General features: G+C 41.6%; 4 protein-coding genes across 5 annotated transcripts; all 4 read left to right on the forward strand.

Moving 5' to 3' along the window:
- Nucleotides 1-7,595: 7,595 nt before the first annotated feature.
- On the forward strand, nucleotides 7,596-30,607 carry LOC311496011 (LHFPL tetraspan subfamily member 3 protein-like; the record flags this gene model as incomplete). 2 transcript variants are annotated; one of them, XM_084555733.1, is made up of 4 exons in its annotated part: nucleotides 7,596-8,022; nucleotides 27,042-27,278; nucleotides 29,066-29,094; nucleotides 30,483-30,607. In XM_084555733.1, the coding sequence occupies 3 exons, from the start codon at nucleotides 7,596-7,598 to the stop codon at nucleotides 29,080-29,082; spliced, it is 681 nt and encodes a 226-aa protein (XP_084411859.1). In that variant the 3' UTR covers nucleotides 29,083-29,094; nucleotides 30,483-30,607. The 2 variants fall into 2 exon arrangements, with proteins under 2 accessions (XP_084411859.1, XP_084411858.1); XM_084555732.1 differs by lacking the exons at nucleotides 29,066-29,094; nucleotides 30,483-30,607 and having other exon boundaries at nucleotides 27,042-27,693.
- Nucleotides 30,608-35,380: 4,773 nt separating this feature from the next.
- LOC311495074 (tripartite motif-containing protein 14) lies at nucleotides 35,381-42,697 on the forward strand. Its single transcript, XM_084554391.1, has 7 exons — nucleotides 35,381-35,913; nucleotides 37,320-38,200; nucleotides 39,861-39,956; nucleotides 40,250-40,498; nucleotides 40,612-40,634; nucleotides 41,411-41,565; nucleotides 41,717-42,697. The coding sequence occupies exons 1-7, from the start codon at nucleotides 35,661-35,663 to the stop codon at nucleotides 42,259-42,261; spliced, it is 2,202 nt and encodes a 733-aa protein (XP_084410517.1). The 5' UTR covers nucleotides 35,381-35,660; the 3' UTR covers nucleotides 42,262-42,697.
- Nucleotides 42,698-59,836: 17,139 nt separating this feature from the next.
- tp53i11b (tumor protein p53 inducible protein 11b) lies at nucleotides 59,837-92,708 on the forward strand. The gene is made up of 7 exons (XM_084555678.1): nucleotides 59,837-60,041; nucleotides 81,661-81,798; nucleotides 87,341-87,399; nucleotides 87,549-87,597; nucleotides 87,852-87,948; nucleotides 89,477-89,578; nucleotides 90,101-92,708. The coding sequence occupies exons 2-7, from the start codon at nucleotides 81,670-81,672 to the stop codon at nucleotides 90,232-90,234; spliced, it is 570 nt and encodes a 189-aa protein (XP_084411804.1). The 5' UTR covers nucleotides 59,837-60,041; nucleotides 81,661-81,669; the 3' UTR covers nucleotides 90,235-92,708.
- Nucleotides 92,709-94,606: 1,898 nt separating this feature from the next.
- On the forward strand, nucleotides 94,607-114,632 carry cd82b (CD82 molecule b). Its single transcript, XM_084554800.1, has 9 exons — nucleotides 94,607-94,730; nucleotides 100,792-100,864; nucleotides 101,967-102,039; nucleotides 106,689-106,813; nucleotides 108,008-108,082; nucleotides 109,525-109,623; nucleotides 111,000-111,173; nucleotides 111,758-111,841; nucleotides 112,656-114,632. Exons 2-9 carry the CDS (start codon nucleotides 100,802-100,804, stop codon nucleotides 112,731-112,733), a joined length of 771 nt encoding a protein of 256 aa, XP_084410926.1. The 5' UTR covers nucleotides 94,607-94,730; nucleotides 100,792-100,801; the 3' UTR covers nucleotides 112,734-114,632.
- Nucleotides 114,633-138,046: the final 23,414 nt, after the last annotated feature.

Here is a 138,046-nt window from a genome sequence, read left to right on the forward strand (position 1 = left end):
CTGGGAACCAGAATGGGCAGCAGACTGAGGGAGAGAGAGGCGAGACTCTTATCGAGAGAGGCGCCATTGTGGGTTGACATTTCGGAAAAGACTGTTTGCAGCCCCAAATCAAAAACTCAGCAACTAGTCCCAACCATCATTTGCACGCGTACACACAGGCACACAGTGTGCCCTGAAAACAACAACCTTCCAACGACACAGGCTTATCTCAACACACCCAGGCTTTCTCTTTTTGGCATCCACTCACTCTCTCTTTTAAACATGCAAACAGACACACACACACACACACACACACGCACACAAGCCTATCTTTCATCCCAAAATTCATGGAGGCAAATCTCTCTCATCCTCCTCCAACCATTCTTTTTCTTCAACTCTCAGAGGCACTGTTCCCTGTTCTGTCCCAGCATTGCCTCTAAAATCTTCCTGTTTCTCTGGCCAACGCTGACTAAGTCTAAGCACATTTTGCATCATTCCCCTTTCCTCATTTTGTCTCAGTCCAGTGGCTTTTTTTCTTCTTAAATAATCTTGTTTAACTAAGGAAGACCCCAATAACGGTGACAGTACTTTTCTGTCTCTGTAATTTTCCCATGGCACAGGTTCACAGTTGTTACAGGTTAAAAGCGATGTGTCAAAAAATACCATGTTAAAATATGGTACAAAGTGATATTAACACACTTTTTTTGGACACTTTTTACTGTGACTTACAGTGACTATTGTTATCCACTCTCTGTCAGGAAAGCCAAATCTGATCCCAAATAACTTCTTTATTCTGTTCTGATATCGTTCTGCACAGCACCTGGCTTAGTGAGAGTCACGCTTGAGAGGCACGGCCTTTATATCTGGGTCATGACTCTCACAGGGATCAAACGATAGATTACAAGAGATTAGCACAATCATAAATCATCTTCCAGAGCCTATTTTGTATGACAAAAAAACATTACTGCAAAGTAAACTAAAAACAATGTTTCATTTAATGAGACAATTGAGTGTCTGGCACACCATCTTTATAGAAGCAATAAATATTTATGTATTTCATCACTAGCAATAGTGTACATTTCAAGATATCAAGTGAGCTATGCTGTAATCTGCCTTCACCTTAGTCTAATGTTAGGTTATACTGATCCTTGGTGGTCAGATGAAGTACTGCATTACAGCAGTGAAAGTTGTTTTAGAGCAAAACTTAGAAGAAAACTAATAAAACTTGGCTAAACTAATTGCTAAAAATCAGTGTATTTAAACTGTTTACATGTTGGTGCATAAAATAAAAAAAGTTTGATTTAAAAATGAGGAAAAGTTAGATTTTTCCAATGAAATGTGAAATATGTGATCTAGGTTAACAAGAAGGAAGATAGTCCAATCCTCAGATAACAGAAAAACAACATAAATTAAAATTTCTACATAATAATAATAATAATAATAATAATAAACAATAGACTGCTGGCAAAAAGAGTCATAGCACTCTCATGGAGGAAGACCAGTAAACCAAAACTCATTAACCGGATTAAGGAATTGTCCACAACTTTACCTATGGAAAAAATTACTTACATTATCAAGGGGAAACTATCACTTTTTCAAAACATTTGGGGTCCCTTTATGCAATATATGGAAAATGTGGATCTTAGTAGTATGGTGAATGAGGCAGATGAGGTGTAATTGTTGTTGGTCCTCTGCAGTTTCCTAAACTAATTTCTTTTATTTAAATACTTGATCTTTAATGCTGTTTGAATTGTACATTTGAGTTTGTAATTTTGAACCATGCACAACAGTGCAATTGAGGTGAAGTTGAGCAACCCTTGGAAAATAGAGAAACTAGTTTGTTGTTGTTGTTTTTTTTGTTTTTTTGTTTTGTTTTTTTTTTGTTTGTTTTGGGGGTTTTGTGTTTTTCTTTTATTTGCTTAAGTTACTATTTACAGGTCATATATTTTGTACTTCCACTTAAATGTTGCTCTATCATCTTATAAATGTCTGATTTGCAAGGAAGGGCGATTGACTGTTATACAATAATTTAGCTGCCCTGGATGTTTCCTTTGATGTGGAAGCACTCTAATTTCTGTATATCATTCTGAAACTCAATAAAGATATTGTTGGAAAAAAAGAAAAAATAATAATAATAATAATAAACAATAGGAGACAAAATAAATGTTCATTTAGCTGAAGTAGTATGTCATCTGTTAGAAAAAGAGTCACACCTTACTGTGGTGTTGCACTGCATTACTAGTCTATTTACTTAAGTATATTACAGCAAATCCATTTTTTTTGTTTGTTTGTTTTTTATTTAAGTTTACATAGCAGAAAGACCACAGGTGTAATGAAGAACATACATCAATCAACTACAACATTAAAACCACTGACAGGAGAAGTAAATAACATTGACCATCTTGTGCCAATTCAATGTTCTGCTAGGAAACTTTTGGACCTGGAATTCATGTGGATGTTACTTAGACATGTGCCACCCACCTAGACCAAACCAGGCACCCCCACCCCATAGCAATGGCACTCCTTAATGGCAGCAGCCATCCCCAGCAGGATACAGCCTGACACAGGTACACACAAAAAATGTTTTATGAAAAACAGTTGACCTGGCCTCCAAATTCACTAGATCCCAAACTGATGACTGACTGTCATGACCTGGAACATGCCTGATCCACAGAGACCCCCTCCCCTCAACCCATAAGACTCAAAGGCCCCCACTAACAACATTCTTTTACCAGACACCACAGGACACCCTCAGAAGGACCATGTCCATTCTCTGATGAGTCACAACTGTTTTGGAGGCACAAGGGAGACCTACACAGTATTAGGAAGGTGGTCATAATGTTATTGCTATTCGGATAATGGACTCTATAAATCCTTAATGTTATGTTTCCGTCAAACAGAAAAGCTTGTGGTTGTGAAATGTACAAAACATGTTTGGCCTTCAGACTGTAGGTTGTGACCAAACCGCTGCTAGGCAACAGTTTCAATACCAAGGCTAACAATATAACTAGCTAACGACCAGGTAACTTAACCTACATTAATTAATGTAGGAAATGCAGTGATGCTGGGAATAACAGTCTATGAGTCTATGTGACTCAGCTGCATGTGACAAAGTTAAAATATATTACATATCCATTCACCTCTGCCATTTCTGAACACCCAAAACTTGTGAACTAGTGGTGTCTTCAGGTGAAACAATCAACTCACAGTTGACATGCTGCCGAGGCTAACACCTAGCAAGCTAATAAGCAGCAGGTATAGTATATGAAATGCAATGCGGTTGGAAATATCAACATTTTCCCTCATGCACTCCAAGCTTTCCGAACATATTGATTTCCTAGTTCGTCAATACCAGAAGAGAGGCGCTTGCATTTGGACTTTTCTTGTGAACACGGCCCATTTGAATTGATGACGCCAGGTAATTAACTTGCACCTGTGTGTTTTTCTGTTGTAGCTAGTTTAGCTAACTGTTAGCCCCCACATTTGTGGTAACGAACTAGCAGGCTGCTAGTAAAAAATATCGTGATTATCGTGGTCCACATTTAGGACACAACTAACTTTTCCTCACTGAGCCAACATTTGTCCATTAGAGATATTTGCAGTGGGTGTTTAGAACATGAGACTGGCCAGGACTGCCACATTATAGTTAGCATAAACATCAAGTTTGCCAAGCTAGTTCTGTATGGAAACACAGTGCGGGTTGGACAGCACTTACCTCATTTTTGTAGACATATCAGGTTCCCCGAAGACTCTTCAGCTCAGCTGTAGGAAAAAAAAATATTTACTGGACTGCACATTTATGAAAATAATGTGCCTCTTTTTCTGAGCAGGGATTTCCATTGTTGCATAAGCCATTACTTTGCCAGAAGTTAGCTTAATATCTGGTCTGAAAACAACACAGCAGACTAATAAATTTTAACACCCAAGCGAACTTTTTGACTTTTTTTCCGTAGAGAACACTTAATTTATCAAACTTATCTCACTAGGAAAGGCAAAGCTGTGAATAATGATGGCTGCATTCCACTAAGTGGATGTCCTAATTTTGTACACTCTGTTTACTCTCACAACTTCACTGGAAAACTTAATGGAACGGAGCCATCATCCTACACCTGCGCTTTCTCTAACGTGATGAACCAAAATGTCTGAAAATGTTCGATTGGCATCCACTAATTTTAACAGCAATGACTAGAAAGAGAAACAATTAGATCTAACTCCAAATCAGTATCAGTTAGAGTTTTATACAATGTCACAGAATGATTAGATCAGACCATACTTCATAACTTAAATTATTAAAAATTATAAATGCTACACGTTTTCCAGTAGGCTATTAGACTTCATATATACACACACACATATACAGTTATTGTCAAACTATTAAAAACTAAGTCACTAAACTATAATTTTGTCACTGCACGTGTGACAAGCAGCAACCTCTGGAGCTAAAAAAAAAAAATAAATAAAAATAAGCCGAGACACAAGTGCCAAAAACTTAATGGCCACTTGAGGCTACATCCAAAAATCCCCATAGTACTCCTTGGATGTTAAAATGCCCTACAGTACCCAATGTTTATAGCATGGTACAAAAACATTTTTAGCTAATATTCTCATTCATAAAGCCATGTGGGAGGTGAAATATTATAAGCAATTTATTATAAGCTTTATAAGCTTTAGAGTTATGCATATATTAGGGCATGGTGGACCTTCAGTGACAGGTGGCCCTTGTTACAGATCGCTAGCTGCTTGACATCACCTGCTGGCTTGAGCTTCACTCATATGCCACCTCTTTGTCCAGTTTTTATTTAGTCAGAAGTAAGAAATCACAAAGATTAGAAATCACTCCTTAGGAATTCTATGGGTGACAAGGGTTTGTCCTTCAGTGGTCTGTATATCTTTTACGATAGCAATATCTTGCAGTTACGTTCAGAACAATTATTTTCCGTTATTACCTGCCTCGGGTCCCACAGGCCCACAGAGAGCAATGAAATAATGACTTTAATAAAGGCCTGGCTTCATTTTTAATATTGGCTGGTGTTCTCAACATCCTGTCAAGCAGACGGACTAATGTTGCCTGCACTTGAATTTCTGTTATACAGTAGAAGGTGCTCTGTCTCAGACAGCTGGAGTATGTTTTTTTCACTATAATACAGAGATCCCTTTGATACTCCTAGCAAGCAGCGGTGAAGTTGTTTGTTTTCTCTGTGCCATAATGAACACAATGACCCAAATATTGCGTGATTTGTGTAAATCCAACTATTCAGCAGTACGTGAGAGTGGCTGAATACTAGAAAACACATCTCAGTATAATGTAAAAACATCACCTAAAGAGTTAAGTCAACACCTCTCTGGCACAGAGAAACTAAACCTATCAAGTGTACATGTCAAAAATTATAATAACGTTCCTCACGCAAACTGATTAAGTAAAAAGCCTGGACTGCTCTAAAGACTACCTTTTAATCTTATATGTTTCAAACCGTTCCTCCATCAAAATGATTAAAATTATATTAAATGTCTCTGGCATCTGTACAAATATCTGGGTTAGAGTTAATATGATAGATGGGCAGATAATCTTATTGTTCATCATTCACTGTTCACCTGACCTAGAGGTTGAAACATCTTTGTGATTTTTTTTAGAAATAAACCAAATACAGAAAACTGATATTTGAGTGTAGTGACACAGATGAATAGACTACAATCAGATGAACAGACAGCAATGAACAGTAAATCCTCAGAGTAAGAATTAGGATAATGCAGTTTTGACTAGGACTATGAATAGTAGTGGTTGCCCTGGTAAGAGGCTGTTAAGTGATGTCTAGTAGTTCATATGCTAAGAGTTTAAAGTCATGAGTGTAAAGGCAAGTGGAAAAGTTTAACTATAGTGTGAGTTTATTTGTGTGGACCTGGATTACATCAAGGCTGTTTTTGTCAAGAATGTCGATCTTAATGTGGACTATAAGCTACACCTATCAGCCACAACATTAAAACCACTGACAGGAGAAGTAAATAACACTGGCCATCTTCTGTCAAATACACGTACCACCCACCTAGACCAGACCATTTTCGTTTTACCGTGTAGAACACAAAGTAAAGTAGCTGTTACACAACAGTGTGACCTTGGCGTGACAACAGGTTAATTCAGATCCACACTAAGGTGTTAACACAAACAAACTAACCGGTCAGAACTGCAGTATACCAGCAGTTCCCGTGTTTTGCAATGATGAAATGTCTTTATCTTTGATAACTTCTGATTGCAGGACAGCTATAGGCCCATTGTGTAATAGACCTATTGTTGTCTAAATTGTGTTTGTAGGTGCCTGTTTGGTTCCAGGATTTATAGACTTTCCGAATCACAAACTGCTGTTGCTATGCTATAACAAGAATAGGTGGCAGAAGAATCAGTATTTGTGCTATGTATTCAGTATTTTGCTTCACACTGTATTTTCCCCGTGTCTTTTTATGGGAACAAATCTCTTTCTCAAAGAGATTGAAAAATGCATCTGAAGGCAACACTTGTGTCATTTTATGGGAAAACCTGTGCTGTGTATTTAGCCTTTTTTTAATTTATTATTTTCATCATTATTTATTTTTACAGGGTGGTCTTTTGCAGTTTCCTGAGTGTTACATAACCTAGCAGCAAGGCAGCACCCTTCATGAAGCTGAGCGTTGTCGGCTGCTCCTTCAACACTGCAGGTAACTCTGGCACAGATGATGATGGGGAGACTGTTATCCGGCTAGAAACAAACACACAAAGAGGGATTTGTTTGTGCTGCCTCTCGAGCCTCGCTGTCTTTACATGTTTCGTCAGTGGACTGGATGTTGACGCAAGCCTTATCCAGGAGGTGTGTGTCGCTGTTGGTGCGGACAGACGCGCATCGCGGGCTCCCTCTGCGTCTGTGCCCCTCCCCTCCCCTCCCCTCCCCTCCCTCTCTGACTCCCAGCATCACTGGCAGCCGAGATGCTGTCATAAAGAATAAAATTCCCGTTTGCCCATCCTGAGGGGGGCGTCGTATTTTCTGTATGGTGATCGCGGTTATAATTCGCAAGTGCAGGCCTATTGTGTGTTAGTGGACGCGACCCTCCGCAGAGATAGAGCGAGCCTAAAGGCTGTTGCCATTTCTGTTTGGGCTGCTGCCGAGGATACGTGCGCATCGTATGTTGAGGGCTGTAGCGGAGGTCGATGTGAATAATAGATTTCTCTTTTTTTTTTTTTTGCACTCGGAGGTTTTCCAAGGGCATCGCCGAGCAAAGTGCGGCAGAGAGATGCGCTCGTCTGACGGCTAGACGGAGCAAGTGAGGAGGACAGCGTCTCTTCCAGCGCATCGTTGAGTTTTCAGAGTTCTCCGTCGCGTCCAGGGTTGAGGCGCACCGCTTCAGACCATCACTCGGTTCACCGCCTGCTTTTTAGGATGCGACGTCATGAGTTGATCTGACAGATGTTGCTGTGTTGCAGCTGCACAGACATAGCTCCGTTTCTTCCTGCTGTTTAACCGAACGAGAGAGAGAGAGAGAGAGAGAGAGAAGAAGAAGAAGTAGAAAGCCCGTTCGTGTGCTAAATGTTCAGTCCTCGCTTCGTGCTCGGACAGATCGCAGCCTTCATTTAGTCTTCGGGTTTGCATAAAATGATACCTGGATCCGCCGCATCAATGCTACCGTCTGCAGAAGCTGCGAAACTGTACCAGACCAATTACGTCCGCAACTCCCGTGTCATCGGACTTCTGTGGGCCATCTTCACTATCCTGTTCGGCATCGTTAACGTGACCATCTTCTCGCAGCCCTATTGGATTGGAGATGGCATGGAAACGCCGCAGGTCGGCTACTTCGGCCTCTTCCACTATTGCGTCGGGGACGGGATCTCCAGAGAGCTGGCCTGCCAAGGTAGCTTCACCGAGTTCTCCGCTATCCCCTCCAGTGCGTTCAAGGCCGCCTCCTTCTTCATAGGAATGTCTATGATGCTGGTCGTCACCTGCATCGGCTGCTTCAGCCTCTTCTTCCTCCTCAGCACCTCCACCGTGTACAAGATCTGCGGCTGGATGCAAGCACTGTCAGGTAAGTGTCTTTTTAGTGGGGAGTGTAGATATACTGACACCGCTTTAAAGACACGCAGAGAGCTCATGTAGAAGGAATATGAAATAGTACAGTATTTTCTACGCCCCTTCAAGGCCCACATGATTCATATTTTCTAAATAAAATTCAAGGTGGAGCTCAGGGTTTTACAATGTCAAACCAGCTCCTGTTCCCCAAATCTGTGTTTAATGAATTGTTAAGTTTTAACCTCCAACGCCCTGGGATGGAGTGGGCATTGATTGATGGGTTGATTACGTAAATTAATTGGGGGCAGTAAGGAGTGCTGTCCATGGTGCTGAAGTGTTGCTGAGGACATGCCAGAATTTACAACTGTATTCACAGCCTCCTTTTACAGTTGGCCACAATCAGACTGTAAGCCACAGGTGCAATCACACATGACACATTTATCAGTTTATATTTTTTTTAAATATATCTGTGACACCGCTTATATAAGCAAATCTCAACCAGCAGCTGAGGGCATAATAAGTTAGTGTCTTTCAGTTTGTTTGTATGTGTTTTAAAAAATTGTCCATCAGATTTTGAGGGATGTCAGATTCAGTCCTGTGCTTTAGATTTTGGTGGGATATTTGGCGCTGTTTTCAGCAGCAGTAGAATCACCTGTCTCTTGACATAATCTGTCGTTATATTTATGGACACCACACTGATCTGCCACAACATTACAACCACTGACAGGAGAAGTAAATAACATTGACCATCTTGTGACAATACAGTGTTCTGATGGGAAACTTTTGGGCCTGGCATTCATTCGTGTGGATGTTACTTAGACATGTACCACCCACCTAGACCAGACCAGACACCCCCACCCCATGGCAATGACACTCCTTGATGGCAGCAGCCATCCCCAGCAGGATGCAGACACACAATCAAAAACAGTTTATGAACAACTGTCCTCCGAATTCACTAGATCCCAAACTGATCAAGTATCCGTGGGATGATCCACAGAGGCCCCTCCTCTCAACCCCTAGGACCCAAAGGCCCCCACTAACAACATCTTATTGCCATGCACACCACAGGACACCCTCAGGAGGCCCATGTCCCTTCGCTGATGAGTCACAACTGTTTTAGAGGCACAAAGACACAATATTAGGAAGGTGGTCATAATGTTATGCCTCATCGGTGTACTATTCTGCTAATAATCAGAATAATCTCAGTCAGAACAGACTGGCCTTATCCCAAGGAACTTTCAATCACATTGAGAGGAGTGGTGTAACTGGTTGAACAGGAAAATATTAGCATCTAATAAACATGAAAATGCTTACTCTGTCATTTTTCTCTAATTGAGATGAAAACATTTGCACATGTTTGCCTAATGTGTGGCAAACATCAGGTGATGTGACCAGTTTCCATGAGGGACAGAAACATGCTGGTAGCAAAACAATGAGTTGGTCAAACAAGGGTTTGAAAACGATGAACAAAGCCGTAATCGATGTGGCCCGTGCTGTTGAATATTTATATGAGTGTATAATCACCTAAAATATGCACTTAATGCACCATATATACCAGCTCATATATAAAGTGACGGTGCAGCCCAATTTAATGTGAGCAATCTTTATGCAGATTACTGCAGTTGTGCATTTCGGTGTATCAGAGTTGGCGTTCAAAATTTACAGAGTTCAGTGGTTCAGCAGCTGGCAGCATTTTGTCACTGTAACTGTCGGCTTATGTCATCCAGCGCGAGCGGAGGCCTCCGTCATCTGAAGAGTCCAAACGTTGCCAAACATCGGTCCGCTCGGCCGTACCACTGGTCAGAGTGGTCGGCTTCCTGTCTGCAACAAACACAAATGAGGGGGTTTATTTGGCGCGGGCCCAGCTCAGTGTGTTACGTGGGGCTGAACTAACGAAATAAGCCTGTCTAATGAGCAGACCGCTGGGCTTTGTGCTTCTGCAGCTAAGAGATGAAAGAGAGAGCCAAGAGGAGAGACCCTGACCACTGCAAGCTGGCACACGGATGCTTAATGAGCAGGCCTGTCTTCTTAGCGCTGTCAAACTTTATTACACTTAGCTGAAGGTTAAACTCCCGCTGCCTTCTCTTAATAACTCAGTGGAAGACAGGTGGCCCACTGGCATCTCCTTACTGTCAGCTGATGGTCTGATAGCGAGGTTATCAATATGATGGTGATTAACGGCAGGTCACAATGACTGTGTATTTTTATTAGTCCCGTTCTCTTTTAGCCACTATTTTCCAACTCCAAACATTTTAGGAACACAGTGCACAATCAATGTCAAATCTCATGCCTAAATAGCAAAGTTAAATAAAAAGTCATAGCTTGTTATCAGCCATCCCTGCTGCTAGACTGGTCCAAGGACATGAATGACACAGTCAGTATTCAGAGCACTGCTCTCTGCTCCCAGGCTTCAGCGACTGTCATTAAGGCTCTTTTTGTTTTCTCAATGTGAGTCGACACTTTATCCATTTTTTTTTGTGCAGATTTATATTCAGTACTTTGTGGTATGAAAACACAGCGTATAACAGCACCATGCCTCATTGAGCAAAAGGACTATTCAGACACACAAGCTGAATATCAAGGTCATACTGGACAGCAAGAGCCAACCAAGTATACGTAATTTAAGTGACATACTATATGCCAGTTTTTCAGCTTTCATAAATCCCCTTGGTCTGAGGTGGCAAGGCTGCGGATAAACACTTAACATATAAGAAATTCAGGCCGCTGAACAGAGCTCCTCTCCAGTGAATCAGTGAGTGAGCGCACGCACACATCTCCAGCCCTTTCCCGCTGTGAAGCCCAGGTAAAAATGCTGAATATTTGACGAGACAGAAAACCGCCAGGACACATTAGAAATTTCAAAAAATGTCTACCACAGCCAAACAAAGTTGAGTGCAGGGAGTGCTCCCACATCCACCCTGCCCTCGATGGACTCGTATCCTTCTTCTACGTTCCCCTCCGGAGCTATTCCTGTCCGAGCATCTGCACGGGTTTGCGGCATGCCTGTGTAAGAGTGTGTTTTTATTTCCGCCAAACTGAGCGCAGAAAGACACACCATGCATATTTTCTTTACCTTATCGCCTTCTTTTACACTCACACAGTTTCACACCCTTCTGTGCATCTCATCTCATTTCACTCGCTCTTCCCAACTGTGAGTACTGTACAGCATGTGCTGTTCTTTTTCTCTCCACCTCTTTTCAGTCCTTTAACTGCACCTCTTCAGGAGTCTGCACGCCAATTAACAAAGAATACTGTGAGGCCAGCGATAATTACTTGCTGCTGTTTAATATACTCTCTGTCTAATCCGTCATGTCGGCTGGTGATTTGATGGTGCTTCTCAAAAAGAGATATCAGTCATGCATGTGAATAAGCAAGACATCAGCTTTGTAAAGTCAGCACGACAAATGTGCAGACTCAAAGGGCTGCAAATACTTAGAGGTCAGATTTCTGTTTCCCCCTTTTTTTTTTTGCATATTTCATTATTAATTATTAGTGCTGTTAGTACAAGTCTATGTGTGTGAATGCCCTGAAATAATCAAGAAAGAAAAGATTTGCTTTATAATTCACAGGCAAGCAAAAATGTCTAAATTGCCTTCAGGAACATCCTCTGCTTCTGCTTTGATGTTTTTGCTAGTTAATAATCCTGAAATAGTATAGTCAGATAATAGTCACACTGCATACCAAAGTTAGGGCCTTCTGCAGCATCTGCACGTTTTCCCAAGCCAATGTCTCAGAGGAATAGTTTCGGGAAAAGATATTTATTCTGGACTACATTTCATTTAGCTGCTTTGTTTTCCAGATTTCGTTGCTGTGCTTGTTGGCTCGCTGGAAAAGAAGCTTCAAGTTATTAGTAACACTGGTGCTTTTTCTGTTTACAAGTCAAAATGTTGGCAAGAAAAAGGCCATTTATAGTTCTGTAGTGAAAAAATAAATTAACCATTATTGTTCAGCTTTCTGGACACCGTCTGAAGGTAAGTTAAGAGGTTAGCCTCGTTCAGCTTAGGTCCGTACACATGAATAGCTGAGTTCAGCATTTAGTGCACTCTAGGGCCGGCACGATTTTTTAAAGTCGACTGATAAGGTGAGGAAAGACAAGTCGACACCGACTAGTCGCTGATAAAAACACAGTAGAAAGTAATGCTTTGCAACAATGAAATGTATATTCTTGACCTGAATACATATGCTGAGAACAGACAGATCATGTTTTACATACTGTGTGGTGCAGATGTGTATAGCCTGTATAAAAACAGGCTGCAACTCAGCACTATCAGTAGCATTTAATAGTACTCCACAGCGCATTGTAAGACGGGGCAGTGTGGCCGGGTAAAAATAAAAATAAAAAAGTGGAGCTAAGGTCTAATAACTTTCGACAATGAAATTCACCAGTAAATTGCTGATTTGTTAATTGACTGCTGTCGAGAGGATTTGAACCATCCCTCTGCCAGCAGATGAGTGTAGTAGTATTTTTGTTGTATTTCAGAACTGACTGTGTGCCTGTTACATCTTCACTTATGGAGCTGGTGTTTCTGTTGCTATGGCTGCTGTCCTCTCTTTTATTATATTTTTAATTAATGAGATTGTGGCAGTTAATATGTAGTTGATGGACTGATTAATTGCCTAATCATTTCAGATCTAAACCACGGAGCACCATCAATCTGAGTTAAAAGAGTAATCCATCTTTAGTTAACTGTTTATTTCCCCACTTGAACAGAGCTGCTACTGTGCTACTCTTGTATAATGAGAGCAGGGAGCAGACCATTGTGACGGCAGGAATCAGGAACCAGAGCACACAAGAGTGTTGGCTGGGTGTCGCTACTGATTTCCCGAATCATCTCAATTCCGTTTCATTTAGAGATATTTCAGATTAAAAACAGTTTCAAAACTCATGTTGTCATTGGTTCCAGAGACCTCTGGTTGGAACATCACCCATATAGCTTTGCTTTTGTGCAGCTCTTGAGATCATATTTTTTAAATCCAATCGGCTTTCAGGCCTGACGGTGCTCTCACACCACGTTTTGGATCTCCCTCACACTTTATAGACTAATCTCGTTGTGCAGTCTCACAAGATTTGTCACGTGAAGCCAGTCTCTCGAGACCACAGCAAGATTTCTATTGCGTGTTCAAGAAATGGCGTGCAAAATAGATCAGAGGATTTTATGAATCAATATCGGATCTTTCAAATGAAGATCAGTTTGAACTGGAAAATAAAAACCCAGCCCTTCACAAGAGTAAGGGTGCGTCTCTCACTATGCGTCTGACCAAGTAGGGTTCTTGCCCTGCTCGTTTTATCAAGGACACATCAGAATGTAACTTGTGTGGACTTGAGACAACCAGGTATCCCCGATGGCATTTCGCCGTGCGTCACCAAGTACAGCAGTTTGCTGTCCCAAATTGTCTGCGTCTTCCGGGCCTCCAGAGCCTTTACTTCAGACTTGTCCCAACTACCGGGTACGCAAGCCAGAAGTTTGCAAACTTGCTATTGAGAAACTATGTAAGTGGCAATCTAGCACATCACAAAGGAATGAATGTCCAGGGACAGGAACTGGGAACATAGACTCTAGATAACAATCAAACATCAAGCAGGCAGGACCATCACATGAAACCTTTAACCCTCCACGACGTGACAGTACTGAGATAGAACCGTGAAACTGAGATGACAATAAAGAGAACAACGGAATAACACGACAGAGTAGCAAGAGGTCTGGAGATAAACATAAACACAAAGCAGGGACAGACGGTGGAGAGAAAACAAATCTGATAACAGAGCTCAGAGAGGACATGCTGATCTTTTAGGTCATCCCTCGGTTTCTCTCCATATACCATTATCTCGGTTTCTGTCTCTCTCTGTGGCCGTCTTTCAGTCTAATGGTGCCATAGCTTCATTGAGAGGCTTGTTCTTTGTTTTGAAAGGAACATTAAAGCCTAGCTGAATACAGGTGGAGTTGGGCATGAGAGCAGCTGTCATAGAGCTGCACTTTTTCGCTGCAGCGGGGAACAGATCTGCTCCAGCTCTCCAGAGTTAATGCCGCGAATGAGCATTTTCTGTCTGGATACCTATCAGGCCTTTAAAAGCAGATTAGTGCCAGCTGACTGAGGCGGAGGCTGGTTCAGATGCCTTTGCCAGCTGCTTTTGGTTCGCCTGTGCATGCTTTGAACGGCATCAGTTTGTTTCAGTAGACATATTAAATGCATATCCTTCGTACATTAATACATCATCATACCTTCCCTACTAAAATGAGCAGCGGTTCTGGCTTTAATTTGACGAAAACCTGTTCAATTTTCTCCATAGTTGATTCCGAAGTAAGAAAAGATTAACACGTTACATTAACATTCAGCACGATGTTTAACATTTGGAGCTTTTTGTCATTCATCACGCATTCGACTGCATGGTGCTTCAACTTTAATTGACTGAACCGGCTTATTTTTTGCTCATTATAGCCGTGTCTCCACTGAGTTTACCCTATAGATTTAAGTCAGCATTGTAATGCTCCTGCAGTTCCACTGAAATATTGTTTATCCATAGTTCACTTTGCTTTGGCATTGGAGAAATAAGAGCATGTAAGACTGAGCTAATGCAGTAAAGAAAAGTACAATGACTTTTTACAAAATGCAAATAGATCTCAGCTTTTACCAGCACTGTTTTACTACAAATGTCATATGGTAAAAACCTTATAAACTGTTACCCTGGAACATCCTGGCTGCAGCCCGTGGCAGGAGGTTATCTACCTTTTTATTGTTTTACAGCCGTCTGTGACAGTTTGGGGACTGTCTGAAACTATCACGAGAGAAAGTGTCAAATTATCAGAAGCAATTTGACGTATCCAGTCACTCTTGCTGCTACATCTACAGAACAGGGAGTAATTTCTGTCTGCAGTACATCAAGTCAAATACCCACCGGGGCAGATACGTGTAACAGACAGTGAAACAACAGGAGCGAGCACTGTCTGCTGTTACTGCAGTAAAGCGCATTAGTGCCGGTGACTATTAAGCAGCACTGCAAAGGAGAAGCGAGCTTCTGTGAGGGAGTAAGAAACTGGGCTCAGATTGAGTTAAAAAACTAACGAGAGAGAATTGAGGAGAGAGATTTTGAAACAGAAATTTGAACCCGCCGGAGCCCGAACAGGCTTCAGAGATCTTTGGCTGAAATCCGGCATGGCAGTGAGGTGGTGAAGGGAAGAAACGCCAAGCGGTTGAGGATCAGTTCAGAGCCAGTCTGTATTCTCACTGAGCCCTCAACCTTTTTTTTTATTTTTCAGTCAAATAAACTGGATGCACATCGCTGCGTTGAGCTCTAATCCACTCATGACACTTTTGGAGCAAACCTTAGAACAGCGAAGAGGTGAAATAGGGACGAGCTTTGGAGCATTTTTTTTTTTTTTTTTACACCTGCCGCTCCTTTTTTAGATTTCTAATGTATCACACAATATTTTTGCTTTTTTTTTTTCCATTTTCCTCACATCTACTCAGGTAATCTACTTTCAAATCACTACTCCATTACCACTGTTCTACCTTCCAATTTTCGTAATTAAGAAACACACACCGTCAGTTGAACCATCTAATTATAGCCAGCGGGAGGCAACAGTCCCGCTGATGGTCAGGAGGTGAAGAAGATGGATGAAGGATATCACACTAATTGAACACACAAGTAATTTACATGCATGGAATGTCCATGAGTTATTTTATTCAATAATTGCATACCAGGGGGAGGCGTTTTCAGCACAGCGAGAGACTCGTGGGCCTTTTCAAATGCGCATTTGTTTATTTAACGCTTAATTGTGAATGCAGAGCAGTTTTAAGAACCCAGAGATCATGCTGTTGCTCACCGAACCGCACAGATCAATGCTGATTAATTAGCCCACACGTTGCAAGTTTGGGTCGTAGCGGTGTGGAATACAAACTCCAAATGCCAGCCGAGCTGTCACCATGACGCCCCTGTGTTTCGTGTCCCTGTAGCCCCGCAGGGTGTGGACTATGGATCTGACAGAGTTAATCCCTGTGATCTCAGAAGTGGCTTGGCTCGGGCCAGAACTCAGGCGGGGGGGGGGGGACTGCTGATTTATTCCACAGGGGTAGAGATGAGGTGTGACAGCAAGGGCACTGTGACCCATGAAAAATAAAACTAAAAAACTTTCCCTGCTGTAGTGATGCATATGTAATACCCAGGTAATGTGTACACTAGTGGAATGCAATGCAATTACAAGGTACTTAAGCTTGAGTATTTCTATCGCATGCCAATGTTTACATCACTAAATAATAAAACGGCTATGGTTACCACTTTTAACGCTGAGGCTACATGCACTGTAGATAAAACTGCCGACAGTATATGAAGCATTTAAATTCCACCTCACCCAACTGCAACATTAAAAAGCCACAGATTAATAGAGAAATCAATGAATAGCAGCGTATTCCACATTAACAGAGGCCTTGAGTAAATCATACAAACATGCCACGGGATATGCTAGAATATAATCCTGCACCGTCACCGGGTGGTGCTGTTCCACGGCCCCTCTGTGTGTCCCGGCCTGAACGCTCCCAATGTTAACTGTGGACTGAGGGAGCACGGTTCTGCCTATGAGCCGCGGCCGTTTCCTTCCACCGTCCATGAACTGCTGGCCCGCTCTGTATTTTCACAGAAGAACTCAAAGCTCTCCTTTGATCCCCGGTGCCCTTGCCAATCTTTATCCTCTGTGAAGGTACAGGCCGCATCTGGACCTGTTACATAAGCCCTCCACCCCGGCCCAACTCCCTCCTGCTCTGCTCTGCTCACTGCGGTTTTACGCTGTGCTCCTCCCGTCATCCCTCTCCCCCCTCCCTGCGCCCTTTACCTCCACGTCCTCACCTCTGCTTTAAACTGACGTGCAAATTCTATCGCGTCGTGTAGGCGCACCTCTCGCCCCTTCGTCCGCTCATGTCGCTTGTGTGCAGCCAATTCGTGTCATAGCACGGTGCCCTTCCTGCTATACATGATGTGCGGCTTCCTGCGAGGCATTTGCAGCCTGCTCTCGTCTCTAATACCAACTTCAATCAGTGTGTAATAATGAAGAGTCGGCTAGATGGTCCGTGTGGACATTCTGAGCCAGAGGACATACTCTGATTGAACATACACTATCTGGCCAAAGAAGACACGAGTAAATTAAGCCTTTAAATTCCAAAGGATTTATGAGTCCGATTTAAAAAATAAATAAATAAAAATAGTCCGAAAATAACTTCTTTATGGATTTATGAGTAGCTCGTAGAATGCAGTCCCTCTTTCACTGTCTACTAGACTAAATGTTTTGGAGCATTAGTATGTGTGTGGTGAAAGAGACCTCCTTTTCATACTCTCCTGTTGGAGATGTCTCTTTTCAGGCCGTCGTTTTTTTCTTTTTAAATTCATACACCAGGCCCGTTCTGAAGCTGTAGTCAAAGGGATATTTCTAAAGATCTCCTTCTCATGGAGTTGTATTCCCTGCAGTTTAAGTCAGAGCGCTTCCCACAGCCTACAGGTAAACTGTAATATGCAGTGTGCTCTTGTGGGAAGATCATTTGCAGCATTACAAGGCGGTTGAAAAGTTTTTTTTTTCTTGCAAGGCTCGTACTGGCACAGAAGAGAGACGGTGCTCCCCTTCTGATCCTTTGAATAGAATTGATAGGTAAGCTGTGGGCATAATGTGCCCGTTGTGCAGAGAACTGCCGAAGATGTTGACTGAGTGGAATACAGAGGATGCCTGGAAGCTCCTTGCTCGCCTCTAGATACCGTCGCGTTTTGCCAGCAGCTGAAGCAGAAATAGATTTGGACTGTGGACAGCTCATCTCTATCAGCATGTTCCTCATCTTCCATGGGGAGATTGCCGGTGTCAGTTTTAAAAGTTTTGCTCTCGCTCCACTTTCCAATGTATCCTTGACATTTTGGAAACATGTCCTTTAGAGAACTGTCTTAAATTTGTGTCCAGCCAGCTGTCTGAAAGTATATTAATTTCTACATGCCACTTCAAACTTGTGAACTTACATATACTCAGTGTAACACAATAAAAGTAACCGAAGTAACTACTTCTATAGTAGTAGCAGTGTCTATAATAGCACTCTCCTTCCATATATAACCCTCTGTCTTTCTCTTTCCTCCTCATAAACCTGGACCGTGGAGCAGACTTAAGTGGTGACACATTTTCACACCCCATTTAATCCCACTGTATACATCACACACTCTTAATTGCCCCATTTATCTGGACGTAATTATAGCTTATCATTGTCGTGGTTTTAGGCCATCTTTCTTGGCTACTCGTTCTCTCATCTTTGGAGCCAGACAGAAGTCTTAATTGCGAAGAGGGAGTTAATTCTGCCTACAGTACACTTTATTAGAGCCTTGACTGTCCATGGGAAAGATTGGATGAAACGGCCTCATTATCAGACTACAAAGAGAACAGAGTTGGACTGTGGAGGTGAAGCTGGAGCCATATTTTCTTAAGCTGTGAATTGTGACAGACCAGATCATCTATCACATGAATATCAAAGCCTAACGTAGTTTCAGATAACTACATGTGGGTACGAATCCAATCTACACTGATCAGCCACAACATTAAAACCACTGACTGGAGAAGTTAATAACACTGACCATCTTGTGTCAATTCAGTGTTCTGCTGGGAAACTTTTGGACCTGGCATTCATGTGGATGTTATTAGACATGTAGCACCCACCTAGACCAGACCAGACCAGACACCCTCACCCCATAGCAATGACGCTCCTTGATGGCAGCAGCCATCCCCAGCAGGATGCAGCCTGACACAGACAAACACACAAAAACAGTTCGTGAACAACTACAAGGTGTTGACCTGGCCTCCAAATTCACTAGATCCCAAACTGATCCGGTATCTGAGGGATGATCCACAGAGGCCCCTCCCCTCAACCCATAGGACCCAAAGGCCCCCACTAACAACATTCTGTTACCAGACACCACAGGACACCCTCAGAAGGCCCATGTCCATTCTCTGATGAGTCACAACTGTTCTGAGGCACAAGGGAGACCTACACAATATTAGGAAGGTGGTCATAATGTTATGTCTGACTGGTGTAGTTGTGTGCATTGGGAATACATTTTCAATTTCCTTCCCAAAAATTAGTTAAACTTTTTTCCCCCCTGGAGTGGTTCCATAAGGCGAGGCATTTTAAAAACTGGTGTGCAGGAAATACCTACATCTTTTGTAGTTTTTTTTAAAATAAAAAATAGTACTAGATTTGATTTTACTAGTACACAAGTAAAATCAAGTGTGTGGCCCATGAAACTTCAGACTAGGGCTACAACTCCCACAGCGCACTGTTCGGCTTTGGGCTGCTCGTCTCCAGTCTCAGCAGCGTGAGTCATCCAAGCACCCAGCCACGCTGTCACATTGTGCATCTGCACTGGCAAGAGTCTCTCTCTCTCTGCCTGGAGCTCAGTGCTGTGCAATGTAGGTAACAAGCATCTACGATATACCACGTCTTAAGGGCTATTGGATCACATTACCAGCCAATAATGAACACACAAGCCTTCACTTGGTTGTTTTGTTCGGATCTGTGTTACAACGTTGCTTTATTTTTGAATCTCACTCACTGTTAGCATCCACTTTTTAACGTAAGGAGCATTAATGCAGTAGAAGGAAGCCTTTGAACTCAACTAGTACGATTCAACCCACATTCAGGTCAACATTTCACTTGTGGGAGTGTATTAAGGATTACATTAAAGCAGTCTTACCTATGCATATTCATTGGATGCCCTACTGGGATAAACACTCCGAGCCGTTCCCTCAACACTTGTGCTGCATGTCTTTTCTGAGCTGACCTTAAATGCTGCTTTCCCAGCCGCGGGCTCATTCACCACAGACGCTGTCAATTCAATAAACACATTCTTCTATTTATCAGCATCAATGTGTCATAAGGAGGAGAAACAAATGATGCTCGCCACAGTGCTGCTCAAAGGAGGACATATTTGGTATATGCTGTAACGTCTCTGCGTAAGTGCGATTGCGCGCGCGAGCGGTGTACGATAGCACAGTTTAGGACGTGTGTGCATAATCGAGTCTGTCACGGATATTTAAACGAGAAGAGAAAAATGCGACGCACAAAGGACTGTGGCAGTTAAAAAATGTGAATCCCTTTTCATGGCTTCTTAGATATGCCGCAGATGTGTTTATTTCCACCCAGCTCAATCAATGGCATGCAGCTGCATTGACAGTAAAAACAGATTGCAGTTTTATTTTGTAGAAGCGGATACACAATTCTAATCAAGCTGTCGCACGTGGTCACACTGCACCTCGACTTACTTGACGCTAATTATTTGAGACAAAGGGATCCTTTCGGTGTCAGTGGGATTTACCAGCTTCTTAGGAAAAGTGAGCCAGTGTGCTTCTGACAAATCTACTGGTATCATGCTGTTCCCCCGACCATCTGCTGGTCTGCCCTCAGACTTTCCTGTAGCGCTGTTTGCACCTAAATCTGCCCTACCTAGAGTCTCTTACATAAGCTGCTGTTAGCCAACAAGCATTTCTCCGCCCAGTTTTCCACTTGCATGAGCCCAGTGTTCCCAGGAAAAGAGAGAGACAAGCAGAGAGAAGGTGTGCGTTTGTGTGGAAAAGGCCAAATCAAGTAAAGGCTGAGAATAGCTCTGCCGAGGGGCTCCAGCATATGGTAGCCAGTGCTCATGACGTTAGCGTGGCGCTGGGTACTTGCTGGCGGCCACACACGGGACTAGAGAATGGCACAGGCTCAGTCTCTCACCACCTCCCTCCCTCTCTCTCTCTCTCTCTCTCTGCCTGCCTCGCCCTATCTCATAATCTGTCTCTCCTCTCTGTGTCTATCTGCTGCTCTCCTCCTGCTCTCCGGAGGGAGCAGGAAAAGAGTTGAGAGAACGGTAAAGCTGAAAGTGTAGGCTTATCCCGTCACTTAATGTCTCGTCTTAGGTTGGATCGACAGCTGCATTCTGGCAGGTGTGCTGCTATTTATGTAGCGATGATCTGGGGCACACCGTTTGTTACTGCAGCATGAAGTTCTGTTTCGGTGCACAGCGAGCGGGTGCAGCCAGCAGATGCACAGGGATAATGAGGTGCTTTTTGGAAGCACTTTATTTCATGTGCCACAATATATCATTCATAAGCAGAATTTAAGGGTTTAAAAAATGGTTTTAGCACTACAATGTAGTGCAGTTGTACTTCATTTCTTTCCTACTAAGTCCCAATTCTCCAAACCTGTACAATTTACCAATTTAAAATGATACTAGAGAAGCAGGAACAAGTATTGAATTTTAGTTTAACTTAAAATTTTAAAATAAAGGGTGATTCATTTTATGTGGATCAATTCATCATTTCAACCCCAGTAGCCACAGAAGACAAGAGCACCTAAACTCACAGTAATAGTAATCAGTAAGAGCAAACCATATATGTAAATTAATTAAACTACAAAGCTAATATTCCTACTCAGTGACAACAAAATGACCAAATATTATTATTGCTCCAATTTCCTCACACACAGAAGCAAGAACAACCTGAATAGTTCAGGGCGTTTAAAACACGATTTCTTGGAAACTGTGGGAAAATTCCCCTCTGTTCTCTACCCAACATGGTACAATCAGATAACCCCCCGCTATAAATGCATTTGGAATCTTCCACATCCTGTTTGACAGTCTTGACCTTCAACCAGGTGGAGGTATTGACTTGAGCACATTCAAACATGTGGATAACAAAATGAAAAGAAAAACGATTTTAATGAATTTGAGTGTGGCCTCGTTGTGTGGTTATTCCTTTAGCAGGTAAATAGTTGACAGTATACGAACTGAAGTAAGTAAAACACAGAAATGAGGCTAGCCGGGTTAGCATGCTGGCTAAAGCCATGCGCTCTGGTGTAGCTCGTCTTAGGTGGACCTGTAGGTGACACATTTCAGAATGGTGCACAACTACAACCACAACTCACTTTGCCAGGTTTATGGAATAAAATAGCATCTGAATTGTGGCCAACGTGCAACCTACATTTCATGAGGCCACATGACGCCTGTCCTTAGCTTGTCTTGACGGCCATCTTGTTAGTTACATTTCAGTTGATTTCCAAAGCTTACTGTAACGGTTGTTATAGGTAGGCAACAAGTTCACTTTAGATGATATTTGGACTGCATAATGGCTTGGTGAAACTTCTGTGCTTTATATAATAGCTACAGAGCAGAACTTGTGGCTCCCTCTTTGGACAGTGAGCGTTATTACATAAACACAGTTTTGTGCGTACGGTGTATGTCTACAGTTTTCTCTTGTTTTAGGAAATGCCAGTCATTTTTTAGACAGTTATCCTTCCCCTGAACTTCTTCTGTATGACTGGCAGAGATTTCATAGAACCCTAAGTTAGGGTTAGGGTTACGGTTCTTGTATTTCCACTATACTGCCTGCTGCATTTCTAGTTGTAATCTACTCCATCTCTATGGATGTTGTTTGTTTGTTTTTAGATTATTTTGTGGTGTTGTTATAAACCTCATTTTAATCAGTGCTAAAAATTTATCAGCTCACTGTCATGTTTGTTTGTTGGAAATCGATCCATCAGTACTTCTTATTGTAGTTTAACCTTGCAACTTATTTTTGTGTTCTCTGTTTGAATCAAAGCATTGTCACAGGTAATCTACTCAGAATTCCCATATGTGCATTAAAGCATTCTTAAATGCACAGGTTGCCCACAATATTATTAATTCTTCTTAAATGCCTCTGAAAGTGTTAAAATCTTTAGTAGGACATTTATTATCTTCTTTTGTTGTGCATCAAAATTCACAGGAAGGAAGAAAAAAAAAAAAAATCTCATTATGTAAGTCGCACTGTGCTGCATGGGCCTGCTCAGTTGTGTTATGTGGTTATGGATTAGTTGACTTCTGTTACGTTGTATGGAGCGGACATGTGCTCCTCCTCTTACCATGAGCTGTTTTCTGGAAACGCGAGTGGCATATGTGGCACCCTCTGTTGGTATAATCCCGGCCAGTACATCCCTCAGAGGCTGGCTTTGGAGACAATAGTGACTGTGACAGATATTTTTACTGCCCATGTATCTCTTGTTCTTGTTCGGTCTCCTTCCCCCTGATGCATTTGTTTGTCCCCTTCAAGCTCATTTTCTTTCTTTCTTACCGTCTCCGCAGCTGCGTGAGCCTCTTCCCTCATCTCATGAGCCTCAATGTAATATTCATGTTTGCACTGAATCAAAGGCTAGCAGGAGAAACCCGGTAGGATCTGCGGATGCTTATGTTACCTTTCTAATAATGAGGGACTGAAGATAGAGATGTGTGTGGACTCACTGAATAGGACTTGGTCTTCATGGCACTCCCGCTGTTCGGCGAACATAAATCTCCACGACATACAAATGACATATAAGGTGTTAATGCATAATGTAATGTGTTTATCGACGCTGTTGATGACTACCTGCTCCGCAAATCCCCAACGGAGGAGGAACCAGAAAACACAGCAGCCTACTTCTTAGGTCCCTACATGGATAGATGACGGATGAGAGTTTGTGTGTTTTTATTTTTTATGTGACATCAAACCCATTCTGAATGTGTCATTTGCCTTCTCCGTGGACCACCAACGAATACAGGAACAACACATGAACACACATGAACACACGTGAACATATAAATGTGTGTCACATTCTCTGATTTCAATATAGGGATGTTTCCAAGCAATGCAATGTCAAAATGAGAATACTAAATATCAACATGTCACCAGGAAATTTCAGTCAGCAAAAACAGTTTAGGAACTAAAAAAAAAAAAACATGGGACCCAAAGGCCCCCACTAACAACATTTTGGAGGCACAAGGGAGACACAATTGTGCAGCTATTGGCCACCAAGTCGTCAAACTCCCACTCATACTTGTGTTATTAGCTTATTAACACTTCTGTTTGTATTGCTGACCAACCTAAAAAAAATTAACCTAACCTAAAGATTTAGAAGATTAAAAGTATTTTTGTAAATGTATTGTCAAGGTAGGGTCTGCTCTCTAGCCTCAGTGGTCACTACAGCCTGCTACTGTCTTTGTCAGCATATCATGAGACTTCTCAGAAGAAGGAGAGGCGAACAGGCAGGCAGATTTGTGGAGATTTGGTTTTATGCGATGCGGGGAGAAGTGCTTCACTCTCTGCATTTTTCTTACTGATCCTGATGCAAATGATGCCTCACCGACATTCACTCCAGAGATGAATCATGCACCAGACTGTAGAGGTGCATTTGACAGACAGTGGTGCTGCAACGTAAAGCACTCAGGCACAATACGTCTTAGCGAGGTCCTATCACGGCCCGTCAGCATTGATTCAGCAGTGCCGGCCCGGAGACCTCAAGAGACACAAACTCTACTCATTCATAAAAAATGTCTGTAGTACAACCCTAATGTTACTGCTATAGTATAGGCCTATGACACGGATTTGCGTAATGCATTAATGCATTGTTTGCAAGTGGTATATTTTTATTCCACGCTTAAGGGCAGAGAAATGGATAAAACAGCAGTGTAATGCAGTATTGCTGGTTGCCCAGCTCAGTTTAAACAAATATCTGAGTCTTTGCTCTCTGAACCGCTGGCTGCATATGAATCTACTGTGACAGTTAGCCTGGGGAGGCAGAAGAAGAGTCAGTGTGATACTCTGTGCTCTGTTAGGTACACACTTTGTCTGTTTGGTTCTGAAATTTCCACCAAGCAAAAAAAAAAAAACCCAACAACCTTGAAACCTTTCTCCCACTGAAATGTCTCTTGGCAACCACTGATATATTTCTTGTTAAACTAGATAACAAACTGGTGCTGTGTACTTGAGGGCAACAAGAGTGCATATTGTTCTCTGTTGTTACTAACCTGAAGACGATAGAAGAGAAGTTCCACACATGCATTTCTATTTAAAGGTTGGACACATATAAGCGGTTTGCCTTAAAGTTGCACATTAAATGGATAAGTTGTTCAAAAGCCTCAACCCAGCACACACACAAACAGCATTCACCATTGAAGGTTTGGGGCATAAAATTGTGAGGATTCTGGTTTATTATTAATGTGCACTGCACTCCGGATAAATGTGCAGTCAGCTTCTTTTTCCAGGTCTTCTGCTGCAACACCACCTCAGAGGAAAACCTTATTCAAATTGAGGATTTTATCCTTTAGGGGGGAGAAAAAAACCTTAGAAAGAAGTGCATGCACTCTTGATTTTTTTGTGCAGTTCTGCTGCAGCATTACCTCAGAGAAGAATCTGAAGAAAGTGAAAATGAGAGAAAGCCAAATTTAAGATGAGAGAGTTCTGAACCTTTAGGCAAAAGCTGACAATGAGTAGCTGCAAGGTTAATATTATCACACAGAAGATGAGAGGGATGGGAAGTTCATACATGTTTCTGGACAAAACATATAAACTATGCGAAGGCAATGTAATCCTGAGCAGTTTCACAGCATCTCACGACTTTACCAGTCATTAAAATGGAAAGATGCCACCTCATTAAAACCGCTCTGAGACTTTCTCAAGGAAATTGGATGCATGGACGGTCTTACATTTTCTGAAGATGAAAGAGAGTGAATCCGGTCATGATATTTAGGCCCAGTGATGCAAGCGAGACTCCACATATTGGACCCCAGTTCCCTTCTTCCATATGTGAAACACATTGTTAAGAATCTGGGTGGGATTATGGACGGGGATGTTTAATTGGAAAAATAGATGAATTCCATCCAGTTTCTTCCATTTGAGGCGGCCCTTATCTAAAGTCAAGTCTTTTAAAGATTTTTAAAGCCATATACGTGTTTTTTTCTCATCTTGTATTGACTATTGTAATGCTCTATGTGCTGGTATTAGCCAGGCTTCTCTCTTTTAACGAGAACACGGGGGAGATGGACAGGTGGTAATGCGGGTGCTGTATCAAATTGAATCGATTTACTAGTCGATCAACATCCCAGCCCTCAACCATGGTGGCAAACCTTGGGTAGTGACAGAAAGAATGACATCGCAGATGGAAGCGGATGTCATTAGGTTACTTCTTTGGTGCGGCTGGGCTTTGCCTTAGAGCTAGAGTGAGGAGCTCGGACACCTGGAGGAAGCTTGGAGTAGAGAACATTTGAGGTGGTTTGGGGAACTGGTGAGGATGCCTCTTGGGTGCCTCCCGGCGTAGATTTACCCAGGAGGCCAGCTGAGAAGAGAGACCCTGGAGTAGACCCAGAATTCACTGGAGGGACTATGTATCTCGACTGATCTGGGAACGCCTAGGGATCCCGCAGAAAGAGCTGGAATGCTTTGTCCGGAATCTCTGCTTAGCTTGTTTTCACCTCCGATAAGCGGATAATGGATGGATTAACACAACACCACATTGCCCTCCTTTCACTGGGTCCCAGCACGTTTTAGATTTAATTTTAATTTTTAAGTTTTTAGTGTTTGCATACATCACTGAATGGACAGGCTCTGACATATGTCTCTCAAATGTCCTATTTGAGGCAGGACCGGAAACTGCCTGTTTTAAAATCCTGTCTTAAAACTCCTTTCACTCTTTTTTACAGACATCTGATATTATCAGAGCAGTCACTGCCCTCCAAATCTCTCTCAGCTGTTGTGACTGTAGGTGTGGTGGTTTACTGCTCTATATATTGTGTCTAGACACTTACTGCCCGCCTGAGGGGGAGAAAGAAAATCAATGTGATGAATGCAACAACACATGAACACAGAGACCAAAATCTCCACTCATTCTTTCATTTTGTGTAACTGCTTGTCCTCTGGAGGGTCATGGGGGGGCTGGAGCCTATCAGACACATGCAAGCTCCACACAGAGAGGCCCAAGCAAGATTCAAACCCAGAACCTTCTTGCTGTGAGGCATCACTGCTACCCATCACACCATTGTGCCGCCCCCACAAAATCTCCTGAGAGTAGAAAGTAAGGGTAGAGCTCTTAAAAAGATCATTCGTCGTCTTTACCTTTCATTCCCCCACAAAATGCCATTATCCCTGGCCTCATTCGTCGCACTGCCCTTTTCCTCAAACTCATTTTAGTCATAACTTTTCTTCCTCCTTCCTGTCTTCATTTTAACTGATCGCCCCCTTCTCTTTATCCCACTAGGTGTCTGTCTGGTGCTGGGCTGCATGATCTATCCCGACGGCTGGGACAGCGACGAGGTCCGACGGATGTGCGGAGAGCAGACTGACAAATACAGCCTGGGGGCCTGCTCGATGCGCTGGGCTTACATCTTGGCTATCATGGGCATCCTGGACGCCCTCATCCTCTCCTTCCTGGCTTTCGTCCTTGGGAACCGGCAGGACGGACTCATGACTGAGGAGCTGCTGGCCGAGAGCAAGGGTGAGAATGTGCTATCTAATCTGATAATATTATTTTGATCTCCCTTGGGAAATGCACCACACCAAAAACAAGAGCCAGCTTTGGAACAACATCTCACAGCATGTGAGCAAATAATTTTCTTTCTGTGAAAGTATAGCTTCTTTGACCCCTTGACAAGCTTTCTAAACACATTAATTTTTTTTTTAATTAAAGTGACAACAAGTCTGTGCACTTTCAGTAAATGTTCCTTGAATAGATTGCAGTTATTTTAAGTCCCAAATATCAATCATTAATGTGGGATTGATCTGTTTCTTGGACCGAGTGGTACCAGATGAATTGCTCTGAAAGGGCACTCTTAATGCACTTTGTGCTATATCAACCTGACAAAAGCATACACTTAGGGTGAATGAGAATATTTTTAAAGCTTGCCTCGAGAATAGACTCTCAATGTATCACAAGCCATGTGACTCTCACCGGACCAAAAATAGAAAGTGCACACTCATTAAGGAAACGATAAAACATAAACTAGTCTGGCGAATGCGGTAGATGAGATAGCTGAATCTATAAACGGCCCTCGTGTTTATGAGCAACGAAAGCCAAAGTTTTGAACTAATGAGATTTTGAAACGGCCTCTAAATCGCAAAGCTAAATTTAGAAATCCTCAAGTGCACAAATTTAAATGTATTTCCATCAAGGGAACAGAGTGAGTCTTCTTTCAGATAATTAGCTGATGATAAATCAACCGTGTTCACTGATTCTTACCCCTTAATAAGCACCCACATTGTACAAATAAGAGGCAATGCGTCGCGTTCTTGATTTCTTTTGATTAAGCTGATGATTACGGTCTCCTCTGAAAGGGAACAAAGTCAGAAATAGTTTAACTGTGCTTGTGTTATTGCTGGGATTTCGGGAGATTAAAACTTTGCACATAATCACAGAGTTGTGTGGTTTCAAATCGTGTATATTCGCTCATTGTTTAGTGAGGATTCAGTTCATCCCCACTGCAGCATGACTGTATAATAATTCTAAGACTGTAGAAATATCCGGCAGACTGCCTACCACCGTATAACTTCACATTTCCGCCAAAGATCTTCAGTCAGTGGATGTTATTATTTAGCCACGGTGGAGCCCTGGCCTCCATGCATACTGCATGTAATACTGTGTCACTATCACAGCTCTACACAGAGAGGTACTGTGAAAGGACCTTTGTGTAGGTATGCCTCCCAGTGGGAAATGGGATTAGTATGTCCGTGCCCTGTAGTCCGTAATGAAACCAGACAGGCATGGACAACCAACGAGCTGCTAAAGAGGAGTGACGAGAAAGAAACTAAAGAAAGCAAAGACATGTTCAGGAGCATCCGTCTGGTTTCCTTCTTGAGAAAGAAAACATCATCACGAGACATATTTAATCATATGTGGATGCAGCTGGTAATTTAATCATTTCTGCAGTATTTTCTCATCCCAAACCGTCGGAGTGAAAAAATACGGGTTAAAAATGCTAGACACTGTAAGATTTAGAGACAATAATAGAAGCGAGAACTTGATCGGGATTAACAGTAGCTTTACTAGTCTATGAGTAACCTCACTGCTCATCCTGACGATGCACCACTCCTTAGTTTAGGGCTCTGGAGAATATGAATAATTCATTAAACCAGCTCAATAGCGTTCAACCAATCAGCTCATCCTTGCTGCCATCTAGTGGTGTTTGTTTGCAATGTAACCAGATACAGAAATCTGGTCAAGTGTCATCATGGGAGTAACTGTTTTACATTTCTCTCTGTGTGTCCCCCCTCTTTTTTTTTTTGTAGAGGGAGGAAATGCCTAACCAAATATCTCGGTAAGTAAGTAAGGACAAACATACATCTTTAAATATGCACATCTAGATTTCACAATGCATGATAAAGTTAAGTATTCAGTTTGTTAGCCTAATATATGATGTGGTTGTTCTTAATATTTGAAAATGTCATCTGTGTTTCCCCCTGTTTGCAGCATAAAAGTGTGAACTGCATTCACTTTTTCAGAGCAAAAACCATTCAGGCTGTTTCTGATGGTGGAAAAAGTACTCGGATCCTCTGGTTCAGGGGTGTCAAACATATGGCCCGTGGGCCAAAGTGGCCCGCCAGAGGGTCCAATCCGGCTTGCAGGATTAATTTGTAAAGTGTGAAAATTACATAGAAGACATTAAGTGCAACGTTTCAATATAATTGGAACCTATTCCTAGTTTGTCCACTAGGGGTCGCCTTTTAAGTAAGAGTTGTGGACATAACACATCACAAAACAGCAGGTGGCAGCAATGTACCGAAACTGCATTTATTCAGATACTTATTACTATCAGTATTACTTACACTTATTGACTTTTGGGGATAGTTCAATAAATTTAAACTTTTCAAAATGTACTTGTTCTTCTTTGTACTAAAACAAAGGGAAGAATTTGGAGCTGCCATTATTTATACGTCACTATGCTATTACGTTACCAGTATGGCCCCTTTGAGATAAATTGGGCTATATGTGGCCCCCGAAAAAAAATCTTATTTAACTAAAAATACAGAGGTATTACCAGTGCATGTACTTAAAGTATAACATTGCATTACTAAACATAACTGTCAGCTGTACTGGACAATGTGTAAGTGCACTTTCAGACATAAAAAGATCCAATTTGGGCTAAAACATTACAATTTATGTGACAATACAAACAAAATAATTCAGACATAAACATATTGCTCCTATGTACGACTAAACAGTTGGAAGAATATGTACGCACAGTATACAGTATGTGTGTAGGGTTACAAAAATGCAACGTTCCAAGTGAATACAAAAGCTTCATAATATGCTTCATAATATTTCATTGGTGTCATGGAGAAAGTCAGTTTACATGATATAATCATACGACTATAAGCTGCTCAAAAGCAAAACGTTGATGCAACGGCTCAGTGAGCACATCCACTACAGCAATGCAGAGCAGGATACAGCATATTTTACACGCAGTCCCTGACTCTGTAGATTCAATAAAATGTTCGCAATCTCTCTATCTTTAATAGAAATAATATAAAATGTGATTAGATAATAATATCAAGCACAAACATGTAAGCCATGCTGCACAAATTCAGGAGAAGTTACTTGTAATAAATCAGATTAGCTTAAGAACAGTACTTGCCTAAACCTACTCACTTCATTTCCACCAGTCCCTTTTGCACATACAGATTACGGTCTCTATCTTTCTTGCAGGTTCCTGAATCCCCACGTGTCTGTTTTCACAAAGTACCAGTCCCTCAACATCAGCTCACCAGAGGGAGGCAGTCCAAGTCTATGGGGGAGAGAGAGGAATATTGTTGAACCAGCCAGCCTGCCTTTCACACTTACCTGCCAAAAAAATAAATAAAAAAATGAAAAAGAATCCAGCGCAACCTACCTTTGAAGCTCATCCACCCTGCTCGCCGTCCTTACATCATCCCCAGCACTTAGATGGAGCCCTATGCACTTTTATCCCAGTGTGTCTACAGAGCTAATCCTTGCACAACATTGCATAGACCATGGCAGGGGCAGAGACTGTTATTCTGATGTGAAAAATACGGACTACCTACCTGAGAAGACACAGGGTTGACATTGTACATTTTAGCGTGAGCACAGACAACACACACGCACACACACACTCCTACACACGCAGCACATTCAAACAAAACATTAACAACTTCTGTAATTACAAGTATTAAACTATGTTAACACTTAGCTGTGTGTGTCACCGTCAAAATGCGTATCATGTTTTATTTGTGAAAAGAAGAAACAGCTCTTTATCAGATAATATGGGGTTGATGTAAATCTATTGTGGTTAAGTTTGACAACAAAATGAAAGTTTTAATTTCTTCTCTTGCTCATATACCCCGTTGTTCCCCTTAATTTAGTAGAAAAAAATATATATATATATATTTAAGACTGTTTTATAAAAAATATTATCACCCAAAAAAGACTTGTATTACAAAGTATGTACAGTGAATATTTAAGATGTTCTAGGAATTTTAACTGAATCCATTAAACGCCCTGCTATCTAACTTTGCACAGCGCTTCAGTTTGAGAAGAAATCCAATATTTTATAGTACGTGTATCTACACTGTGATGGTCTGACTCCTGCAGGACTCTTAGCTACCGTGTGAGTGGGGTTCTGGATGTGTGCGCTGAGCGGTGAGAGCAAGCACATGCGGCACAGTATGTGAGTGTTGGTGTGAATGAGACGCGATGCAGCAGTTTGTTGGGCTAGTGAACCAATATCCAGCCTCACACTCAATCGGCCTGTTGTATAGCTACGTCTGTGTGTCTTTGTCTCCGGCTCTGTCCTTCTGTTGAACTCTCTTTGTTTTGTTGGGACATACAGGGTAACACGGCGGAGGATAATGCAGATTGACTGGTGTGCTGTGGTGATGAACTCCAGTGGTAACGAATTAGTAAGGCCTGTCCCAGCCTCACTTGTCGTCATGTTTGTGTGTAAATAGATAACCTGTAGATATTAATTAGCGGTTGTGGAGAGGGTGGTTAACTCAACACCAGTTAAAGAGATTCCATTAGGAATATATGAACACTTAATAAAGGTTTTCACTGTTCAATGCTGTTGTGCTCTTTTGTTCTCTATCACTAAAGTTTTATTAGTTTTTCAAATGATAAAATGTGGATTCGAGGAAGGTATTCAGTCCAAAGACGTGCATGTAAGGTTAATAGGCAGTTAAGATAATGCATGAGTGGACGGTAGGTGTAAAGGGACAGAAATTATGTAATAAAAAATAGCTAAAGAGGAGTCAAATCTCTCAGGTTCACGTAGCAATGTGGAAAATAATATTCCCTATTCCCAACAGCAGTTGGTCAGAGTCCACAACATATCCCATTGGTCGTATCCATGAGTGAATACAGAGTCAGATAAGAGGTCAGTCAACTTAATCCACACAGTTTAGCCATTTTTAACTGCTTCACATTCTCGTGAAGACTTAATTTCATAATAATTTGACAATTTTGAAGATCTCCAACACTAATAGTACTCACTCAGGAATCTCGAAGGCCTCTTAAAAACCCTTTCTCTCAGGTTAAAAGCTTTGCATCGGCAGATGGTGGAAGAAATATTCAGATGCTTTATACGGCAATGTAAACATCTTCCATTATAGGTTAAAGAATAGTAGTAATTGCAGGAAAATTACAGTATTAAAGTAAAATACTAGGTCTGTCTGATAGATCTATTATTACATATAAGATCATTACATTGTTGATATTGTAGTGTGTAAAGAGCTGGAGCTGACCCACTTTATGTACACATTTATATACAGGATCACCAGAGATGATTCATGAGAGAGAGAAAGAAGGAGACATCTATTGATTTTTTTCTTTAGATCATTTGAACATTGACTGAATTGAAACCATGTGAGATGTTTACTGGATCAATGAACAACTGATCTGAAATGTTGCCCTGACTACACGCTGTATTACGTAAGATGTCAGAATCTAAAAATTTTGGAAACCACTAATTTATTCTTTAACAAGGTGTCATACTGCATGTTAAAAGCGTGCGATCGTCAGCTTGACAGTAACAAGAGCTTTCAATTAAATGTAGTCGTCGACTGGATGTGTGACGTAACATCACATGGAAATGCTCAAGTTGTGTGAAAGTACTTCAGTTAAGTAAGAGTAAATGTAGAGTAAATGTACTTAGTTACTTCCCACTACAAGTTGTCACTAAAGCTGAATTATACAGTGGAAAGTTTCACAAGAAGCTGAGGAACTTAACTTGGAAATGTTTGTCAAACTCGTCAAGAATAAAATAAATTTTAATATCTGACAATGAAAAGATTTCAGTAAATGGATATGTCTGTAGACTAAAGGATTATGATGTATTAATTGGTGCATTACAGTGCCTAACCCTCAAAATGTTAAAAGCTCATAAAGTTAAAGATAGAAGTTGAGGGGCCGACACACACATATACTTTCATGGTCAATGTACATCTCTACTGTGCCAGTTGAATTTACAAATGTGCATTTGAGAGGAAAAATAAGTAGGAGTCATTTTGTGTTTATCAATTGCATTAAATGTTAAATAAAAAAAAAAATAATATTTAAGTCTTGTTAAATTACTCAGCTTTGACTTACTTGATCAAATTTAAGAACAGAGCAAATAAATGAGATGTCTTAACAGACCAAAACTCAAAAAATGCAGTTTTGTTTAAGAGATAGCACCGCTATGAGATTATAAAGGATTAGCTTCTCAGTCGCAAGTCACCACTGCCTTTCATCCTTGTCACATGCCTAGACTGCCACAAAAGAAAAATGTAGAATCGTTGTTACCGTCTGGCGCCTTAACAAGTAGCAGCTACAAGCTCTTCCGTGCAGCTCAGTCTCATGGCACTCAGTACTGCTGCCTCCTTTCAACTCGGGAGTTGATAATGTGGCTGTGTGATGTTCATGGGCCTCATGGGAGTGCTTTAGGGTATCTAGAGTGGCAGTGAAATGAGGTCTAATTTCATTTAGGTTTGAATGCACTTCATTGCAGCTCACTGGGTGGAGGCATCAAATGGCTGCAGTAGTTTCATTTGTGATCTAATGGGTAGATTATGTGTTATTTATTTTGAACTCTGTTAAGTGAAGATGCAAATTAGTTGTCCTCAGGACAAACTAATTATAAGTCATGAATGGAACACATACCCAAAGCTTTTAGCAGGATGTTGCACTGGGATTTTTCTGACTGGACAAAGTAGATTAAAAATACATATTTTTCTACTTAAAAATTGTGTTTAGCTTATTGTTACTTCACATGGATATTCACATTACAGAGTGATATACATGCAGAGATGGACTCTAAGAAGCTGCCGACGGAGGAGAGTTTCTCCCAACTTAAGTTTCATTTCAAGACATACAGCATACAACATTAAAACCGCTGACAGGAGAAGTAAATAACATTAACCATCTCGTAACAATACAAGGTTCTGCTGGGAAACTTTTTGGACCTGACATGACACTCTTCGATGACAGCAGCCATCCCCAGCAGGATGCAGCCTGACAAAGGCAAACACACAAAAACAACAAAAAAACAGCACAAGATGTTGACCTGGCCTCCAAATTCACTAGATCGCAAAGTGATCAAGTATCTGTAGGATGCACTGGAACAAGCCTGATCCACAGAGGTCCCAAAGGACCCCTTCTGTTGCCAGACACCACAGGACACCCTCAGAAGACCCATGTCCATTCTCTAAAGAGTCACAACTGTTTTGGAGGCACAAGGTCACAAATACTGTGACCTGACGTTGTGGTGAAGAAGACACTTTGGCTCGTATTTTGTCTTGACCTCATCTAAGTGCAATTGTCACAACAATTTCATGGGACATTACAACTGTAGTGCATATCTGCAAAGGGCATTAAAGGGGAACTCCGGCGCAAAATGAACCTGGGGTTAATAACAGGCTCGCATATCCAGGCGGGCGCCATCTTGGGGAAACTGAACTGTCTGTTGCCGGAAGAAAGCACTGAGAGCATAGAGAAGCACTGAACGAAGAGAGTTCGGTTTCCCCAAGATGGCGCCCGCCTGGATATGCGAGCCAGACGCGAACGGTACTGTATTCCTTTTTTAAAAAACTGCCTGTATACTTGCAAAGTTCTCAATGCTTCGGTTTACATGTAGAGACCCTAGTTATGCTACCGTGTAAGTGTGGTGATATTGTGAGCCTTGTTAGTGGTATAGAAATAGCGATTTCTTTTTATGTGTAGGTGTGCCCCGAAGGCTAGCGTTATACGCTAAATAGCGGTTTGCAAGAAAACTGGTCACATTTGACTAACAAAACAAATGCATGAAAACAAATACCAGAGAACGATCGAACTCGGTGCACATGTGTTATTAACCCCAGGTTCATTTTGCGCCGGAGTTCCCCTTTAACTCAAAATATTTAATTCATGCGTCGGCCCGTGCCACTAAAATGAAACGTAGTGGTGGCTGGTCAAAATATTTAGTATTATTTTTTTTCACTGTGGCAGTTTGGTAGCTTGATTGTGATGTCTAGTTTATTACAGTCACATGGCAGGTCATTTGCTAGTATTGTGGACATCACAAATATTTCATGTCATAGATATTTATAGAACATAAATGTAACTGAATGGATCATTTTACGTTCTGCATGTTTAACTGAGATTCAGTGCATCAGTTTTGATCAGCAAGCAATGTACAAGTGTTTATTACGCACACTTGCAATTTTGCAATGTAATTTTATTAAATAAATGAGCAATTCTGACGAGAAATACTGCTTGGTCCAGAAATTTGAAATAAATAATCTAGTGAACTGTTCCTTTAAGACTCAGTGGAAGTAGGAGCGGGATTCAAATCTTTGGCTCCGCCTCTGCTGCTCGTTTTCGGAGAAACAGAAAGTAAACAGCGCTCGAAACAAAATGGGAGCATCGCTGGACACTCCGACCAAGTGTCCGCTCTGCAACGAGCTGACCAGCGACCCCGTCACTCTGAAATGTAACCACAGCTTCTGCCAACGATGTATCGGGGACTTGTGGAGCGTTTCCCCCAGTGGGCCGTACCACTGTCCGGAGTGGAGGTGTAAAACTGTCTACCAGACTCTGCCGTTTGATAGGAGTCTAACACGACCACCACCCACTCCCAGTGGACCCAGTCAGCCCCGCCGATCCGCAGGTACACTTAAACAAGACAAACCTTGGATTTTAACCGGACAAAAATAGTAACACTGAATGATTAAATACACAAATAAAGCTGATGCTAGCTGTTATCCCATGCTAGCTAACTGAGCTAACAGCGCGGGGGACTGCCGGTCACATGCTCGATGAAAATCACAGATGGGAGATAAACTAAATCAGCGGACAGCTCCTGAAACATTTTTATAAGTTATTTATAATACTGGCTAACGTCTTTATCTGGTATATTTGCATAAATAACGATTTTTTCCCCCGCACCGGAAGATACCACGATATCAATATGGTGGATGTCCTGGATTAAAAATGAACTTAAATTAAAATACATATGTAAACATTTCCACCTTTTAAGTGTCTGTATTTGCACTGAAATGGATCCAAATAATTCTAATATATATTTATGCATAAAAAAAATACTTTTTTTTTGTTAGTTTATTTTTGTAAGGGGTCGTAAGCCACACAAAGATAACACTTTATTTTAATGAAAAATCTCCATCTGTAATTATATCTACCAAACAAATGTTATTGAGTAAAAAGTACATTCTTCTTTTATAATTTGACCACATTTAACCAATATACTGGTGAGTAAAGACCTCATTAGACTTCACAGAGCAGAATATGTTTGAATGACATAAGCTCGAGTTTGGACTCTTGTTAAACAAATAGTCAATGAGGGTGAAAGTCTAACTATAAATGACATGTGTTGACAGCCCTCTGTGTCGAGGCTTCCCTGCTGACTAAAATGGTGTTGTCAAAATATTAATAACACGTGTCAGTGCAACACAACACAGTTGAGCAGTACTACACACCAATACCACAGTACCACAAAATCCAAAATGAAAACACAGCTGAATCAACCGCTCACTTAGCTATTTTAAACCAATGCTGAATACCATAACCTTCATGAAGCTAAGATTTAGTCCAGGAGTGTTATATTAGGATGAATTTGTTTTGTCTAGCCTAACTAATGAGCTGTCAACTGAGTGTTTGTGATACAGAAGTTTAGTTTGAGTGCTTTTGCAATGTGGATTTCGGCAACTCGCGCACATTCACGCTGAAAGCTTAATCTTTGTAGCTCCCGTTCTAAGTGTGATTTCAAGGCGACGTAATAAATCGGCGAAGTGCAAACAAGAAAGTCACAGCTTTAATTGCTCGAGACAAGACTCCAGAGAGAAGGATTAATACTGACAAAATAAATAAAACTGCAAATTTAGAAACAAACTGAAAATAGGTGAATTTCAGCAGCAAAAGAGTGCACTATCCAAAACTTTCACTACTGTTGTAAGCTAGTTTGCAGGTGTTTATGTGAAGTATTGCTGTAAAAGTACCAAGTCAACTTTCCAACTGACAAGTTTTGCTTAACTTGCTTTTTTTTTGTTTTTTTTACAGGCACATCCAATAATGATGTTCAAAGTACCATTGACTCGATACTGAGGAGGCCGTCACTCACAAGCCGACTGCTCGGAAAGAGAAAAGCCAGCACACCTGTACCAGAACAACCGGACACAAAGCGATCAACTGTAGAGTCTCCCCGTGACTGGTCCAGTGACACAGAGAATGCAACCACTTCTTTCTCAGATAAACCTGGGCAATCAGCTTTTGTGGAGTCACCCAATAACGCAGTGCAGCCAGAACGTACACAGCCTGACCGTGGTGATGGCATGTCCTCCAGCGAGGGCTCAGGCATCAAAGCAGTGCCTGCAGCAGTGCCTGCAAGTAAGGGGCCACGAAACATCTCAGCCCAGCAGAACCAGCGCAAGTCAGAGCAAGTCGTCTCACTGGATGACTCTGACAGCTCAAATGAAGTAGATATATGTGATCCACCTCCTCTTGCGACCCCCAAGAAAGACACACAGGTTAGAGGAATTCCTCTGTTGCCAAAGAAACCTGCAACACCTGCTGCTGCAACAGGATCCCCGAGCCGTTTTGGCTTCTTCTCCTCCAGGCCAGATAACAAAAATACCAGCCATGTGACCTGCCATTATTGCCCTAAAGCAAGGTGTCAGTCTGCGGTGAAGACCTGTCTGGTGTGCGGTGCCTCCATGTGTACAGAGCACCTGCGTCCCCACCTGGAATCCCCCGTCTTTCAGAATCACACCCTGGTTCCTCCCGTGGAGGACATTTCTCTGTGGAGGTGCCAGGATCACCAGGAGATAAACCGGATCTACTGTCGGCAGTGCGGCGTGTGCGTGTGCACTGTGTGCACCGTCATAGGCTCCCACCGCGACCATGTCTGCGTCAGCATCAGGGAGGCAGAGACAGAGCTCAGGGTGAGTGCTAACTACACAGTGCCATATTTTGGTTAATATTCTTTTTTTGTTTTTTAGTCTCTGTGCTTCAGCACATTCAGTCTGAAGTAAAATGATTCATTATAAATAATGCCACGTCTTAGCTTTAGTTTGAGTAAAATTTTATGTTACATTTCTGCAGTTGCACCTCATCATGAAAAATCCTTTATCTTTTACCTAATGATGCTACACAGCACCAGGGTGTTATGCAGCGTAGATAGCAGTCAGTGGGACTTAACTTTAATGGCTTGTGCTGATTGGAATGGGAAATGCAGCTTTATTATATATGTGCAACAAAATTAGGGGTGCAGTTATTTATATGGAAGATAGACAATGGAAATAAATTTCATAGGTCCATAAAGAAATGAGTTCCTGTCTGAAACTCAACAGATAAGCAAACAACAACGACTCAACAGCACTGACCAAGATCTGGACAAAGCTTACTTACTTAGATTTAATTTGGATTTGTGACACGTCTCCGAAAGTTTTTTATTTTCTGTGCTTACTGTTTTGCTAAATGAATCCTAGCCGTCTTATTAGTTTAGCTCATGAATGGATTCCACCGTATCAGTCTCCCTGTGTTTCCACTGAACTTGAAGTGTAATTAAGTAATTATGCTTGATGTCTAAACCGGTCCTTGCTGCTGTTGCTCAGCTGGTTTTCTTGATTTTGCTTAGAACTGTCCAGCTCTCAGTCTGCTGCTTGTCTTTCTGGTTCTGCCTGTGCATCTTCAGCTCTCTCAACATACTACCTGTTGAGGATGAACAATAGATATTTATTTCTTTGCTGATCTGACAAATAGAGTGGCCTTCAGTTGGGAAACACTTGAGCTTACTTCCTTTTTTTTTTTTATAGTTCAGTATAAACATTTATAGAGGACAGAGTCAGTTACACTTCACTTCAGCAGAGGAAACGCAGGAGCAGTTGCAGTGACAGTGAAAACCCTTCCTGTTTTGTTGGTACTTACTGTTGGTAACTCTCCAAACACATTTAGGGGTCATCATAATTTGAAGTACACCTCCTCAGACTGAAACTGAGACTTAAAAACTGAGCACCCCCAACAGACGAACCAGCAGGTTCAGGTACAATTTTTACCTACAAGCCATCAGGCTGCTGAACTGCTGAACTGCCACACATACACGCATACACACACACATGCACAATTTCTCTTCGTTTCTATATATTTATCTATTATTGCCACTTATCTATTTCATTTTTTAATTCTGTTTTATTCTATTTTATTTTATTTAACAAACGAACTAGCAGGTTCAGGTACAGTTTTTACCCACAAGCCATCAGGCTGCTGAACTGCTGAACTGCCACGTATACACGCATACACACACACACACACACATGCACAATTTCTCTTCGTTTCTATATATTTATCTATTATTGCCACTTATCTATTTCATTTTTTAATTCTGTTTTATTCTACTTTATTTCATTTATTGTATTTTGCGTCTGTGAAGTCGAGTGGGCCCCATGCACCAAGAATTTCAGTACTGGTATTGATGTTGCATTGTTACATTGTTGTTTGACAATAAAGAATCTTGAATCTTGAAATAAACAGCCTGGAGAACAGTCATATCCGTAGCTGTATTTTACTGAGTTGTTTTTAAGCTTTGTGGCCATTTTCCCACAGGGGAACCTTAAGGAAGACATCAAACAATTACAGGAGGCTGAGCAACAAGTGAAGAACAGACTGACTGAGTTCACACAGAAGAAAGAGGCTTCCACAGTAAGAGAGTTTACTTATTACTTATTTATACTAAGGTGTTTAGGTTAATTGCTTGGAATTACAAGAGGTTGCGCTTTACTCTGACTCAAGGGGATATTTATGTTGTTACAGATGTGTATAGTCAGCTGTAAATGTGTTATTAACAAATAATTCACCTATTGTTGAAAAGTTAAATTTGCAAAGAACTGTCCGACATTTCCTTTAAGCAGATAACCCACTGTACATGAATCCAGACTTAAATCTGCAATGAGAAGAGCCTTTTAGCAACATGACATCGATTTGCATTGATCCAGGTGGTTTTGAGTGACGCACGTGCAGGAGTGAAGAGGCAGTACGCAGCCATCAGAGAGGCCTTGGAGCAGGAGGAGCAATCAGCCCTCCAGTGTGTGATGAAGGAGGAGACGAGGGTTCTGGGAGGACTGGAGGAGAAGCTTTCCCACCTCCGGACATCCCTGCAGTCGGTCCAACATGGCCTCCACACGCTGGAGAGTCTGGCTGATGCCAAGGGAGACAAACGGATCCAGGACCAGGCCTTCATTATGGTCAGTTGGATGTTGGGAGAAGAACATTTATATTGGCAAAACAGAAGATGCTTGTGTTGGCTTGTAAATATTTACACGTAGAAAATATTTTGTTTGCTTTTTTCCTTTTGCAGGAGTACGGCAAGATCTCCCAAATGTAAGTGTTGTACTTCTAACTTCTGCTTTGTTGAACGCGTAGCTAAACGTGCTACGAGCAAATTCATAGCTTTAATAAAACGCCCAGTATGAAAATTAAATAAAACAACAAAAAGTCTGAGAGTCAGTTCATGAATTTCCAAAAATTCAGATCTAAAAGAGAAGTGGGTGAATTTTCATCATTGACGTGTAGGATAGCTCGATCCGTAGCAGCGTTTATATGCTCTGCTTGTTTCACTGTGGCAGTGGTGAACGAGCAAATCGTTCATATGTGGACAGGTTGGTACTTCAGATAATCCCCAGGCCTTGCTGCAAATAGTTTTACTTAGAACTACTTTCTTCTGTAGCAGTAGCCCACAGAGAGTAGGAGGAATACTGATTTTAAATGGCGACGTTGCAGTTAATTAGTTTGAAGTGAAATCGTCATACTGCTGTGAGTACAAATGAAGTTGCAGTGCCCTCATGGTAAGGTTTTAGGGAGTAAGGCACACATCTTAGAGATGGAAATCTAAAGAACCCAGTAGAAATAAAACTATCTGCATGGCGAGACACCACACGATGTAACAAAGCGTTTTTTTAGTAAATCACCATCAGTGGAATCATTATGTTGAAAGCATAATCTGAGCACAGAACCTATCCATCCTCTGTTGCCGAATACCGATTAGTGGTATGTCTCTTTTGGTGGTGAATTTTCTTCTTTATTGCCCATTAATGGATAACAGCTATTCAATAGTCTCTGTCTTCATGCTCATTACCGACTCGTCTCTTCCTCACCAGAACCAGTGACGTGGGGAGCTGTATTGGGCAGTTTGAGGCTCCAGAGGAGGTGGATCGTGCCCGGCTGAAATGCCTGCAGAGCTGGACGGAGAAACGGCTCGACACAGTTGTCATCACTACGCCTGGCAAAGACCGAGATCTCTACAGGCTGCAGTGTAAGGAGTGCTTTTTATACACCGCGCTGGTGAATCACGGCTAATTAAATCAGATGACTAAATGCATCCTGTGTACCCAAAGTGGCATATTCAATTAGTCCTACCGATCTCATCTAAATTTTCTGTTTTTAATTGCCTGTCCGGTGTGCAGATGGCACCGTCCCCGTCTTGGATGCAGATACAGCGCATCCGAAGCTGCAGCTGTCTGATAACAACAGGAGGGTCGTCTACAGCGAGGCCCAGCAGGCCTATACGGAGCACGAGGCTCGCTTCAGCTCCTTCCCGCAGGTTCTTGCCTCCTGTGCTCTGGAGGCGGGGCGCTGGTACTGGGAGGTGAACGTGTCCGTGGATGACGGCCGCTGGAAGGTGGGGCTGTGCGAGGGTCAGATAGAGAGGAAAGGCCAGAAGGACAACTCTCGCCTGGGCTTCAACAGTTACTCCTGGTGCCTGGCGTGTGACAGAAAGAAGGTGGAAGCTCTGCATAGTAAGGTATCAGTTCCCGTTGATGCAGAAGGCCTTCAGAGAGTTGGAGTGTTTCTCGACCTCGGAGAGGGTATTTTATCATTCTTTAATGTGACACCAGGGGGCAGTCTAGCTTTAATGCATTCATTCAAGCACAGGTTCACAGGCCCTCTTTACCCAGCCTTCTCTGTGTCCAAAACACAGCTGGCCGTCTGTGATCTGTTCCAGTCATAAACCATCATGCCAACCCCTTCTACCTAAAATATACAGAATACATCAAAGCCTGCTGCCTTTTTATATCTTTATTTTTCCATTTATTCACGTGTCTCTGGGAGGATAGTTCTGTCATGCACTTTTATATGTTGCTAGACTTCTGCCAACATCCTTCAGCGTGATGTTACATCCTTTGATAAAACTGGAATTGTAGAAACGCTCTTTACTAAATGTGATACATTCCAAACAGTGTTTTTTTTGTTTTTTTTTTAATATATAAATATCTGAATTTTTAAATGTTTTTATTAGATTGTCAACAAGCAAATGAACATTGAATACAAACTTGGATAATGTTTTTATTTTTTTGTGTTAAAAGAAACGTCTGATATGTGTTTTGTTTTTTGTTTTTCTCATCTCATTCCTCCTGTGGTGACTCGATGCCTTTCTGCTGAATAAAAAAAAAAATTCAAGAGTTTCAAAAACAAAGTACAATCCTGCGTTCTTGCCTCCTGTGATTCCTCCATTTTAAATAGAAGAGCAGGTGAGCGAGTGGGTGCCGTGTTTCCCGTCAGCAGGTGACAGTTGGTGTGTTAACTTTGAAATCTCGCTGCTCCCACAGCATGTGAGCTTTACAGACAACAAACACTTCAGCAGATCTCAGCAGATGCCAAATTGTCTTTTTCCTTGTGAAGTCTGAGGCTCCTCTGTTGTGACTGGGGGAGTTTGTAGATGACGTCACCGAGAGGGGGATCAAAGTGCTGTTTACGTGGAAGAGCGTCAGAACGCCAGTGCTTCAGGGACAGCTGTCCGCGGATCACGTTAGATCCAAACTTGATGCAGTAGTAAATGATCTGAAAAGGACTGAATGGAAAATTAAGTCTTAACTGAGCTCGTGCGAGAGAGCTCTGGGGAGCAGAGGTTCGTGAGCGTGCTCCCCACCTGCAAATATTTCCTCATAGTCTCTCATAGCTTCCTCCTCTGACTTGAAGCGACGCAGGTGCACCAGTCAGCCATGACAACAATTTCACACTCGTAGCCGCACAATCCAAAGGTAATCAGAAAAACCTCTGTGGGGTTTCGTTTTCTATCCCTCTCTCTCTTTTTTTTTTTTTTTTTTTCTTCAGCTGGCTCATGGAGGCAGGATGTGAGACGTGTCTGCGGGGGAAAGACACGAGGAGGAGGCTCTAAGCGTCAGGATAATTAAATTCTCCTCTCCCCCATCCATCCAGTGGTCTCTCAAACTCAGCCGGCCTTGTCTGCGGTTCTCTACAATAGTTACCATTAAATGAGACGCACGCAGGGCCCACAGTATGTTGGCAGGGGACAGTGTGTGTAGTTATTAAGGGATAAAATGTATGTGATGATGTGCTGAAAGCCCTAGACAGCTGGGCTGGCTAGTAATGAGGCATCACTAACTGAAGGGACAAGGTCTTCATTAGTGATCCCACAACTCTCCCACATCTTAAAGGTAACAGCCTGTCAAAACATCCTCATATTACAATCCCCCCCCACGTCGGGCCACTCCACTCAAACAAACTCGGGTATTTGTGTCTGAATTACCACGTCTGTGTACAGTGATAATTTACTCAGTGGCGGCTGCTTCGTGTTGCATCTGGACCGCCGCTGAATTATGATGACCACAAGCTCATGGGAAAACAATCAGTCCAGCTGATGTGTTGGTCTTTTCCACTGATGCTCTCAATAGCAAACAGAGATCAACAACAGCACGGGAGAAGAAAGCCAGGCGACAGAAGGAGCTATTAGCTGTTAAAATCAATACTTAATTAAAACGCCCGTACACTCATAAAAATTGCAGAGAACTGTCTCACATTAATCTCCTTTGTCCGTGTCTTTCTAATCCTGTCGGTGGGTCAGAGCAGGTCTTATTTGCAAAGCTTTCCCAGTCAGCGCTCTGCCTCAGATTGCATGCTTTTACCGCTCTCGATTGTCGTCATGAAATTACTGAGGTCAGAGATCTGTCAAGCAGACGGTATCCAGCAAGACTTCCTCTTGAACTGCCTTCTTAATGCCACTCTTCCTCCATTCTGGCTCTTTTTGCTTGCTGGTGACCTTGCTCTGGGGTTAAGCAATTTGAAGTTTGCTTTCAGGGACATTAGGTACCACTTTATGCAGACGACATTAAAGCTTCTCTCTGCCTTTCGTGGAACCGGATAGGATAATGAGAAATAGTCTTTTCTCCTGCTAGGAACAGTAGCCATTGCAGTTTGCAATTTTTCAAGGGAAAATAGGTCCAGAGGCGACCTTTACCTCTTGGCACAAGATCAAGCACAGTGATTAGACTGATGCATGATCGACTCAGCGTATAAAACGTTTGTAGTCAAGCAACATCAGATGTCTTTACAGCTCCAGTTTGTGCCTCTCATTTAAAGCCTGTTTGTCTAACAGCATTCCTCATTGATCTGGAGATGTTTCCACAAATCACTCTCATCAATGTACAGATGAAAACATATTTTGTCCGACAGCATTTTCATTTTGAAGCATTTTTCAGCAAAAAAAAAAAGTATTTTCTAATTCACCTAAATATATAGTTGTATTTTAAACCATATAACTGATGATTCAGATATTTTTAGTTAATTGGTGGAGAGGAGATGTGCCAAGGGAAGCTGATTAAAACATTTTTTTGTTGCTTAGGCTTTGGAGACTTGCTCCAATTAGGCAAAGATGTTGAATCACTTGACTTATTTTGCAGTGTAGAAGTTTTAATGATGCACCGCTGACTGCTCCTGCACCTGTGGGGTGTAGATCTTTAACTTGGTTCTCATGACACATTGTTTCCACTTCTCAGTTTTATCTTTCATTTGTGACTTTTTTATTAATCACTATAGTTAGTAGTTTTTTTTTTAATTTAACTAGCATTGTAAGTAAAATAAGTCTTTTATGTATATTACATGTGGATTATGCAGGCAGAAAGAGAAAGAGATGGTAAAATAGGGGTTAACAGATGAGCCAAACTTCAAGCATTTACTTCCGCCTATACAACATAAAGCTGGTAAATAAAGCTACCATGATTTAGAGGCACAGTACCGTCAACAAACACTTGGCTAATACCCAAGCCACAAACTTTACACGTGGTGTTTTTCCGCCAGCTCCTCTATAATGAAAATCTGATTAGTATAGCAGCAGAGCATAATAGCTCTCCTGTGTCTTCCTGCTGTCTTTAGTTCATGCAAAACTACGTTAAAGTCCCCATGAAATCAAATTTGATGATTGAACTCGCGCTCTACATCACCTGTATGCCTATAAATGACAGGACATGAACAAAAAAAAAAAAGGTTGGATTGTGAGTACAGCTGAGGGATAAATTGATTTAATCGATTCATGTTGTTTTTGTTCTATGTGAATTAGTTTGTTCCTTAAATTCCCTCCGCCTTCACTAGTTTGAAACTAGCTTGGTTTTTGCGGCGCCAGAGCTCAAATAAACCACGGTTCACTGCAGATGAAAAGCCGTTGAATCTAAAGGCAGCAGCACAACCAATTTATGCAGCCTCTCGCACAGACGCATGCAGCCGAGTGGGGAAAATGTTGATCGCTACGAAATGATGCACAAGGCGGCGGAGGCACTCAAACACCAGCTGAAAAGCAGCAGAATAATTTTGCAATTATGTTCCATATGACAAGAAAGGCTGGTGAAAAGCTATTACAGATCATGGTGCACGTCCCATTGCCCAGGGTATATCCATGTGCTGTCAATGTGCTTTTTCAATTTATTAATGAATTTATTAAGTTGCCTTCATTAAATTTATTGTTAAAATGTAATAGAAAAGCTTGTTTCGAATAATTTCTTTAGTTTATTTTTTAGGGCATGTCGCTCAGCTCTAATTGCGCGTATTCTTAATAGTATGTTTATGGAAATGTTTATGACTCATCCTGCACTCTGGGGTGTAAACAAATTTTTCATCCAATGAAACGGCTTCTTGAATTTTCAGCTCCTTCCTTTTCTGTGCGTCTCTCCTTCACCAGCAGCACTCCTCGCTTTGGCCTTAGGCCCAAACCTGTTTGGGTTTTTCCTGTTAAGGCCGGCAGCGGCCTTCCTTTCTTCCTCTATTCACAGGAAACACCACATAGCACTGGTTGTTTGACTTTAGAGTACAAGGCTATTTGAGGTATTACCAGTGCAGCTTATGTTTTCATTTGAATAGAACTTCACCAAACATGGTTAAAAACCATGTTTGGCCTTCCTTTCTTCCTCTATTCACAGGAAACACCACATAGCACTGGTTGTTTGACTTTTGAGCACAAGGCTATTTGAGGTATTACCAGTGCAGCTTATGTTTTCATTTGAATAGAACTTCACCAAACATGGTTAAAAACACAGACGTGCTTTGAAGCTTAGTCTTCAGTATTAGGCAGGACAAACCATTGACAGAAGCACCGACGCATCTCTTAAAACTTTAAGATGTAATGATGTGTTGCTTTTTGATAAAAGGCTACACACGTTAATACCCAGATTGCCATAAACACTGAATGATCTGTTTGGATCTAATTTTACAAAAATGAATACATTATCTAAATACATTGCACAGTTCATTTGTGGAACTGTGAAGCCTATAAAACATCAAACAGTGCATTATTATCCACATTTACAATGGGTCTTTTCATGACTGTATGTTCCAGGAAACACTGTTAGATCAAGTATCTTTTCCCATGTGCAAGCATGACCAGAGGTTGACACTGTCTGCACACACACCCCTGAAGCCATATCTTCTGTCGACATGGCAACAGTCGGCGAGCTCAGGTGAGCTCGGAGCCTCACGTGTCTGACCCGGTCACCTGCAGACCGGTTTGGCACGGTCTATGGAAATCTGAGACAGAAGAAGTGATGGGCCTATTGTTGAGTGACGTTTCTATTCTCTTCCTTCACCTTTCCCCCGGCAAATCAATTTACTTTCAACTGCTCCACAGAAAAACGCCTCATGACTTTCATGAGCAAGCTCTGCTCTGTATGCGTCCAACCGCCAGGGCTGAATTTATGAAACCCGATTTCAGCCATTCAGTTTTTATTTTTACACTTTCTTTGTGTGTGTGTGTGTGTAGAAATGTATACGATTTGAATGCTAAAAATCCTGTATGCACTGTGGAGAATAAACATCACGTTCAGTGTAACCTGTAAGCTAGACGCCTGAATGACAGCCACTCATGTCTTTTATAATTCCCATCTGTTTGTGTCTGTCCTGTTTGTCCTTCAACCATTAACATGTCAGCACATCAAAATTACAAGGAAATGGCAGCAGCATCACATACTCTATTGTCGGCTATGGTGCCTGTCTGTCTCCTCCCTCCCACATACTGTCCCAGGCTCTCAATCTATCGTCACTCACAATATCAGAAGTATCTTTAGCATTATTTATTTATATGTCTGTCCTACTGCCCTTTTCACTTGGCTCCTCCGCAGGAAGGTCGGGGTGCAGGGTCAGTGGCAGACAGACTCTCAGGAGGTGACTGGGCTTCAGTGTCTCGTTCAAGGATATGTTTGTAGAACGGATTCAGGTTCTCATGAGAGGCTCACATGCTGTGTAGTCAAAGGAGACATCCTGTTCACTCTCATAATTTCTATCTTTGAGGACAGAAATTCTCCATTCGAACAAGTAACTGCCATCTTTCATTATTTGTAAGTGCATTTGTATTTGTATGTCTGAAGAGCTATATTTATGAAATTCAAAATTCAGCATTTCTAGAAAGCCCTTTGCCTGCAATCCACATGAACGTTCTTCTTTTTTTGCGGTGGAATATTCTATAAGAATTATGTCTGGCTGTACCTGGCAAGAGTGACCTCCCTCTTTTAGACAGAGACTGACAAAGATACTGATTCTATTCTTAAATATTTGTTTAAGGAAAGAGATTGGTCTGCAGGTCACATGACCTAAGCGAGATTTATGCTTCTGCATTGGATCTACTCCTAGGGTGTCAAACTCATTTTAGTTTGGGGGCCCCATGCAGCCCAATTTGATCTCAAAGGGGCCGTACCAGTAATATAATAGCATAATAACCAATAAATAATGACAGTTCCAAATTCTTTCCTTTGTTTTATGAAAATTTTAAATTTGATGAACTATCCTTTTACAAAACATTTTATGAATAACCTGAAATTTCTTAAGAAAAATAAGTGCCATTTCGGCCCATTGTTGCCATCTGCTGTTTCTTGTTGTGTTATGTCCACAACTCTTAATAAAAAAAAAGCGACCCCTAGTGAACGAATTAGGAATAGGTGCAATTTTTCCAAAAACAAGTTAATGTCATTTGTAACCGCTTGTCCTGGGAAGGGCTGCGAGGGGACTGGAGCCTATCCCAGCTGTCACTGGGTGAGAGGCGACGTATGCCCTGGACAGGTCACCAGTCTATCTCAAGGCTAACACAGAGAGACAGACAACCATTCACACTCACATGCACACCTTTGCCCAGAGAGAACCCACGCAGACACAGGGAGAACATGCAAACTCCACGCAGAAAGGCCCATTCGGCCCATCGGTTCGAACCTGCAACCTTCTTGCTGTGAGGCATCGGTGCTAACCACCACTCCACTGTGCTGCCTGCAGTTAATGTCTTCTATGTAATTTTCAAATTCATGGCAGGCCGCCTTGACCCACGGGCCGTATGTTCACACCTGTGATCTTCACTGTTGGTCCAGCATAAGTACCTTAAGCTGTAGACTGACGTACACTGCCCCAGAAAAGTAACAACGTAGCAATGGCTTCTTCTCTAAGTGGCCATACAAGCCGTCCAAAAATTCATCCTGCTTCTGCCTCCTACACACCATTTACTCAAACGTCTTATCTCTTTTGTGCATTGCAGGGATTTCAGTAACAAGTGGTTTAGCAACTCTTGCAGCAAAAATGCTCACAAGAGCGGATCTGTTACGGAAGTTTAAAGCTTCATCGTAGTATAGAAGAAATACAGAAACGCTTGTAAAACCCTCAGGGTGAAGGAAATAAGTCTGGAACTGTTGGCCGACTGTCTCTAGTTATATCTTCTGGGACCTTTCTTTTGAAGTTTGAAAACACTGTCAAATGTAGCCTGGCAAACAATTCTTCTGAAGCAATCTGGTAACACGCCATTTGGATTTCATTATGGGGCATGTTTCAATCCATACAGAAAAAAAAAAAATCCCTTTGCCCGTAATTGGATAGTCCTCAGTTTTGTTGAGAACAAATTCAGCTGTGTATGACGACATCACTGTTACACTTCTGTTGATCACACCATAAAGCCTGTCCAGACTATTTGACTGGCGCAGCAGATCTTTGGCGGGGCACAATCAGGTCCCAACGGAAGGGTTCCAGACCGACTCTCTGTCATGAAAAATGCATGGGTGGGGAATTACGCCTGGCTTCCAGGCTGTGTTTAATCTATCATCAACACAGAGCATCACATCCTGGTTTTTGATTGCTTCTTGCTTATTCTCTAACAATTTTCTCACATTTTCCTTCTCTTTGTCATTGTCTTTATTTAAAAAGGCAAAACAAAAACGTCTTGACAGTGCTCGTCAAAGATGTCTTTGTTTTGAGTGCCAGTTCAGTTTCTTTTCTTCAGTTCATTAAAGTGGGTGAAGTCACTTTAATGAACTGTCAGTCAACACAAAAACAGTCAGGTTGTCTTTCACAGCAAACAAAACAAGTTTTTTGGCTGTTGTACTTCAGCGCACCATGACGACCTTTATAGGATTTAATCACACCGTATTTGGAGAGATGAACTGAACCGGGCCTTAAAGCTCATTGTACTGCATCTTCATTTTCTAGAATATCTCTGTTACAATCATCAGAGAAAAAGAGCTTCTTACACTTGTAATATTTTATCTTTACTTTGCTGAGATGATGGTTAATGGTTTTGTTTTTCTTCTTTCCCCACAATCTGCCTAAGTTACTTGTGTTGGAAGACTATTGATAAGCCATTAACATGACAGGCGAGGACAGTGCTGATGTGTGCATGTATCAGCTTAATCATATTTTTGAAGGTTAGCCGTGCGCCCCCTCATAAATCAAGAGAGTTGGTATGGCAGAGTTAATTTCTATTAAAGCCTCAGTATAACACACATCTTACTGTTACTGTATTTAATTGCATTTTTGGAGCCAGATAGCTGATAACCACTCTCATATCTGTCTGTCAAGCTAACCATTAGCCTGCCTTGATCGTAAATTGATGATATACTATCTTATTTGTAGAATCTGGCAATGCAGTATGATGTCTTTCAAATGTTTAATTTCACATTGTCATTATTACAAACTAATACGTCCTCTCAAACACAATCCCCTGTGCTGCTTTAACCCAATGTTATTTTGGTCCAAATCTCCACTCACTCACTTGGTAAGACAGAGAATTAGGACCTCACCCAAAATGTCAAATTTTAAAAGGTGTTGCAGTTACACAAAAGCAGATAATTAAAAGGCTACTCAGTCTGTCAGGTAATCATATGTAATCATATATAAATCAGTTGTTGTTGTTCTTGTACTGATTTGGGATTCGGTTTAATAAATTTCCACAGTGCCTAAGGGAGCAGAATGTATTAAAGCTAGTGAGAAATTAATTACTTGAAATGTAACAATCGACGAAACCAGCTCTCTCTCATTATGTGACAACGAAGCTCTTAATGGTGTATCTGGGAGATGTGCCCTCGCATTTATCTTACACCTACAACATCAAAATGTCAGCCAGAAAAGCTCCTGACACAAAGCAGGTGCACAAGCACCGAACTGCTGGGATCGAGGAAACGTCTGACATTTCCACTCCCAGCAGCAGCAGCAGCAGCAGCAGCAGCACTGAGGCCAGGAGATGATGCAGCCATGAGACCATCAGTTCCGCCCAGCACAATCAGGACTGTTTTTGTGCAAAAGTTATGTGTCCTGAATCTAATCACCCTACATTCTCATTTCCCCTTTTCTTCCTCTAGGTGCTACTTTCAGCTGTCTTGAATGTTTTCACTGACGGAGATGAGGGGTTTGTAGTTTTCTTGGTAATTGCTATGTTACTGTATGAGCTTGCAGATGGAAATATCCAGTATGAATCATGACATTATTGCGCTTTTTATGATCCCCAATGACACCAAAGCACATATTGAAGCTGGGGCGTCCTAAGTCCAAGGCTACATTTCATTATTTTTGTGGTGCGCTTTCATTGTCTTTGTAATGAGCAGGCGATCATTTGTGTCAGACGTAATTTCTCCATTATAACAGTCCCCAAAACCTCCAAATGAAGCACGCCTATTAGCATGAAAGCGAAGCGTCCCTCCTTTATGGCTCGAACTTTCTTTTTGCCCATTATAATATCTCACGGTTCGCTCTCTCTGTCTTCCCCTCTGAATCTGTCATTTATCTCCTCCGAGCTTTTGCTGACTTCAATGATTTATTCACATCTCAAATTTAGCCTCATGGTGAAATGTGAATAACGTCTGTGTCCCTGGGGCAGCTGGCTGGTCACAGCTGAACGCGTTCAGAGCCCGTGTTCCTCCATCCCTGCCTCTCATTTATATACCCGAGAATGGCTAAAAATTACCTCAGTGGGTGCTCTACACCAGACGATAGCCAGGCTCCGACTAATGGAAACAACATCAAACTTTATGCACCGATCCCCACCTTTCATTTGCAGAAATATGAAATACTTTTTCTTTCAGCTTACTTTGCTACAAGTGTGTAGGTGTTGTTTTCGACTGAGTGCGGTTCGTTGAAGTACCATGAGTACCTAAACAGTGCATTAGGCAGGATGTTTTATGTAAAAAGAAATAATATACTTCACTTAGCACTCGTCAAACAGCACTCATCTTAACAAGCTAAATCACAAAGAAGGCCTGTGATAGAGAAAGGTTCTTCAGTGGAGAAGCTGCATACCATACCCTGGAGTGAGACATGGAACAAAAACTTCACCAGCTGAGGATTAGTTTGAATGTTTCGTATCTTAGCAATAGTCGTTGAGCTGTTTCAGTCTAAACAACAAGCTGACTTGTTACATTACCATGCACAAAAACCATAATGCTGGTGTACATTAGACTGCTGCGTGCATTGCACTTCATGCTGCATCCTTTCTTGACTAGAGGTTTGAATTGTTCAACAGTTTGTTGTCCTATGTCTCACTGCCTGTTACTGCAGCTGGCTTGAAGTAACTGGGTGAAGGATCTGATCATGCTGACGTTGCCTTTAGCTTTTACTGTGCAGGAGCATGGTGGTAAGGAGCATGGTGTCTACAGATAAAGGCAGCATGCAGAGGGACGTATAAAAGCAGTCGCCTGCCCTTCTCCATCCTTAGAGACCTCTCATATTTTCACCAGGCAGGGCGGAAACCTGCAGAGTGTCAGCCTCGCTCTACTTACACCTCCTGTTGGAGAGGAAGATTCAGTACTCTCAGTCCTCTCTATACTCATCAATGCAACCACCGACCTTCCAGCAGGATACAGGAAAAATCAATGTGTGTCTTGACACGAGTACGTCTTTGATGAGCAGAGGTTGTCTGAGCCACGCTCAGCTTGATTTCGAGGCACGAGGCGGGTCAGTTGCAGACTTGAAGTGTGCCCAGATTGATTTCAGATTATGAGTATATTTACTTCCTCATCCAAAACAGTGTAGTGCTGAGTTTGTCCACAAAAGGAGACATATCCTCATGAACAGTCTGCGTTCCAGTTTTTCAATGACGCAAATAAACCTGCAAACTGTGAAGTGTGCTGCTGAGGTGCATACCCTGACAGAGTATCATGTTCAACCACACACAGATCTGAGTTCACGCCTTGACAGATAAAATCCTCCTCCTTTATTAAAGGCACCCTGTGTTTCACATACTGCTGCACAAATCACATCTTCCATTGGCCCACATTTTACGCCTCAGTGGACAAATCACATTATGTAATTTTACTGAGTTTCAAATTTTTTTTCATGGATTTCTATGAGGAAGACAAACAGTGAATATCAAAACAAATGTTGTGTTTTCTTTTTGTCTCTAAGTCAGCATCACTTTCCTTCCTTTCCTCTTTCTTCCCCATGCTCTTTTGCTCATTGACAGTTCAACCTCTGAACAGATGATAGCTGTTTGATATTGAAATGACGTATTCATGATGCTTGTGCGTGTCTGTGTGTGTGTGTGGGGGGGGGGGGCATTCAAGCTCAGTGATGCTTTCAACCATCCATCCAAGTAATCAAACCAACCAATGAGCCAACAAATCAACCAACCATCCAAATAGTCAAACAACCAACCAATCAATTAATCACACAGCCAACCAATGAGCCAACAAATCAACCAAACAATTTATCACACAGCCAACCAATGAGCCAACAAATCAGCCAATCATCCAAAACGTCAACCAACCAACCAACCAACCAACCAACCAACCAATTAATCACACAGCCAACCAATGAGCCAACAAATCAACCAACCATCCAAATAGTCAACCAACCAACTAATTAATCACACAGCCAACCAATGAACCAACAAATTAACCAACCATTCAAGCTCAGTGATGCTTTCAACCATCCATCCAAGTAATCAAACCAACCAATGAGCCAACAAATCAACCAACCATCCAAATAGTCAAACAACCAACCAACCAATTAATCACACAGCCAACCAATGAGCCAACAAATCAACCAATCAATTTGTCACACAGCCTACCAATGAGCCAACAAATCAACCAACCATCCAAATAGTCAACCAACCAACTAATTAATCACACAGCCAACCAATGAACCAACAAATTAACCAACCATCCAAATAGTCAACCATCCAGTCAACTAATTAATCACACAGCCAACCAATGAACTGAGAAATCAACCAACCACCCAACAACAAGAACAAGAGACTGAGGTACTGAACAGGAGAACAGATACATTACCTCTCGGTCACCACCAAGTAGCAACCTCTGGGCAATGAAGCCTGAAGTGCCAGAAACTGCAGTTCCTTGATGGGCCACTTAAAGCTGACACCACAAGTGAGTCAATCCCCACAGATCTCAATGTTGAAATAAATATGTTTTACATCCTGGTACAAAAAGGTACGTAAGTCACCAAGAACAAGCTATGCATGATAAAAGGTGTGGCTGCTTTGAGTCACAGATATGAAACGACATAAAAAAATGTCATGAGTCAAGTACTGCCCAGACGGTGACAGTTGGTGACACAGAGCTTGCGACATGCTTTTCAAGAAACATATGGGTGATGTCAGAAATGGTTAGTCTGTCTTTAAATACAGTCCAATGTCATGTCTGAAAAAGAGACACTTATCCTTGACCGTCACTGAAAAAACAATACACAAGTGTACGGTAGTATAACCACTGAACAAGATGCTGAACATATCACAACAAATATTTTATCCTAATAAAACAAACTGTGATTCCAAAATGAAGGTAATTTCACCCATCAGTAGTGAACCCACGCCCCAACCCTGACCCCCTTAACCCTAATCCTAATACCTAGTACAATCCATTCAATAGTTGCAGAGAATAATTATCAGCCATATAGTGGTGCTACAGATAAAATCAGGGGATCTGGCCTGGTCTTGTCATGTCTGTGTTCTAGCACCAGTGCATTGGTAAAATATTTAAACCATGTTCAGTTCTGTTCATGCTGCAATGTGTATCCTCAGTGGTTACTGAAGGAGGAGAGGAACTGGCCCACATCACCCAAGAAACGATTTGTGTCTTACACTAAGCACTAACCTCCCTAATGATGAAATATCATGTAAATAGCGCGTGTAGCTGTGTGCAGGAAATTATACACTAATTCTAGAGGATGTTAATCCAGAAGGAAATACTGTACTGGCCTGGATTTTTCGCCTCAGTGGTATATATACCAAACAGATGTGGGTGTTATACGAGTTGCTTTATTGAATTACACTTGCATTTATTGCTTTACAACGTCCTGTTGATTTTTTCCAAGCTCACCATCTTGTGTGTGCATCCATTCAGTGGACTGTACAGTCAACACCTCTTTTCATTTCAGCCCAGAATTAATTAGAATGAATCTGTTTTTAATGAAGTTATTAGCATTTCCTATAGCTTGACATCTGTTGGCAACTTACATTTAAGCCCATATCCCTTTAGTTGTATTTCTTCTGTAACACCCAAGGCACATCTTTCAGCTTTTCAATCTGTTATGTTTCATACATCACATAAAATCTGATTTGGCACCTTTTGAGTGAAAGCCTCCATAGGCAAAGCCGAGGGGTAAAATGTCCACAAATCTGAATCAAGTCTGTGTTTGGGTTAATAATTTTCTCTTGCTTGGAACAAATAGCTCTCAAAATAGCTCTTGGCTGGCACAAAGAGGAAATTTAATTATACTTGAAAAAAGGGGACACTGTTGTTTCCATAAGAAGGGCAGCTCAAGTGCTAAATATTTAGTTGGATTCAACGCAGTAGCACACTACGCAAATCCTCCATTGAAATACACCTAATTATGTCATCTGCATGCAGTATTATAGGATGCAGACTGCTGTGCTTTTGAACACCCTGGCTGTGTATGAAAACTGATTTTTTAATTTCTTTTCATTCGCCTTTATTTGTATGGAAGTTATTCAGTGGAAAGCTAATTCTGTTTGTGTCCTGATTATTATTAGATTAGTAGGTTTTCAAATTCTCTCCATGATCAGATCGGATAAATTAAATAATGATTAATCTGAAAGTAAAGGATGAGCCGAGGAAATGATTAACTAGCCGTGCGAGTCTGATGCAGGCTGGGGGGAGAGCCACTGTAGCTCCGACTAGTACTTGACCTTTGTCTCTTTTCCACTTTTGAACAACTGTTGAGCCTCGCGGGAGATTCTCGCTGATACACAGCTAAACAAGAGACACAGCTGACTCCTGCTTGTCATGCATGCCCCACCTCTCCGACCACAACATTTGTCTTTTACACGTGACAGAGGTGGCAGCCACTGGCACTCATGTACTCTCGAAACAGAAGTTCAATAATGTTTCCTCTAGGTTCGTTCACCAGAGTCCATGATCTCTTGTCCACTTGTTGAAAAGCTCAGAAAACACCTCATCTTCTTCTCTTTCACACCGTCTTCTTCATCATATCTTGTCACCAGACATTATCGACTGAGAACAGTATTGGCTGATTCTTGCTCTTTTTCAGGAAGTTGTTGCTCTCATCGATTCGTCTGCCGTCCTCCTGCTGTGGTAACCGCTCCGCTCAAAATGAAACAAATATCACAGTCTTGCTCTTAAACTGCGTGTTGTGCTGTCCCTAGGCAAGGAAGGATTGAGAGGATAAGATTTTTTTATGGACTCTTAATACATTTTTAAGGGCGCATGATTACCATATCCAAGAGACATCTCATGCTTGTATAAAAAAAACCCACCCTGGGATCGAAGGACATGAAACGGGATGAGGCACATGAGAATTTAAGGGTAATGCCTGGAAGGGTGTCTAACCTGATTAGCTGAGGAGGTAGGGAGTCTGCAAAAGAGCTGATAATAGGACCTTGGTGTCACTAAGGGCTACTGAAGTGTTTAGCATATAAAGCTTATGATCTGAGACTAATAGCGAATCATTTGTTGTGTAGACCATGTTCAGCCTGTCACCTCTGCTGAATTTAATCATCATTTGGATCAGATAGCTTTTTCTTTGTGATTAAATCAAAAGGTCTTGACTAACAACCTTGCTTTTCCTGGATTGCAGGAATTCTGTTTTATCCATTTTATCGATATGCCAATAATACATGGCAACAGAAACTTGTAGAATAAGTCAGCCCTTTTGCACCTTCTACTGCTATTCCTGGTCCTTTGTTGACCTGACATCTTACACAACAAATCAGTGAGAGCGTATGAGGCAATCATCGAACACCTTGCTCCAGAGAATCCCATTTGGAAAAGACAAGGCAAGAGGCAAGAAATTGAGCTCCGTGATGCTGCAACCTGATTGGTCGCTGCACGCTGGGGGTGGAAGAAATGTGTTGTTTGTTTGACAGGTCTGAGTGTGGGTGAAGACAAAGCACACACGCCTCCCCCGTACCGGCCCCTTTTCTTAGAGCCCATATTTTCTTCCTCATTGCTCAAATTTCACACAGCACATGTGCACATTCCCGTGTCTGCTGGCTAAAAAAAGAGCATATTGGAAGATTTTACAGTGAGCAGAATAAAACAGAAACCATTCCTGTTTTAACCTCTCACGTGTTCCCACCAAAAACAAATGTTCTCCCTGAGTGCGTGCCTGTATCTTTGCTCCTCTTTCGCCTACCTCATCCTGCTCTTCTTATCTCTTCAAAATGGACCAGACTGCCATTCACCTGAAACATCCACCTACTGCCATCGCTGCTCTCTCTCAAATGTCACCGTTTCCCTTGAGTGGCTAATATCCTGACAAACTCACTGAAGAGGATGGGACGGCTTTACATCCACATGAGAAATCTACTGCCCTGATTTCAAATGTTCCCTATGATGGATTATTCCCACGACTCAGATTATTAATAAACAGGCTGATCTGTTGTGTAGAAATTTGTAAAAGTAAAGGTAAGGTAAGGTAAAGGGTAAAGTGCTTTATTTGTCATTATACAACATTGTACAATTGCATGATTGGATGGAGGGTTAGTCCTGAGCTGCTGTGACCGAGCGCACTGGCATTATGAGCCAACCTGACCCGGTGCCTAGCACCCATGTTTTTGATGATGGTCGGGTGGAAACCGGAGTGCCCGGAAGAAAACCACGCAAACACAGGGAGAACATGCAAACTCCAACTAGCAGCAAATAGACATTTAAATCTGAGATTTAAACTATTACTGGAAGATGACGTCCTCTGTAATGCTTAAATGTGGCTGTACTATGAATACGTCTTACTTTAGTTTGAACCCTTAATAACCTTTCTGCAGGATTTTAAAAGGCCATTTCGTTTTTCTTATATTAAAGTAAAGTTTCTAATAATTATATAATACCTAATTTTCTGTTTAATCAAAACTTTCATTACAGCTGTTGCACAAATTGTTTCATCAGAATTCTGATTATGTTCATTCACAAATCAGAAATGCGACGTTGCGACTTTTCTTGGGATCACTATGTATCAACATCTAAGAAAAGACAGATTCAGCGATTGTGTTCTGTTTCTGGTGTCAAAATATGTCTGAGTCACATACTAGGAGAAAAGAAAAAAGATCTGCTCCACTCTGAAACAGGCGCATGTTGCCATAGAGCTGTGCTATTTAATGAGTGCTACTCCATCTCGCTGCCAACGTCCAGCAAATCCTCAGAGGTATTTTCTCCACAACAGTAATTTAGCACCTCTGTTCAAAGCTGAGGAGCTTGTTTTATTAGCACCTGAATAAGTACTGTTGCTGCTGTTACAAAGGCAGAAGATTAAAGATTAACCCTTTTCCTCTTGGGCTCTGAAGACCAAATGTGGAAAATAGAAGGCTGTTAAACTGTGACCAAAGTAAGAAAGTCCTGATGTTAAAATACCAGAGAGATTAAGGAAACAGAAGTAGCATGTCTATCTATAGTATGTAAAGCTACAGTAATACTATAACCAAACTATAAATACCAATGGCAATATCCCCCTTTGCATATATATATATAGTAAAGTGTACATAGATAGTTTGTGTGTAGAAATTAGGGGGCTCTATTAACAGAAATTAAATATATATATACAGCAGGGTCTTTTGTGTTTTTCCGTTTAGTGGTGGTTTGACTTTTGGTGGTGTTATAACTCAGCCTGCAAGATTTAAAAAAAGAAAAGAAAGGAGGAATCAGTGGTTAATGCAAAATGTTAATGCTAGCAAAATTTTGAACAAGTGACTTTTATTTGTTGACCACAGTGATGGTGTAGTGCTAGCACTTACTGTAAAGCTGGACAAACCATCTATGAGGTTAACCATAGGATTTTTAAAGCTCAGTGTGGTGGCTCTGGCTGTTGCCATCTTACCAGTGCCTTTCTTCTGGCTAATTTAAAAAAGCGCAAAGAGGGCGAGCCTAGGTGGAGCTGATGCTGAAATACATTTTAAATTAAAGCTGGCCATATGAGGTGTCAAAATGACATGTTAAACGTGAGCTGGCTTCAACCTTTTTCTTCAAAGCTCCAATGATGCAGTGATGAATCAGCCACTCAACTGCATGTGTTTGTTATACCAGTTACTTTCGAAACAGCTGACGTCACCAACAACAGAAAGAGCGTTTGAGCAACACTTGGGGCGTTTAGCTATGTGCGTTTTTCTCTGTTCTTGTCCATTCTTGTGAAACACTCACTGCCACTGTTCCAATACAAAGTCCACATCTGATTGAGTACGATCCAAATGCCTGGATGTGTCCTTGCCCAGCCAGTTTTAGCAAGGATGCATCGGGATGTAACTTGTGTGGGTCCAGAAAGCATTTTGCAGGCTTCATCACGTACAGTGCTGTCACTCAAAGCTGCCACACCCTTATGCATAAGTTTAAGTCCTGATACAATGATACAACAATTCATAAAACCTCCATGCAGTTGTTTTGAATAGGGAAATTAGCAATAAAGACACAAACATTTTTTTTTTACTAATATGTAAATTTGTTTATTTTTGCTATAAAACTGGGCATTTTAATTTGGTGGCCTCTGTGGACTGAGTTTACTTCAGTCATCAATCAGGGATCTGAGCTTTTTGACACTTCCGCGTTGGCATCATTCATTATTTTATATCTTGTCTAAGTATTACGGTAGAAACATCGTGCGTGCTGGTGTAAGCGCAGGTTATTACGGTAGTCGGCAGCCCCCTGGTTTGTTTGCTGCTCCGGGGTTTGTGAAAGCACGGAGCGCTGCGATGATCCTCCACACTGCCTGCTCCGCTCACTCACCGTAACCACGGAGAAACGTCTGAACCCTCGGAAGCATACTCTGGACTACTCTCCGCTTCCTCCTGTAAGTTACACATTATATCCGCTGCTTTCTTTCACCATCTTTACCAATGTCTTTTCCCGCGGTTTATACTTTAAAATGCTCTTCGCCTTTGTTCCTGTCAAACGTCTGGGAGAGTTTATTATCAACTGGTAGCTAAAACATAAGTAATTTCCCTTGTTTTGTCTGTGAAACGCTATTAATGGGAGGTGTTTTTTTTGTTGTTGTTTTTTTTTTACTTCTTCTTTTCATTATTATTTCAGCCTGTGGTTAAGTTGTTTGTTTTAGGTGTGACTCTTCTTAAAATGTGAGGAGCATTGCCACAGCTAGTGGAAGTATTCTGTTCAAAACAAAGTGTTTTAATTTTCCTCCGTGTGCAGCTAAGGAAAACGCCTGTGTTCATTACAAGAAGAAGAACCCTGTTCATTTATTTTCTACCGTTTAGCTCCACATTAACGACGGAGCTGCTCCACCCAGTGACTGTGAAGTTATTCAGCAGCTAAGGGTTAAACGCTGGTTAAAAGCCCTCTGAAACTAAATGTGCTGTCATTATTCACCCTAGTCTGTGCCACGGGTTTCAATTACACCGCTTCCTCTATTCCATTAAAAGATTTTAAAACATGCACTTAACACATAATAAATTGTACTGTAAACCAGGTGAAAGTGGATTAATAGTCAGTGTTGTGGGTCAGTGAGTCAAAACACATTAATCTGATAAATTACAAAAAAAAGCCAGTCTTCCAGTTGTACTTAAGATGGACGTGAACTATAATGTTTATGTGTCTAAATCTGCATTCACTTGCCAAAACATTAGGTACACTAGGGAAAACAAATGTTATATAATGTGACAGTAATGGTCTGAATCCCCCTTCATGACTGTTATGATGTTCAGTTTATGTAGGCACGACGTTAGAAAGGTGATGAATCAAATGCGTGATCATTTCGGTGGACTGACTTAAACACAAAAGTGTTTAATTTAATCTTAATTGGCAAGTACGTGCACACTTTCTCTAGAAACTCGAATTAAGACTAAGCATAGTAATGAATTCACGTTAACTGCAGAGGTAATTGCAGCTGTTTTGGGATAGCGGCCATTCTTTCTTGAGACATAAATCCTTCAGTCTGGGACACTGCTGAACGCCTCCAGTCCACATCGCTTTGTCAAGACTTGTCCTAAGCAAAGTTCAGCAATGCTGCTGCACTGACAGAATAAACAGTCACGTTGTCGGTGTTTAGCAGTCCGCGAGGAGCGTCTCACTTCTATTTCTCACGAGGATTGCTCATCCGGTGACTGCAATGTATTTTCTACGCTGTGACTCCTGAATTTTGTGAATGTTTTAGTTGGTGAGACAGACAATGATATGTTGTATTTTTCCCCTCAAAGTCACACCACTGCTCAGCGCATGATTGTGCATTGATATGCCCTTGTTTGCAATGCCACATGCAATTCAACACACAACAAACCCCAAGCCAAGATGCTGGTCTGGGTCAGACAGAAGCCCATAACATGAGGGAAGCACTGTTGTGGCTTTTTTAAACTCATAATCTCCCACTGAAAATAGCTGTTGTAAGACAAGGAGACAGATGACAAATGTTACCCCTCAGCATGAAGCATTTAAAATTGCGTATTTGCTTTGGTTTCACAAATCAAGTCTTATTCCCATGGCAGCAGTACAGCGCTGTTTTACTCTAATCGCCTTGCGATCAGGAATCAACATATCATCCAGGCTCTGTGGGCGGACTGGGGGTTTCTAATTGGCCGAGGAAATAGAAAAGATCAAACGGGGCTTCCATCTCTGTTTCTTAGCCCACGGTGACAAAGTTTTAGCTTTGTGAACAATCATGAATGTCTGTTGATGATGCCGCGGCTCTGCAGCTGCAGCTAACAGCCATTTCTTTTTCTGCCTGAGCTATTTATTCAAAAGAATCTCAGTCTTTTTTATCCAGTATAAGCGTAATCAAACCATCCGATGTATTCACCGTTATCACAGGAGCACTCTTCCTTCTGAATGCAGAAGTGGCTCTAGTAAAGGGGTCAGACCTGGCTTTATGATAACCTTTTAGACTATTTGTGTTTCCCATGAATGCTTATGACTGCAGGATATTGTAACCTCAGTCAGACTCTTTCAGCTTTTTTTTTTGCAAGCTCTTCTCACTAATGGCTCTCTCATATGCACCACAACATCGCCACTGTCTGTGTCACATTGAAGTGATGCACATTGTCACACTGTCTGACCAACGGACATTATATCGTGCATTTCCTTTTCAAAGGCGGCAGATTCAGTGCACTGCAGAATATGAAGTTTTCACACTGGAGAGAGAGTTAATCTGTTCCCAGTGCCGCCTGGTTGTGACGTTGATTCTCAGAGAGTTAAGCTGTGGCATATGTAGATTGTTATTACTGTGCCTCTGTGTAGTTTTACTCAAGTGGCACTGAGGCAGCCGGTACCACGGAATACAGCCTTTGGCAGTCCCACAGGTCCTTCACACTGTCTTGGCATGCTGCATGCTGGGTAACCAAAGCAGATGGTAGCTCCTTTTTTTTGTTTTAACCCCTCAGTGATTAATTAACACTTCAGTTTGCCACCAGTCCACTAATGAAACGGCAAAATGTAAGTATGACCATTTTGATGGTTATTTTTAGATAGGCTTCATTTGCAGGTCACTGAGCTTGTAAGATGAGTATTTATGCCGAATGAGGTGCTTGTTGCTGACAGATCCGACAGTAGCACGAAGTGAGAGTTTTCTCTTAACAACGGCTGTGAAGGGGATTTACCTCAAGACTCATTTTTATATATTTTATACTAACAGGTGGAGCATATCGTTGAAAACCACAGCTTCCGAATGTGCAGTGCTTGTGCTGTTTTGGCAATTGTCTCTTTAGACGTGTTCTTAAAATAGCAGCAAATATGATTTACTTTGGCAAAACGGTGGTAAGACTTCTGGTCTGTCTCTAGGACTTAGCCATGCTCCAGAGATATTGTGATGCCAGCGAGGGTGGCTTTCTTCCTGGGAACTTTGTTTTTAATGTCCTACTGTCTGCTGTGACACCGAGTTAGCTAAAGGCTTTAATAATGACAACTCCAGCAGATGTGCGTCTGTTTATTTCCAGTGGACAAGATTAGCGAAGCTGAGGCCATATGTTGCTTTTCAGACGTTGCTGTGTTATGGCAGTGACGGGTTGCCCAACTCATTGATTACATCTGGAGAAAGCAGAAAAGTAATTCCATTCTTGAGTGGTGGCTCAAACACTGTAGATAATTTTGGTGTATATTTGGCAAGTCATTTTCCTGAGGCAGTTGCATCTGTCCATATAAACTGTCATAAACAAAATCTCATCCTGCATTCATTATCTTTGATAACCACTTTACTTCACATTGTAATGTTCTACAACACAGTGTGCTGTCTTTTGTTTGACTGGCTTTTGTTGCTCTCTTTCTAATTTCCTGACGTCTTTGGTAAAATTGTTGGTTTTCACTTTAGCTAAGTAATTAATTAAACTTCAGGGAACATTTTACAAGGACTGAACAATGGCAGTACCAGCACCAACCTTCAGCTGGTTAGGAGATAGGTGTGAACTGATTTGTAATTGTATTTATAACTGCTTCGTCCGTGGCAAATGGCTCCTAAAATGAGGAATATGTACTTGTCGGTGCTATGCTGTGAGGGCTGGTTGTTTGATTCTGAATGCATTCGTGCTCACAGTGGAGCATTGTGATTTGTTTTGGCTGCTTGTGTGTGTGTGCGCCTCTGCATTGAGAACTTTTTTCGTTTTTACATGGTTTCACATTTCCCCCTCGCCATTTGAACAAAGTCACCTTTCACTTTGTCTCAGCGGTGCTCATACATCTGTCTAATGTTTCCAGCACTTGCATGGTACATCAGGTTAGCAGACTTCAAAACAAGATGTGGCAACTCATTCCTTGCAGTGCGCATAAAAACAACTGTGAATATCGACGCTGCTGCACGTTGAGATTTGAGATGACAGCTTTATCTTCCCAGAGGTTCACCTCAGAGCCATTGCCGTGCAGGCTGTGTAATCCCCATCTTACCTGTTCTCTCTTTTTTTAATTTACTCAGTGATTCTGTTTAAACGTTTGACCTTTTGCTTCCCACTGAATTCACAACTGTTACTAGTTTACTGCGTTATGGATCACTTAACATGCTGGGTTCATCAAGAGGTTGCTCCACTAAAGCGGAAAACTACTGGTTTGAGTACACAAGCAGATAAAGGTAACGCACTAAAGCAATCAGAGCCTCAGATTTTATTAAATAAATTTACCCTGTTTATGAAATATTTATGAGCTACAACTAATATCATAATTTTACATAATTCCGTTGAATATTTTCTTAATTTACTGGTATAGAAAAAAGGCAGAAAATAGCAAAGACTCGTTCCCAAATTTGTTGCATCCATGTAGCCTTTTTTTTTTTTGGCCTCATCAACAGCCCAGAGCAAGAATATGATCAATTTGTTGAATAACTATGAAAACAGGCATTTGTTTGTAGGCGACAAGCTGAAGCCTGAGGACGGCCGCTGATTACCAAACTTTCCAGGACTGCCAGAAAAAATAATTAGGGATTACTCTTTACAGGTGTTTGTAAAACATAGAAGGAAGCAGACATAGAATGCAAAGTTTGTGTGAATTGGCAAATGGAGTTAAACAGAGGTAAATACATTGGCAGCAGCTGTGTTTGTCACCAGAGCAGATGTCCCTTTCCGACCTTGGTTCAGCAATGAGCGACTTTTCCTGCTGGGATGGTTTATATAACGATGGGAATCTCATTCATATGACATAGATCCCAAATAGTTCCCAAATTTGATTAATCATGAACTCTTTAAAGGCCAAATGGAGTATTGCCAATATAACTGACTAGACTGTTCATCAGTGCTCTATCTCTCTCTCTCTAAAGCTTGGCTCAGAAAACAGGAATCCCGGGTTTTGTCCCAGATGATTTGGTTATATGTATGTGATATAGATATTTGATAATGTGAGGTGTTTACAGAGCCACTCTTAAAGATCCCAAGCCGCTTGTGGATCCATTAAAGCCACCCCAATCAATATCATAGACGTTTGTTATTTAAAATCTGGACAATACTGGACAGTCTTCACAATAACCAATGAGAGAGACAAGTCTATAAGGACATGGAGCTGCTGACAGCACTGTTAAGCAACGGTAAACATACTAGCCCTCTATGCTAACATTAGCTAGCGTACTACTGTATACAGTTACTGAAGCTGACAGTTAAAATTTCACGCCCAGTTCTAACTTAAAAATAAACATCCCCAAATATTTTCGCATCCCCACTCGTTTAACCTTCGACTGCTTCCTAGTCGTCTTTGATTGTCGGTTGGCAAACCACCTTGCAGATGCATTACCCCCACCTACTGGACAGAAGTATTGATCAGTAGATTTACACAAGCTGTTGCACTGCGGCCTCTGTTCAGTTTACATGCCTTTCCATGTGAGATCACGTTGTGTGGTGCATTCAGTGCTCCCTGTCCTCCACAATAATTTTAAGGACGTCCTGTAGTGTGCATAGTTTCTCCTGAAGTGTGTGGTGCAACCTTATTTCAAAATCAGGCAGGATTTTAAAACTACTGTGGTCTGAGCCCAGCTTAACCCATTCCAAACACTACATGCAGCTTTCACCAATTAGTTATTGTAGTTAAATGTTGTGTTACATTAAAGGGGTGTGGTGTAGGATCGACAAAAAAGAACCACCCTGTTAATAATTTGTCATTTTCACTATTAAATACAGTCTTCATTCAAAATTTATCATCCATGATCAGTTTTGTTTGTTACCAATATCCTTCTGCAAGAATCATCGGAACAATTCATCGGACTTGGGTGCACACAGACTCATTAAAACACATACTTGACCATAATTATGATCCATTTGAATATTCATGTCAACAGTATGTACCATATGGCATCCAAATACAGCTGATCTGCCATCAGACTTCATTTTTTCCCCCTCTTTTTCTTCCTTTGTAATAAATTGGAAGAAGCACTTTACATCACTCCATCCCCTGGCAACTGTTTGTAGAGGCAGAAAGGCTTATCATAAATCCTCTGGCCCAGACTTTTCATTTTTCCAAGATTTTCTCTTTGGACTATCATGTCACTGCTCTGAACTAACCATGTAACCCGCTGAAGAAACGTTATGTTACTGTAACAATCACTGCAACAGAAAAGCGTCTTCCCAACGAGTTTTAATAATATAGCAAGCTCAAAAACAAAGAACGGTTCCACTATAGTTAGCAGCTGCATTTTTATGAAGCTAGTATTATTGGTCTCTGTACACAGGAAAGGCCACATATTAAAGGGATTATGATTTAATTTGTGTGTAATCACGGTTTTGTTAGTTTAGACGAAGCCTTTTGTATTATAGAGGGCACTTCCATGGAGCCAGCCATGTTTCTATAGTTGCACAGAATAGACAAACTAAACCCTGAGTCGAGAGGAGGCCTGCCAACATTTTTACAATAAAGCAATGGCCATCATATGTAATTCTACATGTTTGGAAAGGGAAAGAACAGAGGAGGGGTATTTAATTGGTTTCAGCCCACAACCTCAGCACTGGATGCTACTAAATCCTACAAACAAGTTCTTTATTTAGTGAGGATATTTTTATCTCTTGTCCCTGAGGCTTGACCAATAGATAGGGCTGACTGTTATAGAAGCAAATATTAGACCATCCAGATGTACAGTTTGTGTATGTATCTCCACGGATAAGAGGGAACAAACTGTAGTACAGAAATCCTAAACTAAGTCTCAGCCAGTGAAGTAACGGTGTCATAGTTTGTCCATTAGAGCTCAGCAATATGTGGATGAGTATTATGACAAGAAAATGTATATAAATGGAGTTTATACAAAGTGTTTTTGTCTGGTTCAACTCTGCAAATGATCGATGAATCCCAAGGCTCATTTCCTCTGTGGTAATTAATCAGTGCAGCTGGGACAGGTGAGGACAGACCGTCCAGTTGGTTACCATAGGGTACAGATGTGTTAGGAAGAAAAAGTCACTGCTGCATATTAAAGCCTTCCTTCCACTCCTGAATATTCAGAGCGAAACACTGTATTAAGGAACTCTGGGGACATCCTGGTTCATCACATATAATATTTGTGCTATCAAACTTTAGGCTAATTAGCCTTTCCTATAGAAAAAGTTTGAAGGTCAAAATACAGTTACTATATATACAGTTGTACAACTTTATGGGCTAATAGTATTGTTTATTGATTTCCAGTGGCACATCTTGATTTGAAACACTGTGTTTTCACTATTCTGTTGTTGAATGATCTTTAGCTGTAATTTCGTGATGAAAGGCATTTATTTGTGAAAAGTTAGTTTGATGAAACGTACAACAGTGGAAAGCAATTACTGACTGTTGGTAAATGACCTTGTCTTAATATACCTATCGGTACTTTACAGTCACAATGACACCCTACCCATTCGTTCACACAAGCACACTCACATTCACACACCGGTGCCAACACTGGGAGCTAATCAGGGTTCAGTGTCTTGCTCAAGGACTTATTGGCACTTGGGCCATTTCTGAGGATCGAACCACAAACCCCCTATTTCGTAGACAACCTGTTCAACCTACTGAACCAAATTATGTCTTATGTTGTCTTTCCAACATTTGACACTGCAATAAATGGACTTATAGTAATTTTCTTCATACAATGAAGAATATTAAAAGCTATATTGGCCAGCCTTAATAGTGTTTTATGTCTGTAATCACCGGACCTGACAAGATTTTTGGCATTAATGAGGCTGAAAAGCGAGCCCCGTCTTGCTATTGAAAAGTTTAATTTTCTTCTAAGTGGATTTAAATAATGCAATCACAGTCAGACTCTTGCCAAGGGAATAAACCGAGGTGGACGGGTCCAGGAGACAAATGCAACCTTCTTCCTGATTAGATATCTACTTCATCGAGCTTGAACATGAGTCGTCCTGTGCAGGCATTGATTCGCCACTGGCTGAGGTTGATTCCCTCGTTTGTTTCTGTGTAAACTCAGCTGAGCCCGTATGGCATTTGTGGTGCTCGGAAAAAACCTGATTAGCAAGCTGCGTGGGTGTACTCGCATTTACTAAGCAGTGACTTTGGCATGTCTGAAGATGATTTAACAATTTAACACGTGACCAGGAATGACGAGAAGTCATATTAAATTTGTAAAATATGTACTCGGAAAACAATCTGAAGTCAATTTAAATGCAGTGGTGGGTGGTTTGTGTTCTTCTGTGGAGAAGGAGTTACTCACCTATCTGAACATCGTTCTGCCAGTCGTGTGCTGCATAAATCCTCCGCAATTTGCCTGAGGTTCATACTGGTTCATTTTCTTTGCAAAATAAAACCATTCAATTGAGTTGTCAGTTTGAATGAACATTTTACAATCTGAACAGGGATTGTCAAAAACAGCGAAAAGGCTTCTCACACCTCGCTGATGATAGAAGTTCCCAATTGAACATAACACTTTATCACTATGATTCGTCCAGATCAACACTTGTTGGTCATGTAACATTGTGGCTTAGTTTCATTTGTGTCTCTTAGGAGTATATTGTGATTTAATGTTTAAGTCCATCCACAAGTACACAAGCTCCTGCTGCCAAGGATGCAAAAAATGACCAGAAACGCTGGAAAACTGAATCTGAAATCCAATAAACACAGTAAGTTGCCCGCTTATTAAAAATGAAACAGCCAGTTACTGTAGCACAAGTACCTCAACAGAGAACATCCACCAGCTTTGCGACCTCAAAACAAGACATCAGCATCAGTATTTGGACCATTAAAGTGAGTTTTATCAGATTCTTGGTTGGTGGTCAGTGCCTGGGAGTCGTTCCTCGTGTCCTCATCTGTTGTTTTTCAGACAAAAACTCAACAAAGACTCCCTAGAGCACATGCTAATGGCAATGCTGCTTTCCAGTGCATTTACCAGTTGTAAGCAACTTTTTTTCTGCACATATGAAACTATAAACAATGTAGATTTCCATTATGTTACGCTTCAAATGGCATGAATAAATCGTAACCTTTGCTGAATAGTGTCATTAGGTAAAGGTTTGAAATAGGTGCTTCATTCATGCATATCATGGTAAAATATGTAATAAAATAATGTAATGCAATTATATCTGAATCAAAGTTTATGAAAGTAAGTTTTCTTTATTATTTAGTGGTTCACCAAAAAAAAATAAAAAAATTGTAGAAACCATAGTGTCTCCTCTATTTCAGGCATCTTTTTAATCTTCTATTCCTGCACATGCGGTTAAATACAACTTTGTTACAATAACGGCAGTAAATGTTGCGTGTTACTTCCAGCCCGATGTAGCAGGAATGAGCTGTAATGAATAAGTGGTCTATATTAAAGGGTTACCCATGGGAATATTAAGAGCCCACAACAAGTGAATGAACACCAACACACTTTTCTTTGGCATCTGTGTAATTAATTGGCCATGGCTTTACCGTTAATTATTTTTTCCGCACTGTGAATGTGAAAAGGGATTTCATTAGCTTTAGATTTTCACAGATTTCTGTTGCTTTAAGCAACTGTCTGTGCCTTTTGTAGGTCCTTTTATGTGTCTTAAATGCATCAGCAGCTTAAGGGTGATAACCTTCAAAGGCACAGTTTTGGGAGGTTCTGGGAGTGTCAGAGCTGAAAAAAAAAAACAATCCGCTTTAAACTTTGATCCGGACGAAACGTTCCCTTTGACAAACAAAAGAACATATTTATGCCTGTCTGCCTACTTGTAAAGTGGGCTGTGTCTTCTGGTAAGCTGCAGGGCACTTTCCATTTCCTCTAACAGGAAGTAGCACGGCTAAGACCATATAAAATTACTTTTGATTTAAATTATGTTAATGATTTTTATCACAGTTCCTTGATGATGTTCCTGATCTTGAATAGCATACAGATTAGATGTACTTTACATTTGTCATGATTGTTTTGTATCTTCAGCAGACGAGGTTTTGGGCAGCTTATAATATGCACTGGTTCAAGTATTGATTTTCTGCCACAGAAAAAAACGCGTATTATTTGTGCTCTGTCTGCACAACGGGAGCATGATGAACAAAACAATCGGAGTCTGAATAGTATCAAGAATGGTGTGTGTGTGTGTGTGTGTATATATTTGTATGGATGCAGCTGTGTGTATTGTACTGTTTGTAGAAGATCCCTTCCTTACTGATAGGAGGCATTGATTCAAGGATTTCTGTCATTATGAGAGTAGCTATACACTTGGAAAAAAACTCATCATAACAGAGACATCATCGAGACATGCAGTACATTTGGTTAGTAACACTGAAGGTAAATTTGTTTACAAGAGAATGTCACAGAGGGCAGGCGGAGTGAAGCTGAGGTGGGCAGGTGACCGCAAGTAACCTGTGAGGGCACCCACCTGTCAGTCAAATCGCTATGGTCTTAGTTATAAATAAATTTAAGCCTTGATATGATTTAAATGAGTCATACAAAGGTTCTTTCATGTCATGAAAGAGCAAATTAGCAATATAGACCAGAACCAGTTAGTGTGGTCACTGTCATGTATTGCAGTTCTGTTGTTCAAGTATGTGTTCTACACATGAACATTTGGTTTGATCAAGCGCCTAGACCATGTGTAGAAAACAACATTTCCGTACATAATATGAGAAGTCGCACTGCTGCTGCCAGGGGAGTGATTCCAATAGGGCCGAAATGATCCTATCTAACCAGGCTCAGCTCGGTTCAGTTGTTCCTGAATAGAGTGCAACAGCTGTATTCACACCAGCACGAATGAACAAACCTGACGGATAAACGCTCCCGGAACATCGACCTAGGTGTGAAAGCACCCTTAGGTATTTACCCTGGAAAAGTGCAGTGACTGCCCATGTGAACTAACCTTTTCTCTTAATGATCACTTGCCATGCGCAGTAACCATGCGCAGTAAATACATCCAGTATCACAGCACACAGCCATTGTCTGTAACTTAATAGTGATGGGTGAAGGGTTTTTCAGTGCAGAGCAGCAGCATTGATGGCTTTGAAGTGACTACTGCTTAACATGAAGTCTTAATTGGCCGTGTTTCTGTCACTATACTCGTTTCTTTTCTGACAACACAGAGAAAAATGTAAATGAGAACAGCTTTATTAGGAATTCTGCTGCATTGAAATGTGGTATATGTGAGCACACAGAGTATGATAGAAGCAGAAAAGGGCTGAAACCAGAATTTAAATTTTAATACTATTGCATCACCAATTTGTTGACTTCTGCAAATGGAGGGACATGCAGCGTATTCAAACAAAGACTTTGCAGTTTATTTAGATCACAGGCTGTTTTAATAAAAGGGCTTGTTACAGACATCCCTTGTGGGCTTTTGCTACATTTAGCACAAGTGAAAATGAATATATTGTAGTAACAGTCCTGCACTAAATCTTATCTTCGGGAAGTTTAAGGATATCCTCTTTTTAAGTAAGTGGGCGAGGAACACTTTAGATTTCTTCTCATTGGCATAGAAGTTGATCATGTTTCAGACTTTGAGCAAGCTACTGTGAATTTTCAGTGTAGACGGCCACAAGAGATCAGAGCAACATCAAACACTAGATATAAACACATAAAAAACACCTTTTTCATTCCAGGTGTGCTACTCTGTATTTTGGACATTTTTCTCTCTAAAGCCATTAAAGCTGAGGCCAAACTGTAATAATGTGGAATGACTTAGAAGACCTAGCCAAAGTATAGCTCCGTTGGGAGAGAGAAGTAGCACATCAGTGGTAACTGCTGTCCTGTTTTGTTGGCTGTTTTCTTCGTTGTTCTAGCGTGCGCTGTACAGCATGAACATGGGGATTTGTCACACTGGCCAGCTGGCAAATGAAATGTCACCATCATCACTCCTTGTTGCTCTGGAAGCACACAGCTGTTAGAAAAAAGTATTCAATGTCAGAGAAAAAGCTTGCTAGGCTATTGCCATTAAATCACCAGGACAATATTTCAGAGTTTGCTGGTTCAATAAAGTCAGTCTAACTAGTCCCTCAGAAATCATTTCCACCTTTTACTTCATGTGTTTGTATGTATATCATTCCTGTAACGCTGGAATGTGAACTCAGCTCATTGTTATTTTCTAAGTGCAGATCATTTGTTGTGTATATACGGTCACATGCTGTGTAATCAGTGAGTCCACTTTGTGGCCCAGTACTTAGGTTTGTGACAACAACATGGAGGTTGCTTCTGGCATAATACTGAAAAGCTGAACCCGTATCAGCACATCTGCTAATGTTGCTGTCAAACACTCTAGTTGGCTCATTTGAAATGTATAGGTTGTAGAAGTGGGTTTATTGCGAACCTGCGTGTGTGTTTGTGCATTCATTACCTCTGCTGTGCTTGAAAAGAAGAGCACAGGACAAGCTCTCTCCTGTATTTTTAGGAGAGGAACTGATCATTAAAATGCTGACATTTAAATAAGTTAAATTTATGATACTAAAATGCCGAAATAACAACAACAAATAACAATAAAGTGTTGGATATTTTAAGCCCCTCTTGGTGACCTTTACCAAGCAATTAATTCCACGTGAAGAGATTTTAGTGACGCAGGTTGAGCCCTCAAATGAGTCCTCTCCATCATCCAGCAGGGCTGCCTAGCAACCAGGTAGCGCTCCAGCAAGCAAGACGAGCAGAGCGAGGAGCGATCGAGTTGAAGGCTTGAAATAGTCATACCGTGGCAGAGATCGATATTACTGTGGAAAATGTGGAATGACTTTTGTTGCTGTTCACAGTCTGAGGCTGCAAGAAAGTTGTCCCAGTTGCTTCACACTTATTAACATCGAGTGTAAGAAAATATTCTCAGCCCTGTGGGTTTTCTCTAAGGGACACAGTAAGATGTCTGCTTTACTTTTTCTCGGCACAATGAAAATCAGAGAAGCAGAAGAATGTAAACAAGAAAGCTAGAAAGATTCCATCTAGTTTAGAAAGTGAGATTGTTCAACGACCTCTACGGTTTTCCTTAGATTTCTCAATCAAAAAACACGCTGTGTGTAGTGGTTTGAGTCGAATATGACTGCACTGTCAATATACATCATACGCAGCGGTCCAGATTATATATGATTATTATTATATTGTCAGAAGCTCAAACCTAACAGCATGCACCGCCGCAACCAGTGCATTACCACCAATAGAACAAGACTTCCAAATCATTGTTGTTTATGAAACTGTTGAACAGATGAAACCTGTTTCCTGAGCCCACAACACATACACAAGTGACTTTGTTGAGAATTAAACAATTTAAAATGCCTTGTACTGATCTTTTTTTTTTTTTTCTGTCTACACTTGTGCAGCTGCTCATATTTCTCACAGCTCTTACGCTTCAAGATGCAGTTGATAGAACGCAACACCATAACAATAATGTTTCTTGTCTGATACAGTGAAGGAAAATCAATTTCAAAGCTCTTTAAACTGCTCTGGGCTTTTAAGGTTTTAAGGCTATGCAAATGATCATTTAGATTTTTACCCACAATCAAACGGGTTTTGCAGTGAAATGGGATTGACCTTTTACTTGACCCCTTTTACTGTGATGATGTTTTATGTGGCGAAGGAGCTGTAGTTTCCCTTGAAATGTTAAAAATCTCCTCTAAAGTGGCAGCGGCGTGAAAGGGAAAATAATTGGTGCAGAGTTTTATCCACTAATGACCACTGGTTGTGCGGCATTAGAGCCTACCTCTTTAGATCATTTAATTAGTCTTAACTAACAGTTACCCTAGACAACAAGCAATTGACATCCGGTATTTCATGCTACCTGTGGCTCAACTAGACCACCAGCGCACTTCAGTCTAAGCTGTGAAGACATATGGACATGATGAAATGCTGTTCCCTGCAAATGTATTTGGTAAAATACATTTGCAGTGCATTGTGGGCTGATAAAACTAATACAGTCTAATTCAACATCATAGTGATGGTGTGATAATGTGCCTCTACAGAGAAGAGCCAATCTCACAGCAAAATAATAATTAAGTAGTAATAATTACTGGTTGAGTGGTTTCTCGCTGCAGGGCTGTACATTGGAGACAGAGCTTCAAAACTTTCTGTCATCTTAGTTCGCGTGTACATTTGAATGCAGGGAAGCATATTCTTGACGTCTTTCCTCCTTGAGTGCTAGATCGCCGCTGAGCTCTGAGGGTATAGGGCCTTGGAGGAGATCATTCACCTCCCAGCTGCGTGTGTCCACCAGTGTCAGCTCCGCTTTACCTCACCACATCTTTACTGCTCCTGCGTTGGTTTCAGGGTAGGCCTGCTGTGTCAAGATGTTCCCAGAGATAACGACACCTAGCAGGCCTCTGTGAGTTCATACTAGCTGATCCTCACCCTCCTAATCCTGTGCTCCGCATGGGCCCTGTCTAACAGATGGTAATAACAAACCATTACCATACACTGGTCAGGCATAACATTATGACTCAAAAAACATGAAAAACAGCACAATGCCCTGGCCTCCAAATTCCCTAGATTGCAAACTGATCAAGTATCTGTGGGATGCACTGGAACAGACAAGGAAAACCTACACAATATCAGGAATGTGGTCATAATGTTATGCCAGGTGTATATAACAGTATATAAGGTTTTTTGGAAAAACTGGGGGTGAAAGACATTTAAAGGTTTGAGTTTAATTCTGTTTTTATACTGTATGACTAAAATCTTGTAGGAGGCCATGTTTACCATCTAAGAAAATTTGATGTCTTATAAAAACCTGTTCACTGCTGCAGAGGAAATGAAGACCTGCCAAGACTCTGCATTTAGTAAAAGACAAGGTTAACACAACAGTGCCAAAACCAGCTTTGCAAAAACAGTGTATTTTAGTCTGTTATTTTCCACCGTGTACTTCATTTATGAAGGGTTAGCTGCAATTGGCAGGGAGTCAGTAGAGACCCAGCTGGACCACTGTACTGTGAACTCACTTATTATCCACAATCCCAACAGCTAGGTTCATTGTTGTGTAATGATGCACATTTTTTTTATTGATATTTCACGGCATTCAGTTGTGAAACCAATCATTTTGAGACGATGTTTTCCAAAAGATTGCCTCTGTTAGAAGTGGAACAGATATACTAATAACGTCTCATTACGGTGACAATCCTCAGCTTTGCGTGTACTTGCGACTCCCCAGAGACATTTAGCAACCACTCTAGGAATACCCTTACATAACTGTGTTGGCGTAAGTCAGCCAACTATAGAGTAAATTCCCTTTCTGCAGCTGTGATGTAATAACTGAATATTAGGCTGGGAAACTCAAAATCCCAGGAATCATTAGGGCCAGCGCTTTCCGTGGTTACTGTCCTCTGCTGATCTAACAGTATTAATCTGTTTGACTCGGCACAATAATCCATTGATGGTAACAGAGGAGCAGCTCTCTCCTCATACCAACTGCATAGAGACATTATCTGTGTTGTATAGTGTGTAGCTTCCAGGGCATGCATTGGTAGCCTGTTCTGACTCAAGGAAAGAATTCGCTGCCTTCTTCATTGTCCTTTGTTTATCGCCAGCTGTCAGAAGAACTGCTTTTGGTGTTCATCAGTTTTCTCTGCCCTTTCGCCACAAACGAACCTCATTTGTAATTTCCAACACATCGGAGCCAGCATATGTCAGAAGCAAAACGAGTACTTTAGGTGATTTGAAGACGTATGAATGTCAACACCCCTAGAGAGCCGAGTACATCTACTTGATCAGTCCCTCCCCACTTACACACTATGATGTGGCTTTTGAGGTTACTAGCGCCTGCAGTTCACTTGACGCCAGATTGACGTCACAGGCAACTAAATATGTGGCTACAGGAAGAGAACTGAAGCATGTTCATGCATCAGTAGTTTACTTGGCCCAGTGTGCCGTGAGGTGCTAGAAAGTAATTATCCAGTAATGATGTTGGGCTCATTAGTGTCGTGTGTGTGACCACGTCATCAGCATGTTTACACAGGACAGGTTAAATTAGGGGGCTCTCTGTAACAGTGACGAACATTTAGCAGGAAGCCATGAATATAAGACTGCATTGCATTTATTTTTTTTATATAAAAACATAAAGGGCTCCTAAAAATTAAAATTAAAATCCTTCTGCAAGGGGAATAGAGATAAGGGCACCTATATGTATTTGGCCGTGTCAGAGTTGTATTGATTTATCTGCAGACTTGAATGAGCTGCTTATTTACCAAGTATCGTCAGTGAAGGCAAACTTCTTGCTGAATAAAAGTCAACTCTTGATGTGGATTATTCTTTTGTGCTTTCGAGTCAATCTGATATGAACATTGGGAGGAAGAACTTGGCATAATTGCAGCTCTGATAAGACAAAGCTAAAGAGGGTGGATGAGAACACAGTTAATCTGTGACATGAATAATCAGAACTGAAATAGCCATAAGAAAACTCTGGATTACTTATTCTCAACGCAGTTTGTGGTTCAGTTTTGGTTAATGAGCAATAACACCGTTTAGACCTTTCCTTCAGTTTTGTGCTTTACACCCGGGCATTTATCCAGCCACAGATCTTGTAAGCATTTCTTGGAAGTAGCTAGAAGGAATCCGTTTAATCACTGTTGAGTAGTTATCTGAGGATGCTGGGAAATGCGAAACACTCATAGGCTTGAGTCTACAGTTACCCAGCTCCACATTGCCTGAGGCGCTAGGCCGTCATCTTGCCTTGCATCAAGGAAGGCGCGTGCCTTTGTCTTCCCCAGTGACTGGATGCGGTCACACATAATCAAAGAATCAGAGATACCAGGATGAGGTAACACAATTTCAAATTGTCAGAGTATTTTTCCACTTTTTCCAGCAACAAACAGATCAGGTCAGTGATGCTGAGATTTAGTCAAAGCAAACTGATAATACAGTAGTATAATCATTATGGTAATGATGGCAAAACATAAAAGCATAAAAGCACCCAATGTCAATTAAGAGGACCTGATATGCTAGTAAAGAATGGAGGCAGAGAGTGTTTGTGTACAAAGATAACATTTAGTTGGAGAATGTGGCTGTAATGCTCATTATGAATAAAACAGATGCATTAAGAGCCCTTTGTATTTTATCAGAACTACTGACAGTAGAAATGCTTCGAAACCCTTGCCTGGCTTTCTGATGTTGCTACATTCACACCCACTTCACATGCAATTGTGCAGAAGTGAGAAAGGAGCCAGGCTTTTTTGATTCTTGCCTATTTCTGTTTCTCCTCAAGAAGCTGTCTTATGAATACGCTGTTAGTCCCCATATTCAAGTGATATTGTATTTATCCTCTCTCTGTCTGTCTTTGAGTGTAGTGGACCAAGTGAAACTTTGACGTCAAGATTGGGGCTGATTAAAAAAGCCTCAGGATCAACAAAGGCCACAAAGACCTGCACTAATGCCTGCACTAATCCATCCAGCAGTTGGATTAATTTCACACTGAATCTTATTTGTCGTTGGCTCACAGAAGTCATTAGGATACAGCAACAAGGGACTGGTGAATGTCAGTATGTCTACAGTTGGATTTAAAGTCCCGGATGCCACCAAAGTAGGATTCTTCCTCTGGGGACTGTAATGTCCAAATTTCATGGCAATCCATCCAGCAGTTTTTGAAAAAAACAAAAGTGCCATCCATGGAAAAAAATGTATCCACATTCCTTTTTCTGGTTTACGGGAACCCCTAACAAACACGCATCTCCTAACACTGTTAGGGCTTCTGGGATTCAGTAACGGTCAATGATGCTTGATCTAATTGCAGCAAAAACACAAGAGCCCAGATCCTCATGTCCTCATCTTTAAGTTATGCTGTGCTGAAGCTCCAGTATTCCTCAGGGCAATAAGAAATCCATAGCATTAACACTAACCATGAGCAGTAACACATTTACTAGGGTCAGTAATTCATTTTGAGTGTCTACAAGAGACAGACATTTCATTGAGGATGAACTACTCGTACTTGTTTCTAGGGTCTGTTCTGTTGAAGTGTTGTTTTGCCTGTTATCTTCCCTTGGCACTATACGGTGCTGCTAGATATTCCAGACATGGTGGTGAAGGGATTTAGGGCTATTGAGCAAATGTGTCCTCTGTTATTTATGGAAAAGAGAATGAGATGAGCAGGCTGTAGAATCTGCTTTCTTATTTTGAGTAACACATTTGTTCACAGTTGCTCCCCCACACCCACACACTGCTTTGTTCCTATGATACAATTATTATTATTTTTTTACAGAACATCTTTTTATTCACTAACCAGCCATCTCTCGGGAGTTCGCACCTTTCTCACATTGTCTTTCTCCTATGTTTAGCAGCTTCTAATTTCCATTGCACATGTTCTGTCACAAAACGAGAAGGGCGGAGTGAGCATCGTTTGTAACTCGTTATCATATACCTAGGTTTTTGGGCATGTGGTGTTATTTACCCCTCCCCTCAAGATGCAGTATCAACATTTTGTCCACACAGATCTAGGTGTTTAAAAACCATTAATAATAACCGTTTTTTTTCCAAAGTGCTTCTGTGTTCAGCTCCCATTTCTTTTCTCACGAATCTTCTGCTTCTGCATCATCTTCATAGAAATCTGAGTGTTGAAATTTTAATCACCGGTGTCTAAAAAAATAAACTTCTGTCTCAGCTTCTCTGCTCTTAGCTTGTTTTTATCCCCCTCTCTTAGGTCACTCGATAATTGATTATTTTACGTGACTCATACCTTGTGCTCATCTTTGATGCTTCTATCGTCATCCAGGTGAAATGTTGTTTGGTACTTTGGGTTTATGTTAAACTTAAAGCAGTAAGTTCACATCTAGTGTTGTAACATCACATTTAATTATTGTTGTTTATTAAGAAGGCGGTTACCTTACCAAAAATATATGCACCTTTGACATTGAAAGAGTAAGTCCCTCTTTAATTCTTATTCTCTTAAGAAGCCCCTCTTTGGGAAAGCAAGTCTCTGCTCCAGTTAACTGGAAACAGATCAAAGTCTCTTAATTTATCTTAAAATGTCACCTATACCAGCAATGAGAATGACTGCACAGTCTCTAGTGGCTCTCAGCCTGAGACATCGTCGTCAAAGGTGGTTTCAATCATGAAAGGTGCTTCCAGTAATGAAGAAGCGATTGGTCCATTGGCAGTTGCTAGGCAACTGCATCAGCATTACTGTTGCAAGTCAAGGAGCGCTGGTAGGGAGATATAAAGAGAGAGACGTGCGAGGGTATTTTAGCTTGGGGATTTCTGCCTGCATAAAGGTGCTCCTAATGTACTGTTTTATTGCAGATGTTGATGATTGGTGGTCATGGTGGTGGAGAAAATCAACAGCGAAGGATCCACAAAGTCATTACTTGAGTTTTTGTGTACTGTGTAATTTACAGGAGCATAATGCTGTGAATGCCTCCTCTTGGCGGCTCAGACAACCCCAGTGAAGTGGTGATAAAAGCAGGCGATGAATGGGTTGTTTATTTTTTTGTGAATGGAAAGGTTGGATGATACAACTGGTCAATTTTCTGCATGAACTGAGGCAAGGTTTGAGATGGAATTGGCTAAAGAAAATGTTTCAGCCATAATTTAGGGATAATGCATATGCAAATGTCACATTACAAGGATGCAGTGTAATCAGGCAAACTGGGCTGACCTTTATATGCTTGATTTTACTGCTTGACAATACTAGTAACACAATTTAGCCTGAGGCCAATGTCTCTTGGCAATTATTCAGGAGTAATTCACAAATTCACTAAGCATAAAAACAACGGTAATTCACTGAGCAGAGCAAACATGAAAATAAGCATTTTGCATCTGACTTTTAAATTTGCAAAGAAGAGAAAACATGCCGATCATGCATAACATTATGACCATCTTCCTAATAATGTGTTTGTCCCCCTTGTGCACCCAAAACAGTTGTGACTCATTAGAGAATGGACATGGGCCTTCTGTCTGGCGACAGGATGTTGTTAGGGGGGGCCTTTGGGTCCTGTTGGTTGAGGGGAGGGGCCTCTGTGGATCAAGCTTGTTCCTGTACATCCCCCAGATACTTATCAGTTTGGGATCTAGTGAATATGGAGGCCAGATCAACACCTTGTTCTGTTTTTCATGTTTTTTTTTTAGGTGTTCCTAAACTGTTTGTGTGTGTGCCTGTGTCAGGCTGCATCCTGCTGGGGATGGCTGCTGCCATCAAGGAGTGTCTTTGCTACAGGGTGGGCGTGCCTTTTCTGGTCTATAGGCTGGTGACATGTATAAGTAACATCCACATGTAGGCCAGATCCAAAAGTTTCCCTGCAGAACATTGAATTGTCACAAGATGGTCAATGTTATTTACTTCACATGTCAGTGGTTTTAATGTTGTGGCTGATCGGTGTATCCCATGAAGACTGTTTAATTTTTTTGCAGGGCTGCTGTATGGAGTGCTTTTGCATGTGTGACATTGTGTTCGCTCGCAGTGTCGTTTTATAAAATATTCAGACAAGCTTGGCAGTTTGACCTCCTTGACCAACCAGCTGTATGTATTGTATAGTACTGTTCATATTGTTGTGTTTTTTTTTACTTTTCCTGGGGACATAGCCCTCTGTCAGAAATGCTTTCCTCATCCTTGGGAGTGGAGTTCAATAATGCTCTTATTTTACTCCTCCAGAGTACTTCCCTGCAGATTACACATCAATTCTTACACAGGCCCTTCCATTGTTTCCATGTGTGCACACGTTTGTGCATTCATTGTTGCCTCCTGCTGAATCACAGCGGAGGTTACATTATTGAGTCAATGAGGAGCTCTCTTGATTTGACAATTGCTTGTCCCCATTTAATCCACGGACACTATTCATTATTGCTGATCGATCGGACCACTACGGTGCATCCTGCCATCACAGTTAACAGGCAACAAAGGCAGAAAACTACTAGGAGTCCATATATCTATATGTGTTTATTGTTGACATTTATCTACAGCCTTTTGTGATCAATAGTGCCATGCGTAAAAACATCGTTGTTTGAATGTTTAGCTCAGAGGCTTTATTGAGAATAAGAAGATGTAAGCTTCCTACGCAAGTACACAGTGGCATAAAAACAAGTTGGGTTTAATAGGACAAAATACAACATGAGAAAGCAGATTTATTCATTACTGGAAGAAAAACCACCATTGTCAGTTTAAACAAGCCGTATATATGTGTGTAAACTACTTTAGGGAACACTGCTGTGTAGACAATACAGGCTGACATCAAAACCATCTTCCTCTTACTGAGTTTCATGTTTTTATTGGAACTTTGAATCGATATGGACAGTGAGACTGTCTGTCTTCAGGGAGTCCAGATCCATTTACACGTATTTGTTTCTATATGTGTCTGTAACAGCCTGTCACTATCGGATCCATTGACTTTCTCAGCATGCACCTGCGTCCGTTGGACATCTGGCTCTTGCTTACAGCCTGGCTTAAGAGAGAGGTTTAATGGTTGCCTGTACTTGCTAGACCCGTATTATGTAATTGTGTTGCATAAGTCATGTCCTCAAGGGAATCATTTGTAGATTGGTAGATACAGTACCTCTTCCTGACTGTGCCAAGAAGTGTCTTGTTGAGAGACTTCACTGATGTTTTTTTAAACACACTGATCGATGTTGATATTTTTTTTAGTTTTTCTTTCGTTATTCTTCCTCTTTTTCTGTGTCATTTGTTTATTATTATTTATTAACTTTCCCCTCCAACGATACCAACCATGTGCCTCTCTTTCCACTTCTGTTTTAGGCGTGTACGATGGCATCTAAACCTCACGCTCCTCTAATGAAGAAGCACAGTCAGACGGACTTAATAAGCCGTCTGAAGAGCCGGAAGATCCTCGGAGTTGGTGGCGAGGATGATGATGGCGAAGTGCACCGCTCAAAGGTCAGATTACTTCATATGATCTTATTCCAGTCAATTTGCTTCAGTAATGTAGACATCAGGCTCAAATGGCAATAGTGCATTAGCACAACAAACAACTTGGTTATAAATGTAGGCAAGTGCTAAACTATCATCAGTCAGATGGATAATATTGTTGCAATGCATGAGCAAAAAATGGCACTTCACCACAGATGCATTTGTTAACCCAGAGAAGAGCTATGGATTCTTTTTAAAAGCCACAGTGGGCTGCTAATTGGCTCATCACTCTCATAGTGTCCCATTGTGTGCATTTGCTCGTTATGCTTCGGTGAATCTAGATCATGTAATCTTCCGAGCTCTTGCAGCTCCACTGAGATGTGACTGGCTCTCCTGGGAGACTGCCTGCCTCTTACTTTTCATCTATTGTATTCCTGTATTTGCACATGCATATGGACAGCGCGTGCCGAAACATAGCAGCTGGTTTACGCCAGGAGACACAAAATCCCTTGTCGCATTCATTCATATCGAGCTCCACAGTTGCAAAATGACAGTAATGTCTTGTTCCGCTTCACTGGACTCAAATATCACATATCAAATCAAATATCACAATTTTAATAATTTTTGTCTTTTATATCAGATAGCATTACAAAGAGCAGAGGCACGACAGACCGTTTCTCACTGAAATATTAATCAGGCAAGTGGGAGAAGGGAACAGAACAGAAGGGAACAGGCATACGGTGGTGGCTGAAGGCTTGTGATGAGATGTCGGCCCCCTTTCCCTCTGCCCTCCTGAGTGTTTGTTTTCTCTCTCAATGTTTTACCACGGAGTCTATCCCAGACATCTGCCACTCAGATCTCCTCTACAGAGAGTACTGATGGAAGCAGATACATAGACTGATCAAAAGAGAGAAACGCTTACTGTCTCGGTTTCTGTAAATACGCCGATTTGGATCTAGCATTCGTGTGGATGTTTCTTAGACATGTACCACCCCCCTGGACCAGAACAGGCACCCCCACCTCATAGCAATGACACTCCTTGATGGCAGCAGCCATCCCCAGCAGGATGCAGCCTGACACAGGCACACACACAAAAATGGTTTAGGAACAAGTCAAAAAAACAGCACAAGGTGTTGACCTGGCCTCTAAATTCACTAGATCCCAAACTGATCAAATATCTGGGGGATGTACAGGAACAAGCTTGATCCACAGAAACCCCCTCCCCTCAACCCATAGGACCTAAAGGCCCCCACTAACTACATCCTGTTACCAGACACCACAGGACACCCTCAGAAGACCCATGTCCATTCTCTGATGAGTCACAACTGTTTTGGAGGCACAAGGGAGACCTACACAATACTAGGAAGGTGGTCGTAATGTTATGTCCGATTGGTGTAATGTCTTGCAGTTAGACACTGTAATGACTGAAGGGTATTTTGAAAACACTCTGTGCAAATGTTATCTATTAGTGGTGTTTTAAAAAATGTTTCCCTATTTAAATGTGACATTGACCCTAATTTAAAAATAAATTGTCGCTGGCACGATGTGAAATGGTCACTTGTTCTCCTCCATTGTGCTGCTACGCTTGTTTTTCCATTTGTCCTTGCTAAAAGTGTTTTGTGAAGTAGAGGCCCAGTGTGATCTAAAAGTAAGGTTAGCTTGATAAGCGTTGGATTGGAGAGGAAGCAGTTGACTTTATCCCTGTACTCGCTGTAAACAAAGGAGGGAAGTGCTCCTGTATTCCGCTGACTGTGTCTTCCTGCCTCTTCCTGCCTCCTTCACTACTCAGAGATAAGAATATTGTTTCTTTTACAAATACTTAAGTGAGAGAAGCACTTTGTGCTTGTACCTGTGCTGCCTTATGTGAGTTCAGCTCTTACTGACAGATCCTTGAACCCACTAATCCGGTGCTGAAGCGCTAAGGTGATTTTACACCAACCTAGCTATGCTAGCATGAACCCACACTTTCATAAATACATATCATAGTTTATTGTAATATGATGAATGTTGAGACATATGAAATGGTGATTAGCATCTGCTTATTTTATCTGCACGCTGATATCCCTCAGATGAAAAGCGTACATACTCAGATAATAGCGTCTACATCTGAATATTTTTCCGGTCTATGGTTGACAAATGGCCCTTTTGTTTGCTGAATGTCGCTGGCTGAGTGACTGATGAAAATGCCAGAGCATAGCAGCTGTGATTAACCATCTCTCAGCACTAACAGCATTGTGTATTTATTACTTTTCCTGTTTCTCCCTCTCTCCCCGACTCCCTTCCGGCATTTCCACCCCAAGCCAGCCTGGTGCCATCAGCTGACGCTCAATTCCCTTTGAGTATTTCTCATGCCAGTCATGAATATTTATGTGTTCCTGTCAAGAACTGCCCCTGAAACCATGGCACAGGAAGCCTGATTCACCTGCTCATGTGATCACAGCTAGCATAAATGGATTTGTGTACAGGCACTTTTGCTGCAACACAAGAAGGGATGTTTTCTTTATGTTAAGAGTTTAACTTTAAGTGAGTCTTCTTAAAGCTTCTGCCCTGAGTTCAAAGACAGTGTCTGAGGTAAAGTCTCGCCCCTTCCACTGGACAAAGTAAATTAGTACAGTAACCAATGGCAAGAGACAAATCATTTTTTGATCCTATTTGAATTGTTGTAAAGTAAGTAAAAGTAGTTTTGCAAGTCAGTGAAGTCACAGTAAAGATAGTAAAGTACCATTTTGTTTTATGTGGAACCACTCTGTGAAGTACATCTTCACCTTGTTGTTCCACATCAAGAGGAAATGTATCCAGTTCACTATGAACTCTGCTTCTATATGTAAAAAAAAAAAAAAAAATGCAAATTAATTTCCATCTAGTATGGAATATGTATACAAACAAAAACACAACAAAATCATATCATGATATGATTCCTCTGAAAGTCCAGAAATGCAAATATAGAGTTACTCCTTGCCAAAAAGTGATACTTAATGGTATGTCGAGCTAGTGAGGTGCTATCTGTTGCAGGGGAATTAGGTCTCAGTTTTACACAGGAACAATGGAAGAAACACTCATTTTAATATTTCTGGTATATGACATGAATCATTTTCTTTCATTCGCTCTGACATTTCACAGGAATGTCCAACAGAAAACCACTTTCCAGCTGATAGTGAGTTCCCTGCAAACACTGCGAGCCAGAAAATGATTCATCTTCTCTGCCTTCGTGGTGTTCATGTTTCAGTGTATTTTTAGTCTCTGTGATGCTATGTCTGACCTCAGCACAAGACCACCTTTTGAGGGAAAAGACATTTAATGATGGGAAATCATTGATGTTAGGAAAAATTATAGGACCTTTAGGGCTTAGGTGGAGAAATTCAATTCAGCAGCCTACAACTGTCATATATCTAGGGGCTGGCAGAAAGTTTATCTTTCCACTGATCTTTGGACTGTTTGTTTACCTTCCTGCACTTGTGGATTTCAGCATAATTTGTAAGCGGTATACAGTCCTTACAGTAAAGTGGATCTTGGAACCTGTTAATTATACTCTAGATTGAGGTTTAAAGGACATATGTCCTTTCTTAAATTCCAAAATGAACCCTCAGTGGTGCTTTAGCCAACTCATTTTGTTTATTTTGCACCCAGTTTTGCTATGGACATCACATCAGGGAATCAATTCCTGAATCAACAAAATGACAGTAGTGAACATTGTTAAACAGCTGCAAGAACATGTCAGTACATCGACTGTGTAAATATGCTGAATATGTTGTCGCCTCCTTTTTTTCTCTATTTTAGACACATTCGTTATTTCCATATCTTCCTTTTTTCTGTTTGCGACATCATACAAGGGTGAGTTCACCCCAATTATGTCTCCAGACATTTTCCAGAAAATGTCCAACAAAGGCCAATCCCGATTGTCAGATTTGCGGGAATTCTTTAAACACAGAACTAATGAGATGCATGCTTTGTAAAACTGTAAGGGCAAAGCACTGCAGCACAAACATTATGAGTGAGCACCTCAGCAGCAGCGTCTGCCTTCTGACCTCAAAACGAGCCATCAGTATCAGAGTTTGTACTATTTAAGTGAGTTTTGTCCTCCTCCTGTTTGTTCTCATCTGTTGCATTTCAGACAAGAACTCAACAAAGACTCTCCAGAGCAGATGCTAATGGCTAGTGTGGCAAAGCTGCTTCCCAGAGCATTTACTAGTTGTAACCTACTTATTTCTGCACATATAGACCTATAAAACTAACCCTTTACATATGAATATTAGAGGTGCATTTTGAATTCAAATCAAATATACGAAAAACGTTTTGATAATTAACAACAGAACATAGTCAACCACCTGTTTCCTATTAGATCTACGCTAGATCTTAACTTTTTGTTGCCAAGTTCAAACTGGGCTCTTCATTCATACATATCATGGTAAAATTATACGTCATTATAATTATTGAATAAAAGTTTAATGGGGGAATTTCTATTGCTTTGTGGTTCATCAAAGGAACAGTCGATGGATTAGTCCATTGAAAAAGTAATCAGAGTTTGTTGATGCACACATAGACCTACTAAACATAGATTTCCATTAATGTTAGACTCTAAACTGCATTTCCTATTAAATGAATATCATTAGGTTAAAGTTTGAAATGTTTCTTCATTCAAAGATTTCATGTTAAAATATTTTATTATGAGAAAATGACTGAATAAGAGTTTTAAAAAAAATCATTGAGTCATCAAAAAAAGTTGGATTAATGAAAAATGATTGTCGTTAATGTTTTCTAATGTGAAATTCATAGTTCCTGGGGTGATTTATCCAATCAACAATCTGAAAGACTAAGTTGCCATTTTGTGTTGTAAATGATGAATTGATTACATCTTCACAGCCCTCAAGTGGTTGTAAATGTTTGTTGTGTCAGAGGGAACGGTTTGAAAATCAAGTTGCTTTTTGTTTCCAGCTTCTTGTAGCTTCTGAGATAACAGATATTGCCATGTGTCCTTCTGATACTGCTATAGGATAAGATTGATTCTGTGTGACATTTACTAAAATATGAATTATTCTGTATTTGTGTTCAACTGGAACCAACTCTTGGTCACGTAGAAACAGCATATGTTCGGTTTATCTGACATTTCTTTCACTGCGTCAGACTTTCAGGATTATAAATGGAGTTGTGTGTGGTACTAGTTGCTAGGATTTGTGGCAAGTAATGCTTTTCTTCTGGCATACACATGGAAGTTATTCACCCAGGAGCCACTGCAAGATGTTGTTATGGCATACTCTCGTAATCTTCAGAGGTAATTAAGGAGGTGACGACACTGATGTTCCCTAATTAACATATTAATTGGCCCATCTCTGACACTCAGCCTCTTCTCTTTTCTCCACTGCATTGTGTGTCATGCACTTCTTTCCCAGTAGCTTGCCACAGATGTGTCCACGATAAATCCATGTCCACGGAGGGCATTTTAATTTTGGTTATGTTGTGCTTTGTTGAAGGTTGTCACAGTAAAGATGACATAATTGCAATTACGTTTTACCTTCTCATGCCTCTCATAACTCATTTCCTTTTTCTTTTGTCTTGCCTTGTTTGCTCACAGATCAGTCAGATGCTCGGAAATGAGTTGAAGTTTGCTGTGCGAGAGCCTGTTGGCTTGAGGTGAGATTTCAGCTGTTCGTTTTACTCATTGTAACAGCCCACGGTTACCTCGGCAGACTGTGTGAGGTCATCTGTGTAGTTTCCAGCGGAGTTCAACATCTTGTTAACTCTGAGAGAACACCTTTTCAATCAATATTTGCTCTTCTCAGGGTGTGGATCCTCGTCTCAGCAGTGGGTTTCACAGTTATGGCCCTGATGGTAAGTGTTGCTTGAATTATAAATAGTGAAGAAGTTGTTTCACATTCATAGCACTGAAATTTCACTGTAACCAGTGAGGGACATCTGGTGAAACAACTCCGTCTTTGTCTGCCACACCATCTAAATTTCTCAATATCCTCAGTGTTCAGGCCATGCACAGTAATACTAACTGACAAACAGGAAGACCTCAGGAAGACAGTGTGCGGTTGTGTTAATGTGTTTGAGCTGTGTTGTGCTTTTGTTTCACTATGCAGGCTCTGGTGTTTCCCAACCAGCTATATGAGGTTATTTTTGAGGAGGAGCTCTCCACAACTAGCATCTCTATTCGCCTGTATGGAGGAGCGTTGCTCAGTAAGTAAACAGGCACTGAATATACATCATGAATGAGTGCATACATGATGCTGACACACAATGTTTTAATATACGCTATATTTATGTTTGTGCTAAAAATACACTCAGCTCAACTGCATGTGGTCTCTTGTGATAATGACTTGTATCGCAGTCATTGCAACTCACACACACTCATTCAGATACAGTATAAAGAACTCTATTATTGCTTCAGATTCATTCCTTTGGGGCACAAACAGAGGCCATATAATTTGGTTCAGTTCTGTGTATCTACAGTTCACTATGAGGGCATGTTAGAGGTGCAAAGTCCACTTCTACAGCTAATGCTCTGGCCGCATCTGTCTCTGTGGCCTCATATATCAAGTTTAGATCTAGTGGGAACAGAGTTGGGGATGCCAGGATAGTGTATGTTCTGTATGTATGAGTGTGTGCGTGAGTTTGCCTTCCTCCTCTCTGAGTTTGAACTCAGGGAGGAGGCAGTGTATTACGCTACTTTGAAATTGTGCATCTTTTTTTTGTTTCTTCTGTCCCACGTCATCCATTGAAGACAGCCCGTAACATATTGATCATCACATATGCCAAGTAATTACGGCATCTGTGCAAGCCTCTGCAAAGAATATATATTGAATATTGGGAGTAATGATTTTAATGGCCCTAAGAGACACAGCTGTCAGTCAGGTGATTACAGGGTGTTTGCGATGGCACTGTGACAAAGAGACAAAGACAGTTTGTTCCTCTGTAAGACTAGATTTTGATGGCTTAGTCATGTCATGATATTTGCCAAAATGCCCACACCCAGACCTTATATGGACCTTATATAGAGCATGATATGATGTAAGAACAAAAACCTATACTTCAGCACATTGTATGCCTTTCTTGATAAATCAACAATGTAAAATCAAAAGCAAATAAAATAATAACCCTCTGTCTTGTGACTGCAGTGCTTGAGGAGAGATATATCCTTAATCACGCCATGAAAGAAGAAATGAATGAACCAGCTTTAGGTTTTATAAGGCCAACTAAAGACAGGCTTCTGTAATATAAATGTCAGCAGAGCTGTGGGGATTAGCGAAGAAAAAGCATGGCATCTTACGGTATAGGGGGGCGAAGGACGGGGTCTCATCTGCCACACAGATGGAACCTGGCAGGGACACTATACAGTCCATCAGCCCTCCCACCTCACTGCCTACCCCTTCTCGTTTTCATAGTCTCACTGGTCTGTGTGGGTGGGAGTGAAAATGCAGGAAAATGAACTGGAGGGAGAGCAGGGAATGAAATGATTGAGCGAACACTTTTATCAGCATCAATGAGTCAGAGCATTTGGCTCAATCAATAGGCCAATTATCACATGTGTACATGGCATCACAGTTTAGTTGGAGTACAGCTGCCAGTAAACTCCTCTGGTAGTAGTTTTGTTAGTAGGTTTGTAGGAGTCCTCTTTTTCTTGAGTTTCTTCTTCTTCTTTTTTTCTTTCATTTTCATTCCCATGCCCCTTAACCTATAAATGCCCTTTTATCACAACCTTTTCCAGGCCTGGCCCTCATCATGTGGAACGGTCTCTACACAGCAGAAAAGGTCATCATCCAGTGGACTCTGCTAAGTGAAGCCTGCTACTTTGCTGTCCAGTTTCTAGGTGATTAACTTTTCCATCACACAGTTTTATAGATCTAGGCATGTCTTCTTGCTTCTAGCTGTGAGAAAGCTTCAGCCCTTTTCTATCTCACTTTGACAGAGAGTTGAGTTTTTACCAGTTTTACAAAAGGATGTGCTGATAGTGCCCTCTTGTGTTTAGTGTGTGGAGTCACAGCCTTTAATTACTTTTGATGATACCAGTCTTTTGGGGCCCATTTGAGGAGTTTCAGGTCACACAGTAATTCATGATATATTACACAGATCAGTAGGGGAAAAAACAATATCTATCAGTCTTACAGTTCAAACTTCCCTCTGTGTTTCTATCTTTCTGTCACATCTCAGCAAGGAAACACATCTGTGGAAACATGAGAAGGGAACTTTTTAAAAGGAAAATTCCTAAAAAGATTCTGACAGATTTGAAAGAAATGGGAATGTCTCCTTCAAGATACAATCTCCAATAAGTAGTCTTCCTTCTGTTGATATTAAGATCACATTCCAAGTAAATGTTGCTTTATGGTTTCAGTGACATGCATCACTTTAATGGAGCTCGGCATCCTGCCCAACGCCGCCATCCTCCTGCTCCTCAGTCGAATACTCTTCTTGGTGGTCACCGTTGCTTACTACTACCACCTGGGCCGAAAGCCCAAGAAGATCTGAGGTGACTGTGGGATACTTCCAGGGAGGGGACAGTTGAGCACAGATCACAAACGTGGGTTCAGAAGGTTTGGATTATTATTTGATTGGGGCTCGGATCATTACTTTGCCAGTCAATGCCCCCTGCCCCCTTCTATGGGACCTAGCCTTATGTAACCCCCAGTGTTTAACAGATGAGCACAGTCTCACGTCCCAGACTCTACAACAAGAACGAGAAACCTCATAGTGAATGTGACCCGACTCTTTCACTGGACTGTGAGGTCAAGCCCCTCTCGACACACTTCCCTCCTTTGTGCATTGCAGTTCTCTAAAGAAGGAGCTAGCAGTATGTAGTGCATTGCAATCTTGTGTCACCTAGTTATTTGACTTAGTATGTACAGTATAGGGTAATAATGTTCATGTACAGCCACATGACTTCCAGACTCAGTATTTGGTGTATTCTGTTAAAGATGCCTCTTGACACAGTTTCTTAATCACAATCAAGGACCAAGAGTTTGTGCTGTCATGTGTTTCCTGTTTTATGCTGTTGATGTATATCATACTGTACGTACGCTAAAGCCAAGCCTGCATACCTGAACTCATGCATGCCTTCTGACAGCTTTCCAGTGAACCCTAACAAAGGAAAAAAGCATGCTGGATGAGTGACAGTGAATCTTTTCTTACACTGCTTAAACCTTCTTAGTCAGCACTCTGAGGAAACTCTTAAAGAACAGTTTTTACTCTAAATCGTGGCCATCAATCTTATTCAGACTTCACAAAAACAAATGCTGAATTGAAACATTTTTCAGGGAAACATTTTGCTTTTATTCCTAGAGCTATCAATCAAAAGGTTCTCGCACAGTGAATGGGAATTGTTTTGTACAGAATATTTTCACTACTGAGATTAATACATACGTGTGAAGTGACTTGTACAGAAAGACAGCGTCCTTCTCTCCACGCAGGACTTTAGCCTGGGTGACATTCTGACCTGTACCGTAAAGATAGTGTGAGAGGACGAGCATGCAGCGTGCAAGATTAACAAACCTGAGCTGGCTCTTCTTTAGTGATGTAGCACAGATTTTTTTTTTTTTTTATTCAACGTACACCATATCCTTAGTCTTGCCTTAAAACTACTTAAAAGAACAGTCATCAACACTGCATCCTACTTCTTGTAAATATGTGAATAAAAGTATTTACTATTATGTGGTGTTTTTGTGAACCAAACAGGGAACTTATTCAGTATTAGTTAAGTGATTTTTCAAAGGTTAATCCTGCTCTCTGCGTGTTTTAAGTAACATTTGTGTTTTAACATCATGCATGCAATATAATCCGCCAAAAGAAATGGCTTAAGCTTTGTAGCAAGCTGTCACCAACTAGAAAGCACAGCTAGTAATCGATAAGATGCAAATAGCAGTGAATGGGTACAATAACCAAAAATGAGAAAACAAAAACCTGAAAAGGAAAAGTTGACCAATAGGGAAGTTAAATTATATATGCTTTATTACAATTATAACCCAACCTTTGACAGCTCAATATCCAGTCGGTCAGCTCAGCTTATTCTCTACCTCCCAATACTTGGCATGTCCTCAGGTACGAGACATCCCAGCTCAGCTTTCGAGCTGTGCCAGCAATGCTAATTTGTCAACTGTGATTTCTGCAACTCATACACTCTATAAATAGGGGACGTCTTTTGTAAACTTGAAACTTGAAACTTGAAACACCGTTTTGAGTGAAACGAGGATCATACCGTAGGTCTCCAAAGGTGGTCCGTATTGTTGCAAATGACCACATTGAGCTCTGCCCTAGAAGGGAGTGGTCCTGAGGTCGGAGTGATTGTGGGTTTGCAGTTGCAAGTCCAGCTCCGAAGGCAGATGTGCTTGTAACTTGGGCGAGCTTCGGTTCAGATAGGGAACGTGAAACATGGGTGAGGTCTCCCGTACCCCTGAAAAGTAGTAATTATCCTTTTTCTAGTGTTTAATTAGATGCAACTCTCCAGAGTGACACTGTGTGCCCCAACCTGCTTCGTCCTGACTAGCATGATAATTATGGACCTAAAGAGAAATGTCATTCCATTTCCGTCAATTCTACAAGCCTCAAATCATCAGCCTTGTGAAGTGTTCAAAGGTCTCTAAAGCAGGATATTTTTGGCGAGATGGACAATTTTGGGGGCGGGCAGAAGGAGGGAGGCAAAGACATGTCTCTTTCATCTTCCCGCTTCTCTGGCGTAAATATTACATTGGTAACTTGTGTCCTTGAAAATAGTAAGTTGAGCTGTTCCTTCCCTCATTCAACATATACTATACTGTTGTGAATAGCATACCTTGTATAACAGTTTCAAATTGTAGCATTGTGTTTTTATGTATATATGTGGTATATTGTACCTCAGCAATGCATTGTTATTTGTTTCCATTATTTAGTTTGAAATAAAGAACACTTGTTTATTTTGAAGACTTGCAGCGTCGATGCAATCACCTTGTTCCTTTCTGATAAAGATATATGTATATAAAGTGAGCCTTGGAATAGTAGTCAGAGAAGCAACTTTGGGACTCAAGCACCTAACCCCCAAACTGCTCCCAGGGCGCCACTCTTGTAGTTGCATTACACTGCTGGATGGATGGGTTAAATGGAGAGAAAGAAATTCCCCATGAGGGGTCAATATAGGGGAAAAAAGACTTGTTTGAACAACTTGTGGTTTTGCTACCACCATCTTACTTCCACCCAGAAACTCATCACTTATGTCTACATGGTTATTTGACACTAATTTTTATTTACAATACCCTCTCAAATCTGCCCAGCATCGAGTGAAAGACACTTATTTTAGCTCAGTTATTCAGTTAAACAGAAGGAAGGACGGTCTTGGATAGCTTCCACCTACCTGAAATAACATTAAAAGTAGAGCGCTTTTGGCAGGAGTTCCGGTTAAATTTGTCTGAATGCATCATTTCACAAACCAGAAACTGCAGCTTTAACATGTCCCAACAAAAAAACTTAAGAGCGCTTATGTAATCTCACATTTTGTTTAGTGTTTTCTGTTTTGCCGCTGTTCAACATGTCATAACATGATCTTGTCCAGGTCTAGACAAAGATCTTTCAGGAAATTCAGTGTATCATAGTCTAGCTTAACCTTTTCCACCCCATCCGAGAGCTCTTGTTCCTCTTACACACACACCGGGCAGCGAAGGTGAAAGGGGGGATTGTGTGGCCCAGGAAATATGTATGCAGTTAAGGTTGTTTATAGGCAAACGGCTCCCATGTGTCCCTACTTGTATGCATTTCCCCCATACTTTCCACCCAGTATTGAGTCCTGGTTTATTTCTTGATGCATTTTGGCAAAACACTACTGCAGAATGACGTACAATTAATCATTGAAAAGCTGTGTGAAATATGTATATAGTCATGTTTACCTAGCGACTGTTTATGATCAACCTACGACTAAGGAACAAGTAACTAAAACAACTGATCATTTCATTGAATCGTTTGTATTATATCACAGGCAACAGCTCACAATAACTTCTGTTGTGTTTTCCTCAAACGAAAAACAATAATTTTGTGTTTTAAAGGACTTTATTTTCTCACAGTCATCAATAAATGGTTGTATAATGTCAAAATAAAACCCCCAAACACTTCATGTGATCACGGTATTAATTTTATTATCTCCCGATAGATTATCACTAGTCAGTCTCTGCCAACATTTGACATCATCTGAGAAACATTATTATAGTCTAATGCAGCTGCAACCACATAAAAAATCTCTTAGACAATCAGCGTTTCTATAGTACTACTAAGATTAATAGTTTCCAGTATACTGTAGTACAATGAAGTAGAGGCTGCTGAATGCTGCTTATTCATACAATCAGATGATATAATAATGATGAGGATAATGCTTTTGTTTAGACAAGGAAGTATTTTTAAGATACAACATAGATAATGAGTACTGATGCGTGTATTTAAAATGACAATTATAAACACACTTAAAACTCTCATAACATGGCTTTACAGTGCACCGCTGCTGCCCCTTTCTGCCCTAATAATAACCATAACTTGTTCTTTTAAACTTTTATTCAACCATTTTTCTCATAATGACATAAAATCTATGAATCAAGGAACCATTTCAAACATTTACCTGACGATACTACTCACTGTTCATGCATATTTGCCCTGTAATGAAGAGTATAATTTTAACTTTTTTAACTGATTTGTAATCTTGAATGCAGCTTCATTATAACTCATTGAGAGATTGTTTAATAAAACCGACTCAGAGCAACATGTTTGCCTGTGGCCCCTCGGAGTCTAGGGCCGCCCCTGCTTGCGGTCTCCACGGTGGGACAGGAGAGGGTTAAGAGGAGCAACCATGTCAGTGACCGCACGGTGGGGTGTGTGAACACTTGTACAGACTCCCACACACACACACACGCACACACACAGCACACCGAACACGTTTCTCAGAGTCTCTTTAGTCTCACACAGCACAGAAGACAGACTAGTCCTCCACCAACCTCCTCTGGAAGCACCAACAAAAAGTAAGTATTGTTCATATTTACAAGTTTGTAGCCAGTAATACCATTAAAATAAGAGTAGGAGAACATGTCTTTGTGCTTCAGCTTCTCTGTGCGCCGACTTTAGAAAACTTTGTCTGGCGCTGTAGCGATCGTTAATGATTAGTATTTCCATTAAACTGACAGAAAACCAGTTAATAACTAGTGTGGTAACATCGGTTAGCTACCTGAGTCGAGTTTAAGGTAATTCCCTGTAAAGTTCAGCAGTCTTTGACATGGTAAACGGAGTCAGGGACGTTTCAGTTGTGAGACGTAAAATGAGTAAATTAAATAGTGTGTCTGTGTCGGTACGAGTTCACAAAGACGACAAGAGTTTTTAGAGAAAAACGACAACTTTTAACCTAACAGCCTAAATCTGCCAGTCCGTCCATAGTCATCTCTTTGTCGTGTAGTTATTAGTCATCTTGCAGTTTAACAGATGGTTCAAACATGCCAGCTTTTTTTATGTCTTCATTTATTTATCTTTTTGTTTCTGTGCTGGACGTGTTTAAAGAAGTTAACTGGCAACTGCAACTGTCAAGTTAAATATAAAGTGTGTTTGGATAATTGTCCTCCTCATTGGGTCTCATTGTATCTCCTGGTGGAGCTCGCTTTAAAGAATACCACATAAATGTCAGTTTATTACATCTTAACAAGATCAACCCGAGAACTTATTGTCTGATTTTTAATGAGGCTCATTGGGACAAAAACGATTTGAGAGGTTACCAACCCTTACCATTGTGAGCAGAGGTGTAGAAATAAAATCTGGGGCCCTCCTTTCAGTCTCAGTGGGGCCCCCCTTCCTTCCTTTTTAATACATGGAATTGTCTACACAAATACCTGGATTGATAACAATCGCACATGATTCTTTGGATTAGAAATAATGAAGTAAAGCATATTTTGGCCTCCATTTTTCTGTGAAGCCTTACACAGTTTCTTAAGTCTTTATTAAACCCAGAACACAAATCAAAGGTGGAAAGCCATCTCTCCCTCGCACTTCCTTTCACACCCATGACATGTATGATTTACTATTGCATAATGAAAGACAAACAAATACAACTTCTGAGGAATATTTTGCAGAATTAAGGTAAATTACCACATAGATGTAGTGTAATAAAACTGTTGAAGCCTAAACACACAAATTCATTAGATGGACCTAAAGTCAGGACTATTTCCTGCTATTACCCTCAAACTGATTGACTCTCTTAATATGAGAGTCGTCTAATAACTTGGCCTGAGTTCTTAAACTTTACTTGCGCTGCTGAACATTTATTTCCCTCAGTAAAACTTATCAAGACTTTCAGCGTAAACGGCTGCTTGAAATTGCCTCTAGCAGTCACTTAATGAGCTCTGTGTGACCAATATTCTCAGTGTTATGAGTAAATGTGATGATGGACCTTCCGCTGGTTGTTTCTCAAATTGGATGTTGCTTCATTCATCTCTAGTGGATGTAATATTAGCTAACTAACCATGTTGTAAAATAATATGAAACCTCTCTGTACCACAGCTCTTGGTCCACATGGTGGTTTTCTGTCTGAGATAAAAATAATATTTAAATTCCAGACTTTGGGTGGTCCCCCTCATGTTTGGGCCTTGTTGACAGCACTGTTGCCCTCGCTACTCCAGCCCTGACTGTAAGCTGTAATGAGGGAACCATTGAGGCTAAGGAATGAATAAACAGCACACATGCTAGGTGACATAAAGTTACCACACTTCTCTGGTTGCATTAGCTGTAAGCACTTGAGCAATATTGGTGTTTACAAGCAGAAAGACATTCAGTATCTGAGCTGGTGCACGTAGTGGAGCAAGCAAAAGGAATGTAACTCTTGATCCATCAGTTACTCAGCAGTAGTATGTGTTTTCCTATATTGAGTTTACATTTGAAAAAGTAATGCTTTAGAGTTTAGGTGAAAAGGTTCCAAGTTGTCTTCAAACTGCAGTAGATCAATGTCTGTGAGTTTCTTGGTGCTGTCTTGGACACTGTGCATCCTTAGGCAATAAAACACAGAAATCAATGCCAGTTACATGTCAGCTACCGATCACTCACAGTTTTGTGTGTTTGATTTTAATTTGCCCAAAAGTCTGCTGTTGCTGAGACCTGATATTTGTTTTCCTGTCAAGGCTAGATTGGTCACACTAAGAAAATACTAAATGTATATAGACTAAATTATTAAAAAGGCGATATAGTAGTAATACACCAAGTCTCTGTTTAGTCTTGTTGCTATAGATGCTTCATCATTTCCACAGAATGGTACGAAGGTACCTGGCACTCAACCACAGTGGGGGATTTTCTTATTTTTGTCATAGAGTTGGGAATCCCCTCCGTCCTACAAAAATCAGTGATGTCTATTGACTCATGAAGAGACTGAACTGATTGTCTAGATGACATATATCCCATGAACCAGACAAATGAAAACTGTTAAGACATAAACGAAAACTTGTAAATCCGTGATAATAAGTACTAATACCATCCTTTCGCTTTCACAAAGGTGAATTCCCACTAAAACCAGTTTTCAGCAATGAAATGAAACCGTTTACTGAAACAAGAAAAAACAATTCTCGGCCACAGTGGTCAACAAGCTACATCCTGTTTGAATACAGAAGGATAAAGGACCTAGTTGCAGATGTTAAAGCGTGTTTGTAGTATGGTATTAATGACTGTAGATTATGTAAACGGGTTCATTCCAGTGCGATCACCTCACAGATGTGTGAATGAGGTCATATATATTTCTGTTAGGAGGAGGTGAGAGAGAGTGGCTGGCACATTGCCTGATTTTTTGTGTTCAACAGGGCCATAGCTGATCCATGCTGGGTCCATTACAGACACAGTTGCAGCCATCTGCTGCTAACGCTACAATCATCTCTGTACCTCGTGTTTCTCAACTACAATAAGCACTGATTTCAGCTGAACACTTCTTTTATTCCACACTAATTGTGTGTGATCACACATTGTACCAAACCACATGGAGGTGAAAGGGGGCAGCACAGAGGGGAAAAAAAAGTCTCTGTGAGGTCACAGAGTGTGGAAAGTTTACTAATTTTAAATACTTCCTGTTCTTTTTTTTTTTTACACCAATCTGAGCATCTTCTATTCTTTTCAACCATCCCATTTCTGATAAACCTTGCCTACTATAATTGTCATTTGATTTCAGCAGCTTTATACTACATTTCTACTGGTTTTATTATTTTTTATTTTTTATTTTTTATTTCTATTTTATTTAATTTAATCTTTTCTTTTTATCTGAGGTTCTTAAGAGTGTGTTTTTTATGGACAACTAAGCTACTGTAACCAAGCAATTTCCCTTGTGGATCAATAAAGTTTATGTAAGTCTAAGTTATACAAGGTTATAATGGCACTGTTGGCATTGTTCTTTGACTCTAGTTTGAATTTCCATTGCTCTTTCCAGTCTTTCGTTTCACTTTGGAACAGACGTATCATTTGCTTTCAGGGAGTCTTGTAATGCGACTGGGCTTGCCTACACAACTTCAGCAAATGTAACGCTATAAAACAACCCCTCAACTTTACCAGCGCCGTGAGCTTAGGTGCTAAAATAGTCTGACCATTCGGCTACTTCAGAATAATCTGAGTTGGGCCCGTTTGCCTGTTTAATTCGTTGATTGAAAAATACAATCCGGGACACTGAGGCATTGTTAGGAGCGGTATTCACGTGGCAGGGCTCAGTCAGCAAACAATGGTTGTCATAACTGAGCCTTTTTTAATCCACACTGCTGCTCAACATCTAGACATAAAGACCAACAATCTCCTTTAAGGATTATCTGCTTTGCAGGGGTATCTGTTGCGTGGTCTGTTTTGCTAACATGAAATTGTGGTGGTATTTAGGTTATGAGATACAGCAGGCCAGTAACAGTAATAGTGATGTCAGCTGTCTTTGGATAAACCTTCTCTACGGATCGCGTGCCACACATAAAGATTAAAAACCCAGCCGAGCATGTTGGATGAGAAGCAGATAAAGTATTTGTTTATCAGTCCTGAATTTGGTTAGTAACTAGTGATGGCTCCCAAAAGATCAAATGACAGTAGACACTTGGTGAAACCTAACTTGTGAGTTTTACTTACAGGCTTGATGACATCAAAAATAAAATAAAAATAGCTTTGCATTAGCAGTTTCATGGGGAAGACGTTACTATATTTACTGTATTTTCAGTAATTGTGGCACAGCTTTTTTTCCCCCTTTTATTTGTTCAGCATAGTGGAGACAGGAAATGTGGGTGGGGGGGTGGAGGAATGACACACAGGGAGTGAAATTAAAGATCAGTATTTTTAGACAGGTGCTGTTCTGAAAGTCTGTTTCGTTTTTTTAAAATAGCCATTTCACGTTCTCGTGCCAGCACATCTAAAAGATAGGAGGTATGTGAAATTATTACTTCCCTTTCCGTTGCATGTCAGTCATGCTGCTAATCAGCTGAAGAGGAAGATACAAGTCTTGCAGTGAGACGTGACTGAGAGACAAAGTAAATATAGTTTATTTGCATTTGGGTTTACTCCCAGACTTAAAAGCAACTGTCAGCATATTTTAGCTACTAGCATAATTGGCCTTTGTAGAAGGTGAGACTGACCCTGTGGGAACTTTATTCATTCTTTCATTCATCTTCTGTAACCGCTTGTCCTGAGAAGGGTCGCGGGGGGACTGGAGCGTATCCCAGCTGTCATCAGGCGAGAGGCGGGGTACACCCTGGACAGGTAGCCAGTCTATCACAGGGCTAACACAGAGAGACAGACAACCATTCGCACTCACATGCCAACACCTACTCCCAATTTAGAATCACCACTGAACATCCTGTAGGAACTTGTTCCTCCCAAAAAAATTTGTAAGTTGGAAAATCACAAATCAAAAACAAACCTTTTACAATAATTACAACTGCAACCTTTATATATAATCTACAATATTCCATGTGCAGCCACTGGGAAGAAGCTACAAGTAAAAGAGAAGAGAACAGCTGTCATCTGATACGCAGGGAGTTGTCTTCCTAGGATATTTTCAGACTCCTTCAATAACCACAATGGCTGGTTATATTTTCAGTGCTCACTGTGTAGGAAAGGGTCTGGTTGTGTTGAATATTTTCGTTGGCCTCGCGACGCTCAGGCTGCACTCATGTTGCCAGGAGAGTTTCGCAGAGTTTGTGACTGTATGTGTGGCACCGACTTGACCTACAGGTGTTTTCTCAAAGGAAAACCTAAGTCACGGGGAAAGTAACACGATGCACACGTGGTAGGAGACAAATTCACACCTTTCGTGCGTGAGGGAAACTGAGTGTAAAACGGCGCAGGCGTCACCGTGGCGTGCTCAGACTCAAAATGTCAGACAGCTGCAGTCTTGCCTCAAGGGTCTGATTCACAACGTTAATGTGAGTAATTTGGTCATATGACATCAGCCAAACCTGCTGAACATAGGCTTCCCTTGAAATTGATGGTAAAACACTGTTTCTAGCCAAGCTAACGGTAAATAAAGCTGTAGATTGGCCTAGCTTCCCTGTTCCTGTGGGTGACAACAATAGCATATAGCCACACCAGCTGTAATGGACTCTACACAGTTATCATGACTTCACCACTCATCACTTAGTGGTAGTCTTTCAAGCCGGCCTGGTTCCTCCTCTGTCAAAAATGCAACTGTATTTGTTAACAAGCTTGCTCTCACGTATTGTCATAAAACCTATAATTCTAAGCCTACAGGACAATAGTTGTCTCATAAAAGTGTGGATCAGAGGAGGCTGGGCTTTTAAAGACTGGAGCAACGTGGCTGTTGAAAATGAATTAGGCTGATGCTGTTGCTTTGAAGATTAAAGCTGTGTTTAATCAGCAACCCTACTGAGCAGATTTTCCTGTTGTCGTCGTTCTTCTGTGGCTTGTTCACTATTAAGCTTTCTCAAGGCTAACAGCCTTAGTTTCTTCTTTTTTATTGCATAGTTTCTTCATCTTAAATCTGTTTTCGTCTGTCTTTGTTATCTCACTCCCGCAGAATGGTGCCGTATTACTCTACTGAAGTTAACTTAGCCAATTAATTCTCCTCTGTTTTTTGACTTTCAGACACACAACCATGGGGAAAGGATGCATCGCCGTCACCAAGTACTTTTTGTTCCTCTTCAACCTCCTCTTCTTTGTAAGTAATTTCATCACTTTGTGGTTGCCATGGTGGCACAACTGCACACGCATGGCAGGCATTGTCAGAATCCGGTTACATGATGTTTACCTGAGGTAGTACAATAAGTATGCTGTGTTAGCTCAGTTAAATTGGACACTCGTGATGCCTCGAGAGCTGGCCGTTGCCTTTCGGTTTGCAATTTGTGTTTTTATGCAAATAGATTTGTGGAGATACACAGGGAAATGTTGCAGTGACTCTGCCTGGGGGCAACGAGGCTTTACAGAGCAGCCGGGTCTAAACAACCGCAGATGTTTCCAGTTTGTTTCCTCCTCTCCTACACTGGTCACAACATAAAGTCCAAGGGTTGATAAAACTCCAGACTCCTAAAACCTACTCTGCGAGGATGTCCAGACCTTTCCAATGAGTCTACGGCCGTAAACCTGACGCAGACCTTTTGAAGTGAGCACTCCACCGGTGTCTAATAGGAAGCGTGTGTGTCCTTGTCAGTATTTGTCCATGTGGACAGATTAGGCTAGCGGAGGTTAGGGGAAGCCAGGAAGTGGTGGGTTAATGATGGCTGCTGGGTGCTCAAGAGTCCTTCTAAATGAACAGCGCTTAGCCAAGGCTCTAATTACTGTTGTGGGGCTGAAGAGGGGGAACAGTGCAAGCGGAAAACTGATGAATCAACAAAGCCTCTCTTCTAAGGATATTGCCCCCACAACTCCTAAACAAGGGCCTGCTGATATTCTGAACCTCATTACAATGACACATTGGGGTAAATCTGATCATTTTCTCGGGCCAGTGTCATAATGTTGCAGGCTCATCTCTGACTGCTGTGACCACTTACTCTGAAAAAAATCTAAAAGATTGAGTTATTGAATACTGGATGTTAATGGTGAGAACATAAACCAGAGTGATCCTCTCGATCCTCTCCACATTCTTTTCCCTCTTAGTGTTGCTATGAGAGAAAGACAGAGAGAAGATCTGATTACTCCCAGATGTGACAGGAAAGAAGCAAAAAGCAAAATTCCTCTGTTTAAGACATACCAGCGCACATTCTGTGTTTTACTCTCTTGCAAGATTTGGAGCTTGATTCTTCTCTTTCTCCCTCCCCCCGCAGGTTTTCGGAGCGTTGATAATGGGCTTCGGCCTGTGGGTCCTCTTTGATAACCAGAGCTTCATTGCTGTTCTACGTAAGTGCTGTAACACTCTTTGCTGACACATCCATTAGAGAGAAACGCTTACTTAAGAAAAACATTCATCACTTTTGACCTGAGTTCTCTGAGCGCAGAGGGGGCGTGGATATTAGAGACCGGAGAATGTGCCAATCCTTAAAAACCTTGCCCTAGTTTGTGCAGCTTATGAGGATTTTTTTTTTTTTATCTCATATTTAACTCATTCCCATGGAACCAAAGACAGATATTCAGCTCACGGATGAAACTTCCTCAGGCTGTCCCGCAGACACACATTGACAGCACATCTGTGGGCAGCAGGTTAGTGAAAGGAGGTGACAGGCTCTGGTTTACTAAGGCACCTCGTGTTGTTTCCTCTTGTACTATAAAAAGCAGTTTTACTTCCCCACAGTTTCCACAGAGTTGGACTTTGAGCTTGCCTGTTCCCTCACAGATGGCAGAGGTGTGCTGACAGAATCTCCCACCTTGACAGATGTTTATCTATTTGTAGACACCGCATAGTAAGACAGACACCAAGCCTCCGAGGGGCATGCTGTTAGAGACTAGCTTATCAGCCATTTTAAGGACAACAACGTTTTAACTCAGGTTATCTGCTGTGAAGATACTAGAGAAAGCATAATGAAACCCAGGTCTAGCCTTGCCTGAAGAAAAAGGGTGAACCGCAGATGGAAATTCTTAGTTGCCATAAATCTCTTTATAAATGATTTCACTGTATTCATTCCACATGGAGGATTTCCAAGAGCTGCAGTTGAGTTTTTCTCTCTGTTTCATTCTTTTAGTTTATTGTGTGGCAATTAAATACATGTTGGAACTCAAATGTGGCATCACACTCTGATGCCCCTTCGTCACTGCCACACACCACTAAATAAATTAATCAGTAACTATCTTGATAAGTACTTATTGACACCCTTCTGATTTCTGAGTCACTTCATTTATTTATATCATTGTAAACTGAATGTTTTTTTTTTTTTTTTTGGTTTTGAACCATGAGTGGAACAATCAAAACATTATCTTGAGTAATGGAAACTTTCTAACACGTTGGCAGCATGGTTCAAACAAAAATGAGAATAATCAAAAGCGGAAAGAGGCATTAACAGCTAAACATAGATTTTTAGCTTTCATTTATTTTTATGCCGCCCATAGCTAAATGTAGTGCGTTGATACTGAGCACGGCAAATGTCTCAAGGTCAGTTAGATCTAGAGAAACGTATATTTAGACTGGGGGGTTTGTTGTTGGTTTTTTTTGCTGCATTGCTACTGATGGGTTGTGAGAAGTCTGGGGTTTTGACGGAACATCGTGAACTGACCTCGTGCCCTAAACCAGTCAGACTGAGTCCTATATTTCTCTTCCAGCTCTCAAGGTCAGTAACAAGGGAAGAATCTCTACAAGGTTGTTATTAAGTTGAGCTTGCTTATCTGTGGTTCGGCCTTCATAAAATAAAGTCAGCTTGGTATTCATCTTCCCTTCCTATTGTTGTGGTAGTGCAGCTGTTCCTCCAGAGATAGCATGATTCACTGATACCCTAAGGATGGTGCTCCCATAAGGAGGGATGACCTTGTCTCCTGCATGTATTTTTGTTGCCTGTACCTTGGAGGGGTCAACCTCCGTTCCTGTCTGGATTTTCTAAACCCACTGGAAATCTCTTATCAGTGTGTTGGGGAACAAAAGCTGCAGGCAGCTCTGTTTATTGACTCTGTGTGTTCCCCTCAGAAGTTGTACCATTGCCTGACCATAAACAGGATCTCTGTGTTTTCAGTTTCCATTCTTTATGAGTTATATTAGTAGAGGCCCTTGCAGCTGTCCCAGTGACCTCAGGCAGGGAAACTTTGACAAAGATGTGGTTCCCTTAATTTTTTCAGTTAAAGAGACATCTTTCCCTCAGTGTGTATCCCTCTGTATCAATACAGCGATGTTAATAGTTTATTCTACTCTCATGATGCCCTGAATCTGTCTTGCTGCTTCTTGCCAAAACACAGTTTGCCTTATGTTTAAACAAAAGTCAGCCTCGGAAAGGAGATACGTGAGCCAGAGAGCGCACCAGAGCACAGTGTGGAAATGTGCTTCATATTAATCCAGAAACTTTTACAAAGTCGTGAGGAGACAAGCGGAGAACTTGGATGTAAAATTATTTTTCCTGGGACCGTTTAAAAACCCTGAAGAAATTCAGAATTCAGCCCAAAGTTGATCCACTGATGTTTACATTTTCAATCTGGACGTAATGTCAACCGTGACTTTTCACCGCCTGTATGCGAGCTGAATGTGTGGCTCTGGCCGTGTTTACAGAAGGAGCTGCAGTACCAAACAGTCCTCCCTCCTCCCTCCACGTCCTTCTTCAGCGGCACCATAATTCTTTCCTCTTTAAATGGAAAGTTCCATGGAAACCACTCAAGGAACTATTTTAGAAGATCTACCAGAGACCTAGATGGAAACTTGCCATAGTACACGACAGAACAGCACAGTAACCAGGCAAACACATGCTGACTACGGGGGAATTGTATGTTTTAGTATTACCACTGAAGAACACAGATGGTAGTCTTGGTAGTCTAGCAGGAAGCTCGTAAAGTACAGTATCTGGTGCGCTGAAACACCTGCACACACTTTGATAAAGAAATAACAACTGAACTGATTAATTGCCCCTCATTGTTCTTCGATGTTTCCTGCTACACGTGGTTAGATGAGACAGTCAGTCTTTAGTTCAAACTGTTTGCCTTAACATGCAAAGAATTTTACAAAACTGCTTCAGTTGAAAACGTTGCGTGCAGATAACAGAGCTGATAATTTTTCTAATGTTGCATTACATTTCCTGTTACTCCCGTGTGTATGCTGCAGTGTGTTGCAGGGTAACCACACACAAACATCTGAGTGCATTGTAGTTCCAAGAATTAATAATCACAGAATACAGACGATTTGCTTACATGGGGAATATAGTCTGACTGTTAGTAAATCTCTGCTTGGGTACAGTGGGATATTTTAATGATGTCAGGAATCTTTTACGTTCCTGTTTTGTCAGCATTGATCCTCCAACCAGAGCGTGTCAGTAGTCAACATGTTCATTGAGGCAGTTTGAGACTTAAAGTATTTAATGCATGTCCCTGGTTCTCCAGGTAATTAGTGTGTAAAGAAACCCGTGGACATCTGTTGCTTTTGCAGATACTAGTTGTGTGTGGGCGTGGGTACGGAAGAGACTGAAATAACATGCTTCTATAGAGTGCTGGATATAGAACATACAGTATGCTGGTCTGCCTCCCTTTAAATGCCACCCTGTAGCCACATAAACACTCTGCATATGTTGAACCAAGTACTTTCAAGCTTTCAATTTTACTAAAACCACAACATGCACTGCATGTAGAGTCAGCATCCTATCTGGGTTTAGTGACTTCCATGTGCAGACTATAGGTTTATGTGGATTTTACCAGTGGCGGTGTTTCAATACACTACAATTTCTGTGTAAAGTTGTTATTGATGTTCCTTTAGAGTCTGCAACAACAAACATAGTCATTGTAATCTGGCAGAATTGATTGATCTTTAAAATATTTAAAAATCTTAATTTTGACATTTTAGAAGAATGTTCTTCAGCCCAACAGATGTTAGATTTATGATAATGACGCAGCCTGCAAACTGTAATAATGTGTGCGTGAGATAAATATAAAAACTCAGGGCATCTTTGAAGTCAGTTGATGAAAATACATGAGAAGTTTTTATAAGAACCAGCTAATATTCATCATTTACAGGCAGAAAGTCAAAGCGAGAGTAATAGAGTTGTACTTGAAAGGAAGAACTTGTTTTGGGATAATTAATATTCACCGTGCGTCTGCCAGGCCGCATGCTTTACGTGAGCGTAAAGAATCAGCATCTTAAATAACATGGGTGTTAAAAATAGCTGCATCTAATCAGTTTTCTCGTGAGCGAGCCAGAAAAAGGCACTGAAGTATATTCCTAGCAGATATCAGAGCAGCAGCGGTGGAGCTGCTGTGTCTGCTCTCTTCTTTACCAAATAATTGGGGGGGAGTTATCTGATAGCTCTGCCTGGTTTGCTTGGCTTCGGGAATCCTGGAGCAGTTTCACAAAGCTCAGATTTTGGCTTCATCCGCAGAGTGAGCCTCTCACTCTCTGGAGCCCCTCCAGCCCAGATAAGGCAGTCACAAAATGGCTCCAGTTTATCTCCTCTCCAGTCTTCCACTCTTCATTTTCAGTCGTCATGTTCCTGAACCTCTTGCACTCTACATACCAAAGAAATCAATTCATCTTGGTGCACGTAGCACTCCAACCCTCTGGTGGCCTACTGGATGAAAATAATCTTTTGTGGGAGAAAAGTGTTCGAATGCTCTGAGTTAAACATAGGAAGTTTACTCTGTGTAGTGTTGCTCGCTTTAACCCTGTATAAAAGGCTTCTGCATCTGAAAGAGGCCTAACTGAGCTGCATTTGTTTATAGCCACACTCTGTGGTTAAAGTTAAAAAACAAACAGGGGCAGAGTTCGGGGTGCTTGTCACCATGAAAAACCATGTTCTTCAGTGCATGCTGTGTACTCAGGGGTTAACTATGAATTAAAATAAACTGTTTATATCAAACTGTTACAGCAGATGCTTTACAGCCCCCTTATAGCTGTCAGCGGCTGAACTCTCTGTCTGTGTTTATGTCTCCTCCAGAGGAATCATCAGACACTGTAAAAGTGGCTTCATACATCCTCATCGGAGTCGGCTCCCTCTCGATGGCCATGGGCTTCTTCGGCTGCATAGGAGCCATCTACGAAATCCGTTGCCTGCTGGGTCTGGTGAGAACTTCTTTTTGCGTTCGTTTCTTTCTCCAGCAGGCAGGCATAGGGTTAACGCCCCTCATCACAATGTGAGAAGTGCATTTAAATCTAACATCTGAACCATGGTTTAGTCATGACCACACAGGAAACTGATACATAAAAAAATGGAAATTCATTGTGGTGTTGAAGGGGTTTTAGCTGCTGACCATGAACAAAGTCATTTCTTGTACAAGACCATAGTAACAACATAAACAGCTAAAAAAAACAACACCTAAAGTATATGTTATTAACTCTAATCAAGAATGATGTTCTGATCTACCCACTGCCCACCATATGCTTACGCGTATGCTGCTACTGTTTTAAACACACAAAAGCCACACTTGTTTTGTGCATTCACCTAAATGCACCTGCTTGAGAGCTCAAGCGGGGCTAAGAACACATGATAGATTCCTGCTGACAGTAAAGCCCCTCAGCGTTTCTGCTTATGTGTGTGGGGCCAGGGAGCTCGCAGCATGTGCTGAGGGGAGGGGGGCTGTCAGGGATAAAGCCAGGCAAATGTAGGGGGTACGCCTAGAGCGGGGATGGGTGATTGACCTCTGCAGCGTTAAACCTGCTAGGGGTTAACTGAAGAACTGCCATGACCTACTTCTCCGGGTGACAGTGGCCAGCTGGCAATATTCCCCCCCATCTCACACACACACATGCACACATTTGAAATATAAACACGAGACCAGAGAGGGATTTCTCATGAGTTTCATTGTTCTTGTTGAAGGCTTTCGTATATCTACATAATCTCTCTGTAAATGAGTGAAAAAAACTCAAAAAGTCAAAGGTAACGGTGTCTGAGAGATTAGCCTGTCATAACACTGCCTCTCGGACACGAGGTGTGGACACTTGTTTTGACTGCCCCCCCCAAGTGGCCATGCCCCGCTGTGTCTGTCAGCTGTTCGGTGCTGAGCAGGTAGTGTACGCTGGAGTTTTAGGACCGTCTGCTGCGGTTAAAAATAACCATGAGGGTGGAGCAAAATGGTCAAGATAGGGACTCTTTAAACAATAGAGCTGTAATTTGTTATAGATTCAGGTAATGAGCCTCATCATCACAAGCTTCAGCCACTGCTATTATAAGAAATGTTGATTTTAGCTGCTTTTTAATAGACTTCTGCTGACAGTGTTTTAAGAGCATTCATTGACATTTGCCTTTATCCGCCACAGTACTTCACCTGCCTGCTGCTCATCCTCGTTGCCCAGGTCACTGCTGGAGTTCTCATCTATTTCCAGAGGGATCGGGTAAGACGTGAACTCTAATTGTGCTGTTTACAGTCCCGTTTTTTTCACTTCCCTTATTTCTTAATGTCACTTCGGGTTTCTCTGGAGAATGTTTTCAGCACCCACGTGTCCTGGTGCTTTCCTCTCCCGCCGCTCTTCGTCCCACCGTTATAGTTTTGGTTGATTGTGCAATGCCCTACGCAACCGTAACGTCTTAGCTTAACCTGTTAGGGAGCCCCCTGCATCCTGTGATGAAACCCGGTTTCAACACAGGATGCAGGAACGTGGCTTTGAGTGGTGGTAGAAAGTGAGACGAAGCAGGTGCACTGAGTGAGAACTATAGAGGAAGTAGTGCACGTGCTTTTATTCTTTGTTGAACGTTTTCATTGTCATCTTGGTTCCCCCTGTACAACGTTTTTGTTTTTTTGTGTTAGAGGCAGAGAGGAGAGACCAGTACTCACTGAACGAACGTCTCTAAAGCTGTTGTCACATGCTAACATATTAATAATGTCTGTCCAACATTACCATATCTAAGAGAGTAATTATCACCCCAGGGACAGAAACTACTTAAGCCTTTGGTGACACACTGCCCCCTACAGATAGGATCGCTCAACACCCAGTGCATACATCAGAGGGCAAATAATGAGCAGTGCACCTTAAGCAAACACAGCACACATATTGGTTGCAGCAGTATTGCATCCAAATACCAGTGGTCATTTATTATAATTTGGCATCTGTGGATCATTTGGACATCTAGGTTTCACTCAGCATATTTTAAGTGATAATCAAGCTGAAGTTAGGAAGTCACATCATTGAAACCAGCCTTAAATAACATATCCAGCCTCGTGGGTTTGTTTCAAAAGGAGTGTTTTGTTTGAACGTATCATTGTCTCAGACCGGTTTCAAACTCTCTGAACAAGGACGAAACAAAACAGAAACTAAAAAAAGCCTTTCTCTTGATAACCCTCACCCCTGCATGACCAGCATGTACAGTATGTATGTATGTGTTTTTTGTGTGTCTGTGTACAGCACGTGTGTGTACAGTATGCAGCCTTCGGCACGCTCCCTGTGTTTAAGGCTCACCACAGGGCAGGGTGGCGCCCTTTCCCAGAATAGGGCGAGGCTCACGCTCATCTCCCGCAGAGCTGAGAGGCTGCATCGCTGCCCCTGCTCTGTGGTCTGACGCACATACGCACAGAGTCATTCTCCTCTTGAGCTGTGTTTGTGCAGTGTTTCAGCCCAGCATGGGACTTCTAAGTTCACATGTTCATATTAAACATGGGGAAAAAGATTTAGCGCGGGTGTTTTTTGTTTTCTTGCCTCGTACGCTGTTTCTCTGCCCTGCACCCAAGTTCGATGTCCAATTCTTTGAATATTTTAGTGGGTTATCTTGAGACATAAACACATCTGCTATAATAATTTAACTTCACACGGATGATAATGCATCCTCATCTCTTTTCCAGCTGAAGCACGAGATGTCCAGCATCATTAAGGGCATGATCATCAACTACACCGGCCAGAACAAGACCACGGAGCACACCTGGGACTACATTCAGAGGACTGTGAGTGGATGTTTACACATTCTAGTTGACTTGGCTACACCTGTGATGACTGCAAACAATTAATAAGCAACCACTTTATCAACAGTACATTCAAAGAGCGCCCTGTTCCTCTGCTTACAGTGCAGCCAGGCCAGTTAGTCATTGTCTTTTCTGTCACGCTGAACATAACTCAAGTTGCAGGTTTGGTCCCATGCTGAGAAGTTCAGTCTGGCACCTCCTGCCTTTCATCAGTCAGCTCATTGTGCTGATTCCTCTCGTTGCGTTACCCCATTGCAAAACTTAAGTGTAACAAAAAATTCAAACCACAATGATATGAATTCTTGCTGACTGCTGTTCAGTTAAATCAATCCCACGTTTCACCATGTTTCGCAAAAGTAAAGTTCAGTTCAGTTCAGTTCAGTAATCATAATACACGGCTGCAGAAGAGTGAAAGTAAATATGTCAGTCCACTGTGTTACGTATGAAGGCAAATTCAAATCTAAAGATGTTAAGGATAGTGACAGATTACATTCATTGCTGGATTCAGAAGAACGACTCATCACTTTGAAAAGCATCCCGTCAGTGTTTTCATAAGATTATTCGCTATACCGTACATGTGCATGAGCAGAGCTTCTATCTGAAGTGACATGTTTATTTTTAGAGTGGGTGGCCCCAGTGTGAACTGAACATTTAATCCTTCATCACTTTCAAGAAGTGACTTCACCAAAATTACAGAATGGAGTTCTTTTTTTTTTTTTAAACTTATCCTTAATGGTGTCTAGCCAGCGAGGCAGTTTTCTCGTTTCTTTTTTTTTTCTTCACTATTCAGTTTCCACTTTAAGCGATCTTGTCTTGTCCGGCAGTCCTCAGTGTGAACAGTGTACAGTGGAACTACTGTCTGCTGAAGAAAGACTCCCCCGTCTGTGGCTTATCCAGAAAAACAGACATCGTTGCAAGAGTAACATGCTGCTGCCGAGTTTTTCCGAATTCTAATGCTTTGTTGTGCTCAAACTAAATATTATTCACTGTTTTTCTGGTGGCAGCAAGTTCCATCTCATAATGTCAGTGCATAGAACTGAAACTAATCAGACAGTAGGAGAATATTTATATTTTGTACTTTGGATGAACTGACTCATTAAACAAATCTTCCCCACCCCTGTCTGCCTTCTCTTTCGCTCTTTCCCGCCAAGCCTCTTTCCTCCTGATCATTACGGAAACATCAGCCAAGAAGTGATTGGCCTCAAAACATTACAACAAACATGCTCGTTCACGGAGCCAACAGATTTACTGGTTTTGCCTTAATCCTATTTTCCCATTAATCTCTGTCTCTCCTCTCCTTTATATGTTTTTTTTGGTTGTCTTTTGACTTATATCCTCTCTCTCTCCTGTACCTCCAGATGGAATGCTGCGGATGGACAAGTCCGGGGAACTGGTCCGAGAACATTTGGATCAAGAACAGCACCCAGAAATTGTACTCATGCTCGTGTCGCAATGAATCCCTGCCTGGTACCGACAAAAAACAAACAGGCCTGTGCGAGTACCTGTCCGAAGACCCACCTGTCTTTGAAACAGTACGTCCATTTCCTTTCACTTACAGTATGTTTCATAATCTGTATTGTCTGCCTTGTTAAATGCTGCCCAGTCCCACAAGGCTTATATAAGAGCTAACATTTTATCTTTAAGTCCAGACCTTGCTTGGGTTTATTGTTGCATTGTTCTGATAAACCTCACACCTTTAGTCATTACATAACTTTTCGACTCGTGTTGTGTAACTCAGACTGCCAGCTCAGCGTGGTCAGGCTTAATCAGCACAGTGATCAGTAACGGCTGAGGCGAGTCATTTGTCTGTGTGATTTGTTCCAACACCAGGGAAAGCTCTACTGTTCTGTTGTTTGGTCTGCATGTTTCAGAAACCCGACACTCTCTCCACCATTTTCCTCAGCTCGGCTAAGCCCTGTTATTCTTTCCCTTTTACCGACTCTGCTCCAGAGCCAGCGGTAGTGTTTTCAAAAGGCTCTGCTCATGTCCGGCTGGGATCGCGTAGTCATTCATCTCTCTGCCTGTCAGCCTGAAACCTCTCCTCTTTCCACGTCTTTCTTAACCTCATTCTCTCCGTTTCCCTCTCTCTCTCTCTCTCTCTTGTCCTCTCCTGTAGGGCTGTGTAACCAACGTGGAAAAGTGGCTCCTGGATAACTGTGGGATTATTCTGGGAATCTGTGTCGGTGTGGCAGTCGTGGAGGTAGAGTATCCAACTCCTCCTCTGATTATTTTCAAGAATACCTTAAGACCACCAACGTGTTTCCGTGCTCTAAACTCCACGTTTGCGGACGTATCATATCTGCCTCTGGAGCGTAGCTTGTCTATAATCTGAAACGCTGAACAGCGCAACAATGCAAAACATTGCAGAAGTATATCTATCTTTAATCATTCATACACACAAGTATGCTGCATCGCTGGTGTGGCTGTTGGTAAAAAGCAAATAAATCAGCAGCTCAATACTGTACCCAGGAGCCATAGAATCAAAGAGTTATAAATCCTCCTGTCAGTTACTACTCTCATGTCTATTAAATATAAAAGTGCAGCCTCTTAGCTTAGCTGGACGCAGAGGCAAACAGCTGGCCCGACTCAGTTCATCTCTCTTCATAAAACCATGTGTGGTTTTTGCACTTCTGTTCAGATATGTAAATTACTAAGGCAGTTACTGCATGGATGCAGATTCCAGACCTCTGTTATTTATTTTCAGCTAACCGTCCACTTGCTCCAGATTCATTTTTGACAGAAATACAAAGGAAAGAAAGCTTAAACTCTCTGCAGGACAAGAAACAAGACATCAGTAATAAAACATCTTAAGACAGTGGCCTCCTTGCCAATCCATTAAACCTGCACCAAGTATTTAATCCGGTTCCGTGCTTTGGACACGAAGCATTTAAAAATAATTTTGTTACAAACTCACAGACAAATCTGTGACGCAGTAACTGTTTATAAATGAGTCTGAGCGCTCCATTAGTCAGTTTCGACTCTGATAACTAAACTGACAACTCCATTTCCTCCAGCTCCTCGGGATGATCCTCGCCATGTGTCTGTGCAAGAGCGTCGTCCAGGAGGATTATACCAAAGTACCGAAGTACTGAGCTGAGGACAGAGCCAGCTTCACATCACACACAGATGGACGGAGTCTCCCTCTCTCTCCTTGCCTCACATTCCTGCACACACAACACACAACACACACACACAGACAAATTAAGACAGCTGTCTCCACCATTTGAGCTTCCCAGATCTTCACAGCTGTGCAAATTTCTCACGCCCCATATGTCCCACACACACACACACACACACCTTTCACTCAAGCTTGACACACTTGTTGGACCTAAGTTCTTCATCTTTCTTGTTTTATCCCTTGTGTTGTTTTAAGATGACAATCATGATATTGTTAGTGAAAGCTTAAGAATTTAGTGGTTTGATTCTATGTAAATGTTCATTTGTATGTTTTGTTTTTTTGGCTGACCTCAATTAAGCGCTTAAAATAGTGGTATATATAGAGCGAGCACTTTAAGTGATATGTGGTGAGCTGAGAGCCAGAGCATCTTCTGACTCCGGGGCAGGGAGATGAGAGGGAAATAGGAGGGTGTGTGTGCATGTGTGCGTATGTGTGTCTCTGCATGGTAGGCCCTCTGAAGGATTAAAGCCACTCTGTGATCCTGCAGCTGGTATTTTTGGTACAGAGGGTGGAGGAAAGGCCCAGGGCAGGGCTGCTGCGGTGGGAGTTTTGGTTTCTGCCACTGCCTCCTTGTACCCAGTAGCCCTGATATTAACCTCTATTGACGCTCACCACCGTTACCTCCTCCTCCTCCCTCCTGCTATCCATCGTCAGTTAGCATCTCTAAATCAAGTCTTCCTCTTTGATGTGTACAACTGGTAACCAGTAACCCTTCAAAATGACCAGGTCCGCTTGAAGTAAGTGTGTATGAAGTGTTGAGTGAGTATTTTATTTCCTTTTTGTTCTTTTTTTTTATATTCACATGTCATCTGTTTTTTTTGTTTTTTTCTTACAACTGTATATATGACTTTGGTAAGGGATTACAGCACTTTAGTGCTTGGTCAGCGTTTTATATGGGAAAGCTTTCACCCACACATGCTCTTGTTTTAAGAGTCCTATTGTTTCCTCTCTATTGTTGCGCAGAGTGCGGCTGCTTGTCAGCACAATTTTTGTCAGATTCAAAGAAATTGGAAACCTTGGCAAAGCCTGTCATCACCCTTAAAGCCATATTTTCATTTCTTTCGCGTGGAATGAGTCCACGAACAGAAAGCGGGCTGCAGCTTCTACCCCGAACATCTTTATTTAAGATTCTCACACCGACATTTATTATAAAAAGTCTTGTTTTTACCTTCAAAGCAATAACGTTTAAAAATGGCAGCTGGGTAACCACATTGTATTTTCCCCTCTCTGACTGACTTATTGAAGTAATTTGTCTGGTTTATGTTATAAGTTACAAAAGCAGAGAATTCCTTAGACCGCCGTGGCCATCGGCTCATTCTTCTCTGATCTTCTCTAAAACCATTTCCATTCCCTCATCCCGTTTATTAGCCGTCTCATTATCTTAGTCCTTCCACTTCATTCCAAATACACTATTATAGCTGAATTTATGGGTCATTTAATGGGTAGATTGCACTTTTACGTAGTATTTCATGCCTCTCGCACAAGTCCTCAGATCATGTTCGCCGTGCTGCAGTCACGGAAAGAGAGGAAAGTGGCAAATGACAAAGCTCCTGTTTTATGAAACATTAATTTAAACTTGATGATGAAGGCTTTTTATTGTTTTAAATATTTTGTACACTTTTACAAAAGTTAGATTAGTAGAAGACAATATTTGTGGACCTGTAAGCCATTTTTAGTAACAGTTTATTTCTCTTTATTATTGAGACTATTAATAAATCTGAACAACTAGAATCCTTTGACCTCTTTTATAATTTTGTTTGACTCTGAACCGAGGTATTAACACGACTTGTTCGCATAAAGGCTGATATTCTGAGACACTGCTTACCGTTTGATTTTTCCCATGTGGTCAGACGTCAGGTTTGGTACCTAAAGCAACCAGAAGATGGCAGCATATCCTTAACAGTGTCACCAGCTGTAAGTGGAAAATGCATTTAATGAGCAAAATTAGTATTTTATGGTCTTTTAAGTGTAAAATGAAAGATTTTTCATCACATGATTAATTATGTCCTAGGACCCTTTTCTATTAAAGCTGCAGGTATAATTATGGGCTTCCTCCTGACTCTTAATAAGTCGCTTATTAACTACCTTTTCTTATTCTGCACCTTTCAGCTAATTCATGCGTTTCTTTTATTATTTCTTAATTTAGTCTTTTTGCTAATGTAGTCTGACTACCCCGTGGCTCTGCAGAACAAAGAGCTCCACACACATAAATTTGAGTGCTTTAACAGGAATTTTCCTCTGCAATAAAACACAAAAGAGCTCCTCTCATAAGAGCAGTGACTCTTATCAAGGAAAAGGAGCCTCATGATGTCATGTCACGCCAGAAGCTAATACCTCACCACTGACTCCGCCGCTTTTAAGCAAAACAACACGACGCAGCGCCGTCTAATCCACTATTGTCTAAGACACTTAACCTCAGCATAATGAGTAGAGCTTAGTGTTCTCTCAGGAGACTGTTTTTTAAAATACTCAACAGAGCTACATCTCATCAATGGGCTCAGAGGGCTTCAGCCTCTAATTTAGAACATGACGCTGGAGTTGAACAACAACTCAGGGCGGAAAGCTTCCAAAACTTTTGTCTCTTTAGTTGCTGGCCAACAAAAGACAAGGCTTGTGCACTGTAGGCACAAAACTAATTACATCCATTTGAAACCATTGCAAAATCACAGTCTCATTCAATAACACTTAGGAAACAATCCCTCAGTCATGGTGGAACATTTTTCCTGAGAGGAGAAATAACCAATTTCTCTTCTCTTGTTTTTCTGTCCCTGAACTCAACTCCGGTTCAGCTACTTCACTGTTTCATCACGAGAAAGGAAAAAATATCCATATGATTGCTGGAAAATTGGTCAATTAGTCATCAAATTAATCAACAATGGTGTAATTTGATAAATCAGAAAGAAGCAGGGAAGTAATTTGTCAAGCACGCGCAGTATATCAACCATATCTAGCTTCCAGTTTCTGATAATTGAAGATTTGCTTCAGATCAGTAGACAATAATTATAAAGTAATTCTAATTATACAGCAGTTTGGATTTTTAATCAATCTGAAGACATCGGGTTGGACTCTGAGAAATACTGATGGGTACTTTATTTTGATAGACAGTACTCTTCTTTGTCACAAAACTGATCACAGAACATTTGGACAAAACCCGACTAGATGTCACGTTCTAAAACATTAAGGGTTTTTTTTTTGTATTTTTTACAATTGTAAAGACAAAACAGTAAATTGATTAATCTACCATAACTGGAAAAATAATTGATGTTGGAAAAACAGTCGCCAGTGCAGCCAAAGTGCACACAATTTAGATTTTTTCGTCGCACACAGCCACGGAAAACACATGTCTGTAGCAGCAGGACAGAGTACTGCTACCGGTGATGGGTTCAACAGATCACACACACACACACACACACACACACACACACACACATACACACTGTCCCGGTCAAAGACAATGAGGAAGGAAAGCTTCCTCTGTTTTTTCCACATAGCTGTCAGTCAGGGCGTGCAGGGCAGAGGAAGTGGGACAGATGATGATCCCACTGAGACCCAATGAAACAGAAGAATGAATAATGAAGATGTCAGGTCCTTGCGTTCATTAAGCACTCAGAAACCAGGGGTGATGTAGAAAAGAGATTGGATGAGCGTGCCTCTTGAGAACATTTGACAGGCAGGTAAAACTTTTGTAATGATGTGGAACATCTATTTACGCCTTGGCACTGAGCTCATGCAAATAAGCTCCATGTTTACCAGGATGTTCTCTCTGTAACTATTTGTCCCCTATCAATGAGGGGCTTAGAGAGCTCTCTCCGCAGCTGCCCCCACAGCCTGCTGCACTCGTCCCCCCTGCATCCTGTTCACACTGTGTCAGGGACGTGTTCAGGAGGTACCCCTCCCCACATGGCCCTCAGTCACCCCCTGCAGGACCCCATCTCCACCTGTGGACTGACCCGGTCCCTTCCTCCCGCAACAGACCCTCACTGTCTTTCCTGTTTTCAATCTCTCAATCACACATAAACAAACTGTGTGCACTCAGTCTGCTGCGCGTACCCCCCTGATAGATACGTATAATAACATAACTAGCCGGCTCTAGCCCCTGTCTGGTGCAGATTACTTTTAAGCCCGAGGAGCTCTAATCAGAAATGAGCAGTGTCTGAGTCACAGTGCCCCTGTACAAGATGGAAAGAGGATCAGCCTAGTTCCATTAGCTGTTTAAATTGTTTCTGTGATAGGCTGAGAGGCGGCAAGTGGCTGCAGGTCAGTGGGTGTCCTCCGCCTCATTTCCTGCCCAGCGGCGAGCAGAATCCAGAAGAATGACACGTTCACTCACACTCCTTCCACCACCTTCCTTTTCCCCCTCCACATCTCTTTGTACCTCTCTCTCTCACTCACTCTCTGTGTGATGAGGGCAAGCTCTCCTCTTCATGTGGGCTCTTTGGCCTGTGGAGAGTAAAGACTGCTGAAATCACTCTGGCACAGATCCACTGCCTCAAACATTGGCGAGCATCAGCAGAGTCAGAAAACTCATGGTTTCCACTCGAATCCAATGAGTTGGAGGCGAGAGAGGCAGGCAGTACTTATTTTTTTACCTGACTCCACTTTAATCCTTAAATCCATCACATTTAAGGGGGATAACAGTGGACATTTGGCTCCACGTTACATTTATCTGCCATCTTTTTTACTATGCAGGTTAAGCAAAAACAAATGCTGGTCTTCAGCGGCGCACCAAACAGCCACAACATTATGACCACTGACAGGGGAAGTGAATAACGTTGACCATCTTGTGACAATTCAGTGTTCTGCAGGGAAATATTTGGATCTGGCATTCATCTGGATGTTACTTAGACACGTATCACCCACCTAGATGAGACCAGGCAGCCCCACCCCATAGCAATGACACTCCTTGATGGCAGCAGCCATCCCCAGCAGGATGTAGCCTGACACTGGCACACACACAAAAATGGTTTAGGAACAACTAAAAAAAAAACTAAAAACAAAAACAGCACAAGGTGTTGACCTGGCCTCTAAATTCACTAGATCCCAAAGTGATCAAGTATCTGTGGGATGCACTGGAGCAAGCCTGACCCTCAGAAGGCCCATGTCCATTCTCTGATGAGTCACAACTGTTTTGGAGGCACAAGGGAGACCTAGACAATATTAGGAAGGTGGTCATAATGTTATGTCTGATCAGTGTATATATCATTGTTAATATTAAGGCAGCTTCAAGCAGCTGTAGAGTTGGAAAAAAAATCTAATAACATCCATTTGAAATCATTGTAAAACTGTAGTCCTGTTCAATAACACTTAAAATACGACCCCACAGGCATGTTCCAAAGTCACATTTAACTACAATAAGCTCACCAAAAAAAAATGTAACTGAGAAGTATTTTTTTCGATTTTGAACTCAACCCATGTTCTACTACTTTATTGTTTCACCATCAGATGGCTGAATGTCTACGTGATTGCTAACCTTGGTCAATATAGTTATCAAATGATTTGATGTAATCTGATGAATAGTAAATAAGTAAGAAAGGTAATTTATCAGGCAAATCAGTTAATAATGTGCTTCCAGCTTCTGATATTTGAGGTTTTGTATCAGATCATCATTTCCACTCGAGCCCAGTGAGACGAAGGTGAGGGAGGGACCAGTCAGGTCCTATTTTTCTGCCAGCGTTTGCAGATTGAGCGAAAACAAAGGCTTAGCCCGTAAATTACGATGTATCACAGGAGATTCAGTGGTGAATAGCATAGTTAAAACCAATTCAACCTCAACCAGCTGTGGAATGGGGTAAAAACATTCATGTTGCTATCATTATTACAGACACGGTGACTGTAGTTTGAATCACAGTTTTAGTGGAAATGAGATTGTTTGCATTTCTTTTGAACTGGAGAACAATATAAAAGCGACAATGTGGTTTTAGTTGCTCTCTGTTCCAGTCCTCCGTGCTCCTTTACGCCTAGAGATGTGATTTATAGGCCTCACTAGCACCACGATGCTTCATTTATAATACATGCTGTGTGCAGTATTTACGTGTTATTTACACACGTTGCCCCTTTGATAATATTTCTCCTGATCTTTCAGCTCTGTTTTGTCTTTGTATTTGTCTTGATGACTTTTTACCTGATTTGCTAATTCTTCATTCTAGTCGCCTTTTTTGCTAATTTCAGAAACGGCTAGCTGGTCGTTTATTTCTTCTCCGCATGTCGGGCCCAGTTGGAAAAATTGTGAGAATCAGAGATCCAGAGATGGCAGGCAGCGGCACCACCTGTAGTTAACATGTTTTGATGATCACACCTGAGGCCTGTGCTTGAGGTGCTAATTATCTCTCATTGTATCCATAAATACCTCATCATAATCACACTGTAATCCTCTGCACCAAATTGCAACCATAATATTGTTCTTTGGGTGTACCCCACAAGCTATAATGAGCTATCTCTGCATTGAACCCTTGAGGGTGTTTGTATGTGTGCCTCTGTGTATATACACTGTATAATGCCGCTATGTGTTCATGAGAGTGTGTGCTCTGCGCCCGAGTGAGAGTTTGTGCCTGATCTGATTGATGGAGGTGGTTGTGGAGGCAGCGCTCCCCTGATTGCAGCTACAGGCAGCGCTAGGCTTCTCATTAACCTATGATAATGCACCTGTCACCCTGATACCAAAGCCTCGCAGCACATTTGTTGCGGATGGCTGTGCTCGCCTCTTCTCCACCTCCTTCTTTCTTTGTCCAACTTCAGTCTTTCTTTTCTTTTTCATTTTCTTCTGAAATCACGTGATCTAACGCACACACAAACTAAGCTCCGCCGTCGGGAGAGTCTTGCTGACTCTGCGCCAAAGCTGACCGCAGCAGATGGAGGTTAGTGCTTTAGTGAATTCCCCCCTCCGTCTCTCTCTGTCTTGAATGCAGCAGCAGCTATAGTATTTAATAGGATCTGTGTTCACTAACCCAGTGGGACAAGGGTTGATACAAGATCAACTGTTCCAGCTTTCATGACTGAGTTTGTGTGTGGACTACAAATGCGGCAGCAAGTATGGGCGACAGTATGTGCTTTCACACAACATAAGCCCTCTGAGTTGACTCATTTGCTGGCTGGTGGAGATGTGATCGCTCCTTCTGGTCAGTGGCTCAAATGAGAAAACTGTTTGAGTTTCCTTTCAGTTCGGCACATTTGTTCTGGACTGATCAGAACAGATTTCAGTGAATGGATCAGATCAGATCAGATCAGATCAGATCTAGAAAATAGGTTGTTCAAAAGAAATAAAAGGATTCTGAAACTGGATTAGATCAGTCCCAGTTAAGGCCTGGATCAAACCTTTAGTCTGCGTTATTCAGAAGTTTTTGTGTAGTTTCCTGTGACGCAAAAAAAATCTGGGATCATCCTGATCAAAGGGTGAATCAAAACTTTGAAACTGCTCAAATAATCCAGTATTCAAATTGAGTAATATACTGTATATGGACTTTGTTTAACCTTTATACTGATCAGCTCAGTGCACTGCAAGTTAAGAAAACGCATGCAAATAGACAAATCTTCATCAATATGACAACACATGCTCTGCAAATCCGTGCAAGGACACAGATGAACCATTCAAAAGTAGTTTCTAACAATTGCATTCCCTTTTACACATCCATTCATTCTCCCATTCTGAGACAACATCACAGGTTGGTCCGGGTCTTCATTAATGTCATCACAGAGAGGGACGTGGCAACTTGTGACAATGTGGATGACCTCATTTAAAAGAAATTTAACATCGAACCGGATCTATTCATGTTTGTATTGTTTTATCGTGCTGTTTTCTGTCATATGAAAATAAAACAACAATTTGAGTTGCTATTCAGTAGCTATACAGTCAAATTGGAATTGAATATAAAAAATATGAATTATCTGATCACAGACAGCAAAACATATGGGACCCGAAGTAAACTTTTTGAGCCCAGGGTTTGGTTGCAACGAATTTTTTTATCCCTTATTCATATCAACCAGTTTCAAACTTAGGATTTACCAACTCAGTTTGCACGGCTAGAATTTAAGAAATGTAAAAGCTTCAGGAAAATGAATAAGGACTCCCAGGAAACATTTATAGAGCAGTCAAATGAAGTCACTGCAGCGTCATACTAACACGCTACAAAATAAATGTTTTACAGGCCAAAATATCACATTTGAGCACTTGTGAACATAGGAGAGATAGAAAAACAATGAGTTCTTCAAACAACTTTTTGAAAGGATGAAGAAAGGGTTAGGGTTAAGGTTGGTTCTGTTACGTCATCTTTTTCTACTGAATATTGTCAGTCACGCTGACAATCCTCCTTTTCCTTCTCATTCTCTTATATTTCCAGCAGAGTCAATGCTCCACGACGAGCAGAACCACTTTGCAAAAAAAGTTTTTTATTAGGATTGACATTTTAAGGCATGTAACACATATTCCTATTGGATCATCTTATTTGGCGTCCCTGTAAAAAGTTACGTTGGAATCTCTGATCAAAAAGATTTCAGTTTGGTTTATGAAATACTGTCCATGTAATCATAGCGGAGGACTGGGTATAAATCTTTTACAACAACTAATCTCCACATTTGTGTGATACAGAATGTTTTAATTTATTGATGCCTAAATATTTCCCCCTATCTGAACTTCTGAGAAGCTGACACAATCAGCTCCAGTAGTCAGCATCTGATGATAATGTCTCTCTGTGAGACTAGAAAGTCTCCAGCCTCATCACCAGATGTCTTATTTCTTCCCCGTAGCCCGTTCCAGTCGGTTTGTCTGCTCTCCAGAGGGCCTGTGTGTGATTTATTCATCCTATCTGCACATTTAGTGCCAGGAACACACCCTGAGAGCTCACAGGACTATATGGGAACGCAGCCTCCAGCCGCTGGAGAGTGTCGAGAGAGGGAGAAGACTTTTAGAGGACACATAGTAAATCAGTCTGGAGCTATAGATGTGTGTCAGAACTGTTGCACGTGAAGCCGGGGCTGCTGCTTCAGAAGGTGTAAACGAAGGGGCTCAGAGTCTATGAATTTGTTGAGGGTGTTTAGGTTAGGGGGCTTTGGTGGAGGGAGTGAAGCTTCAGTAGCTCCCATTAGTCACTCTGTCAGATGCTAGATAGAGGAGGCTGCTCTCATTTGATGCCAAAGAGCCTTTGGAATTCAGATTTCCCAATATTGGCAGGACATGATCATGATTAAAGAATGAGCATGTGTGGTGTTGGGAATGTCTCTGGCATGACTCTTTGCTTCCAACCTCTAATCTCCTCTGTTTCATCTCATGCCACTGCAGATTTCTCCAAGGACAATGAAGTATTTCATGCTCTGTTAACGTCTTTGGACAATAGCCCGAGTTTGTTTGCGTTAGAAACCAGCTGCTCTCATTAAGGAAGAGCACAGGGCAAAGAAAAAAAAAAAAGAGGAGGAACACACCTTTGTGAGGTTAGACCTTCCTGTTTAACAACCAACCAGCTTCCTGTTGGGGTCCCGTCATGACACAGGACAGGACCTCAACAGGAAGCTTTTTATCCTTCATCTGATACTTTTGCTTTTTTTATCTACACACACACTGAGAATCCACAAGCATTAACAAATAAATCCACAAACTCCAAATCTGCAAGATTAACTTGACGGCCTTTTGGAAGTAATTTGGTTGCACTTGTCTAGCATGCTGTAATTTGGAAATTTGAGGTTTTTAGCGTGAGTACTCATTTTTTTCTACTCCTCGCTAAGTGGAGCTTAAATTAAGGGAAAACAAACCTCTTCTGGTGTGACAAGGGCAGAGTGGATGTCTTTAACATGGCAGCCCGCTGTGTTTCACGCACAAAGAGAGCCCACTGGACATAATGTAAGCAGGGTGAACAGCAGGCGCTGCTTTTATCGAAGAGTCTAAATCAGACCCCTTTTAATAAAAAAGGGGGGAAAAACGTAATGGTGAATGCATGCATCAGAGTAATCAAAACGAGAGGAAGGAGGTGGGGGAGCAGAGCGGATGGCCTTCAGTGGAATATTCTCGGCTGCTGATTAGAGAAGCCATGTTAATGAGATTCACTGACAGTCTAATGCGGAGAACAGCATGCCCCCTGCTGTGGCTGTCTGCGTCGTCCCCTTCCTCTCAGTCGCCTTCCTCGACTCGTGTTTTGCTCTTTTTTGCTCGGAGCCATGTTTTCACTGGACTGAGACTGCGGGGGATCTTGGCCGTCGTCCGTTGAATTCTGCACGATCGCAGTTGAGGAGTTGAACCTTTAACATCACACACGTCTCTCAGCCCTTGAGCCTCTTCTTCCTGAGGGGGCTTTAACACACACACACAGACACACACATGCGAAACACAAAGCACCTTGGGATTTGCGTACGTGTGGCGCCACGTGAATGGCAGCCAGATGGGCCACGATAACAGGAGTAATGACAAACGGCCGATTGCTGTTGTTTTTTTCCACGTCTAAGCAGCACATCGCAGCCTCTCAGGTGCTGTCACTCAACAGAGCGCTGCACTGTGTGTGTCTTTAAGTGTACGTCGTCTGTATATGTGTGTTGCCTACCAGCCATGTCCTGAGGGATCCGTCTTTGGGCTCAGTGGAAAACAGTGCAGAGAAAGTCAGGGACCCAGATGTTTTAGCTCAGTAAGCTGAAGGATGAGTTCATGGGCAGAACATCTGAGGCTTTCAGCTCTGTTGACCCTCGGAAGAAACTCTTAATCCAGCCAGTTCGAGTAGTATGTGTGCATATCCTTTTCATAAAGAGAAAAGCTGGGTATGCAACTATTGTTCAAGTACTTTTGTGCAGATAAACTGTGACCTAATTTCTTTTTTTGGCATGGGAGTACTTGCTAAACCAAAGATGGAAGAGTAGGACATTGGCCAGATGCAGAAACAGAAACAAATGTGTTGGAATGCCTGTGAGTGTGTGAGACAGAGCGAGAAGGAGATAGAGAGGGTGAAAGAGGTTCTTAAGGAAATAGTTGAGACTGCGATTGTGTACAGCAGGAAGGGGGGAGCAGGTGTTTGCAGCCAAACTGAAGTGGCCCCCATTAAAGCTGAAGAGTGTCCATGTGTGTGTAGGTGATCCTGTTTCAGTGCCGGTGCTAATGGTCTCCCCTAGGCCACAGACTTCCTGCAGCCTCGGTGTTGTGACAAAAAGGGGGGAGGTCAGCAGAGGTCGGATGGAGGGATGGAGGACGGGGTGCTGCGTTTGCACTCTGGTCACGACGCCCAACCTCCCCCAGCCGAGGGAAAACAAAATCTCAAACCACAAGCCAACATTTAAGAAAAACTCCCCCCGTATGTGACTGTGCTCAGCTTCTGTCCGGAGTGTACAGCTGCAGATTCTGCGGCCACATCTGGCCAGTATGATAACATTTGATATGTAGCGTCTGAATCAAAGTGTATTCCCCTTTTTTGCAGCAATTCCTGCACTGTCTGATATCTGTATGTTATGCCTGATTTACAATTCTAGATAAAGGAGGCTGTATCCACTTTGATGCCCCCAATTAAGAACCTAACTGTACAGTTGCCTCATAAGGACCAGGACCATACAAGAGAGAAAGAAACCACTAAAGCATGAAGGGAAACAGGCTCAGAATACAAAAACTGTACAAATACAAATCAGGAAATCAAAATACTACAAGAAAAATGCTACAAGCTGACTTTGCTAGTGGACTTGGGAAAGATGGGCTCTTTGCCACCTTTCTCTGACGTTAAGATTATTTTGAGAAAGTGAACTCATTTTTTTGCATCTGCTAGCTCAGGCCGAGTGAGTTTTTTCTGTCACTAGAGGAGGAGGCCCTCCTCGGTCTGATCAGACAGCGGGACAGAATGAGCTCATCTCTGAGGCAGTGAAGCACTTCATCTTTTACAGTCAAAAACTACCCAATCACACACCTTGTTTCTGAGGCCAATCAGTCCACCAGTGGGCAGAGGGGGTCATGTGAGACCAGTAAAGTGTTTTACGAGGCCATACCAGACAGACATGGGGGGAACGGGATGGAGGAATACTGTCTTTTAAGGGCTGTTGGGGATAGTGAGCTTCCATCTCAAGGCTATTAAAGGTCTTCCCAGCATGGAGACTGTCACAGCCCGGGGGTGAGGCAGGTTGCACCTGGGCTCGGGCTACGGAAAGAAGCTTAACCCCTTCTCTGCTCAACTCTGCTCCTGTACCTCATGTTTCCATCCCTCCTCTCATAAATGCTTTTCTCAGTTTTTTTTCTTTCACAGACTCCTGTACTCTTTGCAGCAGACATTTTCAACCTGTGCCTCAGTTAAACCTGAATACATACTGTAGATGTGCGGTACACGTTTTAGATGCAGCATGGCGTGCTTTTCCAGATGGCCGTTTTATGTAATGTCCTCTGAAAATACATTTCAATGAATCTGCTTTGAAATCACAGATAAAACACGCTCCTTATCAGAGGCCTTCCCTGAGCAAAAATTTGCAGTAGCTTATTCACGTTGTTCCAGCCTCTAAGCAAAGCTAACAAGTCAACTGGCGGCGGTGGAGGTTCACATACTAGACCTGGCCACTGACAAACAGAGCTGGACACAGAGCTCTGCTAGCGGAGTTAACTAATGCTAACCATCAAGGAATAAAAGGAGTAATGTGATTCTAGAGGTGATTAATAGTGATTCTAGGTGTTTTATTCAAACGTCTCTCCCCCATAGTTAAGATAAGACCAGCAGCACCATTCACGTAGCGGTTCAGTATTATTAATCATCTCTGTCTACTCTTTCTCTTCTCATCTGTCTCTTTCTTTTATCACTCCCAGAGAGATAACTTCTTTTCATTTTCAATTGGGGGCTGTTGTCATAGTTAACTACTTTAAAGAGTCATGCACACAACATTAAGAGATTAAATGTGCAGAGTTGAAGCAAAACATCACGGTTTTCTGTTTTCTCGTGTTGCAAATGAATCCAGTGACAGCTGCGTATTCACACTGCAAACAGAAACTGCTCTTAGCTGAGTTTGTATATGTCTGAGTTAAATTAAATATTCCTCGACAATAAACTATTTCCTGTTGGACCTCCCAAAAAGCATCAGAGTTGTCTCAGTTTTGCCTGCAAGGGCCCTAAGCGTCTGCTACATGTGAACACACTGCTGACCTTCTGCCTTTATGATTGTGATGGTTGAAATAGTAAAAGCGATAATTTAGAGTATACTGTACCTTCTGTTTTAACTCATCAGGCAGCTGCAGGGATAAGTGAGCGCACTCGACATTTACTGACCCTCCCCGTCTCTGCTGACGGGCCTTTATGATGCACATGTGCCCTCACAAAAAGAAAAAGCCTGGGAAGAGAGCAGTCCAGTAAACCAGGATGTGATTAACTCCTCTGCAGGGAATAAGAGGTGGTGCTGTAGAGGCTGCATTTACACCTGACTGAGTTTTACTTTTCAAATTTAACTCACAATTTCCCCAGATTGCTCCCCCGCACCCCCTCCCTTCCAGAGAGCCGAGCCATTTACAGCCAGCAAGAGAGAATTTGTCGCTAGATTGACTTTGTCATTTTGATTCATGTGTGCCTCGTACTGACTGTGTTATTGTGCAGTCCTGAGCCTGTTCTCCTGCCGCACCGAGCTCTCCTCTCGCTGTTATTAACTTAGATGGTTCCTGTAAAAGATGAACAGTCACAGAGTGGAGGACTTGAAACTGATAAATCATTACAGGAAAGTTTCTTTTTTTCTCTCTCTCACTTCCTAAATGTTTTTTTTTAACTCTAACTCTTGCTGCTGATTAAACTCTCGCTATCTTCACTTTTTCTCCACTGAGAGCAGAAGGTGGGCAGATGATGAGGGAAACTCAAGTGGAGGAAGAAGAACGAAGGAGAAGGTACAGTGGATGCATTTGGCATGCAGCACATGGCACCGGTTAGCGGTCCATGAAACAACCTCCTTTTCACCTTTTAGCTTTTCTGCTGTCACATGATTTCTCTCGGCATCTGATGAAATCTGCGTTGACACGAAACCTGGTGAAGTACCAGCCTCAGCAACTTCATTTTCTCACATGACAGAATCACTGTCACTCTGTGATGACCCTGAGCATCTGTCTCGTTTGCAGCTAAATCATGTTGTAGCATAAAGAGGATGAAGGAACATTTTTACATTCTGGAAATTAAAACGATGAAGTTAGATAATTCAGTTGATACTTCTGTTACATCAGTATGGTAAGTAGGCTGCAGTCTCTAACCAGAAAACTTATACTAGCATGAAGTTTGGGAAGCAGCTTGACAAAGCTTGCCACATAATCTATGTAAATGTGATGTCAAAAGTCTTTACTTTGAGCTAAACTAATCAGCTGCTGGTGTTTGCTTCTTTTTAACCACCCAAGCACGACACTCTTTCCATTTTGTTCTTGAAAGTGGCAAAGTTTCCCCAGACTATTAGATAAACATTTGTTATTACCAAATTCAAGTCATTCCCTCACGTCTCTGTTATCTCTGTCCTGCCGCCAAGTGTCCCAGTCCTCGTCTTCCCTCCTCTGCTTCTCTGCAGTCTGGACCTCTACGTCATGTGCTTTGTGGATACAAGAGTGAAAGTGACAGGGCGGGACAGGAATTGTCCCCAGAGGGACATGACGTCTTTCTCCCTCAGCAGTGAGCCAGTCCTAAATGAAAGCCTCAGCCCAAACACACCACAACAGAGAGGACAGGGCCTCAGCTCAAGCCTGATGGCGACTCGTCCCTCACTGTGATCAAGGCCCAAGATTACATGCAACAGTGCACCCATATGATCTGAAAAAAAAACCTTCAAGACCCTAAATATGCTGGAAATCCAAATGCATCTACAGGAAGAGAACATTATGTGAAACAGCTTTGACAGGGCAGTCTTCTCAACAGGTGCCATGAGTCTGGCTCGGAGCCACAGTCCAACAGTCTGCGGTGAGCAGACAGGCGTTGGCAGCGGCAAAGCCATCGAATGTCGTTATAAATCACTCATGGAGGAGTTCAGCTTGCTCTTCTGCTTTAGTGCATATGCAGCCGTGCTGGTAAACCTCAGAAGGCTGCGCTGTGATTGGAGAGAGAAATGATGGGCCTCTTGGTTAATGGGGAAAGCAACCGACGGTGGAAGCTAGTGTTTTTCTAGCTCATCTGGCTTAGATTAGAGCACGGCTGCACTCCACTGTCACAGTGAGGGTGAAGATAGAGGCATTAAGAGATGAAGAGAGCAGAGAGTGAGGAGCGAGGGGACAGAGGGGGGTAAAAAAACAATAATATAGACAGAGAGCACGAAGGAGAAAAAGCATTTGTAGAGGGTTTTAGGATTTGTGATGAGCTCTGACTGTCACCCCGAGTGCTTAGCACAAGTCAGTCATAAACCCTTTAGATAGGCCTTGTGTAACAAAGAAGTAGGAAAAAAGCTTTTAAGACAAGACCTTGAATGAAGGCAGAGGATCTAGGCACAGGGAACAGAGCCAAGCGCTTGCCCCTGGCTCGTCCTTGCCCGCTAAGAGCACACGCCCTGCCACAGGAAGATGACTTTCACCCTCCTCGCCTTCAGATCATCCCTCCGCTTAATCATGTGCTCCCTCTCCCCATGCTAATGCACTTGAGATGGCCCCGAAAAGTGACACTCACTCCCTGCTCTCAGATGAAGGAGAGAAAAACACAGGAACTAAAGAGGGTGTGTGGGTATCCGTATCACTCGCCGCAGGTTAGCGTTGTTTACACGGTTTGCCAGCTTTGTCGTGTCATGGCGTACCTGCAGAGTCCCAGAAACAAGTTACAGACATGCTGGAACCAATTATTTCTTCCACTGACAACTGCACAGACAGCAATTTCAGAGCCTGCTGCTCCACCCATTTCTGTCTTTTGTCTTACTGTATGTGCATGTGTGCATGTCACAGCATCTGTAAATCAATTTTTAGCTTGAAGAGATTCTCATAAGTGCCATTTTCTGTCTGCATACATTTAGTCTGTATAAGTGTACTTACATATTTGTGAGTTAATCCAGGCTTTTAGACAGTGAGCTGAGAGGAAGGATTCTGAGCCTGTCAGTCTGTTTCAGCTTGTCGTTCAGCCTGCGTGCAGACAGGCTTTCTAGGTCAGGCTTAATTGACGACCTGTATTAATAACAGTGAGTGGCGTGTGCATCTCTCTATGTGCTTACATGTGTGTGTTACTGTCCTGAATTTTTCTGTCTCACTTCAGTCCTCCCCCCCCCCCCCAAAAAAAAGACACCACCTCTGACCCTATTCTCCCGTCCCCTGAGGTCCCTGCTATTTTTTGGGTGGGACACACAGTGTGTGTGTGGGAATGTCCTGCTGTCTCTACAGCCTGGCCGGCCTTCGTTCACACTCTTGTCTATTTTGTCTCTACATGGGGTCTCTCTCCCACTCACAGTGGAGTGGGGGATGGTGGGGGTTGCAGTCTGAACAAATAACATCACCCCCCTAATGGCTAGACAACACAAAGCAGTGTCACGCAGCGGGCCAAGGTTTACAGTAGACTTGGTTAAAAATCAATGGAGAAATAGTTTCAAAATAACACAACCTCAACTAATAGCAAGGACTGCAGGTTTTACATCCATACAGCATTTACAGAAAGTCATTTGTGCCCTTATGTTCAGCGCTTTAAGTGGCACATTCAGTTTCCACAGTTTTAAAGGCTCTGACAGCTTTTCAGTCGACTAAGGCACGCAGCATCGCGACGGAGCTCGTGGGTGAGAGAGATCACTCTCTCGAAAATAACAACGTCAAGGGGGCTCAATCAGAAGTCTCATTTGGTGTTAATATCTTCATGTCAACTTAAGTCTGTGATTGTTCTCAGTCATCCACGTCAGAGTATATTAAAAAAAAAAAAACAGGACACAGGAAACTGGACGTGTAGAGTTTCTTGAAGATGTTTAGCTACTCATACAAGTAGCGTCTTCAGTTGTAAAGGACTGGTGTGGAGTTGGTCTTTAAACAGGCACTAATCATTAGTTGATTTTTGATGAGCAACACTACCCACCAGAATCAGAATCAGAATCAGAATCACCAGTCCTTTACAACTGAAGAAGCTACTTGGATGAGCGGAAAAACTTCTTCAAGAAACTCTACATGTCCAGCTGAAAAATTAAACTTATTAATCACCTCTATTCTTGAAAGGCAAGCTCTGTTCAATGGTTAGTAGCTCTCCCATAAGCTTAATTTATAGTGGTGCAGCACGTTGAATGCGTAGTGTAGTCAGATTACACATGGTCCTACAACCAATCAGAGCCATTTTGTTGTAAACAAATTCAGCTCCACAACGTTCAGATGATGTGTATACCCGCCCAAATGATTCAATTGAGCCGGCAGGTCTTTGCCAGAGCATCCGTTCCCAACAGAGCCATTTCAGACCAACTTTCCACCACAATAAATTTGTTGGTGGGAGGTTGGTCTGGCTTTAAGGCTAGCTCTCCCTAACGTCCCACCTGACCCTAGCTCCTCTGGTTTCTCCTTTTGAATGGAAAATACAGATAGCTGCCACCTGCTGGTAAAAGAGTTATCACCTTCCATGCATGCGCAGAACATACTACGAACCAGGTGGTCATTTGCTGTGTGCTTCACAACTGAAATGTCCCACTGAGTCCACCTTGGTCTCAATTTTTGAAGAAAATTAATTTAAAGGATCCAAACAAATGTGCTTTTTCAATATTTATGCATTGTCAAATAAAAGCAACGATTGCATTTCGGTACATTGGTACAATTTTTTTTTTTTAAATAAATGTTATGAAATAAAAGCTATACCTTCAGTTTATCAGACTTGTTTAAAAATGTTTGATAATGACCAAAATGGGCTGAATGATCACTTTATTTCACCCAAACCAGTGAAAATGAAGATGTTGGCAGGTCTAACACAATTTGACACGATTCATTTTATAAATCCATTTAATTAAGACTCTGAAGATATCTTAGACGATTGTATTATTTTGCTGTATTAGGCTTGATGTGAACCATGGGGAGTATACACTATGAGATGTTGTGGATTACAGTTCTTATACAAAAGCATACATGTTATGGATGGCAGGTTTAGTTACACCCAAATAGTATTTCATCATTTGCCCTCAGAAATTCTCAGCAGGCAGTCTTCCTCAGTATTGCTAGAACACCTACAAACCCAAACACTTTGTGCAACTGTCATGTTTCTTCCAAATGTGAAATGAAACTAAAACACTAATAAGAAAAAAAGTTCAGTTTTCATGTGTTTATTTGAAGAATTTAACAGGAAACAAAAGAACTAAAAGAAGGTGAAGGAAAAGTCTTTGTGAAGACAGGGTGTACAGTCTTGGCAGCAGACTTCAGTCAATGTCTGAACTGTTTGCTGCGGCTCCCATCTACTTCTCCATTGTAATCCCTTTTTCTTTTTTTGGATCTTTCAGGCACTAGGCTGGAGGAAGGTGCTGACTCTGGGTCTTCTTCCTCAGTGTCGCTGCTGGAGACAGGGTGAGGAACTGCATCGCAGCACTTGAATCGCTTGCTGCTTTTCCAGCCATCGCTCTCATCTTCCTCTCTCAACCTCCTCTGGGATCTTCCAGGCACTGGGCTTGAGGAAGGCGATAACACTGGAGCTTCATGGTCAGTGCTGTGGTCAGTGTCACTTTCCCAGTCGGAGATGTCAGACACGTCGTAGTATCTTAACAGCCCATTGGATCCTTCATTGACTGGACCTGAGGAAGGTGCTGGCACTGGGCTTTCTTCCACAACGTCGCTAGCGATGTCACTGCTGGAGACAACATTGGGAAGTTCGTAGGAGCATCTGAACTGCTGGCTGCTCATCTGGTTGCCGTCTTCATCTTGTCCTCTTATCCATCTCTGTGATACTGCAGGCATCTGTCTTGAGGAAGAAGCTGACACTGGAGCTACATTTTCACTGTCAGTGTCACTCTCTCTCAAGATGTCTATTACAGGCTGGTAGACTTGAAGTTCATCATCAGCCTCTTGATCTTGATTCTCACAGTGCAGATTTCCCTCAACAATGACAACATTGTCATCACTGGCATTGTCATGCTCAGGAATAAAATGCCTCAGATAAGCTATGGCTTCATCCTCCAGTCCATGACTGACAACGATCCGCAGCCATGCATTCACTCCTTCACTGAACTGGCCACTTTGCGCGATATCCTCCACCACATCAAGTCGGCGGCGGCGTTCCTCTCCTGCAAGATCGTTCACACAATTGTGTTACCTCTGATATGATAAAATAATAATAAATATATAATCATCCACACACATTTGAAATAAACAAACCTTCATTGAGTGGACATGATCGAGGCGCTGACACTGGGTCTCCTTCCTCAGCGTCATTGCTGGAGACAGAGTGAAGAACTGGATTGCAGCGCCTGAATTGCTGGCTGTTCATCTGCCTATTGCTCTCATCTTCCTCTCTCAGCACCATCCTGGATTCTCCAGGCCCTGGTCCAGAGGAAGGAGCAAACACCGGCGCTTCGTCCTCACAGTCATTGTCACTCTCCTGGTTGATGATGTCAGGCGCTCCCAGGGGATGATCTATTACAGGCTGGTAGACTCCAATGTCACCCTGAAGTTCATCATCAGCCTCTTGATCTCCACCCTCAGCGTCGAGATCTTCCTCAATGTTGTCATAGCTGGCATCGTTATACTCAGCAACAGTATGCCTCAGATAAGCGATGGCTTCATCCTCCATTCCATTGCCGATCACGTACCGCAGCCATGTGATCTCTTCTTCGTTGAACTCGCCACCTTGTGCGGCAGCGTCCACCAAACCAAGCCGGCGGCGGCGTTCCGCTCCTGCAAGATCATTCACACAATTGTGTTACCTCTGACAACATAAAAAAAAGAAACCATCCACACCCTGTTCAATAGCCTATATATTTGAAATAAACAAACGGCCACAAAAGGGTTGTTTTCATTAAAACCAAATCAATAAATTAATATTCCATAGAGTGTATGGATGGTTCTCCTAAGTGTACACTTTGTGACCTCTTGCTCCAGTACTTCCAACAAGGCTTTGTTTGATGAGCAGTGATCTGTAGGTATCAGTATTCAAATGTATTGCTATTGCTGTCAACTAAGTAACTCTTTCAGCTTGTTGTGATGAACTATTAGATTTTGATCAGAAAGGTATGTGTGAAATGAGGAGTCTGTTTCTTACCATCAAAGGAGTTCATTCGGGGTCCGTCTCCTCTGTTCATTTGAACTAAAAAGATGAAACATACAAATCTCTTGTAAGTGATACTTGAAAATGATGTCCAAAATAAATGCAGTACATATGAGCAGCTTCAGGGTTTATGTCTAAAATAGGTAATAGGTAGTACTTCAAAGTTTATTGCAGAGTTAACATCAACTGTACCACGAGTGATACTAATAAAGTGAAGTAGAGCCATTATGGAGAGGTTTCAGTAGAGGGTTGTTTAGGTAAGCTCTCCAAATTGGCTATTTTGGGCATATTTGGGGACCATCTGTATGCACACTTTGTCCACCATGATATATACTATATACAGCAACCTCCTCATCACAAGCCTGTTTTTGTTAACTTCAGCCCGCCATGCTTATTTCAAGTCCAACAAACAAATAAACCAGCACGCCGCATCATTTAACATCTAATTAATGTAATACATGTCATTGTAGTTAGCTACAAGCTTTGTGAAAAGTGTAATTAACCCGCGATTCAGTAATCTCCATTCAGGAAAGTCTGTTTTGTGAGTGTAGCGTATTGAGCAGGTATCTGCCTCTAGACTTACCTGAGTTTGAGAAGATCGGTTGTTAAACCACGAGGACAGTTGTGCGTCTTTTTCACAGTAGAGTCTCTGCAGAGTTTGTGTGCGTCTGTATCGAATGTCTTGTCTTGTTTGTAGTGTCTTGCTGAGTTCAGCGGAAGGTTCTAAGAATGAGTGTTCTGACAGGGCTGTGACATCACACATGACATTACATGGGTTCCAGGTTCCAGGACTTCACGAGTGCTCCCTCCACTTCACATCCCTCTGCGTCTTTACAGTGTTTAATTACAGTGTCACGGCATCAGAAAAAATTAGAAATAAATGCTAAATATCATTACAAAATGAATTAATAATGCATAATACTGAATAAATAATCCCAGTTCATAATGGTACATAATAGAACTGCTCAGGTTAAGAAATAGCTGTTGCCTACAGGGATTTTAACATTTTACTACATTACTTTATTCACATCTTACTTTGCTACCTTGCTATATAATATTATTTGTTGACATGTATGGGTCTGTTCATTTATTACTGATTGAATATTTGGCACTTTTAATTTTTTTTTATTGAACAAACAACATAAACACTTACAGGACAGGGACAAAACCATTGGTACAGAACATCTACAAAACATAGGAGGTTATGTACTGTGCGTGTGTGTGTGCGTAGGGGTGTACTGTGTTGTGTGGGTGAATATTGTGTCTGGAAGGAAGTATATATACATAAAGGAGGAAAAGAGTGCAAGAAAGAGAAAACAGCCAGTCAACACAGTATTAGTGTTACAACAATGATCTATTATATTATTACAGCTTGGTAATGGATGATTTGTGTGGTATCCACACACACATACACACAAAAAGAAACAAAGCAAAGAGAATATTTCCTTAAAGATTCAGTTATGGGATCAGGGAATAAGAACCATCGGGGGCCCCGCACCAGAGTTGCGCAGCATGATGTTTAGTTTGGGGAGGCATTGTTTTGTTGTTGTTGTTTTTTCGCTGAGCATTTAATTTAGTAAAAAAAATAATCATATCTGGCACTTATTTCAGACGTAGCACTCACAACAAGCTTAAGATTAGCTTATTTTATTTTTCGAGAAATAATCTTAAAAGAGTGGGGCAGGTGGTTAGCGAGGTGGTTAGCACTGATGCCTCACAGCGAGAAGGTCACTGGTTCGAATCCATGGGCTGGCTGGGCCTTTCTGTGTAGAGTTTGCATGTTCTCCTTGTGTCTGCGTGGGCTCTCTCTGGGTACTCCGGCTTCCTCCCACCATCCAAAGACATGCTCATTAGGTTAATTGGTGATTCTAAACTGGCCGTAGGTGTGAGTGTGAGTGTGAATGGTTGTCCGTCTCTGCCTTAGCCCTGCGATGGACTGGAGACCTGTCCAGGGTGTACCCCCGCCTCTTGCCCGATGATAGCTGGGATAGGCTCCAGCAGACCCCCGCGACCCTTAACACAGTACCCTATAGAGATGTACTATAGGGGTACAGAAGATGTACATCTTCTATACCCTGTATAGAAGATGAATGAATGAATTTTAAAAGAGACAAGGCTGGTAACTCCGATGGGAATGACAACCTACTCTACATGTTCCTGTGTGTGGACGTAACACACGTAACCCTTTGTAACACACAGCCCTGTGCAACATTTCAGGAACTATACATGTTCATAGTTGTGTCCATCAGGAAGAATCCGATCATTCCCACATGACTTCCTGCATCCAGCTGGAGTCATAAAGAAATATTTTCGACGGCAAAAAGAACAAGGAGTCTTGAAACAGGTGGTCTGACCCCTGAGGCAGATTTAGTCCAAAGAAGAACTGCAACATCTTCTCAGCTGGTTACTGTTCACGGCGACTTGAGGTGACTTGAGTTGCTGGTAGTTTTTTGATGCCAGTTAGGTGTATCCTAAGAACCATGGAAATGTCACAGGTTTGGCCATCATTTCTACTAGTGGCCCAAAGATTAGAGAAAGATGATTCTGATCAGTAATTCACTTGATAGGATAATTCCAGATGTCCCTCAGAGGTACTCTTGAGCCAGACCCTTAACCACTGCCTGCTTCCGTATCCATACACACATACACATCACACTGCTGTAAATTACGACCGGGGCATTCCTGCAATAGAAAGCCTGGCTTCCCTGAATAAATAGAGGCCAAAAAACATCTATTGTTCCATTGTTCTGAGCTCTAATTACAATGAGGTCTAAGGGGCAAGATTTACCAAGGATCAAACGATCAGACAGATTGTAAACAAGTCCACAGCTAAATCCGATTTTCTATATTTGGAGGTAAAATGAAAGTGAATGTGCACAATTCACAGTTTGGGAGGACATAGATGAAGCAGAGATGTGCTACTACTCAGTAAGTAGTGTGAAGTAATGTTACTAATGTTATTAATGGTATTATCGGCATTTATTTTATCTCCCAGGAGACTCATGTCTCTGTTGAGTCTTTTTGACTGATGTCCTCAGATTGTGTAGCTAACCTGGCGAGTACAGCCAAAACCATAATTGTCCATCTAGTCTTTATACCACGTAGTTTGTAGAGTAGATTTTAAAGTGTCTCTGATCGTAGTATCTCAATTACATTAGATCTTATGGAAACATTCAACATATTCAACCTGATGTTTGATCCTTATAGAAATAAATGAACTTGCTTCGGCACTCCTTCCTTCACAGGGTCATTTCTGAATTACCTTGGAAAGTGAAAGTCTTTGAGGACATCTGTGGGGACAGACCACCATCATGAGGGATGATGTAAACCTTCACCTCATTAACATTTTTTGCGAGAAGAAAACTCCAGCTCAGTCTTTAGATGATGTTCTGTCTTCTCTTCACACACTGAGCACACTTTCTTGTTAATCTTGCAGGAGGCACTCTGAGCGGAAGCGCGCCTTTACGCTGAGTCTGGAAGTGAAAGCTGTGTTACCTTGAAAGCACAAACTCTGTGAGCCATTCTCTCTGGAGTAAATCGCTCCTGCTGCTCAGCCTCCTAATCTCTCACGGAGCTGCTGTGCTCAACACACACTCCAATAACGCTCAGCTTCTGTTTTTTTGACACATGTCTCAGCGTTATTGGTGCTTCCTGTCTTTCACTTGTGTCTCATCCACCAGCTGTAGCTGGAAAGAATTCCCTTCTTCATTCTCCATCCATCTTCTGTCCCAGAGCCGCTGCTGTTCCCAGGGGAGATGTCGGTGCAAAGAGAAATCATGTCCGCGTTTGCAAAACCTCAGTGCTCTGACAGGAAAAAAAGCCCAGAGCAACAGCTACAGCGTGTGTAAGAGAAAAGTGAAGTAATGGTGAAATTATTAGTTTGTTTACATGAGTGAGTGTGTTCATAAGCACAGTCTGAAATGATTAATTCAAAAAATCCACCACCGACTCACATCTGACAGCAGGAGGACAATGAATCTCTGGCTCCTTGTTAAGATAATGTTTTGGACTTGGGCTCAGGCTCACACTGGTCTGTGGAATGTAAATGTGATAGCTTGTAATTCCTCACATCTGCTTTCCCAATAAGCATCCACATCTTTATATGGTCAAAGTATTCCATGTGGCCCCTGCAATTTTGTAACAGCGTCCAGAGAATGGCCTGAGATCATCTAATGATGTCCATATCCATATTTTGATGTCTGTGCAGCCTACTCACAGAGATAGCACTGAAGTGCATTGTGCAAACTCCCCACTTTTAAAACACATGTCCTTGTGATGTTTAAGTAGCTACAAGTTAGCATTAACATTCATGGTGCCTCTGGAGCACACTTAATGTGCACATTCTTTCCCTTCTCTATGAGAATCATGCTACTTTTGTGTGAGCAGACTGACGGGGCCAAGTCCTGCTTGGCTTGCACACTGAACTCTGTTGTCATGGCGACAGAGACGTGGTGGCAGTTGGAGTGCATCTCCTTCGAAAATAAGACCCGCACAGAGCATTATGCATCTACTCGTGCTGCCTCTTTACTATTAATGGACATAAATATTTATGTGGTTTGGAAGATATGTTCACGATGGAGGGGAGCCAGTGTCCTGTGGTGAGCAGAGACATGAGCTGATGAAGTGGTCTGTGTCTGACATTTGTGACCGTGTGCTCATGGGGGGGGGGGGGATGCACAAGTGCATCTCTGAGCACCATATTGTATACGAATAATAATGCTGGATCTTAATGCAGCAGGCAAACTGGGCTTTCATTGTGCCAAGCCTACATAAATCTCACTCTCATCCTCAGTGGTGCTCCACACTTGATCATTAATCTCTGCTACGCAACCGTGGCAAAGCGATGCATTCACAATAGGCTTTCACCGCACCGCTGTAACACTTTAACACACACTGAATTGATATGGGAGCAAACAAAAAAGGTTTTAGACAATTAGTTGATTGATCAGGTCATTTGTCAAACAGAAAATACCAATAATTCACTGGCTCCAGACTCAAATGTAAAGATTTGCTTTTTTAATTTGCTTTATTTGAGCGCAAGATAAATACATACACATAACTCTGATTTAGTTCTCACTGCTGCTCAGCTTCAAAACCAGATCTGAGAACTTGTCGAGGTGAAGAAGGAGAGCAGGAAGAGTGATGCGGGTTTACATTAAAT

This window comes from Chelon labrosus (assembly GCF_963514085.1).
Source record: "Chelon labrosus genome assembly, chromosome: 11".
In the NCBI taxonomy this organism is placed as follows: Eukaryota; Metazoa; Chordata; class Actinopteri; order Mugiliformes; family Mugilidae; genus Chelon; species Chelon labrosus.

What these genes read in the sequence shown, in the direction of transcription:
- LOC311495074 (XM_084554391.1), top strand. Translation starts at nt 35,661, where the DNA reads ATGGGAGCATCGCTGGACACTCCGACCAAGTGTCCGCTCTGCAACGAG. An exon ending in AGGACCAGGCCTTCATTATG is followed by an intron (nt 40,499 to 40,611) that starts GTCAGTTGGATG and finishes TTCCTTTTGCAG; the next exon opens with GAGTACGGCAAGATCTCCCA. An exon ending in TACGGCAAGATCTCCCAAAT is followed by an intron (nt 40,635 to 41,410) that starts GTAAGTGTTGTA and finishes CTTCCTCACCAG; the next exon opens with AACCAGTGACGTGGGGAGCT.
- tp53i11b (XM_084555678.1), top strand. Translation starts at nt 81,670, where the DNA reads ATGGCATCTAAACCTCACGCTCCTCTAATGAAGAAGCACAGTCAGACG. An exon ending in CGAGAGCCTGTTGGCTTGAG is followed by an intron (nt 87,400 to 87,548) that starts GTGAGATTTCAG and finishes TGCTCTTCTCAG; the next exon opens with GGTGTGGATCCTCGTCTCAG. An exon ending in GTATGGAGGAGCGTTGCTCA is followed by an intron (nt 87,949 to 89,476) that starts GTAAGTAAACAG and finishes AACCTTTTCCAG; the next exon opens with GCCTGGCCCTCATCATGTGG.
- cd82b (XM_084554800.1), top strand. Translation starts at nt 100,802, where the DNA reads ATGGGGAAAGGATGCATCGCCGTCACCAAGTACTTTTTGTTCCTCTTC. An exon ending in TCTTCAACCTCCTCTTCTTT is followed by an intron (nt 100,865 to 101,966) that starts GTAAGTAATTTC and finishes CTCCCCCCGCAG; the next exon opens with GTTTTCGGAGCGTTGATAAT. An exon ending in TCCGTTGCCTGCTGGGTCTG is followed by an intron (nt 106,814 to 108,007) that starts GTGAGAACTTCT and finishes TATCCGCCACAG; the next exon opens with TACTTCACCTGCCTGCTGCT.